The 144,179-nt window shown below is 39.6% G+C and overlaps 2 protein-coding genes across 8 annotated transcripts in view; one reads left to right on the top strand and one right to left on the bottom strand.

Moving 5' to 3' along the window:
- NDUFAF5 (NADH:ubiquinone oxidoreductase complex assembly factor 5) overlaps window positions 1-6,838 on the top strand; it is a 53,626-nt gene extending 46,788 nt beyond the window's left edge. For 4 of the 7 annotated variants that reach the window (XM_037812096.1, XM_037812098.1, XM_037812099.1 and 1 more), the window contains 3 exons: window positions 6,003-6,086; window positions 6,464-6,546; window positions 6,727-6,838. In XM_037812096.1, coding sequence (XP_037668024.1) covers window positions 6,003-6,086; window positions 6,464-6,546; window positions 6,727-6,816 — 257 coding nt within the window. In that variant the 3' untranslated portion in view covers window positions 6,817-6,838. The other 3 variants (XR_005213163.1, XR_005213164.1, XM_037812097.1) reach the window with 3 other exon arrangements.
- A 37,010-nt stretch (window positions 6,839-43,848) lies between these two features.
- On the bottom strand, window positions 43,849-122,310 carry SEL1L2 (SEL1L2 adaptor subunit of ERAD E3 ligase). Its single transcript, XM_037812254.1, has 19 exons — window positions 122,263-122,310; window positions 116,987-117,152; window positions 95,363-95,465; window positions 90,561-90,723; window positions 74,524-74,577; window positions 74,026-74,085; window positions 73,854-73,935; window positions 72,506-72,660; window positions 71,792-71,848; window positions 65,404-65,472; window positions 64,570-64,647; window positions 60,553-60,615; window positions 59,899-59,986; window positions 57,456-57,604; window positions 56,158-56,323; window positions 55,980-56,054; window positions 51,533-51,705; window positions 44,534-44,662; window positions 43,849-43,968 (listed from the first exon to the last, which is right to left on the bottom strand). Exons 3-19 carry the CDS (start codon window positions 95,410-95,412, stop codon window positions 43,849-43,851), a joined length of 1,731 nt encoding a protein of 576 aa, XP_037668182.1. The 5' UTR covers window positions 95,413-95,465; window positions 116,987-117,152; window positions 122,263-122,310.
- Between the last annotated feature and the right edge of the window lie 21,869 nt (window positions 122,311-144,179).

Here is a 144,179-nt window from a genome sequence, read left to right as displayed (position 1 = left end):
TACAAGAAGTTTGGCTTTGAGAGGTGAGAGATGGAAAAGGTACATGTGCCAGAAAGGGAGGTGGGGGGATGGGAGATGGGAAGAGGTTTTTCCTTCTGTTTTAGGACTTGAGTTCATTTAACTGGCAATTTTTGGAATCGAAGTGCTTCCATAGAAATGACTCTAGAAGAGGGAGAAGGGATGATTCATGATGACAGGTATCTAAGAAGGTAGAAGAGAATGAGATACAAGGGCCAGGGTGGACAGATTAACTCTGGATAAGGGGAGGGGCAGATTTATAGAAGGAAGGGAGGAGGGATAGTGCTAATGGACAAAGATATGTATGTTTGATAGCAGAAATTTCCATCTAATGGCTTCTATTTTTCTTTGTCAAGCAGGAAATAAGGTCATATGCCAAGAGTGAAAGGGTCAAAGGTTTGAGAACCGAGTGGGGACAATTTGAAATAGTCATTGTAGAGAGTGGGAAGGTGAATTGACCAGGGAAACATTAAAGAATTGGAAGGGTACAGTTGGCAGTTCAGGACCAGGCACAAAAAAGCAGATACTTGGGTGGGTTAGGTTGGGTTGAGAGTGACAAAAAAAACAAGGACAAAAAAATAATTCCAAGAGTGTCATTGAAATAATAGACCAAAGAGTCTAGGTCAAAAGAGGGAGGAAATGCAGTGGGGGTGGAGTGTAGTGAGCTGATGGATTGATTGGGAGAAAGTAGAGGAGCTATGTATCGGTCATCCCACAGAGGTCACAGAACGTCATGGTAGCAGTACCTGAATGTGCTGGAAAGATAGGAGGTTGTGGTCAGAAAGTGGGATGTTTGAATTGATGCTCTCGGAAGTAAAGAAATGACAAGTGACAGCTAAGTCCAAGCCATGCCACAGATATAGTGACAGGTGGAATGATGGCTCATAGGTGAGAAGATTAAAAAATCTCAGAGGCCATGGGATTTGGTTATTAATGTGGAACTCACCCATGGTGGTGACAGAACTTGGGGTACAGAGGAAAACTAAGCCAGGTATCAATCCCTTCCATGAATGAGGGGTATGACTGGGAATCTGATGTCTGACAAGGAATGGAAGAGGGTTATAGGCAAAAGGTATAGGTCTCAGCAGAACAAGATTTTTTGATAGGGTAGGGAAGTAATGTTCTGTAAGAGGCTTTAACGAGCATCAAGAACACAAACCCTACTTCTCAACTTCTCAACTCAGAGAGGTGAGTTATGCAAAAATAAACATCTACCACTTGAGAGGCCTTCTGGAGAAGTGATTTTCTCAAAGGAGAACCTCAACTTACACCAACTGATTTTGTGAGGCTTGTTCTTTTTTTTTTTTTTTTAATTCATTTTATTGAGATATATTCACATACCATGCAGTCATACAAAACAAAAATAACAAGAATAATAATTAAAGTGAAAAAGAGCAATTAAAGTAAAAAAGAACACTGGGTGCCTTTGTTTGTTTGTTTGTTTCGTTCCCCCATTTTTCTACTCATCCATCCATAAACTAGACAAAGGGGAGTGTGGGCCATATGGTTTTCCCAATCACATTGTCACCCCTCATAAGCTACATTTTTATACAATCATTTTCAAGATTCATGGGTTCTGGGTTGTAGTTTGATAGTTTCAGGTATTTACTGCTAGCTACTCCAACTCACTAGAACCTAAAAAGGGTTGTCTGTATGGTATGTAAGAGTGCCCACCAGAGTGACCTCTTGGCTCCTTTTAGAATCTTTCTGCCCCTGTAGCTTATTTCGTTTCCTTTCACATCCCCCTCTTGGTCAAGAAGATGTTCTCCATCCCACGATGCCGGGTCTACATTCCTTCCCCGGAGTCATATTTCACATTGCCAGGGAGATTCACTCCCCTGGGTGTCTGATCCCACGAAGGGGAGAGGGCAGTGATTTCACCTGCCAAGTTGGCTTAGCTAGAGAGAGAGGGGTGAGGTTTGTTCTTTATTATACAAATGGACAGATAGTTTTAATGAATGAACATGACTTCTTGTCTCCTGGTCTGGTGCTCTCTTAACTAACCATGTGGCATCTTGTAGGTTGTTCATTTTTAACAAGGTCCATTTTACCCATTATTCAGCCTTTCTGAGTATGAAGATTCTGTCAACTTTAAAACGGAAAGATGTGTATCTGAAAACTTACAATTGTAGTCTCTTTCCATTTATTTTAATTTAATCCAGGGATTGGCAATTCTTGCATGCATACTCAGAATGACAAAGGACCAATAATAAATCACCATAACCCACTTCCCACCACCCTTAGCATTTAGCTTCCCTGACGTGATCATGGATCCCCTTATCCCTGGTCTTGGAGATGGTAGTGGGCTGATGAATGAGTCTCTGGTGGTAAAAAAAATAAAAAAAATAAAATAAAATAAAAAAATACGGCATTTATTTTTGTTTTCTTTGTAATAAATGCTGTGCTCATGATTTATTTCAAGAAGGAAGAGAGAAAGAGATCAGAAATTTTCCTGTCAGTTGGAAAAGTTACTGCCCACTGATTTAAAAATACAGTACTTTGTGCTAAGTACAATTCAGTGAGGTTTCCTAATATCCTAATTTTACAGATGAGCAAATTGAGGCATTGAGACATTCAATGTCACAGTAAATGCCGGAGCTGTGATTTAAATCCAGGCAGTCTTGTCCCAAAACCCTATACTGCTGCTTAGTGTAACCTAATTTGATATGTGTGCATTTTTTAAAAAATTGAAGTTCAGCATATATGTTCAGTACAGTACACTAATTTTAAGTGTACAGCTTGTATTTTTAACCAGATCAAAGTATTGAACTTTTCCAACCCTCCTGAAGATTCCCTCATGCCCTTTCCTAGTTGATAACCCTCCTTTCCCCTGACGATTTTAAATAGATCATGTATTTTGAGGAACTATTAATGTTTACCTTTAAAAGGCTTTGCTTTGATATCTCTATCTATAGAAGGATTAGGAGGAATTATCTAAAGATAACTTGCAAAATTCTTATTCAACAAACTTAATATAAAGATTAGCTGGTTGACTTTTGTAATCCTGCAGTTAGTATTTTTGAGCATCTACCATGTTCCAGTCACTAAGCCCGTGCAGGAATGCAGTGATGAAAATACATAGTTCCTGATGTCAGGGAGCTTATGGTCTAGAAGAGAAAAAGAGAGATAGAGAGTAAGACATCCACATTCTACTGCAAAATGAGATCATTGACTTGTAAACTGCAGGGAGAAGCACTAAATCTGCTTAGGGAGTCAGGGATGCAGAAGAGGCAGCTGCCAAGCTGAAATGAGTTTATCAGGAGAAAAAAAGGCAGGCGGGGTTAGGGGTGGGGTGGTCAGGAAGGAGGCATTGCATTCCAGGAAACTGCCTGTGTACAATCTGATGCAGAGTTGTCAGTCAGAGCCTTCTAGATTTTATCCAGTGTGCTTGTAATGTCATGGAATAATTTTGAGCTGAGGAGAGACAATCAAATTAGTGTGTTAGAAAGCTTACCCTGCCAACATTGTTTAAGAGGCATAGTTTATGAGGAAATTAAGATGTAAGTTGTTCTTGTTATACATGAAGAAACTGAGGCACAGAGAAAGGCCAAATAACTTGCCCAATGTGATGTTTTTAGTAAGTGATAAAACCAGGATTTAAGCCCAGATAAGCAGCCTGACTCAGATCCTGATATCTCAACCACTACACAGTGAAAAGGTCCTGAGTTAGGACAGAGGCAGCTGGGGTGGAAAGACGAATGATCATAGCAGTTAATGGGGGGAACAGAGGAGTCTTGGAAGACTTCCCAGGTTTGCTCCTTTGCTGACTGGAAAATAGTGTTATCTTCAAATTCAAACACTTCAAATTGGTTTTAGAAGTATTTTATTTTGTGTTATACCTTTTTCTTGATGCTTGTGGTGTGCCTCATTTAAGCTGCCATTATTATTAATTTACAGAAAAAAGTCCAGAATGTTGGCCTAATTTTACAAAACAAGTTACATATCAGCTGACGAATGCATGAGAAATTTTGGAGACTTTCACAGTAGTTTTAAGGTAAGTTGTAGTTTTTAGACAATACTCAGTATTGTTCCTAGTTAACAATAATAAATTACGTTTTTTTAATATGCATTTGAACTTAACCTTAAAAACACTGTGAGAGTCTAAAAAAATTATCTGCTGGTCAGATTTTTCTCTCAGAGCAAAGCCCAGAGTGAGTCAGAAGTCTCTGAATGTGTTTCCCAGGTGGTCTTTAGTAAAGGTCCACCATGAAGTATTATTGTTCCATTTTGAAGATGATAAAATTGAGTTTAATAGGGAGTAAATTACTTGCCCCAGGTTAGATAAGACCAGATCTGGAATCTGCCTGGTTGATTATGATCTCTTTCCACCCCAACACGCAGCTTCCCCAAGGAGAAGGGAAATTCAGTATGGTTCTTCCCTGATGAGGGAAGTTAATAACTATCATATACAGTAGTGCCATTAAATTTCTATATGGCTGAAAGATCTGGCTCAGATCTTCAAAAAGAGTGTCATGCTTAATTTTAGTATTCTAATACCTCTTGTCTAGAAGGCATTTTAGAATTTCTAGTGCAGCAAGGATTTACATTAAAAAAATTCACTCTGTTTTCCACTGTTGTTGCCTGTATCTAAAGCCTCAGCAATGGGAAGTTGAGCAGAAATGAAAGCACTTCATCACACTGCTTCCCCAAGGAAAATGTTTCATCAGCGATAGACTCGTCCAATATGATATGATTCTTCACTCAGTATGATTGATATTCATTATGTAGGAAGATGTTTTTGAATTAGATTATGAAACGAGTCTAATGTGTTAGAACTAGAAGACTTGACACCATTCATTCTGACCACTTTGACCAGTGACTAGCCACCTTGACTAGAGATCATCCAGTCTGACCACCTGAGGACCCAGAGCCATGGCCTAAAGCCATCCTCCAGCTATTTTGTGGCAGAACAAGAATAAGGTGCCCTTTTTTCTTGATGATGATTAATGTTCTAGTTGTGTATCTGTTATTTCCATGAACTAGGGCTGTTAAACTCACAGGATGCTGGATGCTGCCTTTAGTAGTATCAGAGATTCATTATTTTAGGGAATAATAGGAACCCTTTGGGAAAGAAGAAAAAAGCTTTAGTGACGGCAGCTAACTTGATAATGCTTAATAAGGTCATTGAAAACTTGAGAGTTTATTACTATTAAGCTACAGGTGAACACTGATATTGGGAAATAGATTGGCTTCTTTGAAAGTGAAAAACAAAACTAAGAAACTGATTTTTGATCATGAAGTAAAGTTTAATATAAAGAACAAACATGAAAGATTTTTTTTTTTAATTCTTTTAATTTTTGTAGACTAGTTTAAAACATGGGCTTTCAAAGTAATTTTCTTTAGGATATGCATAAATAAAAAGAAATAAAACAATATGAATTTTTAATGACTTTATCAACTTGAAGGAATGAAGTATAAAATTAAATTTTAAGACGTTGAGAAATGTCCCTGAAAAGAATTCACATAATTCTTTCCTAATCTGGAATTAGTAAAATCTTATCAAATCTTAAAACACAGAGCTAGTAGCTTTGGTACCATCCAAGAAATCTTAAAACCATCTTCCAAGTTCCATGATCAGACTTACCTCTATAGTTTAGGAGTGAGGCATTATGTGACTGTTCTCTCCTCTTTGAAAAGCAGTTAAATGTGGCATGAGAATGACATCCATGGAAACACACTTGTTAGCTACTCACCTGGAAGGCCATTCACTGTGGTTTTGCCCACCTGGCTTACTTTAGACAATTGCTGGCCAATAAAGCATGCTTGAAGGGTTTGCCTCCTGGAATTTTGCTTCTTCACCTATTTTAATTTTGAAGAAGATTCACCTAGTTTTGCCTCAGATCACTTTAGAAGCCTCACTCAATCTGAGATCATAATCAGATTTAGGTTATTTTATGTAAGTGTTAGAGTAGGTTAAGTCCATGATTTTGAGCGCCTCAGGGTTTTGGCTGGATTGTCTAAACCTGTCTGTACTGTATTTTTAGGTATGGGAGAAAGTAACTGTTCTTGGAATAGAAAAGCCCTTCTGCATCGAGACACAATACTGGCAGCTGCAGCAATTTATAGAGGTAAGGGGCCTGACCATTCTTCCCACATGATCCTCACCGAGGAACTTTTGCATATCATGTTGATTCCCTTAAAATGGCCAATAATTTTCTTTTCCTATTGTAGTACCCTCAGACTTCCTGTGCCCTCACAACATTCAGACCTCTGATCTTCCTCTCAAAACACAGATCCTGTAGCTCCATATCCTTTTTCCAAACAGCCCTATTGTTCCTTACTGTCAGCTTCTGAGTGTTGAGGAGTTTCATGCAAGGCATTCTCAGAATCCTACAAGTAACTTGTACTATTCTCTCTTTGATGGACATTACTTTTTATTGAGCAGATAGGTTTTTTTTTCCTACTTTATGTTTTCTCTGATTTTGACCATTATTTATCTTTATAGAAATGTACAGAAATGAAGATGGTTCAGTACCTGCCACATATCAGATCTATTACATGATAGGATGGAAATATCACGATTCACAGGTAACATTAAGACAGATTACTTGTCTTAGTGTGTTCAAGTTTCCTTTTTTTTTTTTTCTTTTTCACTGTTTCTTAACTTAAGGTGGGAGGTTTTTTTTTACATAAGACTGCGCTGAAGGGTTAATCGGAGCTAACTATATATCTGTTTCTAATGTCTTTAATCTTTATTTTTATTTTCAGGCGAAACCAGCTGAAAGAGGTTCCGCAACTGTGTCATTTGGAGAGCTAGGGAAAATAAGCAATCTTGTGTCACAGGAGAAAAAATCATAATAAATATTTAATTCTCTGTTAATGTAGTCTAGAATTTTCATTAGAAATTGGTAGCTTTCCCATCTAAAAATGTTAAATTTTGAAGCAAGAAGCAATACATAAGCTATTTACTAAAAAACTTGTCTAATAATTAGAATAACGTAACAGCACATCTGTATTTAGTAACTATTTCAGTTTACATGGTTTCTTTTTTCATATGAATAGTGTTTATTCTAGTGATTTGAGTGCTTTATTTGCAGATTCAGCCTTAAAGCAAAGATCTCTTCCTGAAAAATCCACAAATATGTTCACATATATAAACGTCTGACTCAATGGAAAACATTTCTTATGCTGACATTCTATACCTTTTCCTCCTTCTTAATCTTTTATTATTTCTGTGGGAGGACTGCAGCCATGGAGATGAGGGGAGGGACAAGTTGGTAGGTTCCTTAGGAGTTCTGGCCTATTTAGTATAAAAACAAAGATTTTTTTTAATGACTACTGTAAAACACTGTCTTTAGGAACAGGACTATGTGCCTTCTCTAAAGCTTTGTGTAGTGTTTACTTTATAAGAGACTGTCTCTTTATTGAATCTCTCCTCACCTTTTTTTTTTTTTTTTAAAGCTCCTGGAACCCCGATGGTTTTACACCCCTACCCTACTTTAGATAAGAAGATAACACTTTAAAGCATTACAGAGGCAAAATCACATTCACTAGTATCTGTACAGCAATTAAAAGTACTGTTTATTGTTCAGCTTTCCTTTGTGATTTCTGGCCTTTAGTAATATTTTCCTAATCTGAGCCACTGTCCCATTGTGATTCAGTAGGGTTCAAAATTATTTGGAAGCAGTCAAGCTCCAACAGCTTAGGATAGTTGGGAAGAAGGTAGGGATAAGAAAGAAGGAGGGAGGAGGCTGGGAGGTACAGGAATGATTGCTGTGTCTGTGTATCAGTCAGTAGAGACTGTTTGCTCTACTTTTAACCTGGTATGATCCCTGCTTCTCAGTCTTATTTAATTTATTATAGTGTTTGCTACTCTGGCTCTCATTCTTCCTTCCTTCACCCTCCCTCACTGTGCTATATGAGCACCAAGCTCTTCATGGTCAGGAAGTGTGTCTGACTCTGTACATAGCATAGTTATTTGCACATAGTAGGTATTTAGTTACATTTTGAATTGAATTAAATTATGTGGAAAATTTACCCTTTAAAAGACTAAGTTACAGTTAAAAACCAGAGTTTTATAGGAGAAAAATAAATTGCTATTCTTGTCTGTGGTTGGGAAATTCATTGATACTTGGAATGGAGATATTCTTGGTAGCTTTTTTGTTTTGTTTTTATTTTTGTTTTCAACACAAAGGAAAAGAAAGTACCTATGAAGTAGGGAAAAAATTTTTTTAAGCTTGATTTCCAGAATTTGAAGGGAGAGAAAAAGAACTGGGTATTAAAGTGCAAACTGATGACTTAGGAACAGATAAATCCTCAGATGTCTGTGTTTCCAAAAGGACACCTGTTTATATGCATATTAACATTTGTTTTTTCAATGAATACATAAGAAATTGTCATATGGTTATTGAAACTGTCATATGGTCATTGTTGAGGAAAGGGACTGAGAAGCTAAGTGTCTGTGTCAGTTTGAATGTCAGGGGTGTTCAGGGTGGTCAAAAACTAGGAAGGTGACTTGTACTTTTCATTGTTTTATCTTCGTGCACATTTTGAATTTTCTACCAAGGGTAAATGTTACTTTTGCTTATTTAATGCCAGCAAGGTGTAGTATTCTGGATGGTGGGGTGGGTCTGGGGAGGAATCAGCCCTGCGCTATCTCAAAAATAAGTCCCTTTGCTTTAAAAAAATAAAGGAAAGAATAACAACTAATTGGGTTTACTTATTTAACATAAGTGACAGTAGTAGTAAATTATTTTTTTAGTTAATATCTGCTTTAAGTATGCTATCAAGCTTTAATTGTTTGGAATCCACAGGAAATTCATTTTTCTGACTAGCCATGATTAAGAGCTCATCCTTTAAACAAACCAACAAAAAAAGACAAAAGTTTTTTTAAAATTTTATCAAAAATCATTCTAAAATATACTACATTCATCATCCCCTCCATTCTTAAATGGGTATACGGAACATAACCATTTTGATAACCCCACAGTTATTATCATAAATTCAAGTTGGTATGCATTGCTTGTTCCTACACTGACTGGCCCCAAGAATGACGTGCTTTGGTTTTGTGTATCTTGTCCAACACTTTTCTTCTTTGCTGTTCATTATCAATCTTAACAGCTTGACAGAAATGAACTTTCTTGCCTCAGTTCTTCACTTCTGATCTGCTGTAGAGTTGGAACTCAAACTGCAAAGTTTCCAGGACTAGTTTGTAAGGTAGGAAAGAGGAACTAGGTTCTGGGTGAAGGAGTCTCCTTTGAAGTAAAATGCATGAGCTTTATTGGTTCCTTTAACAAATCCTCATTGAGTTTCATATGGCAAGCACTCAACTATTCTTTGCTCTTTTGGAGTTGTCAGTCTAACAGGGCTCTAGTGTATGGACCCTGTTACATCCATTGGCTCCGGGAGACTTTTGGATTATATCCTGGTTCTTAGTAGTATGTCATGTTATTGACTGTGAGAATCCCAAAGGTGGCAGTGTATATGAAAATTTTTATTTATAAAGCAAAGATTGTTTGCTTTATAGAAAGGATTTCTATAATATTTATTGAGATGGAATCTACTCATATATATCAAGTATATGAAATGATTGTAAAAAAAACATGTAACTCAAAGTAAATTTTATCTATGAAACAAATTTTGTCTGTTATTTTTCTAATGCTTTTAAGTACTGTTTCCATCCACTAGGTGGAAACAGTTACAGTACGGCCTGTAATTGAAGACATGTACAATTTTTATACTGATTATAGTAACAGCCCTTAAATAAGAATGGCATAAAAGTATTTTAACATGGGTTGGCATCTGTCTAGGAAAGAAATGACTATTTATAGATATATGGAAAAAAGACAGTTGGTGCAGCACCTATTTTATTCCTTCATAAGTTACCATAGCCCTCTCTCTTGCCTAAGAAGACATGTTTTGAGTGTTTTGTATTTGGTGGTAGCTGTTGTTGTTCATCATATGAAGTTTATCCTCAGGAAACTTATCATTAGTGGATCTGCCAGAACTGATATAGCTACTTGGCATGTTTTTAATTCTCTGTCTAGGTACTTGACAGATACTTCTGTTGCCGCTTTAGAAAAACACTGAGAATAATTAGAAGGTGCACTGGACACTGATAACTTGTTGTTAACAAATAAGAAACAAAACTTGGCTCTCTGTAGTGGTTTTAAAGTCCATCCACAAATTATTTGATATGGTTGTCTTTAAAAGGTGGAGCTTTGTTCCCCTCTCTTTGCACATGGGCTGAATTTAGTGACTCCCTTCCAACAAATAGAACATGGAAGTGATGATGTATCACTTCCAAGACTAGGTAATAAAAGGCTTTACAGCTTTCTCTTTGTGCTGTCATGGATCACTCACTCTGTGGAAAGCCAGCTGCCATGTCGTGAAGGTACTCAAGGCCTTTCAGAGAAGATCTAGAGGTGAGGATCTAAGTACTGCTGCCACAAGCCATGTGAGTGAGCCATCTCGGAAGCAGGTACTCCAGCCTAGTCAAGCCTTCAGATGACTGTGGTCCCAGCTGACATCTTGACTACATTCTCATGTGCGATCCTGGGCCGGAACCACCCAGCTAAGCCACTTTCAAATTCCTGACCCACAGAAACTGAGAGATAATAAATGTTTGTTGTTTAAACCACTGTTTTGTAGTAATTTGTTACACAACAATAGTTAACTAATATACTCTTTGGGAAAATTTGTGTGCCCAGAATGCTGAGTGGTTACTTTGCACACAGAAAATAGCCTACTTATTTAAAATTATTTAAAGTGTCCATTAACTACCATATCACATTTGTTCTTTTGAGAAAAATCAGACCTGAGATACTCTTGCCTTGAAGTTTGGTTCCATAGTGTCTCAAACTAACCTCCCAAGGTATATTTAGTAAGCCTCAAATTTCATTTCCTAGGAATATTAGCATCAGTTTTCTGGAAGCTTGACTGAGGTTAGTTCCAAAATGAAGCCAGAGAATTTGAGAAGACTCTGACCTTGAGATTTCAGTGAGCTAAATGACTGTGGTTTTCCTCAATCAATTTCCTTCTGCCTTGACTGTTAAGTTGCTGACAGCTCATTATCAGGATGGAGTGGGATGCTGCATAGTTGTTACCAGGCTTTCAGATGCGCACAATGCTGTGGAAATACTATGGACTCTTAAAAAGCCAGGGTTGATCCTGTCTTTCCATCGCTAAATCCAAAGGTAAACTGCCTGCACTCTCTAAGTGGCAAATGCAGTCAAGCCAGTCTCCAGACTTCTTGGACAAGAATCCTATGCATGTGTTTAGGATGCCTTTGCTAGTTCTCTCAGAGCTAGCCTGCAGAAAAATAAATCAAGGGCAATTACCAGGTCTAAATTTGAAAGGTCTTCGTGCTTAGGTTGTGAGTGGGAGTCTGGGGAGAGGGTAGTTCCAAAAGAAGACTTCCCAGTTCTTACCACAAACAACTCTGGAAGCAGAGGAAAGGGCATGGACTGGGGGTCGGTGGTCTGGGTTTTAGTCCTGGTTCTGCTTATTCCTAACGCTTGGGCAAACTCTGTCTCTGGGGCCTCAGGATTTTATCCAAAATTAAGTTTTGGTTCTCAGTGATTCTCCAGAATACTGCAGACTTGCCTTCCAAGTTCCTGAGGAGCTTTTTCAAACAAAACATTTCCACCTTCCTTCTTTTGCTTGGGAATCTCAGCCATAGGGATCCTCTGCCACTGAGGGAAACATCCCTCCAGCATGTTGGGAAATGGGTGTGAGCCCCTGGATGTGATGTCAGAGGAGCTTTCAGCCTGAACTCACCTGGATCCCAGGACAAGCAGACAGGACTGCCCTCCTGTCTTTACAATTTCTTAAACTCCATGTTAACTTTTGGGGACTTCTTTTTCCTTCAAAATTAACCTTGATTTTAACTGGGGGTAGAGTTTGAGAAGGCAAGCACAGTGTGATTTGCCTTGGGTCCCCTAATCTTAAAAGGGGTGACAATGCGTCATTAATATAAGTTTCTGGGCCACAAAGGAGGGCTCCAGAACTCTCAAGCATTAAGCATGGACTGCTTTTTCCAATTTCCATGTACAATGACATTTCTCATACTCACCAAGCACTTAGCATTTGGGAAGTGTTGCCAAATTTTGCAGAAAGTTCCCAGTTATTTCTCCAAATGTTAAGTTCCTGGCTACAGGTCACACCAGAACAGAAAATGCTCGAGGCTTCAGGAGGCAGCACTCTGGAGGGTCAAGTGAAGGAATAGTTATGCAAATACCTGCAGTCTCTAAGCAAGTCAGGTTTGTCTGCATAATTTCTTGAGATATCAGCTCAACATTCATCATTCTCAACAAAGGCAGCCTTATTTAACCTGCACAAAGATGTCATCAGTTGATAAAGACCTTTTAAAGCTCCCTATAATACACGCTCTTGCCAGGCCCTGCGCTAAGCCTTTGATATGCATTGTACATTTTCATTCCATCCTCACAGCTCCCTATGAGGAGTACTAAGCACTATTGTCCCCATTTTTAAGATGAGTGTACAGGCTTAAAGAGGTTGAGACTTCCCCCAGTTCACATAAATGACAAGGCCAGTATTTGATTTCAGTCTTGGATGTGACGATGCCAGTGTGGGGGCTCCAGAGTCCATGCTCTTAACCATTGCACGGGGTCACTCTGAAAAAGTTCTTAAACAGTTTTGCAGGGGAGTAGATCCTGGTAAGTGGACATAGGTTTTTCCAGAGTTACATAAATTATTTAACAAGTCTCCACCATGCCTAGCATTGGGCTAGGCTCAGTTTCCTCTTCAGTAAAACAAGGATGTTCGCACGGCATCCTCCCAAGAAAGTAATTGCGAAGAACAAATGAGCTAATATATTCCATTAGAATGGTTCCTGGCACATAATAAGCCTGAGGGGTTAGCTACCATTGTTCTAGACAGAATGAACTTTAGAGATACTTCAAGAACAAATTATTGACTGCTAGCTGTTGTGATGCTAGATTACCATTTGTCCTACATAAAATTCCCTCCTGTTCATTCAAGAAGACTGATTAATAAGCAGATACTGCTTAAAGTCACTGTCCCTTTTTAAAAAAGAATAAATCACACAATCTCAGTTTGCTATTTTATGGCAAAATCCACATATACCTCCAAATAAGAGATTTATTCTAATGCTGTTTTAGGTGAAGATGGAATGCTGCTTCTTTAAGAATCACTTTACCTTTACCTAGATATTATTTTCTGATTGATGAAATACAAGTTAGGATAACTCATTCCATACAAGCACACACTGCAAGAAATAGAAAGTAAATGTCTCCACATGAAAACATAGGCCCAAATACTGGATGAAATTAATTGGATGGCAAAAAAAAAAAAAAAAAGGAATAAACTCAGAGCCTAAAAAATAATTCTACTCTTGCCATACATGTATAGATCTTAAAACAGTTTTCTGTTATAGACCCTAATTTCTCCCCTGAGAGGCTAGATTGGAATTATAAAACTTTTGATCTATGAGAGCAGAGCAATCTTGTTTTGTGTTTGAGGAGACTGAGTCCCTCTGAGGGCTTGATTTGCCTGAGGTCAGTGGCTGGTAGTGGAGAGACAGGGCCAGAGTTAAGTTTTCCAGATCCTTGCCCAGAAACCCGTGGCAGGATTGACATCATTCAATCAACTCTAGCAGAGCTATAGGCCCGGCTGCTGTGCCACCCTGCCCCGGAGTCTCAGAAAGGTGTGGGAAGTAGACCCTGGTAAACTAAGTCCTTCGCAAAACCCAGATCACCCCTTACATTGAATTTGTTGAGGGCAAACTTATATGTTACAGGTTACCATAGACCTCTAGCTGGGCTGCACATTGGAATTGCTTGAGAACTTAAAATAAATAAATAAATAAATAAATAAATAAATAAATAAATAAATAAATAAAATAAAATAAAATAAAATAAAATAACTGTTGTCTGGGTCCAATCCCTAAAGACCTTCATTTCAGTTGAGATCAAGGGTTTTAAAAGCTACAGACCCCCTTGAAGACAATTATGTTGAGTGGAATAAACCAGACACAAAAGGAAAAATATTGTATGATTTCACTTACATGAAATATCTGGAATAAGCAAATTCATAGAGACAGAAAGTAAATTACAGGTTACGGGGGTGGGGGGAGGCAGGGGTGGAGGAATGCTTCGTGAATACAGAGTTTCTGTTTAAGGTGATGAAAAATTTTGGTAATGGATGGTGGTGTTGGTGTCACAACATTGTGAATGTAATTAATATTGCTGAATTGTACACATATAAGTGGTTAAAATGGGAAATTTTGTCTTGTATGTTTGTTGTCACAATAAAAATCTAAAAAATAACAAAAAAAGTTTCAGGCTCTAAGCCTTGGTAGGAAATGGCATCTAGCTAGACTTTAATAAATAACATCATCCTTATTAAATTTAGTTTTTTGTTAGCTTCTATTTATAAGTGATATTGATTTTCCAATTATGTTAGTAGTATAAAGTTGACTTTTGAAATAAATTTAATCTAAAAAAAAAATAAAGAAGCTGTAGACCTTGCTCCAAAGCAACAGCTTTCCTGAGGAGAGAAGATTTCTATATGAATACTACACAGACCTAATTCACCCTCATTCTGTTGTGGTCTGGAATTCTGAAGAACTCTGCTGCTGTGTTGGTTATTAAAAAAATATGTGTTGTGCACTTCGTGATGGGTTTATTCCAGAGATGGAAGGTGTGTCAAACTGGTTGGGAGCAAAGAAAGGTTGGTATGGGTATGTTTGTCATTCAGTACTTGTGATGCTTTGGAGCTATGTACCCCAGAAAAACATGTTCTTGAACTTAATTCCTATGAGTGTAAACACATTGTTAAGTAGGACTTTTTGATGAGGTTACTTCAGTTAAGGTATGGCCCAACTAAATCAGGATGGGTTTAGTAATCCTATTACTGGATTCCTTTATAAGCAGAATAAAATTCAGAGAGAGAGAAAGCCAGAGGGAGCAGCCAGTAGCTGGACATCAGCAGAACCTGGAAGAGAAGGAAGAGGCCAGGAGAGGCCATCATGTGCATTTCCACATGACAGAGGAGCCCAGGACCAAGGATTGCAGCCAGCCAGCCCCAGAACACCAGTCTCAGGAGAAAGCATTGCCTTGATGATGCCTTGATTTCGACTTCTCCTAGCCTCAAACGTGTGAGCTAATAAATTCCCATTATCTAAGCCAACCCATTGCATGATATTTGCTTGAGCAGCCAAGGAAACTTAAAACAGTACTTATTATATATGCACATGATAGAGTAGAGGTAAATAGGATCAAATCACTCATAGAAGTGAGAAGAAACAAATTGCTGCCTCGCAGAGCTCACAGCCCGGCCAGTGGGAAACTATGATGAAGCTAACCTTGAGCATTTTCTTGCAACTAGAAGCACTTTGGTTGAGCCACCTGTGTGGAAGGCACTGTGCAAACTATTGCATGAGGGGCCTCAGATAAATAAGACAGGGCCCTTACCTTCATTCCAATGGAGGAGAGTAGATTATAAGTTTGAGGTAGAATATGAGAAATACCAGAAAAGATGTCTGGCCTAAGCACCTTGGGAGATGGAAGGAGAGAGATCACATGTGGTCTGTGTGTGGTAGCGGTGGTATCAGGGAAGGCTTCGTTCGTTTTTCCATTAATTGCATCAGTTCATTAAGCACCCCTATGTCCCAGGCACCCTGCCAGGGGCTGGGGGGGGGTGTGGTTTAATGATGAAGCCTTGAAGGGGCCTTCACTCAAGGGGAGTGAACAACATTGATTGTAAGTTGTATATTGATTTCAGAGATGTGAAAAGAGATGTATTTTAGAATTAATGAAATAAAGTAGTAATAGTGTACTTACTATGCTAAGTGCTTAACATGTATCAATTCATTTAACTTATTTAATAAAAAGGGAGTTACATGCAGTGACAAGTGGCCTGCACAGAGGCTCCTGGGTAACATGTGTTGAACAACTGAAGAAGGGAATGAAGATGACTAGAAGGATAAACTCTGTGCCCCACCCCTTTGCCCATCTGGGGAAAAAAAATGCCTTATCTAATAACAGATAAAAATGGTAATTTCAGAACTTTAGTGTGGTCAAGGAAACAGCCACTAAGAGGTGGATGACTCAGTAATAGGCTCATTTCTTATTTCTAGTGGATCCAAAGAAGCAGCAGTTTTAAGATGTTGTTTGTGTGTGTGTGTGTGGTGGGGAGGGGTAGGGAGGGATGCAAAGAACCAGAGAAACTATTACCCTTTTTTCATTGTTGCTTAGAGTGCTCATTCCATTTTGAGGGAGGTGGCATAAAGATTGTGGATGCCCTAGGAAAACAGGATCCTTTGTGTTTAGGGTTTGGAAATATGGTCTGCAGATCTAAAGAACTGAAATCCTTAGGGTGAGGCCCTGAGAGCTCCCTGGGTGATTCTTACGCACACAAAAAAAAATTGAGAACCTTCAGTTTAGACCAAGTCTCTAGAGATAAAGAGGTATATTTGCCACACACCCTGGTGGGGGACCTAAACCAAATTGGGACTTTGGGGCCAAAGCTCTACCCAAAAAGCCAGTCTGGAATGGCCTGTGGATTGGTCTTGAAATGTCTGATTGGCTGACAGATCCGGAGAAAGGCCAGTTTCTGCAGGAAGGAGGTGCAGCCTCTGAAGGGGCTGATGGGCCATGTGTGACATGTGGCAGCCTGAAGAAGAGGCGCTTTCTTGGAGGACAGGGAAACAGGATTAGAAACCAGGCTGTGTTCCCAAGAGACCCCTCCTTACTCTGGGAAGAATTTTACTTGGAAGCTTTTTCCTTGTCTCATAGCAGAACTCATTTAGTGTACAGAATCTAAAAACTTGAAAAGCCTCCTATGTTGCAGTTCCTTTTTACTCACCCCACACCTGCATAGTAAAGTACAGCCTCCTATGCTGCTGAGACAACCAGGACAGGTCAAAGGGAAGGAAAGACTGGCCCCACATTGATCATAATCCCCTCTGGCCATGTCCTACAGAGGGTACTGTCTGGAAATTCCAGGTGGGGCTCATGGGAGAGGCTTCTAACCCAGGCCTGGGAGTTAAGGACCTCTTCCTGGAGGAAGTGACATGGAAGCTGAAAAGTTGAGTTGCCGTTGGGCTAATTAGGTAGGGGAGCATTATGAGGAGGTGTATTTGGCAGAGGACACAACATGAATGAGAGGGAGAGAGAGAGAGAGAGAGAGAGAGAGAGAGAGAGAGAGAATGACTTTTTGGGACTTACTAGTCATTCAGTGTGACTGGAGCCTATAATGTAGAAATGGGAACGTGCAGGGCTGCTGCTTCTGGTTGGGCAGGTTGTTGGCTGTGCACAGATGTCTTTCATACTAAGGGGATAGGCAAGGTGAAATCTAGCCTCTCCGAGCCATGCACCTAGGCTCAGGACACTGTCCCTCTGAAAAACGGACACCTAATTAGTGTAAGGGTTCCTTCCACCAGCTTAGTTGTGCAGCTGGAAGTCCGCATCCACCCAGAGTGGATGTCTAACTCACATAAGGATGCTGAACAGGCTGGCAGCAGCCAGGGGAGTGTAGAGTGATGAGACCAGGTCATGAGGGGACTTGAAGCCATGTTAGGGAAAACAGCAGATACTGTTGATGCCCTGTCACATATCCTGTGGACTCACCTGAGTTCCTGTGCAGCTGCAGATAGTCCTTGACATGCCATCTCTGTGCTGTTCTGCCTGGGAAGAACACTCAGCCAAGAATAAGCTGGACCTGGTGTGTGGGGAAGTCAGCCCCACTGAGGGCCACCCTCAACCAATGGAGGACAAGAGCAGCTGATAAATTCCACAGGCTGCTGTTCATGGTGGGTGAGATACATTCTGAGACACATTCTAGATGATTCCTGAGGGGGCTTCCATTGGGATTGAGCCCAGTTGCCCACATCAGTAACCTGCTCATGAGCGTATACCTATCGGTCTTTCTCCCTTCCCTCCCTCACTTGTGCTTCCTAGGATCTGCTCTCAGATAAATGATCTGCACCAAAGTTCTTGTCTGGGAGGTTTGGAAGGACATGGGAGTGCTGGATGAAATTGCACCAGGAGAATGTACAGGGTAAGGAGAAAATAGTGCACTGGGAGGGATTTTCCTTCCCATTTGAGCTGGACCTTGAAAGATGACTAAACCTTTTTACAGATATTTTTCCTAATTATCCCCCTTCATCATTATAAAAGTTATACATACGCATTGTGGAAATTTGGGGAATTAATTTTTAAAACCCTGTAATCCTATCAGTCACCATTAAAATATCAGTGTATATCTCTCCAGTATTTTACTAACGGCTAGCTACCTAGATAATAACCTTCAAATCATACTGTATATTGTTTGGCATCCTGCCTTTTTCTCAAATAAGCATTTTTTCTGTAATTTTTTTTGCAAACATGATATCTAATGGCAACATCTTATTTCAACATGTGAATGTACCATAAATTATTTAAGGATTTCTATTTGTAAAGTTTTGTCTTTTCCACCTTTTTGCCATTTTAGATAACTATATGATGAATGGAGTAAATTACCGGGAGTGGAAATACTTGGTCAAAATGCATGAACATATTTAAGACTCTTGGTAATTATTTTCAAATTTGCCTAGAAAAGTAATACCAATATACATCTCCTACCAGCTGGGTAGGACAGCTCCAAGAGGGCAGGGATTTTGATCTGGTCCATGCTATATCCCAAGCACCTAGAAAGTACCTGGCTCCCTGAAGATGTTCAATAATTACTTAATGTTCAGAAATTAAAAATGAATGAAGCATGAGTGAATGGATGTCTTACCACACCCTCACTACACTGGCTAAAATTATTTTTTTTGATCTTTGCCAATCTGATATATATATACATATATATATGTGTATATATATATACACATATATACATGTATACATATATATATATATGTGTGTGTGTGTATATATATATATATATATATATATATAAAATTGTTGTTTACCTTACCATTGCTTTGATTATTAGGTTTTCCTTTGAAAGGGTGGTGGCTAGCTTTGGAGTTCGACAAGATCCAAGTTCAAAGGAATTTACTAGCTATGTGATTTGGATCTTCCATTAATTCTTCACTAAGCCTCACTACCTCATTTTTTAAAATGGGCCTGATAATCATACCTTCTTTACAGACTCATGAGGATGAATGAGGTACCATATACACAGCACTAATCACAATGCCTGCAAACAACGGCTCCAAAAAACATTAGTTATCATTAAATTGATTATTTGTATTTTCATGTCTTTGGTCCATTTTTTTTTCAATTTCATAGACTATATTAACTATTAAGGATCTTAATTCTCCAACACATTTATTACAGACAGTTTTCCTCATTTCTGTAAGTTACCAATTAATTTTGTATGTTGTGACTTTTTTAATGTACCAAAATGTTTTATTTTTCCTAACTGTATAGCTATCTATTACTATCTATTACTCCTATCTGCACAGCTTTTCAGTTACCATAAAATTTACCCTTTTAAAGTGAACAATTCAGTGGTTTTTAGTATATTTAGAGTTGTGCAACCATTACTAATATCTAATGTTAGAACTTTATCATCACCCCCAAAAGAAACCCTGGACCCATTAGCACTCAGTCTGCATTTCCCCCTCTCCCCAGGTACTGGCAACAACCAATCTACTTCTTGTATCTATGAATCTGCCATTTCTGAACATTTCATATAAATGGAATCATACAATATGTGGCCATTTTTGTCTGGCTTTTTTCAGTAAGCGGAATGCTTTCAAGAGTGATCCATGTTGTAGCATGTATCAGAGCTTCATTGCTAAATAATATTCTACCATATACTACATTTTGTTTAACCATTCATCAGTTGATGGACATTTGGTTTTTCCCACCTTTTGGCTATTATGAATAATGCTTCTATGAACATTCATATACAAGGTTTTGTGTAAACATGTTTTTAATTCTTCTGGGTATATATTTAGGAGTAGAGTATGTGGGCCACATGGTAACTCTGTTTAATTTTTGAAGCGCTGCCAGTCTTCTAAAGTGGCTACACCTTTTTATGTTTCCACCAGCAGTATTTGAGGGTTCCAATTGCTCCATAGACTCACCGACACTTGCTTTGTCTGCATTGCTGATTATAGCCAACATTCTGGGTGTGAAGTGATATTTTATTGTGGTTTTGAGTTGCACCTCCCTAGTGAATAATGATATTAAGCATCTTTTGACATTCTTATTGGCCATTTGTGTATTTTCTTTTGAGAAAAGTCTATTTAATCCTTTGCCCATTTTTAAATCATGTCTTTTTATTGTTGAGTTGTGTTGGTTTTTATATACAGTGGATACAAGTCCCTTATCAGATTTATGATTTGGAAAAATTTTCTCCCTTTCCGTGTTTGATTTTCACTTTTTTGATAGTGTCCTAAAATTTTTTAATTTTGGTGAAATCCAATTTATCTATTTTTTTTCTGTTGCTTGTGGTTTTGGTGTGATATCTAATAAGGCTTTGTCTAACCCAAGATCATAAAGGTTTATTGCTGTGTTTTTTTTATAAGAGGTTTATAGTTTTAGCTGTAGCATTTAGGTCTATGATTCATTCTGAGTTAAGTTTTGTATATGATGTGAAGTAAGGATCCAACTTTACTCCTTTGCATGTGGATATCCATTTGTCCCAGCACCATCTGTTGAAGAAACTATTCTTTCCTCCCATTGAATGGTCTTGGCACCCTTGTCAAATATTGGTTGGTCATAGATGTATGGGTTTATTTCTGAACTCTCAATTCTATTCCATAGGTCTGTGTGTATACCCTTATGCCAGGACCACATAGTCTTGGTCACTGTAGCTTCTGATCAATGATTATGGAATGTTTTACCATTTATCTAGATCTTCGTTAATTTCTTTCCACAATGTTTTGTAGATTGCAGAATACATTTTTATTTCCTTTTCCTTCTTTATTTTGATCAGAATATAAGTTTTGAACTTCCTTTGTTAAATTTATTACTAAGGCTTCAATTCTTTGATGCTATTTTAAATGGTATTGCTTTCTTAATTTCATATTTGTATTGTTCATTTCAAGGATGTTATTTATGTCCTTTCTCAGGTTGAGGAGTTCCCTTCTATTGCTAATTTGTTGAGGATTTTTCTCCTAAAAGGGTGTTGGATTTTGTCAGATGTTTTTTCTGTATCAATTAACATGCTCATATGGTTTGGTTTTTTTAATTTATTTTTTGTTTTTTTTTAACATTTTATTTTGGAATAAATTCAAAGTTATAGGAACAGTTGCAAAAACCATACAAACCCCATACACAGAACTCCAGCATTCCCTGACCTCCCCCCCGATACCCCCTGATACCCCCGATCCACAAACTTTAACATGTTGTCCCACTGCTATTTCTTTCCCTCCCTCCCTCCCTCCTTCCCTCCCTTCCTCTCTCACTATCATCCATCATCTATTGCTCTATCTTCTGAACATATGAGAGCTAGCTGCACACATCCTTGAACAAACGCTATAATTCTCATATACAATTCCCATGAGCAAGAACATTCTTTTATGCAATCCCATTAAGCACAGCTAAGAAGTACAAGAGATACAACAATGAAACAAAGCTTACATTCTATATTTCCTTTTCCTTATGTATCAACTGTGTCCCTTTGAGCCTCCTGTCTTCCATCATCCAATCCTATCCAGGGTCATCCTTGGCATTCAGTTGTCTATTTAGACTGTTTTGTTTTTTTTTTCTCAACTGTGGAAACATATATACAGCCTAAATCTTCCCATTCCACCCCCTCCCTAGCATTCCATTAGTGGGATTAATCACATGTAGAATGTTGTAATGCTATCACCTTCCCACCCTCCATTGCTAGAAATTTCCCTTCACCTCAAACAGCAACCTTACACTCATTTCTTAACTCCCCATTGCCCCTTCCCCCATTTCTCTTTGATACCAGCTTAACTTCTATAGGACACATAGACTATGTTCCTATACTCCTCCATTCCCCCACCTTTATATAGTTCTTGTCAAAAATTACATATTTTATGTTGAGTTCAAAACCACTGATTTGTCCTTAGAGTTTGTGTATTTTATATCATGTAGGAAGTAAATAGTGGAGTTACAATTCAAAAAATTATTGACTTCTATTTGTATTCCATTGCGGTTGGAGTATGTGCTTTGAATATATTCAATTTTCTTTTTTCTTCTTAAATTCATTGAGGCTTGTTTTATGTTCCAGCATATGGTCCCTTCTGGAGAAAGATCTGTGATCCCTAGAGAAAAATGAGTGTCCTGGTGATCTGGGATGTAAGGTTCTATATATGTCTGTTAAAATTCTCTGTATCTCTTTCTACTTTCTTTGTTTCTCTGTCAGTAGGGCTCTCTTTAGTATCTGGAGTAGGGCAGGTCTTTTATTGGCAAACTCTCTCAGCGTTTGTCTGTCTGTGAAAAATGTAAGCTCTCCCTCAAATCTGAAGGAGAGTTTTGCTGGATAAAGTATTCTTGGTTGGAAATTTTTCTCTCTCAGAATTTTAAATATGTCATGCCACTGCCTTCTCACCTCCATGGTGGCTGCTGAGTAGTCACTACTTAGTCTTATGTTGTTTCCTTTGTATGTGGTGAATTGCTTTTGTCTTGCTGCTTTCAGAACTTGCTCCTTCTCTTCAGTATTTGACAGTCTGATCAGAATATGTCTCGGAGTGGGTTTATTTGGATTTATTCTATTTGGAGTTAGCTGGGCATTCATGCTTTGTGTATTTATATTGTGTGGAAGGTTGGGGAAGTTTTCCCCAACAATTTCCTTGAATACTCTTTCTAGACCTTTACCCTTCTGGGACACCAATGAGTCTTAAGTTTGGACGTTTTATTTTATCTATCGTATCCCTGAGATCCATTTTGATTTTTTCGATTTTTTTCTCCATTCTTTCTTTTGTTCTTTCATTTTCTGTTCTGTGGACTTCTAGGACACTGAGATGTTGTTCAACTTCCTCTAGTCTTGTATTGTGAATATCCAGAGTCTTTTTAATTTGGCCAATGGTTTCTTTCATTTCCATAAGATCTTCTATTTTTTTATTTACTCTTGCAATGTCTTCTTTATGCTCTTCTAGGGTCTTCTTTATGTCGCTTATATCCCAGGCCATCGTCTTCTTGATGTCCTTTAAATCCTTTGCCACGTTTTTGTTCCTCGATTGTAGTTCTTTGATTAATTGAGCCAAGAACTGGGTGTCTTCTGATATTTTGATATGGGTGTTTGGACTTGGGTTCTCCATATCCTCTGGTTTTATCATATGCATTGAGATTTTCTGTTGTTTTTGGCCTCTTGGCATTTGCTTTGCTTGATAGGGTTCTTTTGAGTTGTTAAAAAAAAAAGTGCCAATCTAATTTTTCAGAAACACAGGTTGGTGGCATACACTTTCTCTAGCTAACCAGCAGGTGGCATCTGTGAGTCACCTATACCCCTCAAGTCAGCTCTCCCCAACTTTGTCCCCACAGTGTGTGGGGAAATGATTCTTGTGGGGTTCAGTTGGTGAACTCAGTTTGGGTGTGTTGCTAGAGCCGTCCGCCCTGAATGTGGGACGTGTGTCCGGGTGGCCAGGGGGCAGGGCAGTTTTAATAGTCAATCCCGCCAGGTGTTCCTGGAGATTCAAGGCCGTCACAAGAGTCTAAGCCTTCATTTTGGATCTGTCCCAGACCCTCTCTCTCGCTGACCCACAAACCACCGGACTTGGCACAACGTCCCTCGGTTTTCCGAGCGGGCCCTCTTTCTCAGCTGTGATCTTCCAGGACCTCTGCTGAGGGAGGGCTGTGCTACGTCACAACTGTGTGCCATCACTCAAGGGAAGCCCCGGGCTGCCCTGCCGTGCTGGGGCATTCTCAGCCCAACGCAAAAATGGTTGAACGGGGCATCTCCACAACCCCCTCTCTTCGCACAGTTCCTCCTTCCCAGCTCCGGGACAACTGGAGGGGCTCTGGGCTGTGGGCACGGCTCCGGGCAGGAGTTTATCCAGCCCTCTGGGGATCCAGCTACAAGCCGAGGGGCTTCTCCCTCCCTCCAGCTCTCCCCTGCACTCCCTTGTTCCCGAGGGTGTCTGCTGCTAGCTATCCTCCATGGCCAACACCGAGAGGCCGGCTCAGCTCGCTCCTGTCGTGTTTTGCTGCACGTTTTCCACCATTGGCAACTGCGGCCACTCCTCGATTTTTCCCTTTTTTTTTTAAAGAACCAGTTTGTCTCCAGCCACCAACCCCTGGCTTCCCCACACCACAGAACGGCTGAGGGTCTTCCAGCCGGCTTACTCACTCGCTTCGGAATGCAGACTCCTGGTTATACCAAGTATACGGCCCCCGTGGTGCTAGGAGGCCTCATCCAACTGGCACATCGCTGAAACTGGTACTCTGGGTCTCCTTCTGTTTTTTTTCTAGTATTTTTCACGGAGATTTTTTTTTTGTCCTGTCTCACCTAGCCGCCATCTTAGGTTCTCCTCATATGGTTTTTACTGTGTTATATTTGTATAGATTAAACCAACTTTGCTTTCCTGCCATAAATTCCACGGGCCCTGGTGTATAATCATTTTATATGTCCCTAGATTCAGTTTGCTGATATTTTGTTGAGGATTTTTATGTCTGTATTCATAAATATATTGGTCTATAGTTTTTTCCCCTTCTGTAATTGTTGTCTGGTTCTGGTATGAATAATACTAGTCTCATGTTATTGAGACTAGTATTATGGTCAGAGAATGTACTTTGAATAATTTCAATCTTTTTACTTCTATTAAGACTTGTTTTGTGCCCCAGCATACGCTCTATCCTGGAGAATGTTCCATGAGTGCCAGAGAAGAATGTATATCCTGGTAATTTGGGATGTAACAATCTATATATGTCTGTTAAGTCTAATGCATTTATCACATTGTTTAGGTTCTCAATTTCCTCTGTCTGGTGTATTGAAGTCTCTGACTATTATAGTAGAAATGTCTATTGCCCCCTTCAGTTTAGCCAGTGTTGTCTCATGTATTTTGGAGCTCCTTGATTGGGTGCATAAACATTTATGATTGTTACTTCTTCTTGGTGACTTGTCCTTTGTATTAATGTATAGTGACCTTCTTTGTCTCTTACAACATCTTTGCATTTAAAGTCTATTTTGTCTGATATTAACATAGATACTCTGCCTTCTTAAGGATGCAGCTTGCATGGAATATGTTTTCCATCCTTTCACTTTCAATCTATTTGTATCCTCATGTCTAAGATGAATCTTACTCCCTTGCCTGGGAGGTCGTCTCACTGATGCCGGCCTGGAAGGTGAACCTGGCTAAACAAACTTACCCTGTCCCTCAGTGCACCCCTCCACGTAATGTGGGGGACCCTCTATGGCTGGCCACACCCTAAAACCATGTTCCCCGGTGTCTTCCAGCTCCTCTCTAGTTTCTTTCACAGAGGAGAGGCCCATTCTGCCTCACCTACTCTGCCGTCTCAGCCATTATTTCTTTGAATATTCTGTCTGCCCTTGTCTCCCTTTCTTCTCCTTCTGGGACTCCCACAATGCATGTATTGGTATGCTCGATGGCTTCCCACAGATTCCCCAGGTTCTGTTCACTATTCTTCATTCTTTCCTCTTTCTACTACTCAGCCTGGATGATTTCAGTTGTCGTATCTTCAAGATCACTGATTCCTTCTTCTGCCAGCTCCAATCTCCTTTTAGGGCATTTTAAATTTCTGTCATTGTGATCTTCTTTCAGCTCTACTTGGTTCCTTTTCATAATTTCCATCTCTCTATTGCTATTCTCTTTGTCTTCATCTATCATTTTCCTAATATCCTTTAGTTTTTTGTTCATATTTTCCTTTAGGTCTTTGAGTACACTTAGAACCATTTTTTAGGCTTTGTCTGGAGTGTCCCAGGTTTGATCCTCATCATTGGTTGTTTCTAATGCTTTAATAATCTCCCCTGGTTGGACCATCATTCCCTGTTTCTTTGTATGGTTTGTAATCTTTTGCTGAAACCTGGACATTTTGATATTTTATGGTATTATTTCTGGAATTTAGACTCTGAGCCATCTGTTCCTCAAAATTGTAGCTTTTATCCAGCTGGTGTTATGACGCAGCTTTCCTTGAAAGCCAAGAGCTAGCAAAAAAAAAAAAAAAAAAAGATGAAGGAAAAAAAGAAAACACCTTTCCTAGTCTTTGATGTGACCTGTGCAAGTCCCCTTCTTTAGGGGCTCTCCATATAATGAGTTTGGGCAATAGCTCCAGGCCAAACCATAGGGGCCTCCCTGACCATCATGCCCTATGTCTTGGGCATGTGCATGTGACTCTAGGAATTCCCCCATTTACATGGATATGATTGTCACCTCTTCCCTAGGAAATAGTTTCTTTATGATCCTGGGCACTACAATGTATGTCTAACAGCCAGAAATCCCCTGCCCTAGGCAGCATGACTTGACTGCTTTCCTGCAGCATTCTATAGGAGAGCTTGGTGAGCTACCTTCTGCACTCAGGGCAAGTTCTGAGACAGTGAGTCTTACAGGCCACCACCAGACAGATTGTACCAGACATACGTGTTCCCAGTATGTGTACCAGGGTTACTCTGCTCTCTCTAGAATTGGCTCCAGGGATTTGCACTGGGACCATGGGCCAGCTCTATGCTGAGTTGGGGGGTAGTGGGGTGGGCTGCAGCTAGGGCACCATGAGATCCTACTACTTTTAAGTGGCCTTATTCTTGATTCAGCAATTACCCTGTTACTGCAATCCTTTAATTGTTTTCTGAAACTTTTAGAAAAATGTTTCTGCCAGTTCTTGCTGGTTGTTCACAGCTTTCGTGGTGGAATGGAGCTCTGAAGTATCTCACTTTGCCATCTTGGCCCTGTTCATTTTTTTTCATTGTTTTTTTCTTTCTGTGCCTCAGACTGAATAATATCATTTGAACTGTCTTCAAGTTTTCATATTCTTCTTCTACCAATTCAAATTTGTATTGTATCCCTCTAGTGAATTTCTCATTTCAGTTATTATACTCTTTGACTTCAGAATTCTATTTTGTTCTCTTTTATAATTTCTCCATCTCTATTGCTATCCTTTATTTGGTGATACATCATTATCATACTTTCTTTATTTCTTTAGACATAGTTTCCTTTAGTTCTTTGAACATATTTATAATAACTGCTTTAAAGTCTTTGTCTAGTGTTCTGGTTGCTAATACTGACTTTATGCAAAATACCAGAAATTGATTAGTTTTATAAAGGGGGATATTTGGTTACAAATTTACAGTCCTAAGGCCATAAAAGTGTCCAAACTAAGGCATCAACGAGAAGATACCTTCACTGAAGAATGGCCAATGGCATCCAGAACTCCCCTGTTATCTGGGAAGGCACATGGCTAGCGTCTGCTGTTCCTGGGTTGCATTTCAAAATGTCATTCTCCAAAATGTCTCTGGGCTTGTCTCTCTCAGCCTCTTCAGCTCCTTTGCATCTAACTATCTCAGAGTCCTCTCTTAGTTTCTCAGGAGGAAACTCTGGGCTAGCATATCTTAGCTTACCATATCCAAATGTCCTGACCGCATCTCCAAGTGTCTCCAAGTGTCAGCCAGTGTCAGTATCTGCCCTTAGCTTCACTCCAAAAGTCCCTCTCAGCTTCTCTGAGCCCTTTTTGTTTGTGAGCTCTTTTATAGGACTCCAGTGATTAAATCAAGACCCACCCTGAATGGGTGGGGTCCAAATCTCCATGGAAATAATTTAATCAAATGGTTTGCCCACAGTTGATTGAGTCACATCTCCATGGAAACAAACAAAAAATCTCAACCTAATCAACACTAATACTTCTGCCTGACAAGGTTGCATTAAAGAATATGGCTTTTTCTGGGGGATATAATACATCCAGACTGGCAGATCTAGTAAGACCAATGTCTGGTATTCCTCAGGAACAGTTACTATTGATTGCTTTTTTCCTGTCAGTGGCTCGTACTTTCCTTTTTCTCTTCATGTCTCATAGTTTTTTGTTGTTGTTGTTGCTAACTGGACATTTTAAACAATATATTGCAGCAACTCTAAAAATCAGATCCCCCCCCTTCCCCCTTGGGTTTTTTGTTGGTGCTGTTTTTTGGTGGTGGTATTGTTTTTGCTGCTTATTTAGTGACCTTCCTGGAATGTGTAAAGTGTGTATTCTTTATCATTTGTGGCCACTGAAGTCACAGTTAGCCTAGTGATCATCTAACAATTGGGCTGAGATGCCCTTAAATGCTTTAATAATAAGTCTCTCAGGCTTTGCTGAGGGGCTCTGTTTCGGTTTGCTAAAGCTGCCCAGAATGCAATCTTCCAGAAAGAGGTTGGCTTTTACAATAGGGATTTATTAGCTTACAAATGTACAGCTCTAAGGTCATGAAAATGTCCAAAGTAAGGCATCAACAAGATCATACCTTTTCTGAAGAAAGGCTGAGGGCATCTGAGACACCTCTGTCAAATGGGAAGGCACATGGCTGCTGTCTGCTGGTCCTTCTTTCCCAGGTTTCATTGCTTTCAGCTTCTGGCTTCAGTGGCTTCCTTTCTTAACTTCTGTGGGTTTGTCCTTATCTCTCAGCTTCTGTGAGGCTTCTCTGAGCTCTCTGGGTTTCATCTCTCTATGTCCTTTATTCTCTTATAAAGGACTCCAGTAAGGGGATTAAGACCCACCTTGAATGGGATGGGTCACATCTCAATTGAAACAACCTATTCAAAAGCTTCCACTCACAATAGGTCTGCACCAACAGGAATGGATTAAGGGAACAAGGTCTTTCTGGGGGTACATAGCAGCTTCCAAACCACAACAGGTTCTGTGTAGGTTTGGGGGCATGTTCTTAAAGCAAACACAGGTAGTTTACAACTCTGCCTTAGCTTTCATTTCCTGCTTGTGCAAGCCTCCATGTCAGCCAGAGGTGAAAGATGAGAGCCTTTTCAGATCTTTCCTAAGCAGACTCACAGCCCTGAACATGTGTGTGGCCTGCTGGGTTCCAGGGACATGATGGAAGTTTCCAAAGTTCCCTATGGACATCTAATTTCCTCGTGTTTCCATTTAAGTTTATTGGTCAGCCTCTTGTTAGTTCCAACCAATATTGCCACTTCTTGAGGCTGCAATGTTAAACAATTGTCACTGATTATTTTCAACACACACTCTGGCAATTTGCACAGAATAGCAAGTTCTGAGTCAGATCAGATAAAGACCAGCCCTGGGAATGGAGGTGTACCCTGGAGTGGCCAAACTGGTCAAATAGTGCAATCCATCAGTGATAGGGCTTTTGGGAGAAAATTAATGTATCTCTATTTTTGTGTCTTCTTTTCTGTGGTGATTTGATGCTGTATGTATCCCAGAAAAACATGGTCTTGAATTTAATCCATTCCTGTGGGTATGAACCCATTGGAAGTAGGACGTCTTGATGAGGTTACTTCAGTTAAGAGGGTGAGGCCCACCTCATCTAGATGGGTTTTAATCATGTTATTGGATTCTTTTATAAGTACAGTGAAATTTGGACAGTGAGGGAGAAAACCACAGAGGGAGCAGTCAGAAGCTGAAATTCAACACAGCTCAGAGGAGAATGGAGAGACCAGGAAATATCACCATATGCCTTGCCATGTGACAAACTAAGGACCAAGGTTCACCAGCAGCCAGCCCCAAAATGCCAGTCTTCAGGGAGAAATCATCACATGGGTGATGCCTTGATTTGGACTTTGTTTTAACCTCAAAACCGTAAGCTAATATATTCTTATTGTTTAACACAACCCACTTCATGGTTATTTGCTTGAGCAGTCTATGAATCTAAAACACTATCCATATACAAGATACATGTTTCCAGTTACTGAAATGTTATAGATGATTGTTTAAATGTTACATCATTTCAGATTCCTCTTTTCTATCCCAGCCTTTTCTTTGGCATTAATTAGAATTGCTGTCATCTTAGAGTTTGAAGAGACTTATGAAAGAGCTAGGAGCTCTCATTCATTCATTTGTAATTCATACATTCACTCATTAAAAAATACTTGACACCTATATGCAGGCGCAGTGCTAGATGCTGAAAATCCAATGGTGAACAAAACAAAAATGGCACCTGCTCCCACAGAATGTATAATCAAGTAAGTCTATGAATAGATACTGATTTTATTCCTAGCTTGGTTATTATATCTGTGTCTTCTGGTAGACACCAGACTGAAAAGCACACGCTGAGACAAGGGTTTGTGGGCATGTAGTTACTTGTAGAGGGAGTGGGAGAATGAGGGGAAAATGGAAGGGAGGAAAGCCAATAAAAAAAAAAAGTGTTAATGAGCAGGTTTCTGCAATGGGCAACTGTGGCTAAATCTTGCTGGGTACTTTCTGAGAGACTCTGCAGAACCCACCTCAGAATCAACCCACTGAGGGGCAAGGAACTTGGGGAACCCCTGTCCCTCATTGGTTAAGTTTGCTCCTGGAGCCTGAATTCCTGGCACTTCTGATCTGCCCAGCTTCTGATAAGAACCCTCCTGCAGCTGGCAAATGCCCTCAGGCAGAGGGAAGCAGGGGCTCAAGGCAAGGGGTGTCTGCCTGCAGAAGCTGCCGGTGACCTCAGGGCTGGGCTTAGGGGACCTGGGTTAAGGGCACTGATGGCATCTATGACAGACACCAATCCATCTGGAAAATGCATCCATCTTTGGAAACCACATTTACATAGAGTGGGGACGGGGAGGTCATAGGAGAGAAAATCAGTGTGGAAAGTCCATTTAGCTCAGAGAACAATCAATAGTATTTCTCCATAGTATTGACTGATCACAATCAAGGCTGCACACTCCATTTTAAGTCACTAATGGATCACATGGCAAAATCGATGATGCCTTTGGATTTCTGTATGTCAGCAAGGTTTTTCTCTACAATCCTTTTGAAACATGATAGGAAAAAAAGATTTTTCAAAAGACGCTTGTAAATTTAAATTTTTGTCCATGTCAATATTTTTAATAAGAAAAGTGGAAAAAAACATTGCTATCACATTGAAAGCTCGATTTGATAATAAGGTAACGTGGGGTTGTGGTGAACAATTGATTGTATACTTTGGGTGATCTATGGTATGTGACTATATCTCAATAAAATTGTGGGAAAAAATCAATTGGCCATAAATATTAAAAAAAAAAAAAGTTAACAGGGGGAGGATGGATGGAAGAAAGAATGCAGACCTTGAGGTCAGCCCTGAGTTTGAATCCTCAGTCCTTCCTGGCAGTGTGACCCTAGGCAAGCTGCTGATCTGCTCTCCGAGCCAGGGTGTCCTCTTCTGGAAAATGCAATACCCTCCTTGTCAGGAGCAGACCCTAAGAAGGGAAACTTTAGGGGTGCAGGAGTTTGGGGGACTTTAAAGCTTTGGTTGTATTGTGCTTCTGGAAATGCATGTTCAGCACATGACTTTTCTTTCAAGTTAGCTCTAGTGGAATCACTATTTTTAGTTTCATGATTTTTCTTGTTAATAACAAGCTATTGTTGGAATGGCACATTTATCACTGCTATGGGTGGTAACTTTGCTCATGAAAAGAATGTGTCTTAGGAGAGGTGAATAGTTTTTCTATATTAATCATATATGAGCAAAATATTCTGTGGGGAAAAAGAATTAATTTGGGCAGAGTAAGGAGTGAAGGGAAAACAAAATTGGTGGAAAAACTGGTAGCCCCCCATGGGGTGAAGTTTAACGTAAAATCCAAGGCTCACTTCTTCATACCCCTTTCCCTATCTTTCTTTCTTCCTGGTTTTGTTTCTTTGTTTGTTTGTTTTTGGTAATGGTTACTTCTAAATTTAAAAAATAAATAAATTCCTTTTCTGATGTAGTTTTAGTTTCCTAAGGCTGTTGTAACAAGCACCCCAGACCGGGTGACTTAAAACAACAGAAATTTAATGGCTCATGGTTCTGGAAGCCCGAAGACCAAAATCAAAGTCCTGGTAGGGTCATGCTGCCTTCAGAGTCCACGGGGAAGAAACTGTTCCTCTCCTTGATTCTGGCGGGGATTTGCCACAATCCGTGGCATCCTCTGCTGAGTCTTCACAGGGCTTTCTCCCCTCGCTCTCTCTCTGTGTCTTCTATAAGGAGGGCAGTGATGCTGGATTGCAGACCTACCCCACTCCAGGATGACCTCCTTTTAACTTGCCTAATTCCTAATTCCATCTGTAACTATCCTGTTCCCAGAGCAGGTCACATTCTGAGGTCCTGGGGATTAGGACTTCATCATACCTTGTGGGGGGACGATGACACATTTCCATCCTTAACAGGTGCCCCAGGTGGTTTCTTGGTGACTGTGGGATGGAGTTGGCAACACTGTTGTTGTGAGCCCCTCAAAAACGTACACCCTAGGCCTTCAGCCAGGGTGCACACATCAGCTCTTTGGGCTTCGGGAGCCTTTCCTCTCTAACAAGAGCCCTCCTCTGGCATCCATGGCACATCACACAGCTGACAGTTTTGTGGCTTTGTAATTGTAGACCCAGCCAACCCTCTCATTTTTCCTGAGAGGGAAACTGGGGGAGCCCGAGAGGTGTGGCGACTTGAGGAGGCCACAGCATTTGTTCCTGGCACATTTAGGGCTGGAGACCATATGTGGCTTCTGAGCCCAGAGCACACACCTCAGTGATGACATTGTCAGGGACAGCTGGATGAAAAATCTGGGCTCTTTGTTCCTTGGTTTGAGCTGAAGCCTAGAGGCTAAGAATAAACAAAAGGCGCCAAGTGGCCCCAAATTTCTAAATGGAGGTGCTGTCCTGAACAGGACAAAAGGGGTGGAAGGCTGGGGTACTTAGGGTTGGGGGTGGGTGGGAGATGGAGGCAAAATTCTCTTAGAGTTTTCTGATTGCTGTTGCATTTCCCATGGGGGAGGGGAAGAGGGTGCTGACCCCCAACCTTAAGCCAAATGAGAGGGGCTTTAAGGAAGCCACTTGGAGAACGTGATCTGTGTAGCCTGGATTTTGGAGGGCAGAGTAGGCTGGGGTCTGACAACTTGTCTAAAGGGAAGCGGCTGAGGCTACCTGCCTGAAGAGAGAACAAGAATGAGAATGAAAGAAATTAAGAGAAACCAGGCTGCCCTCAGCGCTAGCTGCACTTCCACCAACTGCAGGAACAAAAATGTGTGTTCCTCGGAGACCAGATAAGGACATGAGGAAAGGAGCCCGTGTAGGATCACCCAGAAAGGAGTGCATTCGTCTCCTCTGACTGCTGTAGCAAATTGCCACAAACTCAAACAACAGTAATGCATTCTCTCACAGTTGTGGAGACCAGGAGTCCACAGTCAGTTTTGCTGGGACAAGATCAAGGTATGGCAGGGCTGGTTCCTTCAGGAGGCTCCAGAGAAGAATCCGTTTCTGGCCTCTTCCAGCTCCTGGTGGCTGCCGGCACTCCTTGGCTTGTGGCCGCAACACTCCAATCTGTGCCTCATGATCCCATTGCCTTTCCCTCTTCTGTGTCGACTACCCCTCTGTCTCTCTTATAAGGGTACTTGTGATTGCATTTTGGGCCAACCTGGATGATGCAGGATATTCTCTCAAGATCCTTAATTTAATCACACCTGTGAAGACCCTTTTTTTTTGGTCAGGTAAGGTAATATTCACAGATTCCAGAGATTAGGACATGGATGTCTTTGGGAGTGGAGGGCATTATTCAGCCTACTGCAGGTAGGGAGTTCCATTAGAGAGAGGCTTGTTGGATGGACAGACAGATGGCCTCACTCATGAAGCAGGTGTTTTGGCTGATTTCAGCTGCAGCTGTGGAGGGCCCTGCCCTGCAAGCTTGGATTCCTGATGACTGTGCCCAATAAAAGAGAAGGCACAGGTCTTTTTTATGCCTCAGAGACTTCCCCAAACCCCTGAGAAGCAGCCTGGAAAGGGTAGGGGTAATAAGCACTGTGGGAGCAATCCTTAAACAATGGAGAAGGGGACTGGTGGAGAAATGCCCCAGCCTCCTGTCTCTCAGGTAGGTAGGTATTCTGTAAACGTCTCAGAGATTCTAGGAGAACAGAACCTCCATTGCCTACAGCAGTGACCTCAGTAATGCACCCCTTTTTAAAAAATGGCTTTTTATCCTTCCAATTCCTTCACTCTGCATCCTAGAGTCACCTCCCAAATGAACTACCTATACTCAAATCCCTGTCTCAGACTCTGCTTTGGGAGACCCCAAAGAAAGGAGGTTCTCAGCAGGGGAATCTCCATCAAAGGTGTAAAGTACTCCCTGGGATTGCTGACAGGGGCTGCCATTCTTGGGGGGACTTGGCAGGATTCCTTCCATGCCGTTTAGTAAGATATTTCCTATCCCTTAAGCCACACCTCTCCCCACCCCACTGCCGTCAGCTACGGAGGAGCCAGGGGCAGGTTGGGTGGGGTAGGAGAGTACAGGGAACCAGGGCAGAAATGGGCCATTTCCCACCCTGCCCCGGCCCCCACTTAGGGCTCCCCAGCTGGTGCAGGCCTGCTGTGCCTACCTCCTGCATTCAGTTCTTTCAACATATGTCAATCCATTTACTCTACTACCATCTGCATTTCTTTTCAGACAGAAACTGTTTCTCAATTAGCATACTACTACTGTGATTCCGCTTTCAAATATCCTCTGCTAATAGTTACAGTATTTTGAAGAAGTGATCAGATTGTTGCACCAAATGTTCATAAAAAAGGAAGAAGCAGTCCATGTCACAGAGCGTCTGGAAGGAGGAAGTGAGCTAACTCTAGGAAAACTCCTGGCACCCGTGTGTGCTCCAACGATGGGCCTTCTAGCTCCTCCACTGCACGCCGCAAGCTCCCTGTGGGCAGGGACCAGTAAGGCTTATTTTAATATCCCAGGTTCTCTGCAGAGTGCTTGGGACTTAAAATGCTTAGCACATTGTTTGTTGAGTATAAGAGTGGGAGGGTCAAGGAATTAACACTTAGTCCTGCAGCAGAAGCTGCCTGTGCCCTGTCCACACCCCCCTCAGGCCTTACTATTTTTGTTCCAGGCAAGACTGGCTGCCGCAGCGGCATCTGTTTGCCTGGGAGTGTTCTCTGCTGCCTCCACCTGCCCACTGGGTGGCTGTGTTGGAAGTGCAGAGGATTCACGCCCTCTTGAAAGCACCCTCAACCAAGCACCGATGGGAGTTGTGGATAAATAGCCCAGCTCCCTTGCCCTCTGGCGGGCTAACTCTGAGATGCACGTTCTGCACAGGCTACCAGAGTTCCCCAGTGAGATTCAGTTCCAGGTACCCAGAATGGTAACATGTTTGGCAACCACCCAGTACTGGCTTCCTTACCTCCTTCTCTCACTTCTCCACTTTTCTACCTGTGTTTCCTGAGATCTCTACCGAATGAATGACTTGCCCTCAAATCCTTGTCTCATGATCCCCTTCAGGGGGAACCTAAACCAAGACATTGCCCATCATTTAGATTTGAAATGTTTGTGAGCATTTGGGAAGCTGGCCCTTTGCTTACCACAGCACTGATCCCCCATCCTGCTGGGTTTCAGATCCCTTGGCCAAACTCAATTCCTTCTGGGCCCTGTACCTCTTGCCAAGTCAGAGTGCCCGGGTGCTGGCTGGGGAATTTGGCTCACTTGCTGGGGCTGGGCCCCTCTGTGGCCCTTCAGCTGTTGCAGGTTTTCTTGACATGAAGGTGACCCGAGATTGCTCAGGAGTCCTTGTCCTGGTCTGATTCTGCTGCTTTTGTAAAGATGGGGACTTAATATTCTTACAGCCCTTCTCTGCTTTCCCTTATATTTCTCTTTGGTTCTGTTAGCAGTGAATCTCTTCGAAGGCTTTGAGCACATCTGCCGTGGGTCAGTATGTTCTCTTTGCTAAATGATGTGGGAATAGTACAAGGTGATGGAAGAACCTGGGAGAACGTGAAGGAATTTTCAGGTAAAGCTCATTGAGGTTGCTGAAAATGGAACAAAGTCAAAATAATATTCATGGCCTGATAACTTGTGAAGATTTATGGAAAAATGGAACTTCTGAGTTTTCCAATTGTATATATTAAAATAGGATAAAATGCAATGTAAAATAAAGTTTAAAAAAAAATTAAAACCATTATTTTTCTAGATCACGGGTCTTCAATTAATAATTCTTAGAGCCTTGTCCCAGTAGTGGGATGGGTTTGGATGGGTTTTCCCCACACGTCATTACCAGAGCCTGGCCCTTCCCAATGCCCAAGTAATAGGAGGACAGCTTGGATAGTCAAACTCAAAGCTGGGAAGGAGCAGATAATCTTTTAGCATAAGAAGGTTTAGGACATAGAGAAACAGGAGATTGACTTTCACAGTGCAAAAGAGATGTCCAGTTTATTTTTTTTATACATTCCAACCTAGAGATCAGTACACTGTGAGGGCTGCTTCTCCCCAGCCCCTAATCCAAGGTTGTAAAGCTCCCTGTTCCCCTCGTGCAGCAGCAGAACTATAGGATGGGATGCCTGACAACAACCTGTGTCCCAAGAAGAAGCAGGACCTTGGTTCCAGGGCATAGGGTGGGGGACATGGGCTTATAGGACTGTGGGTTCAGAAAAAGAAAAACGAGGAGAGGGAGCGATGAAGGTCTGTAGGAGGTTACTCACCTGTTGAGAGCATGTCAGGTTTGAGTCCTGAGACACAGGGATGGAGCCTGCCCCTTCAGTGTCCTGGGGGGTAGGGGGTCCCAATCATCCTGGGACTCTGAACCTGTTAGCTGGTTTCACTTGAACCCAAAGCAGAGAAAGAATTGAGTATTCTTCAACTTGTATGTGTGTGTGTGTATGTGTTTTGCTGGCTGAGGAAAAGAGGAAGGCATTTCTCCCTCCTTCCTGTGAACATCTGACACCTGGATTTCTACAATTTGGTAGATGGACAAAGAGAACCGTGAGTGGATCTGACTAGTCTGTCTAATCTTTATCTTCCAAGATAAGCAGCTCTGTGCCTGGGCTGCACTTTCCTTCTCCCATTTTTTGTACTGGAATTTATGTAATCCTTGGTAGATTTTTAAACAGTATATTCGTACTAGATTAAATATGGCTGCAAATTCTTTGCAACACCTCCCATCAAGAGGTGAAATCTATTGTTCAACCAATAGAAGGTGGCAGAGTGATGCTCTAGAACTTCCAAGGCTGTGTTTTAGGAAGGCTGCAGCTTTGGCCCAGGTCTCCATGAACACTCTGGGAGTCTTGAGCTGCCATGTAAGAAGTCCAACTACCCTGAGTGCGCCATGCCAAAGAGGTAACATGGAACATGTAGGCATTTTGGTCAACAGTCATGGCTGAGCACAGGCTTCCAGCCATCCCCGCCAAGGTGACAGGGATGTGAGTAAAGCTGTCTTGGATGCTAAAACAGCCCATCCTCCAATTGAACACCACCAGCAGACCTCTCTGTTGATGCCATGTGGAATGGGAGTGTCACCCAGCCAAACCCTTCCTGAATTCCTGATCCACAAAATCATGAGACATAGTAAAATGAATGTTGTTGTTGTTGTTTTAAATTTTATTTTGAAATAAATTCAAACTTACAGGAACAGTTGAAAAAACAATACAAACCCCATACACAGAACTCCAGCATACCCCCACCCCCTCCCCTAATAACCCGATCCACCAACTTTAACATCCTGTCACACCACCATTTCTTTCTTTCCCTCCCTCCCTCCCTATCTATCATCCATCATCTATTGCTCTGTCTTCTGAACATATGAGAGCAGGCTGCACACATCCTTGAACAAACAATGTAATTCACATACATATTTCCCATGAACAAGAACATTCTTTTATGCATTCCCATTAAGCGCAGTTAAGAAGTTCAAGAAATTCAACATTGATACAAAGCTTACATTCTATATTTCCTTTTTTTTTTTTCCTATGTCCCAACTGTGTCCCTTTGAGCCTCCTCTCCTCCATCCTCAGATCCCATCCAGGATCAGCCTTGGCATTTAAACATCTATTTAGACTGTCTTTTTTTTTTTCAATTGTGGAAACATATATACAACCTAAATCTTCCCATTCCAACCCCTCCCTAGCATTCCATTAGTGGGATTAATCACATTTAGAATGTTGCAATGCCATCACCTTCCCACCGTCCATTACTAGAAATTTCCCTTCACCCCAAACAGAAAGACTACACTCATTTCTTAACTCCCCATTGCCCCTTCCCCCACTTCTTGTAACCCATACTCTACTTTTCATCTCTATGGTCATATTCTCTGATACTTTCTTTGTGTATACCATGGGGCTTAAATTTAACCTCTTAAATCTATAACAATCTTGGTTTTATTTGATACCAACTTAACTTCAATAGGACACATAAACTATGTTCCTATACTCCTCCATTCCCCCACCTTTATGTAGTTCTTATCAAAAATTACATATTTTACATTGAGTCCAAAACCACTGATTTATCATTACAGTTTGTGTATTTTAGATCCTATGGGAGTAAATAGTGAAGTTACAAATCAAAAATACAGTAGTATTGGTATTTATATTTACCATGTGATCTTTACTGGAAATCTTTATTTCTTCATGTGGTTTCAGTCAATTGTTTAGTGTCCCCTCCTTTCAGCCTGCTCAATTCCCTTTAGCATTTCTTATAGGACTGATCTACTGGTGATGAAGTCCTTAGCATTTGATTATCTGGGAATGTTTTCATCTCCCCCTCATTTTTACCCTCCAGGTGTCTGTGAATTTTCTAAGTCTCTGATGGTTATTGATTTCTGTTTGTATTCCACTGTGGTCAGAGAATGTGCTTTGAATAAATTTAATTTTTTTTTTTAATTTATTGAGGCTTGTTTTATGTCCCAGCTTATGGTCTATTCTGGAGAAAGATCCATGATCATTAGAGAAAAATGTGTGTCCTGGTGATTTGGGATGTCAGGTTCTATATATGTCTGTTAAATTCCTCTATCTCTCTCTCTCCTTTCTTTGTTTCTCTGTCAGTAGGGCTTCCTTTAGTATCTGAAGTAGGGCAGGTCTTTTATTAGCAAAATATCTCAGCATTTGTTTGTGAAAAATTTAAGCTCTCCCTCAAATTTGAAGGAGAGCTTTGCTGGATAAAGTATTCTTGGTTGGAAATTTTTCTCTCTCAGAATTTTAAATATGTCATGCCACTGCCTTCTCGCCTCCATGGTGGCCACTGAGTAGTCACAACATAGTCTTATGTTGTTTCCTTCGTATGTGGTGAATTACTTTTCTCTTGCTGCTTTCAGAACTTGCTCCTTCTCTTCAGTATTTGAGAGTCTGATCAGAATATATCTTGGAGTGGGTTTATTTGGATTTATTCTATTTGGAGTTCACTGGGCATTTATGCTTTGTGTACTTATATTGTGTAGAAGGTTTGGGAAGTTTTCCCCAACAATTTCTTTGAATACTCTTTCTAGACCTTTACCCTTCTCTTCCCCTTCTGGGACACCAATGAGTCTTATATTTGGATGTTTTATTTTATCTATCATATCCCTGAGATCCATTTCGATTTTTTCTATTTTTTTCTCCATTCTTTCTTTTGTTCTTTCATTTTCCATTCTGTGGTCCTCAAGGACGCTGAGTCATTGTTCAGCTTCCTCTAATCATGTATTATGAGTATCCAGAGTTTTTTAAATTTGGCTGACAGTTTCTTTTATTTCCATAAGATCATCTATTTTTTAATTTACTCTTGCAATTTCTTCTTTATGCTCTTCTAGGGTCTTCTTTATGTCCTTTATAACCTGTGCCATGCACTCGTTGTTTGTCTTTAGTTCTTTGATTACTTGCGCCAAGTACTGTGTCTCTTCTGATCTTTCGATTTGAGTGTTTGGGCTTGAGTTCTCCATATCGTCTGGTTTTATCATATGTTTAAATTTTTCTGTTGTTTTTGGCCTCTTGGCATTTGCTTTACTTGATAGGGTTCTTTCAGGATATGAAAAATACCAGTCTCTAATTTGTCAGATCTACAGCTTGGTGGCGTACACTTTCTCTAACTAACCAGTAGATGGCATCCTCGAGTCACCTATTCCCCTCAAGTCAGTTCTCCCCAACTTTGTCTTTGTGGTGTGTGGGGATCTAATTCTTGTGGGGTTCAATTGGTGCACTAAGTTTGGGTGTGTTGTTGGTGCTGTCTGCCCTGAATGCAGGGTGTGTGTCTGTGTGGTTAGGGAGGCAAGGCAGCTTTAATAATCAAACCTCCCAGGTGCTCCCAGAGATTTAAGGCTGTTGCAAGAGTCTAAGCTTTCATTTCAGTCTTGCCACAGATTGTTTCTGCCGCTGACCCACAAGTTCTTCGTATTGGTGTAGGGTCCCTGGGATTTCCGAGCAGGTCCCCCTTCTCAGCCATGCTCTTCCAGGACCTCTGCTGAGGGAAGGCTGTGCCATGTCACAAGTATGCGCCGGCCCTCCAGGGAAGCCCTGGGCTGCCAGGCCATGCAGGGGAGCTCCCAGCCTGTCATTTCAGAATGCAGACTCCCGGTTTCACCAAATGCAGGGTCCCTGTGGATTTAGCAGACCTTGTCAGGCTGGTGCATTGCTGGAACTGGTGTTCTGGGTCACTGTCTGGCTTTTATCTAGTATTTTTCACGGAGGTGTTTTTTTGCCCTGTCTCACTTAGCCGCCATCTTACGTTCTCCCCAACAAAAAACTGCTTATTGTCTTCGTAGTATTTGTTTCCATATTTGTCTTCCCCAACTAATTTACCAACCCTGACATCATTTGCCCTGTAGAACACCTGGAGATAGCCGTGGAGACAACCGTGGCTGCTGATCTGCTGCAGCCCCCACCTCAGGACCTGCACTAATTCCCTGAATGTTGTTTTAAGTCACTAAGTTTTGGAGTAGTTTGTTAAGTAGCAAGAGAAACCAGAATAGTTACCAGGAAAAATACATTTTGGCATCAGATCAGGACTCAAATTCTAGCTTCACTATCAGTGATGTGATCTTTATTTAGCAAGTTGCTTAGCTTCTTGTGATGGTTAGGTTCATGTGTCTGTCAATTTGGCCAGGTGACAGTGCCCAGCTGTTTGGTCAAGCAAGCACTGGCCTCTCTGTTGCTGAGAGGACATTTGGTGGACTTAAATCATCAGTATATTGATTGCATGTGTGGCTGATTACATCTTCAGTCAACTAAGGGGTGTCTCTTCTGCAATGAGAAACATTTAATCTCATCAGTGGAAGACTTTTAAGGGGGAGGTGACAGCTTCAGCGGACAGAAGAGAGAACGTTCTTCTCTACTTCAGCCAGGCAGCCTTTCCTGGGGAATTCACTGAAGAGCTTCATCAGAATGCCAGCTCTCAGCCTGCCCTAAAGAATTTGGACTCGTGCATCCCCACAGTTGCCTGAGACACTTTTATAAAATCTCATTCTATTTACAGATATCTCCTGTTGGTTCTGTTTCCTTGGAGAACTCTAATATACTTCTCAGCCTCAGTTTCCTCATTTGTAAAGTAGAAGGAGTTATATCTATCTCCTGGCCTCATCATGAAGATGGAATGATAAATCCAATAGAAAACAGAGTCTGGCACCCAGAGTTCCTCTGTCCTCTTTTTGGCCTTATGGTGGCTGCCATTTGCCACTCCCAACTACACCCTCTTTTCTCTGGCTTTCTGGGATTCCCAGAGAGGGAAACATAGCAAGCAACAGTGCCTACCTCTGCTTCCCTAAGGACTTCATTATCCTCATTCTCTTCCCAGCCACTCCCTGCCATACCTGTTCCACCCCAATTCAAGACTTTGAGGAAAGACATAGAATTCCAAAGGCACACTCCTCATAAAATGACTGTGGACTCCTGCTCTGGAAAAAAATTATCTTCCTGATTTGACTTAAAAAAATGCATTGTCTTGAAAAGCCACTCCACTTTCATAAAGAATCGGGAAAGGAAATAAAGAGGAAAGAGGGAGTTACAAAAAAGACTTAGATAAAAAGCTGCCTTGCATTCCACAGGCCATCAGTGTCTATTCAAAAGCTACGAGATGCGGGGAAAGGAACAGGGGCAGAGTGGACAGGATTGCCGTAACCAGGAAATAAATGGCCTAAAGGCCAGAGGCTCCGTCTCCCTGGGTCAGTCACCATGAAGCTGCCCAGTACAGGCAGGGGCATTCGTCCTGCATGCTGTGGGGACTGCTCCGGTGGCTGCTCCCAAGATGAGGCCCAGGAATTGATGTTTTGATGATTCTAACTCCTAAACCACTCATGCTGTCAAATCCTGCTGTACTTCTCCCATTTACTTGGAACAGCTAGCTGAAATGGGAAATTTATGAGCCCAAGCTGCCCTCTCTCCTATATCTCAAGCCAAGTTCAACTATACACAACAAACCATAAAACAGTCTTCCTTGCTCCCCACCCCTGCAGCTGTTTTCACAAGCTTTCCCTCTCAGGAGCTAATTTTGCATCAAGTCTTTGAGCCAGGACTCTGCCCTCCACTGCCCCCCCCACCCCCTGCCCATCCATGCTCACCTTGCAGACCCCTGAGAGGGATAATTACAGGCCAGCCCTGTCCATTAGGCCCCAGCCTGGGGCTTGGGTCCCTGCTCCTCCCTTATATACGCGTATAAATTATGCTACATCCTTTGGAATTGGGAACCCCTATAAGTCAGTGGCCATGTCCAGAGAATTCTAAACTCTCGGGCCACAGATAGGTCTGGTTTAGTTTATGGCCAAAGAAATGATAGTGGCTAACACCTGTATAATATAAACGTGTTGTTCTTATAAAGTACTTTATCAGTTAGACTTATTAGAACCTCACAATTCTCCTGTAAGGGAGGTATTAATCCCAGTTTATGAAGGAAGAACTGAGGCTTGGAGAAGTTACATGACTTGCCCTAAGTCACAGAGCTACTAAGTAGCTACTTAAGCTGCTTAGCTGCACCTCAAAGCCAGGTAGTTTGGGTTCAAACCCAGTGTTCCCCACCATTTCACTCTACTTTGATTATGATTGACATTAGGGATAAGCTCTCTTCCTGTCCTTAGGTTGAATTTTTAAGTAGGCAAGCAGGATCCTTCCCCCCCCTCCCCCCCACCACCAAGCACCCAGCATTTGGGTGCAGAACTAACGGCAGGAAACGGAAGCCACACAGATCATGATCAGCTCAGCTGCCCCCACATTCCAACCGATTGCTGCGAGTTTTTAAAGAGTATTAAGATACCATTTATAAAGCTCATTCTAGGTGCCAGGCCCTCTGTGCTGGTCCCTTTACATATGTCACACCGTTTAATCCTCACACTGGCTCTCTAAGATAGATGTTATCGTTCCATTTTGCAGATTGAGAAACTGAGAGCCTAGGAGAGGATAAACAGCTAGAGAACTGTGGAGCTGGGATTCAAGTCTGGGCGTTGACTTAAGTCATGGCCACCTGTCCTCCAGTCCCAGGCTCCTGCCTTGACTGTCCTGGGGGTAGAGCAGAGAGAATCTGTGCCCTTCAGCCTCTGTCCTGTGAGACTGGTACCATCTCCCTGTATGAAGACACAGATGGGGCATTCTCAGGGTGAGGGGCAGGTGAGGTGGGACCAATGCCAGACAGACTCCAGCTGGTGTTCACCACACAACTCCTAAGGGAGCTGTGGCATAAGGCTCCTCAGTAACAAGCCTGAGTCAGCACCCCCTCCAGCCCACACAGCATCCACCAGGAACTGTGGCTCATTAGGGCTACGAAGCGGCTCACAGGCTCATTCCTACAGGATGAAGGATTATTGGTAATTTTCCTCTTTATCAGCTTCTGAGAGGCCTGTGTTCCTGCCTATGTTCCACCAGGAACCAAGAAACCCAGTTTTTCCTCTTGAAAGGGGAGAGGCTGTTACAACTAACAACATGAAAATAGGTGCTCACTTTCCATAGCTCTGGACTAGATGGCCAAGATGACAGGTTTGTGATGAATTCTGAGGTGATTTGTCCCTACTACCCCTGAGTGATCACCTCAACTTCTTTGAGGACAGGTCCCAGGCTTTGTCCATCTCCCATAACAGGCCTGAGTGGGGGAATTTTGACAGCAGACTCTTGATTTTGATGAAGAAATTCTTTATTTAGTGAAGAATACCTTGGCATAAGCTGATTCCCATAAGCAGGCTTTCCTATGAGCCAGAAGCTACACATGGCGATTTCTAAGCAAGAAGATCAGCAAGGCAACAATTAAGCCCATCAGAAATAAATCCCAGTATGGTCCAAGGGAGTTGTCCAATTTCATCCATTTCCATCTTATCGTAAACTGCCGGCAAGAGATACTCCATCAAAAGAAAACCCAAACCTCCCTTTCCATTCCATCTCCCTCCATCCCCTCTCTAAGAAAAACTACCCCCTCCCCGTATCCCTTTCTTCCTTGTTTGCCTGCTTCCAGTTCTCACAGGGGCTTAATTGGCACTTTTAAAGTAATCCAAAGATTCATAAAATCCAATTTCTACTTTTTTCAAACTATAGTTATTTGTGGTACTACTTGCCAACTGCCATCTGCTTGTCAGTCTCAGATTTTTGATGGCAAGAACTGTCTGGAACAAATATATATATAATACATGTCACTTTACTTAGGACCTTGAACATAGCTTGTGCTAAAAAACAATGTCTTCTGAATGAATTCATTGTTCGTACTACGAGGCATCAAGACATACTCAATATAACAAGCAGAATTGCTCAGCATTAAGTGTAAGGCTTTGAAGTCTACCTATCAAAGGAAAGCCAGTTCACAAAAGACACCCCTGGTGGACTTCTTCATTCTGTCCCTAAGAGTTGCCCATTGGAGCTTTCAAGGATTTGAGACCTATTTGAGACAAACTTACATTAAAAAACAGGATATCTCGGAGCAAATGCGTGGTTTCCAGTTTCATGAGGGCAAAGAACACAGGTATGTGAGCATCCGGACTTGTCTGAGCAGCCATGTCATATAATCTCCTGGCCAAGTGAATGTCCTGGAAATAGAAGAAGAGTCCAGAACACATCAGGTGCAGGTTCTTAGCAGTAAATCAACAGAAACTGTGGTTTGACTATCAGTTTATGTTGGCAGGCAGAATGGCCGCCCAAAGAGGTTCACACTCTAATCCCTAGAACCTGTGAATATGTAACATTAAGGGACCTCAAGAAAGGCCCCAGATCCTGAATTACCCAGGTAGATTCAATCTAATCTCACAAGCCCTCAAAGGCAGAGTTCTCTCTGGGCTGAGGATAGAAGAGAAGGTCTGAAAGATTTGGCAGGAGGGGAAGTCAGAGATTCCAAGTGTAGGAGGGGCTCGTCTGGAGGGGCCACATGGAAAGAATGAGAAAGAACGCGGACAGCCAGCAAGGAAACTGGAATTTCAGCCCTACCACCGCAGGAAACTGAATTCTAACAGCCCAAACAAGCTGGGAAGCAGATTCTCTCCAGAGCCTCCAGTAAAGCACACAGCCTTGATATTCACTATGAGAAAACCTAAACAGAGGACCCCATCAACTCCACCGGACTTCAGACCTACAGAAACTGTGAGATAAGAAATCTTTGTTGTTTTAAGCCACTTCATTTACAGTCATAGTTACATCAGGCATAGAAAACTAATACAATCTCCAAAGAAGCTTTCTTGAATATCCCTGGACCAGCTTTTAGGTATGAGTTCAGTTAAAGGGGCAGAAAAAGGCTAGACATAATAATAGTATAATTCCTTAAAACAAAAATATAGTCAGTAATTATTAAAATTCTTAATTTTCTTCATAGCACTTATACCTGAAGTTACAGAATTTGTTTGTCTGTCTTCTGGTTCTTGAAGACAAGGACTTGTGCTATCTCATTCACTCTAGAATTCCCAGTGCTTAATAAATGACTCATATATAGTAGATTTCAATGACTTAAAGAATGACTAAACTATTTGAGTTCTCAGGCTGGAATTTGATTTCTCAAATAACATACTATGATTTCATGGACTTTTTAAAAACTACGCCATGGCAGATAAAAAAACACATGTTTAATTTTCACCTACTGATTTCTCAAATAACATACTATGATTTCATGGACTTTTTAAAAACTATGCCATGGCAGATAAAAAAACACATGTTTAATTTTCACCTACTTAGAGTTTACTTTTGTTTGCCCAAACAGAGTAAGGAAAAAGCTAAGTAGGGTGTTTCTTTTAAAAGTTGCAGTACCCTGGGCCTGTCCCAGAATTTTATATTTTGCTTGGGGGACCACAGATTATTTTCAAAAGGGGAAGAAAAGGACAAGATATCTCGTCTTTTCTGCTCCATTACCCAGCGTTCAGCAGTTGTGAATGCTTGAGGTCTCCGCGTTACCCACTTCTTAGGTAGCATTCTATCTCAGCTGTGCTCTGCTTGTCGTTTCCTACATTTTCCCAAAGCTTGGGGGCCTGGCAAATTGATTTGTTAGAGTAAAAGGGATGCTCTTACTTCAAAGTCTTAAAATCCAGGAGATTATTCTGAACAAATCTTCCTGGCAACAGAGAAAACGGGTGTCATAAAAACTCTAATTTGTGTCTCTAATTCCAGCAATCTCAGTGGGTGTTCATTTGAAAGCACGTGCAGATGATAAGGGCTGCGTCACCCCTACACGTGGACTGCATATTGACTTCAACAGGAGGTTCAGGGCAAGGCTTTGTCAGAATCTCGGTTCATTCTTCTTTGAGGCAGGCAGGAGTTACTAATTTATTTCTAGACTAGAAAAGACTCCTCGTTCTTAGGTCCTATGTAGTAAAAAACTCCATCTTTGAAAAAAATTTCTTCTTGATAAAACAGCATTTTGAGGATGGTCAGGGGTCATTAAATGAAAAGCTCATTGCATACCTGATCCACTTACATTTGACTTTTCTGTGGTACCTTTGAATTTATTTTGCTTTAAATTCAGTGATTTAGGAGGTTATGTAAATTGATCTGCAGGCTCTTCTTAAATAATATGTTCTAAGTAAAATGTCAGGCATGCGAAGATACTGCCCTATGTCCAATTGTTCAAAATAGCTTCTTATAATTCAAAGGTACAGTGATTCTACAGCAATAAAGTAGCTGGTTTATGGAAATTGTTCAATGATACGATGCAGGAGTTTTCCAGCTCCAAGTCTGAGTGTCATCAAATTTCTTGCATTGTATATGTTTCCACAATAAAGTTTGCAAAATTTTCTGAGAGGGCCATTTTAATTACCTAACTTTAACTTGTCCTTCACGGAAGTAATTCTATTCTGGTGTTTAAAGCTCCAGCTTTAACACTCCATAGGTGGTCAGACCAGACAAACGAGAAATAAAAATGCTTTGTGCCATAATTAAATAAATGTTGACAGGTCTATTTATAATCTACTGAGTGGATGTGGTTTTGTTTTATCTGCAGGATCCAAAAATGTGTTATCCAGTAGGTCTCTCTCTCTCTCTCTCTCGCTCTCTCGCTCTCTCTATTTATATATATATACACAAAGCTCATCTCCAAAGGATAATTTTCCTCCACCTTTTGGTCTTCATTTAGGGTAGATTTCCTACTCATTATCTTTAAGTATACATGCTTTCTTTCATTTAAAAAAGTCTTCAAGTCTTTCTTAAGCTTCATGTTACAAAAACATTTTTGAACAGACCCTAACACCACTGATTGTCCCAGGTGAATTAATTTGTCCCTCTTTAATATGTTCATAGTACTTTACTTTTAATTGTCTTCAGGTGGGTGTGTGTATATGCGCATGCTTTTATGGCCTTTCCCTACAGCTATGGATATCTCTTGCACAGTAGACTATGAGCTCTTTGAAGGCTGTCTTGTTCTGATATCGGCAGAGCCAAGACTAGTGCTTCCTGATACAAAACAAGCACTCAGTAAATATCCAAATGAATAAATGAATGGATTGGATGAAAAGCAGGGCAAGGGACTATGGTAGTTTAGAAGCAGATGCTATCTGTTAAATTGGGGATCTGTTGAAGGGTTCATAGAGAAGAGATATTCTTTGAAAAATGGACTGGCCTTTCACAGGCAAAACTAAGGGGGAAGATCACTCCAGAAAAAGAGAGTGGTACCACCAAAGATCAGGTGGGGCCCCCATTCAAGGTCTTTGAGGGGAAAGGAGAGTAACCTAGAATATAACTAGAGGAGTAGTGGCATATCAAACCATTATTATCAAGGTAGGTTGCAGCCAGGTCAAGGAGGGTCTTGATTGCTGAGTTGAGAAGTCTGAACTTTATTAGGCAATAGAAAGTTAAGAAGATTCTGTCATTTGTTTGTTTAGTTATTTGTAAGTTTTTTTTGAAAGTGGGTGGAGTAATAGTACTAGAATCTTTATCAGGAATAACCTGGAGTGCTTTCTCAGATGGACCATGTATTAATTATGGGAATGCTAGCAGCTGTAACAAATTACCCCCCCAAATTGCAGTGGCTTAACACAATTGAAGTTTATTTCTCCCTCATTCACCATTCCAGTTTGGATATTCCTGATCAGTGGTGAATTCCTTCACGTGCGTCCAATTGAGGGACCCAAGCTCCTTCCACTGTCACCCTGTCATCTCCTAGAGCCCCTGTGTTTTCTGCATTCAGCAGTGGAAGGGAAAAGGGGTTACCCACTCCTTAGCTGCCTTAGTGGGAAATGATGCCTTCATCTTTACTTCCGTTCCATTGGTGAGAGCTGTTCACATGGAAGCAGTGTATTGAGAAATGGAGTCTCTGACGAGGTGGGCACATCCCAGCAAAAGGTCTTTGCTATAGACTGGGAATTACAAATGTTTGGTGGTCAGAGCCATCTCTACCACAAGACTTAAAGGGAGAACACCAGAACAGAAGATCCCTAAGAAGGTTCACAACAAGCCAGGTTGAGCAGAAACGCAGGCCTGACCCAGGGTGTGGACGGAAGGAATGGCCAGTCCAGGCTGGGCAGAAGGTTTTGTTCATGATTACATTTCTGTAGTGCTTCACAATCAAGTATAAACTGAGAAAGAGTTTCATAAGAACACGTGGGCTGAGCGTCAGCGTTTCTAAACCAGTTTAGGTCCTCTCCTAATTCTTGCCATGTATTTTGTGCTCCCTGAACGATGATATGGTCAGTCCTGGTCCAAGGTTTAAGTCAAGGAGCTCATCGGACTTAACCTGAAGTCAGATATAGGGGAGTGAGATGCTTCTCAGTGAAGCTATCAGGAGATATAGGGGAGTGAGCTGCTTCTCAGTGAAGCTACCAGGATAAATCGCCTATATCACCCTAGTACTGATTTCCTGTCCTAAAGATAGATAACAGCAACAATGACCCATATTTTTACATTGATTTGCCAAGTTGAGTTGCACCTCACTTCCTTCCCCAGAGGGCTTAAATACAGGGTTTGTAAAAACACGATTCTACACCACCTCTTTTGATTCTCAGAAACCTTGGTAATGATATTATATTCATCTTTCCCAGTGGTTTGCATGAGGATTAACTAATCAAGAGGATTGTGAAGTGCCTTGCTGAAGAAATGCTTAATTACTAGGTGACTTGGGTGCAGGGAAAGCCCTCAGCATCTCATCTCTTTGCTTTCATTCAACATCTTTGAACATGCTTGGGCTTTTAATTATCAGCATGTTCATTTTAGGAATTAGAAAAGGTGGCAAAACCTTGTTAATTTGACTCAGATAGCAATATTAGTAAACTTGGCCTCAGGATATGTGGTTATTTTTTTAGTTGCTAAACAAAAGAAATTAATAAGGACAAAGTACAATGGACCCTCATTAGCTAAATCTAAAATTCCCATATCCAGGTCTGAGGCTACTAGCAACCCTGTGGGGTTTTTTTTTTCTTTCTTTCTTTAAATGTAGAAACTTTCCATAGGGAAAAATATACCTGTGACTGAGAGAAACTGATCAAAATGAACTACCCATGATATAACACGATTTAACAGGAACCCTGGCAGAAAAGAACAGAGAAGTGATGAGAGAGGAACTTCAATTTTTTCTAAACGTATGTCTGCCAATGGTTCCTATTTGACTTTGCTCCTGGGAGAGAGATCACTGGTGACTCCAAGCAAAACCAATCATGGCCATCTGGGGGCCGTGGCCGGCCGTGTCCTCTCCTGCAATGTTGGCAATTTCTCCTGTGAAGAAGCGAAAGTAGCCCCCATCCTATTTTCCCACGAGGGGCTCAAGGCTACACGGCCTCACTTTGGTGGAGATGTGGTTGTCAGGGGGACCAAGTCCTTCTGGAATCACACGGCCGAGCTAACCCAAAGTTAACACATGGAGTGGGGTCTCTTTTATCTTTTATAGAGAAATGCTCCTCTTGTGCTATGTTTTGCATGGAGAATGGTGAATAAAAGCTTTAATCTTACTGAAGCCTTTGTTAACTGGGCAGTCACTCGAATTCCCTTCTGATCTAAAGAAGTCATGCCACCCCCGGTTGGACTACAAAGCCCTTTCCCCAACACTGATTCATTCCATTCCTAATGCCGGGGCAGGGCCGGTATCCTTAACTCTGTTTTATGGATGTAGACAACAGGTGGGGTATGCATGGCTAGGTGCTGTCCAGTGAATCATCCCATTTAGCTATTTGATCCATGCCCGACCCCATGAAATTTTACAAAGATGGGAAGCTCACACTTGCTAGGAATGGGGAAAAAAGCCTGGATTTGGATTTGACATTCTTTCCACTACTTAAGATAATAGGGCTGATGAAAAGCCAGCAGTCAAAAGGCAGGCAACAGGAGAGAACTGAAAGGCATGGGATAATCAGTACCGCTGGATAACGAGAACCTGAATAAGAAGCCCATGGCTTGGTGTTCACCAACAGCAACTCGTGTAGGAGGAAAGTCCCTACCAGTAATTCTCAATTACCAGCACAATTGAAAGAAAGAAAAGAGCATTTATAAAGCTAATAATCCTCCAGTGATCCCCAGCTCTCAAAATGCAGCCAAGAACATAAACACTGAAGAGAGATATATGGTTGAGCACCAAGATTGACTCAATGCAAGGCCCACTCTTTTCCCCTAAGACATGGGGTCAGACAGGCCCAGATTCAAATTTTGGCTCCACCCCTGATGAGCTCTGCAATCTCAGCCAAGTGAAAACCTCTCTGTACTGTGGTTTCCTGTTGCATCAATTGAGGACTTGCCTCATCTGGTAGTTGTGTGATTTATAAATTGTTGTATCAATGTATAGGACTTACCTCATCTGGTGGTTGTGTGATTTAAATGGCATAGTATGCATAAGGCACCCAACCCAGTGCTTGGCTATTATTATCGTTATTTATGTTTAATATGCATTTCTCACCATGTCAGTTCCCAGTGTCATCTTCTGCCTTAATGACACGTTCTGATGGATTTATGTTGTTAGCTTTCTTAATGAATATGCCTCCGCTCCTCAAGTCAAGGGTAATCAGTCTTCGGTGGGTTGGGTAAAAATACATTTCTGGGGGCCTTCCTAGAGTGCCCAGTGCTATATCATATACAGAGTGGGGGCTTAAGGAGACATTTCTGTTTTAACCCCTCTGTATCCAGATCTGACCTCATTCAACTTTCTCCTTGTTACCGAAAGTAACAGTGGAAATTTTAATTAAAAAATGGCCTGGAGGTGTAGAGAAGTGGTGGTGGGGCCCACTAGTATTAGAGGAAAGAGAGTGAAGTTATGAATCAAATTAGACAAGGCTAGACTCCTACTTGTTAATTCTGTACGTGGGCATAAATATGGATAATACCTACCCCATAGGCTTGATATTAGGGTGAGTAATATGTGCTGGGCTAAGTAATAATGTGTTGGCACATGGGAGGGACTCATCAAACCTTGCCTTTTCCTTCCATTCCCAACATCAGATGAAATCCGAAGCATGAGCAGATTTTCCCTTCCCACACAGCTGTCATTACCAGGTTTCGATTATTACCTTCGCCATACCTAAACCATGTTCATACATGTAGGCCAGATTGAACATGGCCTGTGCATCGTGGTATTTGTCAACTGCAATGCTGTAGTGCATGGCTGCTGTTTGATAGTCTTTCTTGGTCCCGTAGCCATAGTAATGATAATCTCCAATTTTTACTCTAGCAAATGCATTGCCTGATAGAAATAATATTAGAAAGAGAAGAATCATAACTCAAACAATTTGAGTATAGTTCCCAGTAACTTAACCCAATCTGACAATCTACAGTCCTTTGAAATTTATATATATATATAAATTTATATATATACACATATATATGGTTATATATATATATATATATATATATATATAAAACCATATACATGGTACACACACACACAAACCCTCAGAATCCCAGAATATCAGCATTAGATATATTTTATAGACTATAACACTCAAACTGTCTTCATTGTAGGATAACACCTGTGGTATGGTACAAATGTTCTCAAAGAGCAAAAAGTTATGAATTTTGCCTTTTTTTTGAAAGTTTTTTTGAAGGTGGATCAACTCTTGGGAAACTGTTTTCAGACTTTGCTCATCTTTTGTATTCGTCTGCATTACCAGTTTCTCCCTCTTTCCTGAACCAAGCCCATCAGTTATTCAAACGCTCTCTGGTATCATTCATGAACAAAACTAAACCTTGTCTTTATTCTGTGGTGTCTTCCTCTAGCTAGTGTGCCTCATTTCACACTCAAATTTTTCCAGAGGGCTTTCTACACTCTCTGTCTCCATGGCTTCACCTCCCATATACTCTTCAATGCACTTCAATCTGGCTTCTGTCTCCTCCCTCATGATGCTGCTATTTCCAAGCTGGTCCCTGACCTCCATGCTTCCAGAGGACAGCCACTTCTCTGCCCTCATCTCACTGGACCTCTAGCATCTCTAGAGTTGCTGGACCATCTCTCCTGCCCAAGCGCTTTCCTCTCTTGATAGTGATGGCACTGCATACTTTTGATTTGCCCCCTACCTTGTAGGCTGTTCTTTTCAGACTTCTTCCCTGACTCCTTCTCTACCCAACTTCTAAATATTGGAACATAAAGGACTTGTTCCTAGACTCCTTTTCCCCTGTCTTCTCTCCTTTCTTTTCCCCTCTCTTTTCTCTTTCCCCTCCCTTCCTCTCTCCCTCACTCTCCTCTATCTCAACTCTTTCTCTAGGTGGTCTTATGTGGTCCCATAGCTATCTTTGTATTAACTCTTTCTAAATTTATATCTCCAGTCTTGTCTCCCCCCAAGCCCCAGATCTTATAATTACCTTCCTGACTTCTCTCCTTGGATCTTGAACTTAAACTGTCCAATAGAAATCTTCTAATATCTTGCCATTCCCCCTCCCCAAATAAAACCAAACAAAATCATGTTTCATTCCTATCCAAGTAGTAGCATCATCACTGGTCAGGCTGTAAATATAGGGGCATCATTCCTACTTTTTCTTTCTCCTTCACCTCCATCACCCAATCCACCTGCAAATCCTGTTGGTTCTACCTCTAAAACATGTTTCTCGCAATCTCCACCACCATCCTAGTGCAAGCCATCAGTATCATCACCTAGAATGCTATAAGAGACCCCAAATGGTTCTTTTGCCTCCACTTTTCAATCCATTCTTCATACAACAAATAAAAGAAAATCATGTCATTTCCATGGGTAAAACCCTCCGATGACCTCACATTGCACTTGGAATAATATCCAGACTCCTTACCTCGCCTGCCTAATCTGCCTTCTGTCTCCCTGACGAACCTCGTTGCACAGCACTTTCTTGCTCAACACACCAAGCTCATTCGTGCCTCAGGTTCTCTGCATGAAGATTCCTAAAGTCCCTCTGTCTGGGATGTCCCACTCTTCACGTGGTGGCTTTTTCATCATTCAGGTCTCACTTCAAATGTCACTTCCCTCATATAGGCCTTTGCCTTCTCTAAGATACCGCCATCGGCCCCCACCCCAGTAATTATTTCATCACATTTTATCTCCTTCACAGCACATAAAATCACTTGGATGTTGTTTATCTTTTCACTGGTGTTTCTCTTTCCCCAATGAAGACAGGAACTCCATGAGGGCAAGAACTTTGAGGGAAGGTCTTAATCCCTAATATAGACCCAGAACCTAGAATGGTATTGGATAAATATTTATGGAATGAATGGGTAGATGTGACAGGAAACTATTTAGAAAAACACTTTCCCCAAATGTTAAGTAATTTAGAATATTACTCTTAAACATGAATATATTAAAGAGTACAAAGGATGTCATGTGACTTGTCAAGAGGTGAGACCTCAGTCCTGGGGTTCATGTTTCCAATCCACTAAGAGAATGTGGATTGAAAAGTTGAGGGAACACTCAACTAGATTATTCTTTTAGCTATGGTCAATCCTTCTATCAACGTATAAGCTTACTTGGAAAAAGAAGTACCCTGTCGAGTATGATTGGACATGTATCATTGGAAGCTAATTTTCTCCCCATTTGGTCAAGTGTAATGCCTGAAATCCTTCTAGATTTTTTTCCCTTGGGTACTGAAGTTCTTTTAATCTTCTAGAATCCCTTATGAAAATGTAGATACCGCTATGAGATATAATACCATGAGCCATCCTTAGCTTACATTGAGTAGAGCTAAAGTCATACAATTCTTAAGTTACCAAAGACATAAGTTATCAGGATTTGCTTCCCATGATGCTTCAAAATGTACAGGTAGCTGGGGGCAAGGCCTTATAGGAGTGGTGCCCAGCAGAGCGGCCTGAAGGGGCGGGAGGTCCACGGTGTCCTAAAGAGAAACTCACGCCATCTCCAATTTTGCCCAAAGCTGCTCTCCCTTGACCCCAACCTTCCTTCTGGGCCGTAACTAAAGGGGTAGATACTACTGTGAGTTTTCAAGCTTTACAAGCAGTAAGCAGGATCCCTGGTGTCTCTAAGAATGGAAGACGGTGAACAAGCTGGTTCTCTGTAAGATTCAACTCTGCCCTAATGAACGGGACTGAATGGGGGCATATGGCAATTCTGACAGGCTCTTGGGGGAATACTTGACAGTGGGAGGATGTCCACTTCAACTTCACAGTCACAGGGTGGGGACTGGGTCCTGATGGCTCAGCACCCTCCTCACTCACAGCAACTGGTAAAAGAAGCAGGAACAGTGACTAAATGGAAAGACTCATTATTAGATTTCCTAACCCCAGGTGAGCTGCTCGGGAGCCATATCTTCAGGGACACTCAAGGCTGACTTCTCTCAAGATGCATGATAATTTTTAGTGGCCTGACTTTTATATCAGAGAATCCTGTTTAATATTAATGTCACCTTGTTTTCAATGTCTCTTTTTCCCTTGTGTAATTGCCATACAATTTCCTGGCTTGGAATAAATGTGTGCTTGTTGCAATTGAGCTGATTTGCTGTAGTGGAGAGATTGGTTGTGTTGTTTCTCCAGTCTAAGTGGAGCCTTTATTGTATTTTAGAAAATACTGATTCCTTGGGGGGGTTGGAGGTGGAATTTTTTCTAAAAATCACATTGATGACTTTCTGCTGCTCTACCAGCTCAGCTGAATCTGAAAAGGTACCACTGTGACTTTTTCCTCTGCCTCATATTGGAGTCAGCTGAGAATCATTTTTTACCCTATTGACCTCCTGTGAAAAGGGATGCTTCGGCCTTAGCATGAGATGATTTTGAGAGACCTAATTGGAAATAAAATTGCTCTCTTGCTGCAAGAGTGTTCCTCATATATCCAAATGCCAGTAGTGACAGCTTTGCAGTATCTCTCTGCTTTTAACAATATAATTTTAGGGAAAGAAAGGGAAGCAGCATAGCAACCTAGCAGCAAAGCTTTTCTCACTGATGCTACCTCATGTTGCTCTCACATATAATTCCAATAAATGGGGCAAGGGAACTCCAAGAAAGGGGAGAGGATCTTGTCAATTATCCCTCTTTATTTTTTTTCCCTGATTCTAACATGCTAAAGGTTATAGTAAAGATGGGAACTTTGTGCTAATCACCCAATGTGATATTTCAAAAGAGAAATCGCATGAGTCTTAAATATACAAAGTAATTTGGCATATAAGCTCATTGAGATGTAAGTCAGGTCTCGGATTAGTTCAGCAAAGAACTCAGCAAATGAGTGAGTAGCCAGATAAGAAAACTGGTTTCTTAATTAAATTTTTATGTTTCAAACAACTGTTCTTACTGCCAGGGAGACAGGGCCATGGCAAAATTTCTATGGTTTGCTATGTCAGGGACCTTCTGAATAATGAGGAAATATAAATTACTGGAAATGACCTTGAGGCTAACCCAGCACTGACCCTAACATCCGTACAGTTTGAATTGCCACCTGCTTGATATTCTGCCCCTTTCTGCTACATGCCTAAGAATACAGTTGAAACCAGGCAGATGAATGATAGTGGGCAGGGACCAGGTATGCACTTATTTTTACATAGGTTCTATACCTTGAATGGCAGCTCGATTCCATAGAAGCAATGCCATTGGATACATCTTCTCTTTCTCAAGAATGTTAGCCTTTTCTAAGAAAAGGGAGATATGTCATTAGTAAGGCTTAACTTGCCCCCGTGGTAAAGTTATATATACACATACAGGGAAATTGCAGAAAATTTTAACTTATCTTACTAGATTCCAAAATGAATGCTGAATTGCTTTGAGCTACTTCATACCCCATTTCTGCAAGTAGTGCATACTGAACAAGAGAAGAATCTATATCACCATCCTTATAGGCAAAATACGCTGTCAGGAATTTCTCAGCCCAGTGGCCTAGTTCACAGACACCTTTATAAAGCTGTATATGGAGAAGAGAAATCAAGCAGACTAGTTAGACAATATAGTTCATCCCAGGCAAGTGAAAAATGAAATCAGTCTTCAGCTACTGCTGGCTGATTAGGCAGATTTCAGATCTAAAGCATGGCTTTTGCAAATTATTTAGACCGGGGAGTTAATACCTTTCATAGGCACAAAGACGACAAGTATATGTGTTTTTTCGTCTTGAGCTGAAACTTCCCCAGGCTTATTTTAACTTTGTGTAATAAACTTCCCTGGCTTGGGGGCTATGTGGCAGGACAAGAATGTATTGACTTCTCTTTAAAACAAAAGACCTTTCTGGGCTCTGCAAAGGCCAAGTTATAAGGCCACGGGTCATGTGGGAAGGAGAGAGGGAAGCGCTGACAGTGCCTGAGGGGCAGGTGACATAGCTGTGAGGGAGGTGTGCAGAGTTCTGCGGGGACAAACGTCAACCTAGCTGAATAGCCCTTATGTAATCAAAAGAGGTTAGCCATGCATAATTCATTAGGAAGCTGGCAAAGGAGCAAATCTAAAGATAGATTATTAGCTGGCAGCTTTGGAAATGAGTTTCAGAGGGGCCAGATTGCAACATGCAGGTATTTATATTGGTGTAGTGAAAGTGTTTAATAAATCAATGAAGGGCATTAAGGGCCTAAAAGCATTCTTTTGAAAAGTACATCACTGGCATAGGTTAAAAGAACTCACTTTCTCGATTGTCGGCCAAACCATCAGAAAACCCAAGGACCCTGCTTTCTGGGAAGAAGTGGGCTCTGTTTCTCAGCTAAATCAAGCCTTTCATTTCCCATGGAGCAACTCCCAACTCTGCTACAAGTGCCAAATTGCCCTGGTGATTTGATGGAAGGCCCAGACAGAGCTCCTGGAACTGAATTGGTGGGGTAAGCCCTGAACTTTATGAAAAGCCAAACGCAAGAGAGGAGAGAACATTTCTTTGCCTCCCTGCCCCAAATCTGAGTAGTGTCACCGTTTTTCCTCTCTGGCAAATATCAGTGTTCACACCATCAGCTAGAAGAAAAGAGGTACTATCTATAAAATAAAAGGCACCAACGATTTAAGGGCATATTCACCTCAACTGTGAGATCAATGAAAGGGCTTTACAACAGCCCGCTATTTACCTCCACGGCAGTTCTGCACGATCTCAACACTCCTGTCCCTGTCGCGTACATCTCGGCCAGATAATAAATTGCAAGGGGCTGCCCGCTCTGAGATGCCAAGTAAAAATATTTGAAGGCAAGTTTATAATCCTTCCATACTCCAGAGCCAGCTGAAAATTAAAATTATTTTGAGCCACCCCTTATACTTTTTTTACATTATAATCTACGGGTATAATGATCATAGTCATGCTTGCTATTTTAAATAGGATGAGAAAAAGCCAACCCAAAGCCAAGCTGCTCTTTTTTGGGGGAGAGTGGGAAGGGGTGTTGAGTTTGGTTATCACTAAGAAAACGGAAATTTATGTTCTTGACCCACTTGAGAAATTGAGGAAGCAGGACTGTTAGTCTCATAAAGATTGTCTCCTCCTATGGCATAACTGAAGCTAATGAGAAGCAGCCCAAGGGGTCATCTGAGGACCAGAAGCCTTTCCAGGACGTGCTTCTCCGTCTTTGTCATCCTTTTATGACAGCAGACCAGTGAGCTCCTCTCGGCCATAACTATGGAGTTTGGAGCAGGCAAAGCCCGGCTCCAGGAGACCCAGCTTGGGCCACTCTTGTGCTGGGGCTAGGGCAGAGCATGCTGGCTTGAGAATCGGCAGCTTCCTGGCAGCTGGAATTCTTGTCCCGGCTCTCCCATTATTCCTTTTGAATGTTGGGCACCTCTACCCACTTCATTTGCAAAATGGGGGGGGGAGGGCGTGGGGATCTCAGTAGATGTCATTAAACTCTCTTCTAGCTCTAATGTTGCCTGGTCTCTAGAGGCAGGGCCGTGCAGCAGTTTTGATCAAAGGCTCGGGGGGCAGATTGCTTGGATTTGAATCCCAGCTCCACAAACTGGTGTGGAGGTGTAATCTTGGCTTAGTTTGCTCATCCATAAACTGTGGGATACCCTATAGATGTGTTGAGTGGACTAAATAAGTAACACATGTAAAGACAATAAATATTTTAGCTATTACTGTTATTCTTACTTTAGAAGCTTGAGGAATGGGATAGATGTTGGGCCTGGGATTTGAAACGATCTAGAATAACGAATCCATCTTAGGCAGGCCCCAACCCCCAGGACAGTACAAAACAAGCCCTCCTACTGGGCCGTTATGGAAAATGCCAGCTGACCTCCTGGCCAGTTTTGGCCTTCTTGATGATGCCATCTGCTGCTGCCTGGGCTCAGTCTCTGACAGGGAGGACTTGAAGAGAATATTCAGCAATGCTCAGATCTCCTGACACTTGTCTTGGTCGCTCCCTCTCTCAGTCCTCAGAGAGGATTCCAAAGCTTCATGACTTCCCCAGTCTCAGGGGACAGCTTTGTGCCTCCTGGCTCACTGAGGAGAACCCCTCACCCTTGCCTTGTCTTTCCTCCCTTGCCTCCCCTCTTCCCCACATCCAATCCTCACCATCCTGTCCTCTCTCCCTCCAGTCTTTGAGAGTAAGAAATCTATCCTCCCTGTCAAGGACAGGGAGGGCTTCCACCAACCTAGGCCCATTCACATCCTGTTGCCACCCAACTTCATCAATTATCCCATCTCTCCCATGATTGATTAACCAACTACCATTGGTTGACTCTCTTTCTCTCTGCCAAAAATTATGCTCAGGTCTCCCACCATCTTAAAACCACTAATGGTTCCTGGTCACCCTCAAGCTTCCATTCCAGCTCTTTCCTTCCCTTTAAAGTACACTTCTTACAAGAATATTTTTTACTCGTCTGCTTCCTCACCTTCCACTCACACTCCAACCCACTGCCATCTGGCTTCTACCCCAGTTGACACCAACATCCTCCATACTGCCAAGTCCCATGGTCATAGGTCCTTCCTTACATCTTTGTTTTGTTTTGTTTTGTTTTATCCACGTTTCTCACTGCATTTCATATATGCTTTCATTAATGTACTCTTTCTTGAAAGTTCTACTCTTTTGGCTTCCTTAAAATCTCATTTTCCCCTATTCCTCTGACCAGCTTTTTCCGTCTTCTTGGAGACAGTTCCTCTTCCACCCATCCGTTCAATACCATGCTGATGTCCACTGGATTTCCGACATTGACCCAATCCTCCTTCCTCTCACACTCTCTCCTTCCCTCTGCAATATTCGCTACTCTCATACTTTTAACTAACACTATATGTTGATGCCTCCCAAATATTTTTCTCCAGGTACGACCTTTCTTCTGAGTTTCATACTTGCCTCTAGGTATGTGCATTTGGATATCATGAAGGCACCTCAAACAGTGAGCTTCCTGATTCTGTACCTCCCTTCCCCCTTTCTCAACTGGTCTCCTTCCTTTCAGTCTTCTCCAGAATCCTCCAAATTGCTGCCTCCATGTTCTATCTAAACCACTCACACCAACCCTTGGTCATAAAAGGAGCATTAATAATGTGTTTTTCATTCTAAGTAAAGCAGCCGTATTTGTCGCACTTACAGTAGTACATGAAGCCTAACTGAAACTGTGCATTGGGCCATCCTTTCTCTGCAGCTTTCTGGAAGTATTTAAGTGCTTCAGTGTAATTCTGCAAGATAATTACACTCTATTACTCAAAGGTATATGTATAACTCCATGGTAACAAGTGCCTTCCACGTTTTTTTCTTTGTGGAGTAGAGACAATGCCCTATGTGATTTAGATGAATTAAAAGGGTAGGAGAAGCATTATACATTTTGTTTCATTATTATAATAGATTCCATTAGGAAACAATTATCTCATTTTCACTGTAAATTATGTCTTTCCCTACATGGATAGTAGGTTTTGTTAGATATCGGGGGAAGGTCATTCAAAAGACCGGTTAAATGTAGAAGATAAATTTCTCTATCAATAAAATCCTCAGGGGTTAGATGATCTCTAAGGTTACTTAGAATCTCTGATTCTATTATTAGGGTTGCTATTCTTGTTAAAAGGTTGTTTTTCCCTGTCTGTTTGGCAAATATTCCACCGAACTATTCTGTTCTCTATTATAAGATACAATAATTTGACAAACCAGGTAACAGAAACAAATATCTTTAAATTAACGAATGACCATGAATTTCACCCTCTAAATTGCTAATAACATGTTGAAAAGGTAATGAAATTATTTAACCTACCACAGGAACTCCTTTTCCATAAAAATAAAGAAGACCAAGCCCATGAAGACCGATTGCATTGCCCTAGAACAGTTGAAAAAATCCAAGTCAAGTCCCAGAAGAACTCAGGTAAAGAAAAATTACTGCAAAATCATTACAAATCATTGAAATGCACCCAGCAGGAGATTATCAAGGCAGATTGATCCAGGCAGTTGACTACTTTTTCTGACCCTCTAGTTTCTCCTTTCACACCTTTATAACCCCATCTGATTAGAAAAGAGAAGAGGGAAGTGAAAATCAAATCTTTCCCCCATTCTTTCATTTGGCACTTATTTAGCACTTGCTTTGTGTGTGATTCCATGATAGGCACTGGGCAGAGGTAGGAGGTGAGAGGTCAAAGATAAATAAACCATGGTTCCAGCCTTGGAGAGCTCATAAGCTTCTGGGCTCTGAGCCATTTTAAAGGGGTAAGTCAGACCTCTTAAGATCATGTCAAATGTGATAAGACCTATAGTAGAAACAGATCAAAAGTATTATAGGCACCCAGAAGAGAGACATCCAACTGCCTGGTTGAAGCTGGGAGGTGAAGAGGATTGAGTTATCAGAAGTGATGATGTTTCAGCTGGGTTTTGAGGGATATGTAGGAGTTTTCCAGAAGTGGAAAGTCTATCCGGACATTCATTACTTGCTTTGGTAAAAGGGGGTTGACATAAATGGTGAAATAACATTAACAGACTCTCTATAGATTTCAGTCTTGTCACTATGGATGGTAAAGCATTGTTGGCATGTTTCTTTATTCATATTTGACTGCTTATAATATCACCCATGTTTTGTTTTCCACTTGATGCTGAATTAATTACCATTTTTTTTCTGACTAATATTCTGAATAGTCTAGGTATAATAGTTTAGCACATGTTCAGATATATTGATTTCCAGCATACCAATTCTGGATATGAGGATTGAACCTTGAAAGTGAATTCTCAGACCAGAAAACTCACTTTTATTTCCATCTCCCTTCATGCATTTCATCCTCTTGGTGACTGCGCAAGGAGCCACCGTTGGCTACTGGATTTCACTCAGAACTGTGGGTTTGTTTTATATGTTTACAGTTCTGATAGAAAGCTCTTGAAGTTTCTTCTTACAGCCTAAATTTAATCACTGTGGATACAACCAGAAAACTGCTCAGGAATAGCACACAACTGGAGAAGTCATATTTCAAAAACTTTTGCAAGACTCTGAATTTTGGGCCAATGCAAATCTGAGAACCAGCTATTGTACGAGTTCGAAGGACAGTCCATTTGTATTTGAAGCAGATGGTATAAGTCTGCTCTCTCCCTCCGTCCTCTTTCCTGGCCACATCTACCCGTGGTGACGCCCAGTGTAATGGGTGGAGTAAGGTTAATGGCACCAGAGCTCTGGTGGGTCTGTCCTCTTCTAACTATCACCATTTAGGTGTCAAGAAAAATAGAAGAGGAGGGGAGTGAAGGGAAGCCAGAGGAGGGAAGGAAGGCAGAGAGGAAGGGAAAAGGGTAGAATTGTGAGTTCAAATTACTTTCCGTCTCTAAGAGTCTCTAACCAGGGGCTGTTGATGCTCACTGTTTAAGGCCCAGAGTGCCTGTCTAGAACTTTCTGGCCAGGAGTGGCCAACTCAGCTGCCGCCAGGAGCTGTGCAGGTGATGTGAGCAAATACGTTAAACCAGAGAATCTGGCAGCATGGTGGAGGCTGTGGAAGCCAGGGAGTACCTGGCTCTCTAAGGCGGCCGTTGTTGCCACGTGGAATGGCAGCCCCGTGCAGTCAGATGTCCCCATTTTCCAAGAAAAATTGAATGTCCAGACTTGCATGTGAAGTTTCCTGATTTTGAAGCACTTTTTGGGCCACACGAAACACATGTGATGTGGAGAGTATATAACCTCTGCTTTAGGCTCGATGCTCTTGCTTGGGTTAACTGACTTGAACCTAGGGAGCAGATTCTCACTTACTTGACATATAGTCGGTGAACCCCTACTATGTACTAGGAACGTTGCCCTCCTCTGGTTGAGGGGACATGACCTTCAGGCCGTGGGGGAGATGCCACAAGGTCGAAAGTACAGAGAGGAAGCGCAGGGCAGGCTCAGAGGGGAGAGAAGAGTCCTGTGAGCAGATGGGGTTAGGGGTGCTTTGTGGAGGGTATGAGTCTTGGGCTCTGCTCCAGAGGCTGGGAGAGCTTTAGAATGGAGGCTTCTGGGAGGGGAGGGGTAAGACAAAGGTGTGGGGGTGGGAGATGGGCCCGATGTGTTCAGAGGCGAGAGACGACTGGAAGAGTATGGTCCAACATGGGCTCAGCGGCACAAAGGACAACTGTCCTTGTTTCTAAGTAAAGAGAACAAAAGAGGTTGTAAAATTTGTAGCTTTGTGTCCTCGTACTGATATGACTTAGAAATAAAAGGCAGTAGTGGAGGGGAAAAAAAAAAGCTTTATGAAAGAAGAGTATGGGTGTGCAAGGGGTTGAGGAACTTTTGTAGTGATCCCAAATGAGAAATCTAAAAAATCAAGGCCATGATGAAGGAATGAGCGGCCGTGTCCACCTAAGGCCATTCAGAATAATTACCTTGAAGGCAGTTTCAGATGTCGTGTGTAAAGGCAGGCAGCTCAGGTGTAGAACACGAGAGCCCAGCTCATTGCTCATACCCAGCCCTGTGTGGCCTGGGAGGGGGGGGTTGAGGTATACACTCAACAGCTGGCTTTATTCTTTGGGGCTGACAGATCTGCATTATTTGCCAGATTATAAGAGCCCCTTCTCTGTTAGGTTACCCCCCTCTTTTTCAGCCTGCTCTCTCTGCAGATAACTGTCATGCTGAGCAACGATTTCAGATAAATTACAAGGGAGAGGAGCCTGGCACTAGCCTTCTCTGTAATTTACACAATAGAGGCAGCCCCGTGAGGTGCTAGTCGCTTATAAATAGGCTCCTAAAGCAGCTTGTGGGCTTTTAAAAACTGAAAGCGAGTTGAAAATATTCCCCTATTTGAGCATATCTTTACTGCCAGTGTTTCAGCATGAAATTGGAAGACAACAAAATGCCTCCTCCTGTGCGGGGATAGAGAGTTTAGCAAGGCCGTTCCCGGCATTAGCTGGTGGGTGTTGCTATAAGTAGGCTCTTTAGGCATTAAAGGGGTTCAGAGTCTACTAAGTTTTAGCTGGCGGATACCAGCCTCAATGAGCCCAAGAACCAAGGCAAAGACTTGGACGGCAGGAGCCATATCGCACCATTTCTGTAATCCTCCTAGATCCAGTCCTTCTGCCTTGATGGGTTTTGAAGTTGAAGCTACTTAAATAGCCCCATACTGCAGAAGGTGATAGCTGACATTTACCTACCGTGTGCCAGCCACTGTTTAAGTACTTGAGAAGGTGAGGCACATATGTATTAACTCATTCAATCCTGAGAACAACATGAGGCAAGTTTTATAATTCCATTTTACAGACGGGGAAAATTGAGGCACGGAGAGGTTAAGCAGCTTGCCCACAGTCACACAGCCAGTAAATTGCAGGGCTGACATTCAGCCCAGGTATCCTGTCTCCAGGACACACGTTCCCAACTACCTGCCCTGTTCTCTGCCCTGCCAACCTTTTGCCTGGGCCTTTGGGTAAGATCTAGCTGGAGAAAATGGCATTTCTTGGGTTGTCTTGGCCCCACACTTACTGTGGTTATTTATTGAGCTTCCCATTCTTTTGAACTTGTCTCTTATTTCCTGTTTCCTAAACTAAAGGAATCTACTGCACAGAGGAAGGGAAAGTGGAGTTTCTGCCTGGTTTCCTGCTGGCTTCTGCTAAGGCAGTAGAAATCACAGCCCTTTCCATTTACCAAAAAGACAAGAAGTGTCTCCTCTCATGCCAACGCCATATTTTATTGCCAACAATACTCTACTTCTCTATAACACAAAACTCATCCCAGGCCCATTAGCTGGGCATGGGGCTTTGGGGTCATCTCTGCTGCACCAGCTTACATTGTAATAAAAGCCTAGAGTTTTTATGTGTTCGCAGCTATGGGCTCAGTACGTACCTTACTGGCAGCCATGGAAAAGTATTTGAAGGCAGTAGCGTTATTTTGTGGTGCTGCAGCATTCCCTTCTAAATACATCTGAGGGTGGAAATTAAAGAAGGGTGTAAAAAACTGAGGAAACTACTACATACATTCTGGAGTGATTTGCCTGAGGGCAGAGAGATGGACCATGTTTGTGTTTTCTCATGCTTCCTTGTATCTAAATTTACTGTGTGTAGCACTTGTCCCTTGGAAGCAGGGCACTTGTCGCCATGGTTACTAATGCAAACTGGCTGCAGGGAATCAAGGACAGCACTCCCGGGAGTGCAGGATCTTTGAAGAAGAGAGGAGACCTTTCCTCTCCAGAGGGAGCCACCACAAAGGCTACTCGGCACCCACAGGGACCTGCCATCAGAGGTGGCACGAGGATGGACTTTGGTTGGCCTGGGGTTGGTTGTCACTCCAGGGGTGGAAGGAAGGAGGCACGTGACTGGGCTGAAGCATGTCCTAAGGGAGTCTTCAATGCACAGCTGGCAAAGTTAACCCAGATCTCCGGGTATATAGTATTGGGGAGGGCTCGGGAGCCCAAGAAACCCAGGGTCACAAGTGCTTTCAAGGCTACTTTTGGGCCCCAAATAAAGGCCACTGTTTTATGAAGGTTTCTAACCAGACTGTAACCTCAAGAATACCCCATCGTTCCCACAGCAGAATGCCCCACCCACCCCCAGCTGCCCGCATGAAAGAAGCCTGCAACCCAGACACCCTACACCGGGTTCCGTTAGCTGGTACCACATGTTTCATAAGTTTTTAAGGTCATAATAAAATGAAAAATATTGATCAAGATGACACATGTACCTTTCCTATAAGCGCCATGGCATTTGCACTCCCTGCCTTTGCGGCCTTTAAGAAGTAGTATAATGCTTTCTGGGGAGAAAAGAAGTAGGATTATTGACAGGCATGAATATATCCAACAAAATGGCTCTTTGAACCAAACTTTATTTCATTCCACATGCATTCCACAAACATCTATGAAATGCCCACTTTGTGTAAGGCACTCTGCCCAGTGCCATTTCAATGACAAACTTGAATAGTGGGAGTTTTATGTATATACATAAGGTTTAGAAAGGGAGGGCTCGTTTCTCACATTTGGATAGCATGATGGGCATATGGCTCTGTGGGGGAAGTTGAGTCCTAGCTGTAAAGCTAAGTTGTCCCCTTTTTCAAAAAAGTATGTTACTATGTGAACACTAGGTACTTAAATTTTATAAGGCAGTTTGTGCAGTAAGCAGGATCAGATATTCAGCATCCCATATGTTTATAAGGCAGAATGAGTAAGGACAGATACACCTGACTGCTGGCAGAGGTGAATTTCTGGTTAGTTTCTTCCAAATTAAGTTGAAGGAGGCTTCAGAGCATTGGATTCCCTCTAGGTAATATTAAATGAGATGCTCGTTCTGGAGCACATGAAGGCTGACCTTGTCCCAGGCTGAACTTGTCTCTTGCTGCCCCCATCCCCAGCCTCATCCTGACCTTCCAGAAGGTCTCTCCAGAGACACAAGGAGTAGTAAAAGAAATCAGCGCCAGGAATGAGGCATGAAGACCCTCTGCAAAGTATCTTATTAGGACCCAAGCCTTCTCTTCTTCAAAGAGCCTCGTCTGGATTGATGTGAAAGGATCTGCTCCTTCCAAAATAGGAGAGAATGTTTAAGGAAGTAATGTGGGTAGTTCTTTTATATGGAACTTTGCTCTAGAAACATTGCCAACTTATTTCAGAACCACACCCTTGCTACCAAAGTCATGCTGCCTTGTGGACACCTGCACTATACTTTATCACATCAGACATCAGTTCATCCATCCATTTCCTCCTCTTTCCATTTATCCTTTCAAAACAATTGATTGAACCCTACTACATATGGTAGTATTAATGATATTAAAGGTGGTTCATAGATGAACAAAGATATGGTACCTACTTCTCTTCCCCCGTCAGTGTTGCCAAGACAAAAAGGAATATACAAAAAGCAATAAGACATAAGTGATAGATGTGAATTAAAGGAATAGCAACAAGAATTACAGGAGTCTAGAATAACAGAAACAAGAAGATATTAATATCTGAGCCTATTTAGTGACAATCGGTGTCACACATGTGATATTGGAGACTGGCAAGCAGCCCGAGTCCAGTGTCCATGAAATTACACACTGTACCTCCGTGATATAAAGGAGGGAGGGTTGAAATAGCAAAGGTCTCATGAAAAGTTGAGAGTATCTACCAGTGCAAAGGGCATTGGAGGCTGAAGGAAAAACATGAGCAAGGAAATGAAGATGTGAATGTCCAAGATGTTTCCAGGCAATAGTAATTATTTTAGTATGGTTGAAACAGAAGATCCAAAAGCTAAGACTTGCAAAAATATGATGGGGCCTTATTATAAACAGTGTTGACTATCAGGCTAAGGTCTTTTATTTTACTTGGTAGAAAAAGGAAGCCATTGGAGATTAATGAGTATGTGGGATTCTTGAAATGTGTCTAAAACATCTGAAATAATCTAAGTGTAAATTGGATAGAAAATCCTGGTAATGTATGATTTATCCAATTGAGAACATTAATATAAAAAATAAAGGTATGTCTTACGAATGTCTACTGAGCCCCGACCCAAATATACACTTAATTGATAGTGTAATTGGTGCAAGTCACTGTATCTCCAGACCTGTTTCCCCTTCAGGGTTCCCTCCTCTGTGCTCTTGGGGCACCCTGCCCTGTCCCTATCATGGCACACATCCATTGATTTAATTGCCTGCTTATTTTTCTGTCTCTCCCAGTGTTTAATCTTCTGTACTTAGCACAGTGTCTCCCATATGTTAGGCACTCAAGAAATATCTCTGGAGTAAATGAATGCATGAATAAATGAATAAGTGAGTGAATGAAAGGCTACATTTATAAATCTCTAAAACAGGGAGCTGCATTTTAAGCTCTTCTAGCTGTATCATTCCATGATTTTGATTCTATGAAGTCATTTTCAAAGTTTGGTTTCAGAACTTGTCTCTAAATATCCTGCAATAGAGAGTTCTGGAAAACAATTACACTCTTGGAAACTAGGTTTGAACTTTTAAAAGAAAATTAACTCTTCTCTGGAAGCAAAAAAAGACTCTCAGGCTTTCCCCCACCCTTGAATATAATGATCCCATAAAGAACAAAAGAATTGAGGCTCTAATTCCCCAACACACATCCTTTCACTCCCATGGCATTTCTCTTTAAATTTACCCACCCTTCATGCAATTGCTTCAATTGTGTAAATGCTTATTAAATACTGACTTTGTGAAAGTACCATGCAAACTGCTTTGAGGAATATACATATGAGCCAATCTGAATTCTGGCTCTCAAAGAGTTTAGATCAAATATCCATTGACCCAGCCATACACCCACTCACCCATCCATCCTTCGAAGATTTACTGAGCACCTACCATCACATTTCATTGGTTCTAAGATGTACACCCCCCCCACTCATTTTAATCAGGATACCTTAATAACAATGACTTCTTATAATTTATATTGGCAGTGTTTTTTTTCTTTCTCAGTAGAACATAAAATAATAGTATATTTTATAATTGATGATGTCATATAGGATGAAAGAAAGTATGTCCTAGGCATTATGCTAAGTAAAGTTTTATTGTTTGAAACCACATCTCTCTCCCTCTCTCCCTCTCTCTCTCTCTCAATCTCTCTCTCTGTTTTGATGAGCAGGGTTTTTCATTGGTTCCAAAAAAAAAGTCCCTAGTTTAATCAGTTTGTAACATGTCCCCTAGGATGAAATAACAGGAAAATGTATTATTCTAAAAACTTCTATGAATACCTTTTTTTATTCCAGTCTCTGTAAGACTTATGTCCTCAAAAGGAAAGATATCAATCAGCTCTTTTCTTTTTACTGGGTGGTGGGGTAGCCATATTTGTCTTAACATGTTTGATATTATTAACATATTTGATACTATTCATCTGCCAGCTTTAATTTAATTATGCCTTATCAACTTTCATGATATGCACCCAAACACCTCACTTTCCTAAGCCAATTCATTCTGAGCTTCTGTTAGAAATGTAAATGATATTAAATTTATGTGCAGAAAATTCAAGGTAATGTAACCAAGCATTGCCTATATAATACTTTTCAAAAGTTAAGAATTTGGTATCAGTGGGGGTAGGGAGGTAGGGAGGCAGCTGGCAAGAGAAGGTGAAAATGTTGGCTGTGGTGACAACTCATGAGAGAGATTAATTCCACCAAACAGTGAGGTGGTGGGGGGATAAAAAGCCAAGCACCAGTTATTTCCGGGTATTTTGGTATTCAACTTGTTGGGCAGTAACCCAAGACATCACTTATATTTACAAAGAATCTTATGCCTGTAATGGACATTTTTGCATGTGGGGGTTGACTGAAGTGGTGGTTCTCAGGCTAAGGAGCAACATATAATGCTAATGATGCCATCATTCATTCATTCATTCATTCAGTAAATATTTACTGAGCACCTAATACATGCCAGGCACTCTGCTGAGTATAGGATATATAGTAGTGAGCCGGACAGAAAAGAACTTACATTCCCTTGTGAGGAGACTGTAAACAAGTGAAGATCAAAATAATTCAGGGAGTAATAGGGTAAGTGATTGAAGACAGAGTTGATTGAGAAAGTCCTCCCGGAGGAGGTGAGATTCAAAAGATGAGAAGCCAGCCATGGGAAGAGCTATGGGAGTAGGCTTTTAGAAATCAGATTTATTCTTTTATCTTCCCTCTCCCCTTTGTATCTCCCCTGCCACTCCAAGTTGATTCCAGTGCAACTAAACTGTGCTAAGTTGCAAAAATGACCACAGTACTTTGTGGCGCCACCCACTAAGAGGAGAAGTCTATGTCCCCACCCCTCAAATCCTGGCTGCTCTTGTGACTTCCTGTGGCCAAAAGATTGTGGCAGACATGATTTGTGAATTCTGAGCCTGGGCCTCACGAGATATCTGCTCTTGTGTTGTTAGAATCCACTGACTGCTGTGTGAAAGCTTGGGCCAGTCTGCTGGAGCATGAGACCACATGCAGAGAGGTCCCAAACTTCCTAGTTGTGTCCATGAGGCCTTCCTAAACCAACCAGCTCTAGCCAACATGCTGGCTAACCACAAATATTTGAGCAAGCCTGGCCAAGATTAGCTGAGTGTGGCCCACACAAGGTGAATCTCACCTCCTCAGGGAGGACTTTCTCAATTGCTCAGTCAAGCCCAGTCAAAATTATTGACCTGCAAATACCGTGAATTGAATAAATGGTGGTTGTGTTAAGCCACCTAAGTTTGGGGGTACTTTTTTATGCAGCTTTTGCTAACTGATACATAAGCCAGACAGTGTTGTGATTTGAGATCTTGAATGGAGTCCTCCATGCAAGTCCAGGTTTACTAGGCTGAGGCGAGCAGGGAGGACCATCCTGTGCCTGCACCATGGGGATGGTTCTGGAATTCAACCAGCCTTCTTGGGATCTCTGGATGGGAAGCATGAGCCCACCCCACTGTTAGAAAGTTAGATCTGAAAGGGACTTGAGCGATCATGCCATTCCTTCTTCAGGCTTTATAAATGAGGAAACAGATTTCAGAGGCTGTATTTTTTGCCCATGTCAAAAGGAAGTAAGGTTTAATAGAGAGAGCACAGGCTTTGGAAATCGAAGGCCTGAGTTCAAATTCTGCGTCAGTGCCTGGAACATAGTGTGTGCCCCCTTTTCCCATGCCTGCCTCCTAACTGAGTTGAGGAAATGAGAGCACAGCAAAGTTAGTGAATCGAGCCCTCATTCCTTCAAAAGGAAACAGGAAGCCCACAGGAGAGCCTGACCTTTGCAGTTATGTCCCCAAAAGCCTCCAGTGCCAGCCCTGGGCTTGTACCTCATCCCATCTGCTGCTTCCCTCTGGTGTTCATGGAGGCTGGAGCTGAAGGAAGTACTTAGCTGGTGGGATTTTGTTGTCCTGTACAAACATCGGTGTGTCTTCCCTATAGCTAAGACTTCAGTGCCTTCACACCCAATCAAATTTCATGTTTATGGAAATGGGTAAGTTTTCCTAGTTATGCATCCCACGGTTAACATGTGAAACTCACTGCAGGCCAAAATCTGACATTGGAATAATATTGTAAATCAAGAATTTTCCATCTAAGGAGCTAAAACCTTGGTTATGATTTGGATAATATATATATATATATATCTGAAGACCTTCAACTGAGCTCTCTCAGGATGTGCATGCTTATTTAAATTGCTACCTCCTTTACATGTTTTATGAAATTAACTTTGACATTTATTTGATGTTTAGTGTATCTCATATAAAACACAAACCATAGTACCAAAACAAAAATTCATAAAATAACAAATATAAAGTGAAATGGAAAGTAACAACAGGTTACTCTTTTATCTGATGGCCTTGTAAAGTAGTTATTTCTATCATTTAGCCTTTGGGGCTAAGTTGAAATAGGGTATGTGCTCCCTTGGGACAACATGCACATGGCTCCTATCCAGTGACAAGTGCTGCAAAATCATCTTTTAAAAGGAATACCAGTTAACTCCCCAGATCTGTGATGATCCAGGGCGTTGATTCCACAATTAGAATCTAGGCAAGACCTCATCCTGTGACTCTAGCGTCTCACTTAGGAGAATCTTTTGTAGGCCAAGTTTATTTGCTTTTTACTCTGTTAAAAATTTAAATGGTTAATTAATTGTCTAACCTCACTGGGATAAGATAAGGTTAAGGAAAATGATTGAAATGAACTTTGCAGGTTTAGAAAGAGGCTTAATAATATTTCTAATTATAGCAAAAGCAGACTATCCTCTGATCTAGCAAAGCAGTGATGTGGCTGGTTCTTAGGCTCGTAAGCAGGAAACTCTAGGTAGACTTTCCACAGCTGGACTTGGGGGACAGGGCGTGCCCAAGGCTGGAAGGTGTGGAAATTCCCTCCCTCCTCCCCACCCCACGAGTGTGCTTGGGTGGGACGAGGTAAGGTTCAGGTGACAGGGGTGTCCCCAGCCCCAACTTCTCCAATCAAAGCCCTTATCTCTACACCTGGAAGCAGGTAGGAAAAGCGGATTTTGTTCTTCCTCAAAAGCGGGATGCATGTCTGACCAAGAAATGGGCAATGGGCTTTCCCAGCAACTCTCCCACCTGTCCCCCTCTCTGCTTCTACTGCTCCCGCCAGCCTCCCTCACTACTACCCTCCCCACCTCGTAGGACTGAATCTTGAGGTTGACTTACGTAGTAATCCTGATCTAGACCTTTCCTCCCAATTAGATGTAATTGTCCAAGAGATACCTAGGAAGAATGATATTTGAAGATGACTTTAACAGTAATATCAATTTAAATACAGGAAAACATATTAACTGGATGGTTTTTCTTGAGTATGTTTACTCAGTGTGATGTGGTTGGCGTGTCTTTAAAGAAGCAAGAAAACATTCCAGACTATTCCTGTTACTGGGTAATGGGTTGCTGCTGGGCACAGAGCTTTCTCGGTGGCCGGATGCCAGCCTGCTGGTGTACAGCAAAGCCTGAGCACGCAAACTGCAGGGTCTTAACCCTAGGCTCTGGGTCACACACATGCTACCCCCATTCCCAAAGACAGAACACTTCTGTATCTTCGTAGGAATTCATTCCTATCAAACCCAACATTGGATGGTGCTTTTTTCTAGAATTAAAATTTGGGCTTTTGAAAAGTGAATTTTTCAGGAACACTTAAACGCAAAATAGATAAATAAGTGAATAAAAATCATTACTATGGTAACTGGCTTTCCCAATGGCCGCAGGAATTGCAAGTGGCTGGGGACAAAAGAGGAGGAATAGGGCAAAGAGGAGGGGTTGTTTCTTCCCTTTCCCTCCCGGATGGGACATTGTTAATCTCTCTAGGACTCAGAGAGAACCAAGCCCCTTGTAATTTGCATGTACTAAAAATTCAAGCTCATCTGTATGTATTACTTGTATCTGGACATCTCCTCTTTCTGCCAAAAATTTATAGTATTGGTATATGTCCCAATCCAAAATCTCACTGTTAGAACTCAGATTTTCAGGTCTCTCGGTTAGTCTCAATTTTTCTACTGGGATACCTTCACTTTTTTCCAATTTGTCAGCAACTGTGAATAGAAAGAAGCAAGAGAATAGCCAGAATATACAAGATTGCAAGAGATCACAGTTAACTTAGAGGAATTGTGGTTAGACCCATTCTCCTTAAACAGTGCAAAAATCTGATCCAATAACAGAAAGGTAAGATTCCTTTGGAAACTGAGAATTTCTGATTTTCGTTTGTGTCTGATAAAAGTGCAAGAAAACAAGTTTTTCTTTGCAACCCCCACAAATACTGTATCAACATATGGTAGGCCTGACTGAAGATCTGGGCCAACCTGGCTTCAGGAAATGGGAGAGATTTTAGGAGCAGGAGACTGACTCCCTGTCCTATGGACCTTTTCTGGAACTGAAACTACAAAATGAGAGTAATAACTGCCCCTTAATTGCTTCCTGTAGGTGGTCTAGAAAGAAATATAAATTCCTAGCAAAGTATGCAGTTTAAAATATACACAGAGCAATGCCAATTTCCTTAAGCATATGAAATGATCTTCTCATATGTCATATCTTAAATTTGAAAGTAGAAGTTTTCCTCTTTCTTTTCTCAGATCCTAATAGAACTGACTATTTAGATATCATTCTGATGATAGAAATTAACCAAATAGACTTTGCCTTTTCCACTTCTTGGTGGACTTTTTAAAACTCTGTTATGTAATCTGGTTCAGTGACATTGCAAGATGAATTGTTATGCACAACCTTGAAAATAATTCTAAGAACACATAACAGCCTCTCGTTCTATTTTTGGTAGATAAAGGATAGAGTAATAGAATAACTATTGCTTGAATTGTTCTCATTTGCAGTGATAGAGATCTCCAATGTTTGTACCTTACATTCATTTCTTTAAGAATTTTTAACAAGTCATCCCATATTCTAAATGTTAGAATTAGAGAAACTGCCCAGTGTTGATTGGTGCTACATTTAAATTCTCTGTTTAAGGAAAGACCATCACAAGAATAAGTAAAACAGAATTGCTTGGGGAGATGCACTAACAAAAATAAAAGACGAGTACAATAATTTCAAACTTTTCAAAAAGTAACTATTTAGGAATCAAATGCTGCATTTTTTGAAAAGAATTGTTTTATAACATGTTAAAAGCCTTGTCTTTTAATTTTTCATAAATTTATACCAACTAATATTGATTTATTTTTTAATTAATTGTCTGGCAATTCCATTTATCTGAAAATAAATGAGATGGATTACTTACTATAATCTGCCACTTTCTTGTAATGATTTAGAGCAACTTCACAATTCTGCAGAACATTGATTCCTGACAAATATCTGTACCCCTAAAACACAGGCATATATATTCTTAATGTTACGACAATGCTGTATTAGTAAGATACTTGTTTGGACCCCAAAATACTTAATTCACAAACCAAAATCATCTGGGACATCATGCTTCCTCCAGCACTTCCAAAGGTGTAATATATCAGGGCCTAAAATAAAAAAACTAATTATATTGGACATTGAAATTTAAAGCTCAGACCAACTCTTGCTTTTTTATTCCTAGCCCAGCAGTGAAACCACTCCAAAATCAATTCCAAATTTCACTTTCTTCTTTTGTAAAGATGACTGTCATGCACTGGGGCCTTAACTCAGTTCTGGAGACAGTGATAAAGGTATTTTATATGATATTTCATTTAATTATCCCAAAATCCCTATGAAGTAGATATTATCTACCTTAATGAAGAACATGAAATATGGGAACATTAAGAAACTTGTAGTATTAGGACAGGGAGTTTCTTTGACTATTGAGTTGGTGCTTTTAACCACCACGCTAGGGTGAGTCCTTTTATTTAAAGAGTGAACTATTTAATGTCCCTTTTAAAAAAATCTGTTTTGTTTCAGAAAAAAAAAAAATAGAATGACCTTACCTTGGCTTGATCATATTCCATTCCTATTCCATAAGAAGACAGAAATCCTAATGCCTAAAGCCCAAAAGAAAAAGCAGAACTCAACATATCCATTTACTTCATAATTATTCTTATCTATATTAATTTGTGTCTGTTCATAAATTTTGTATTGTTAATTTATATCTTATGCCATAACAAAGTGCCATTTTACACTTCTGTTAAGGCTGCAAGAATTTGGGAAGGGTCACACAGTGGAAGGTTTGTATTTTGTATGTCAAAACAGTCGAACTCCTACTGTACTTTAGTATAAGTTACAACAATAATGCATAAACCAAATGGTCCTTTTGTGCTTTCCTTTCTCGGCAATGAAAACTTTTTCCCTCAGTATTTTTGAATTTTTTGAACTTGAATCTGAATATTTTTCTTTATATTTTAAAATAAAATCGACATATGGAAATTTCAAATAGTAAGAAATACATTGAATAAAAAGTGGAACCCCCACCTTGCCCCATCCCCAACCCCGATAATAATTCGCTGTGTGTCTTTTCAGATCACTTTCTAAGCATTCCATAGATATATGTATACAGTTATTTTTTAAAAAGCCACCCCCATGCCCACTGATTTGGAATTCTATTATTCCCATCTACTAAATCTACTGATTATTTTTATGCTCAGCGGTCTGTGTCTAGACTTTCTAGTTCATTGGTTCTCAATTCTAGCTGTTCAATGGAATCTTCTGAGGAGCATTTAGGAAACAAACTGTGTCCCCACCTTGGGAAATTCTGATGCACTGAGTCGGAGTGGGGCCAGAGCCTCTAGATCTTCAAAAAAGCTGCAGCGTGATTCTGTAGGGAACTGCAGGTCTAGATCAGCGCATCTCGGATGTTAATGTGTACATGAATGAAAATGCAAATTTGGATTCAGTAGGTCTGGTGAGAGGCCGAGATTTCTGCCTTTCCAACAAGTTCCTGGGAGATGTTCCTACTTGCTGGTCCATGGGACACCCTGTGAGGGACAAATGTCTAATCTGTATGAATTTTTCTGTGCCAAAACTGACTTGTGTTCATCACTGCAGCTTACAGTATATTTTCATATCTGGTGGCAAGTCTCCCCTCACTATTACCCCACCAAAATTTATTTACTTTTCTTGTAACTCAACCATTGCAGATAAATTTTAGTATGTTTTCCAAGTATCAAAAAAATTACGTAAATAATGTCTTTCACTTGATGATATATTTTGGAGACTTTTCCTGCCAATACATGCATTGTAGACATTCTGTAATTTAATAGCATAGCCATTCCCCTTTTGCTAGGCATTTAGGGAATTATTAATTTTCATATGTTACTGAAAACATTGCAATTCTTGTACATGCACAGGTGTATTTTCTAGGATAAATAATTGGAAATGGAATTGCTACATCCAAGTATATATGAGTGGAAACTTTTAATAGGCACTGCTGAACTGTCCCCTTAAAATGTTAACACAAATTTATGTTCCTACCAAAAATAGGCACAATACCCATTCCTCCTTACTCTCACCAATGCTAGATATCATAGCTTTTAATTTTTTGGTTTTTTCAATCTACTGAATAAAAGTATCTTGTTCTTGTTTTAATTAGGATTTTCCAGATTGCTAGTGAGTTTGAGCATCGTTTCTTATTTATTGATTGTTTAATTTCTTTTGTCTTTTGCATTTTCATATCCTTTGCTCATTACTATGGGGTTTATTTATCTTTTATTATTGATTTGTAGAAGCTTTTTATATACTTTGAAAATCAGTCATTTGTTCATGTATTTGGTAAATATTTTTCCCCATCTACTCCTTGCCCTTTTTCACTTATTTTACTGTTTCATTATACAGAAGTTTTAAAATTGCTACAGTAAAATTTTTCAAATTTTCCTTATGAAGCATAACAAATATCAATATTAAATCCTCAGAGCAACTTTTCTGAAATCTACATATGCCATCTGTTTATATTTGATATTAGTGAAATTACAAATTACGTGCCTTCATTTTACCTTCCCAGATTATGTGTTTACTAAGCTATTGTTATGTGTCAGAATGAAAAAAATACTTGCACATTAGGGTTCATGATCAGCATTGCCAGGCTGACTAATCATTGGGGGGTGGCAATTCAAGATTGACTAATCACTGCAGGGGGCGGGGGGAGTTGTGTGGCAATGGAGGGGCAAGTGGAGAAGAGTGCCAAACTATATTGAAAATGAAATTAAATAAATACCTCTACTAAGAAAATCTTTGGCAGAGACCACGGGTTATTCTCCAGGATCCTCCTCCTTCTAGAATAATAGAATCCTTGGTTTGTAGCTGAACATATAGCATCCAAAATAAACACTATATAAGGCTGGCTCATAAGAAAGTAATGATGTGATAGGTAAAAAATGCCAGGTATCAGCCATTTAATGGTTAATGTAATGTATTTCCTAGATTTTTAGCAGTCAGGTGTGGCCATGTGACTGAGAAGTCCTGCTCCTGGCCAAAACCCATTGCAAAGGCTTTACCTGGCAGGCCTTCCTTCTGGGGGAAAGTTGCCCTCACCACACCATACTCAGTGCATTACTAGTGCATTGCAGTCTCTGGAGGAAGCTGCAATCAAGGAAGGACACCCCCCCCCCCCACCGGCTGGCTGTGCTATTGCACATATCTGCATTCCTAGTCCAGATGTTTCCATTCAGAGGCCTCCCTGTTGGGGTCCTTGAGCCAAGCCCTTCCCCAGCTACCTCTCTCTTTAGACCTCCTTATTGGGGAAGGAGGGGCTTTGAAGATACTCCAATTCAGTACTCAGTACGTACTTTTTCTGCTCTCAGCCCTTCCCCTCCTCTCTTCCCCTGGCCCTTGGGTCCATAAAATAGCAGGAGCTTTTTGTTCAGGGTTCCCTCAGCAGTGAGACATTGCCAGATGCTGTTCCATGGTGTAAAAAGGGAACATTGTGGGTATGGGCACTTTCTTCTGTTTAGCTTCTTGCTTATACAATGGTAGTGATTAAGGGATTGGCTGATACTTTCATTTTGATTTATCTTAATCTACTACATTGACACTTCAGCTCAGCTCTTAACAGTGATTAAGCGCTGACCAATGGATGTGAGTGAAAGTGATGTGAGCAATGCCCAGGTGCTTTTGCCTCTTCCCACTGGCTGGGATGTTCACATGATAGTGAGCCACCTTGGACAAGGCAGACAAAGACAACATCCTCAAGATGGCACAAAATAGAGGGAGTCTGAGTCCCTGGTGACCCAACAGAGCAGAGCTGCATTCCCAACTTGAATTTAACATCCGAGAAACCACAGTTCGGTCTTGTTTAAGTCAGTGTGATTTGGGGTGGCAGTCATACCCAGCTGAACCTATATCCTAACTCAGTGGTTCTCAAAGTATGGGAATCTTAAGATCCTTTCAACTGGTCTGCAAAATTAAAACTATTTTCCTACTAATACAAAGATACCTTTTTCATCATGTTGCCAATTTGCACTGATGGTACAAAGGCAATGGTGGGTGTTCTGGTTTGCTGAAGCTGCCGGAATGCAAAATACCAGAAATGGATTGGCTTTTACAATGGGGGTTTATTAGTTCACAATTTTACAGTTCTAAGGTCATGAAAACGTCCCAATTAAGGCATCAGTAGGATGATACCTTCTCTAAAGAAGAGCTGATGACATCTGGGGTTCTTCTGTCACATGGAAAAGTATGTGGCCAGAGTCTGCTGGGCCTCGCCTGGGGTTAGTTTCTGGTTCCTGTGGCTTTCTCCTTAATGTTTCTGGACTTCTGTCTTTGCTTCCCTCTCTCAGCTCCTGTGTGTCTGTGCTTGTTTCTCCCAGGGCGTTTCTCTCTAAGTATCTGGGGTCCTGTCTCAGCTTCTCTGGGGCAACCTCTGGATTTCATCTCTTAGCTTCTCTCCTTGTTCTGGTTTCAACAGCTGTCTCTAAAATGTCTCTGGACCTTTTCTGTCTAAGTGTCTCTCAGCTCTCTTCAAAATATCTCTGCCTTTTATCCTCTCGTAGAGGATGCTAGTAAACTAATTAAGACCCACCTTGAATGGGTTGGGTCACATCTCCATGTAAACAATCTAATCAAAAGTTCCCACCCACAACAGGTCTTCCCCAACAAGACTGGATTAAAAGAACATGGCCTTTTATGGGGTACATAACAGCTCCAAACCACACAGTGGGCAAAACTGCTGGAATCCTAGCACGAATCAAGGCGTGCAACAAACTGTACAAGTATCATTGTATTCTTCACTACATACACAAGGAAAATTAAAATGCTAGTGTCACTTAAGAATGTCCTTGATGAACTATAAAAGCATTACTTTCATTAAATGCATGTCTTTAAAAATAGTCTATATGAGAAGATGGAAGGTACATAAAGCACTTCTGCATAGTGAAATATATTGGGTGTCTCAAGGAAATGCTCTCATTTGAGTTGTAGGCTGAACTAGCTATTTTTGTTTCATGGAACACCATTTTCACTTGAAAGGATGACAAACTATGTTTATTTAGACTGGCAGACATTTCCTTGAAAATGAATGATGCGAGCTTGTCACTTCAAGGGAAACAACTGAAAATATTTGTTGTCAATGATAGATTCAAGCTTTTAAGCAAAACGTAGAATTCTGAAAAATTTTATCTGCCTCCTTGAGCTTGACAGCTTCCCAATACTTAAAGACTTCTGCTGAGATCAATGGTGATACTTAACAAACGTGATTTTTTGATGAGTCAAATATGAAATGTGCCAAATATTGAAGATCTGCATAATTCAGTGAAGCAATAGTTTCTAAATAACTAATATAGATAAAATCATGCATGAGTAAAAAAATACATTAAAAATTCAATATAGGCAATAGATTTTGATGTAACAGAGTAGGAAAGTTTCATTGATACGGTTTCAATTTCAGATTGTATCTAGCCCTTTAGAAATGATCACTTGTTGAGTTTTGGTGAGTATTAAAAAATCCACAATTATCTGAAAAGGTTATTAAAATGCTTTTTCTTTTTCTGTCAGTGTGTCTGTGTAAGGCCAGATTTTCTTATACTTTCATCCAAAGCAATATATAGCATCAGACTGAATTCAGAAGCAGATAAGAATATTAAAGAGATTTGTAAAAATGTAAAACAATTCTACTCTTGTCATTAAATGTTTTTGTAAACTACAGTTATAGTTATAAAAATTTTTATTTTCTTAGCATGTATGGGCTTATTATTTTTAAATGAAATAATAAATACATTAAAATATCCTCAGTTTAATTTCTAATATGGCAAATATCAATAGATGTTATTTACATAAACTAAAGCTCTTTGAGATCCTCAATCATTAATAAGAGCATAGAGGGATCTTGAGACCAAAAAGTTTGAGAACCTCTGCCTTAACTAATACAAATTAGAATTAAGCTTTCCATTTCCACAGATATGTGTAGCAAAATTGCTGTCTAATAGGAAGTTGCCATTTTAAGTCCCCACCCAGATGGGGTTGTGTACTGTACATTACCTCAGACCTAGGGAAGATGAGAGCACAAGTGTAGAAGTGATGCTGAGGGGGCAGGGCTCTAAAAGCCCACTTGGTGGAAGCCCAGATACTGGAAGAGGCAGGAGGAAGGTGGGGCTAGCACATGGTTTATGACTGGAAGTCTATAAAAGAGTAGTTAGACTGCCAGGTCCTAACCCCTGCCCTCTGCAGCCAGACATCTAGCCCTCCCGCAACCTGTCTGGAGATGGGAAACTAATTCCCTGGAGAAATTGAACCAATGAGACTTCACACTTGCAGACATGGGTACATTAGAGAGTGGGGATGAAACACCAGACTGAAAATAGAGGAATTAAAGCCTATTGTGGCAGATTGAATTATGTACCCTGATTTTGACATGCTTTCTAAATCTTAATCTGCATTCCTGTAGGTATGAATCCATGGTAAATATGACCTCTTGAAGATGTTATTTTTATTTAAGGTGTGACTCAATTGAATGAGGGTGGGTCTTAATTCACATTACTGGAGGCCTTATGAGAGAAGAGACTGGAAGCCAGAAATGGGAGAAGGCCACAGAAAAAGAAGCAGGGAATTGGTGGAAATCGAGCCAACACAAGGAGAGAGAGAAATTTCCGTGTGATGGGAGGCAGAAATGTAAGCCAAAGACTGTGGCAAGCCAGCTCCAGAATACTACAGATTTGGGAGAGAAAGCAAACCCTGTCAATACTTTGATATTTCACTTCTAGCCTCAAAACCATGAGCCAATAAATGCTTCTTGATTAAACCAACCTATTGTATGTTGTTTGTCATTGTGGCCTGGCAGCTTAAACACCCATATTGTCTTTGTGAGTCTCCAGTTTCCTGCCCCAGAACTCTAATATTTATGACCCCTAACAGGAGTTATCTGTGATTCCTTCCACTCTCTTATCCCAAAAAAGCCAATATACCATCAATTTCCAATGAATTTTACCTCTAAAATACCTCTCATAGTCATTTCTTCTAGCACATCCCTATTGTAAACTATTGCTAGCTCTCATCAGAACTATCACAATAATCTCTGAGCTTGATCCCTTCCTATCCATTCTCCATCTGTGGTCAGAGACATATCTGATTATCACACCCCTGCCCTGTTTAAAACCTTTCAATGGCTTCCCAATGTTCTTAAATATTCTCTTGGGAATACTAAGTTGACAATTATATCATCTGTTAAAAAAAATGATACTTTGATCAGTTCCTTCTTAAAACTCTTATTTTCTTTTACCTTATTGGGTAGAACTTCCAGAACAATTTGATCAATAGCAGTGTCAGCAGATATCCTCTTTTTGTTCCTGATTTTAATAAGGGTGCCTCTCGTGTTTTGCTCTTATATGTTCAATTGGCTGTTCGTTTCAGTTAAATGCTCTTGCTTTACTAATTTTTAAAATTAGGAACAATTGTTGAATTTCATAACATTCCTTTTCAGCATTTATTAATATTGTTTCTATTTTTTTCCTCTTAGTGTATCAATATGATTCATTTAACCTGTATTTACCAAGTAGGTTGTGCTAGGCACTATTTTATGCATTGGAGATAGAGCAATCAATAGACAGTCAAAGCCTCTGCTCTCAGGAGTTGGAGAGAAGACAATAAAACAAAATCAATATGTAGAAGCAATATGTACTATGAAGAAAACTGAAGCAGGATAAGGAAGTAAAAGTGATATGGATTCTATTTTATCGAAATCAAGTGATAGAAATATATTCTTAATGTTGAACTCGCTTTATATTTGTGGCTTATCAAGTATGCAATTACTCTGAACTAGCTTGTCTAGAATAGGTGCGATAAATGCTTCACTTTTTTTCCTTTATCAGTTTTTAGAATAATGAGTTGGTTCTCTAATATTCCTTGCTGTAGGTTGAAGTGTGTCTCCCAAAAAAGATATTTTGAAGTCCTTACTCCTGATTCCCAGACACATGACGTTATTTGGAAAAGGTCTTTCCAGATGTAATCAAGTTACAATGAGGTCATACCGGATTAGGGTGGGCTCTACTTTCAGTGACTCATGTCCTTATGAGGAGAGGGAGATTTGGGAACACAGTGACATACACTGAAGAAAGAAGGCTCTGTGAAGACAGAGGCAGAAATTGAGTAATGTAGCAACAAGAATGCCACGGACTGCTGGGAGTTACCAGAAGCTAGGAAGAGGCAAGGAATGGTTCTTTGCTAGAGACTTCCAAGGGAGCAGGCTCCTGTTGACACCTTGATTTTGGACTTGCAGCTTCCAGAACTGTGGGAGGATAACTTTCTGTTGTTTTAAGCCTCCTGGTTTGTGATAACTTGTTTTAGGAAACGAATACATCTCCCAAGGTGGTTAGTCACTGTTGTTTTTAAGCATCATTATGAATTCATGGATTAAATCTATATGAGGTGTTTCAATCCACTGTAATCATTATTCATTTTGGGGTTTGATTGTCCCATCTTTAATCAGTGGGAGCCTATTTGAGTTGGTCCCTTAATCCTTTGGTCATGATGTGGTATTTTCTGATAGCTTCCTCACTCTCAGGAATGACAATATGCTTCAGGAAATTCTTGTACATTTCTTGCTTCACATCAGGAATTTTCCAAGGATCTGGGTCCCTTTAAGTGGGAGAGGACTTCCGTTTTTCACTTTAAGCATAATTTCTTTTTTGTGGAGAGGAGGAAGGTTAATGTCTAAATATAACTTTTGTATTTTTTATCAAACTCATAGATGCACATGAATTAACAATTGCAATTCTAATACTACAAAAGGGCTTATAATATAAAGCACCAGTACCTTGCTCCTCTCCAGTCCACTTGTTATTCCTCTCTTCATAGACAGCTACTCTTACTTACTTTATCTGATTTTTTTCCCTAATAATGATCACCATTACGAATCCAGATAAGTTGCTACTACTTGCTGTTACTTAATTTCTATGTTTTATACACTCTCTATAGATTTGCTATATGACAGATGATGGCTTCAAGCCATTTACATCACTCTCCCACTTTTTTTCATTCTTCCTCCTCTAAATAGAATCATTGCACTATTTTTGTCAGAATATAATTTTAAAAGTCTGTTTTGGTGTTCCTAACATTTGCTTCTTATTTGGAGCTTTATAATTCCTGTCACTATTCTTAGAAGTTCATCCCACACATTTATGCATGCCAGTGGTAAGATGCCTTTCTCTCCATCCTCCATATTAAAAGCAATCTGAACTTAGCAATTCAACTTAATAGTTGATGAAGTTTTTGAGTAGCACAGGGTCATGGGCTACAGAGTACTGCTAGAGACCTGCTTTACCATGACATCAATCCTTTGGCCATGGTTGTTCATGTACCATTATCAAACCCACATTTCTATTTTTTCACCTGGTGCACGAGACTATCACATGTGATTTTGTTAAAAGCCTCCCTGTTTTAGTTTGCTAAAGTTTCCAGAATGCAATATACCAGAAAAGGGTTGGCTTTTAAAATGGGGATTTATTAACCTACAAGCTTACAGTTCTGAGGCCGTGAAAATGTCCAAATCAAAGCATCACACTCCCTAAAATCAAGACACAGTAACATCTAATAATCCAGTCAAAACAGAAATGAAAATCTCTCAAAACTTTTATATAATTTCAAGGACAAAGAATTGTTTTACTTTTTAAACTAGGAATTGACTGCAGAGTTCTGTTCCCCAAAGCATAATAGCTCTAACATGTGGCTTATAAGTATAAATTGTGCAATTTACTTAATCTATAAACTGAAAATTTAAAAATATCTTTTTAATTGTGCCCATTCCTCTTTAGTCTCAAAGATTCCCCTTTTAGGAAAGTTGACCATAAAGGCTGTTACTACATATGGAAGGCATCTGAAATCCTGGCTCTCCTCTAATCCTTTAATGTATCTTTAAAATGGCTAAATTGACTCTTTTGAAGGATATCTGTAGCCAATATTAGATTTTTATTTTCTTGCAACTCTTGGCAAATTTTGATTCTGCTCAATTTGGAATCTGGTTTAGTTATGTAAAAACTTTGACAGTAAACAAATATACTGACCTTTATATAAGAAAGAAAAGATACTGTTCTGTTCAGTTGAGCTTGTATTTTAGGGTGCTTTCACCAACAATGTGTCATTTTGTGCAGTGCTTAGTCCAGCTTTTCACCTGCTCCTCCTGGAGAAATCTGTGAGGTCATTAATTTGTGAAGTAGATTGTTTGAGGGGTAAATTTCCATTCTGCGAATGGAGAGGGGAGCTTTCCTCTGTATAAAGCTCACTCTAGAAGTAAAGACTAAACCCATGATTTTACCAGCCTTAGATAACTAGCCCACAGGGTATGCCCACCACAATGGGTGGTTCTGAATTAATTCCCTGAAAAAATCAACTTCCATTTTGTTTATTGCACTGCTTAAATAGCAGGGCATTAAAGCGAGTCAAAAGATGCTATGGGCTGTCATGCGGTGAATATACTAATTATAGCAAGCACTGTCCTATTCCTTTACACTTGGGCTTTGTAACCTAACAACTTTACAATAATCAATTTTTAATCTTTGGTCTATTCCTGAGATAAGGGTGAGATGAAACAAGATGTATTATTGAATGATTAAATCTTAATTCAGAAAAGAGAAATACTACAAATTGAAAAAGGAACTACCTAATAGTGATGACTTTGATGATGCTTTCAGTCAATTTTAAAGGTCGAGTTCTGTAAATTAGATTTGTTTATAAAGACTTAATTCTGCACTCAATCATAGTGCATTGGTTTCTAAGGAAGTATTATAGTAGCTGGGATTTGAATGGAAAAAGTTAAGTGTAAAGGAAGTTTTATTATATATCAAAGCAAATTACTCAGGTTCCATAATAATTTAAAAATTGAATATTCCTCCTTTACTTTTTGTATAAAGAATTACTATTAAAGGAGAAAAAATGGTAAGCAATTTCCCCTTTAATTATTGAAAGCATCTGTGATCATTACTTGTAGCTCAAATTGCATACCAAACAAAAGTGTGAATCAACCCTAATGAACAACTCAGATACTGTCTGTCCCCTTAATACAAAGAGGCTTAACATCAAGAGGAAATTCTCTGCACAGATAATCCTAAAATTTTCAAAGTGACCATTAGGTTGATACTAAAAATGATTTTTTTTTTGCAGTAGTATTTAAATGAAGAATATGTGGAATCTTTGCCACTGAGATAGAATTATTCTAGAATCATAAAGCATGGTAAAACATGCAGTCAGATCCTTTCTCCTTTTTATATTGATCATGGTTAGTTTTATATAATAGAGTGAATTTTCTTGTGATTCATAGAAAAACTATTCAGAGCTATGTAACCAAGGATGTACATGTAACTAAGTTAAATAATATGTTTTTCTGTTATCAAAAGTAATACATTCCTGCAAATGGAAAATTTGGAGGAACAAACAGAAAAGTATTTAAGGAAGGAAAAGAGTAGCCACAAGTAGTACTACCATACAATATGGATGATCCATTTCTAGATTCTTAAAGCAAATGAAGTTCAACCCTGCCTTCTTGTGTGGTGAATTAACTGGAAAATTTCCTATTGAAAACAGTTCTTTGGTATCAAGAAAAGAGCGAGTCTTGCTAATTCTGAATTTCTGCCTCCTGGACAAGAATCAGAGGAGTGAAAAACACCTAATTTATCCACCATCCACCTGATAATATCTTACAAGACGTCCTCTAGGGTGTGCCACATTTTGTTTGAAATTTCCTCAATTTCCACCATTCTCCATGAGAACTGCTTCATTAATTGATAGTTCTCATTATTCGTAAGGTGCAGATTCTTTGAAAATCAATTCAAAGGACCTTGTTCATAACCTTAATTGCTTTTGTAGCCCTGTGCTGGTTTGAATCTGTTATGTACCCCATAAAAAGACTATGTTCTTTTAATCCACTCTTCTGGGGGCAGACTTATTGTGGGATTTTTTGATTAGGTTGTTTCTGTGGAGATTTGACCCACCTATTTGTGGGTGGGACTTTTTGATTAGATTATTTCCATTGAGATGTGATCCCGTCCATTCAAGGTTGGTCTTAATTAGTTTATTGACACCCTCTATGAGAGGATAAAAGGCAGAGACATTTTGAAGAGAGCTCAGAGATGCTTAAACAGAAAATGCCCCAGAGACATTTTGGAGACAGCTGTTGAAACCAGAACTGGGAGAGAAGCTAAGAGATGAAATCCAGAGTTTGCCCCAGAGAAACTGAGAGAGGATCCCAAGACACTTAAGAGAGAAATCTAGGAGAAACAAGCAAAGATGCACAGGAGTTGAGGGAGAGAAACCAAGACAGAAGCCCAGAGATATTTTGGAGATATTTTGGAGAAAGCCAAGGAAACCAGAAGCTAACCCTGGGAGAGGCCCAGCAAACTCCAGCCATGTATCTTCCCATGTGACAGAGGAACCCCACATGCCATCAGCCTTTCTTCAGAGAAGATATTGTCCTATTGATGCCTTACCTGGGACATTTTCATGACCTTAGAACTGTAAATTTGTGAACTAATAAACCTCCATTGTAAAAGTGAATCCATTTCTGGTATTTTGCATACCAGCAGCTTTAGCAAACCGGAATAAGCCCTTTCCGGAATATCTTTCAGTTTATTTGGATTTTTGTGAGATGCACCATTTGAGTCCCACAAAAAGAGATAATTTTGCCTCTTTTCCTCCAGCCAGCTTCCCTTTGTATGTAGCCTGAAAATGCATTTCTTGCCCTGACACACTCAATGCCATTTTCTAATAGTAATTCATGTCTTGTTTGTTTATTTTCCCTTGTTAATTCAGTTCTCTACTAAAGCTCTGGCACTTCAGACTTCTCTCATCAATTATATTCCAGTATTTATGATTGTTCTTCCCCTTTTCCCCAGACCTAGGTGTTCTCAACCTCTGTCTCTCTCTCTTTCTCCCTCATTATCATTCTCAGTCCCTATTTCTAGCTTCTTTAGCCACATTTCTGTTGCTAAACATCGTCCTTGCAATTCCCAGTGATATTTCCTAAGTTAATGCAGGCCCTGTATCCGGCTGGCACAACCAACCAGAGAAGAGAGGTGGTCACCTGGCAGCCCTGATAGTGCTATGATCACTGTGTCCTGTGGCCAGCCTGGGCCCAGTAACAAATATACTGACCTAAACACTGTGTGTGACATGGATTCCCTTCAGCAATTGTTCTTTGTGCAAGGAAATACATGGGTGATATTAAAAAATCTCAGAATAGAATCCAGCTGTAGATTTGGAGCAGGGTCCTGGAGGCTCCCTGCTCATCAAGATGGTAAGGCTTTGGTTGCTAGTTCATAGGGACATCTGGGGATGGTCTGAGTGAGGAATCAGGGTGTCCTAGATGGCAGGAAGGGCATAAGAAAGGCTTGGGGCAGAGATATTTCTAGAAACAAATATTGTTGCATTTCAGTATTTTAATACACAGAATGATTGAATCTTGTGTGCTGGGTCAATGCCAGCCTTTTTGGGTGATAAGTTTGTCTGTTCCCATTCACATTGTGTCTTCTGATCCTATTTGAGACCATGCAATTTTACTAGACAGATATTATTTCCATTTTACAGATGAGGAAATTGAGACTCAGAGAAGGCAGATCAAAGGGGCCAGTGTTAGAGCTGAGATGTAGAGTCAGGGCCAACTGATCCCAAAGACAAAGCTGCTGTGACTAAAATTGTTCTTCAATGTTGTTCGATAATTAAAATGTTCTTAACATTTGCTAAGGGCTCTTGCAGAAACTATTTAGTTCTTACAGCAGTCTTGTGAAATAGTATGGATATTATCAATCCTCTTTTCAGGTTTGGGGAACCTAAGGTTTGGAGAAGTAACTTTTTCATGGATACCAAAGAATGAACAAAAGATGGAAGAGCCATTAGATTGTAGAATCTGGATTCACACAAAGTCAAACCTTCTGATTCTGGAACCCATGCTTTACTACCATACTATACCACCCTGAAAAATGTAACTGCATATTCTTCAAACACTGGCCCAGCAACGCATGCCTTTTTCTACAAAATGGCTTTGCTAAACACGTGGCTTTCGGTTATACGCTCAGAGTTGTTCCTCCTGGCATTGGTTAGCACTCAACCTATCACATTCTCCCGTCAGATTCTCCTTAACCAATGGCAAGCCATTGAGGCTGGTCTGTGGTCATGCAATAGAACCACACCAACTGGGGTATGTGGAATGAAAAACTGACTTGCATTCTAAAATCTATGTGTTTTATGTACCACTCATGCTAATTTGGAATTTCTTGGAGTAATATTTTGGCCTTTAAGTAAATGCTTTATTTAAATACAGACAATTAAATCTTTGTTGTCTTCATCCAATATTCTGGACTGAGTACAAATGTCATATCTTCCTGGGCGCTTTCCCCACCTGCCCCAGGCAGAGCCAGTCAGGCCCTCTTTCATGCCTAAAGCACTTTATTCATATCTTAACTGTAATCCCCCTAAATCATGCAGCAATTAATTACTTTTTTATATTTAAGATTGACCCATAAGGACTTTGATATATTAATCGTTTCCTCCTCATCAACCTAGATTAGGTTTGGCCCATGATTGGTGCTGAAGAAACAGTGTTAACAGAAATAATTATTAACTCTACCACTAAAAAATAGAACACATGTTTGCTAATTCAGAAAGGAATTAGGTGATGTCATTTTTAGTGGTGGAAGTGATAACATTTGATCTTCCTTGAAACTTTTTGTATTTGGTTAGCCAAATAGGGGGAATGAGGATTTGAGAATTCGCTCACGTTTTTATAGTATTTACAAATCCATTTATTAAATTATTATATATATAGTTGCAAAAAATTCCCTGAGGTAAAACCATTAAATATACAACAATTTAAATAAGAGCCTGTGGATATTTAAAATGGTGATTGTTGATCTGTATATATTTATATGGAAAGATGTCTATGATATTACTAAGTGAATAAAGAGCAGGTTAGGAAACAGCAATTAAAGTATAATCTCATAGGAAAAGTTCTTGAAGAATAATATTGGGAGTAATAATGATATTTATATCCTTTCTTTATAATGAATGATTGCGATGTTCCAGGTATGGAACTAAGTGCCTTCACATATTATTTTAATCCTCACAAAAATGACATTAATTTGTTCATAGTCAATTAATTCAGCATTCAACTTATAGTCCTTGTCCTAGGCACTGTGCTAAATGTTAGCGTGATGGACCAGAAAGACATACTACCCAGTGCTTATCATTATCCTAGCTTTACAGATGAAAATTAGAGGGGTTGCCCCACTCATCGGGGGTCTTTCCAGGCCCAGCTAAACCTATAGACTCACAAGACTCCCACAGGCTACATTTGCCACCATTTATTCAGGCGGAATTAGCGTGGGAACAAGAGTTTGCCAACAGGGCAGCATGAGGCTTTCTTGTCTGCGGGAGTCCTTGCAGCAGCTCACACAGCCATCCAGGGACCACCTTTTGGGGTCCCTCAGATGATAGCTCAGATGCAAGGAGAGGACATCCACATTGGCAGGTGGAAAGAATCACCACCAGATATTTATAGTTCATTATAGTTTCTCCCAGTCTAAAGACTGATAACTGTTTTTATCATAGCAATGCTAGCTAGAAACACAGTTGACATTTTATCCCTATCAGGCTACCAGGAAAACGGAACTAGAAAACGAACCAAAGGTCACATTCTCATGCAGAAGAAGGGGGAAAGTTTTTTATCCAATAAGCAAGTGGCAGAGTGAATTCAAACTTAGGTGCCTCGGACTCCAAAGCCTAATATCTGCACTTTATTTGATAATAACAGAAATGAGGTCTGGGTGGAAAGCTTTTAGATAACCTTTACTTTCTTCACACTTTTCTGAATTATCAGACTATTTTTGTAATGAGCATGAATTTCTTTTGTAATCAGAAAAATTGTTTTCATTAAAAAGCCTGTAGCAACATGAAAAGATGCTTTTGCAAGAACATTAAGTGAAAACAGCTAGAAGCAAAATGATATGTGCACCTGCATTGCAATTAAGGCCAGTGAGCAATAGAGATGCACAAAGAAGCCAACCAAAAACACACACAGTCCTAACAGTGGTTGATTAAGAATGATTGGCTTGAGAAGGGTTGTTGTTTTTTATTTTTTCCTATCTTCCAGATTTCCTATGAAACAGTTATGTTATTCTCAGAATAAAATGAAATGCATTTATTAAAACAGAAAAGGAAATATATTTAGTTCATAGAATATTTGAAATGTGAAAAACAGGGAACACATCATCCTAAGATAACAGTTTAGTTCTATTTTTTGTTTTTGTATAGATGGATACATTTTATATAAAATTTAACTATAGTAAGGGTTCAGAGGTCTCAAATTGTCTCAAAACACACACGAATGTGGGTGATAGAAAGGTGGATTAGATATCAGTTCTCTTCCAGTCCTGAAAGTCACACATGGGGCTGGAATTCACCAGAGGCCCCAGCTGCATACTATTTCAGTGTAATATGGTAACCACTCTGGGACTGGGATAATGCAGAGTGTGGGAATACTATGCTTCAGCTCTTTTCACATGTTGTCTATAGTTATTTCAGGATGTGACTATTTAAGGTTTCATTTTCTTTCAAAACTCACGTTTTGGGCTTTACACGATCCTTCTTTGGCCAAAGACTCATACAATTGGATTGCTGCTGTTATGTTTTGCATGCCAAAATTCCCAAATAGCAAAGCATCAGCCATTTTCTCCATAGCTTTCAAATTTCCCATGTCAGCTGCTTTGGCAAATAGTGAGTAGGCCCTGTTTAACGAATACAAAATTGGAAGTTTGATTTTCAAAAATGAAATTTTCTGCTCCTTCCTCACACTACTTTCTAACAAGTACGAACCAGTTGGCATTGCTATTAATAATACAGTTTAGCTGAAATCCATTACAGTAGAATTTTTCATCCCCACATCCATTTCAGATTATAATTTCAAATATATCTGATAGTGAAGTTATTAAAATGGAGAAATATATAGGCTACATCATGTTTCAAGCTTATATACCAAGTAAAATGAAAAACTGAAGCTCTTGTCCTGAATTCTCTAAGTCACCTCTATTATTTATGAATATTTATATATCTAAAAGTTTTATAAAATTAATTCTGAAATACACAACAATAATAATCAAAACTGGAAAGTCAAATCTAGAAAGTTACTATCATGAGAAAAAAGGTCCCTTCATATGCCACAATAATTTTCTAGAATAGAATATATTCTTGAACACAACAAAGTTATTAGTTAAGGTTTGACACAGTGTCTGGTACAGAGTAAGCACTCAATATATTTAACTATTATAATTATTGCTTAGATTCTAGTTTTATAGCATGGCAATTATTCTCCTGTAATTGATGTAAAAATTTAATGATTACAAACATGGATGTTGTTGGGGTTTGAATCATGTCCCCCACAAAAAGCATGTTCAGGTCCCAACCCTTGGTCCTGTGGGTGTGAACCCATTTGTAAATAGGACCTTTTAAGATGTTAGTAGTTAAGGTGTGCCCAAACTGAAGTCCTTTTAAGCAAAGGAAGTTGGATGTGGAAAGAGAAGCCACGGGGGCAGCCAGAAGGTGGAAGTCAACAGAACCCAGAACAGAAAGGAGAAGCCGCCGTGTGCATTGTCATGTGATGGAAATGCTGAGAACCCCAGAGATTGTTGGCCAATCAGAAGATACTGACCTGGGAGGAAGAAGCCTTCTAATCTCTGGAACTGTGAGCCAATAAATTCCTGCTGTTAAGCCAACCCATTAAATGGTGTTGGTTTTAGCAGCTATGAGATTAAGACAGATGCCATAGGATTGACTTACACTCCATTTTCTGACTGCTGGCCAGAAGTCTTCTGGACCCGATCTGCATATCAAGCAGTGATGGAGAGCCTTGCAAGGCCAAAACATGTCCGAGAGAGAGAGTACTTTGGGGATTTATTTTTACTCTTCTAACTTCCTTTTTGGTTTCAGTAAGACCAGAAAGCATTAATCTCCACCTATGACCTTGACTCAAGTACAGAAAAAAGCACACAAATCTACCATTGCTACCAACACAGAAGGGTTAGGAGACAGCTCTATGTACACCCTCCTATTCATGCTGAAGCTAAAATAAGTTGCTTGGACAAAGCCTGGGGCATAACAAGCTGGACAAGAATGAAGTCAGATTGAGTCACATATAGACAGGCATTAGGGTCCTGGATTACAGAACTGGAGGTGAATGCTCTATTGGAACAGGAAGATGTTGAACTGGACACAAGGAGGTCAAGCAAGAAATTAATCATGGCCAAAGCAAGTTTAAATTCTGGGGGTTAGAGGGTAAACAATAAGATAGAAGCTCTCAAAGTTCAATGAAGGCAAATATCTGGCATCCAAGGGTTAGGCATTTAGAAGTGAGGCTGACCTCTGGGTAAAGATGCACTTGAGCACTTCTGTCACATGCCTGGCTGCTGTAGCCACATAGCCTGCTGGGACAAGAAGGTAATAACAAGGACCAGGGCACAGAAACCTGGTGGGCTGCAGGGGCCTCTGGTCCCAGGGCACAGCAACGGGCTGCAGGACAAATCCTTCTCGGTGTCTTTGATTCCAAGGGAGGGGTGGGCACCTGCTTCCCCTGTCAGGGTCATCCAAGGTGATATAAGGGATACTAGGAGCAGGATCCCAGACTTGAGTAAATTGCTGATGGTTTAGGTAGGAATAAGATCTGGGCTGTAGTCCCTAAGAGGGGCAATGTGGTAGAAAATGGGCAGCAGAGAAAGATCCCAAAAAGAAAGTTATTCAGTGTATTAATCATCATTAAAGGATCTGGCATTAGATGCTAAGGTGGGTTCTGGGGGTGGTTCGGAAAATGCTTCTCTAGGGCCCATCAGGAACTTGACGTGGGGCAGCAGCTAATCTCCAAAACTTCTTTGCCTGTGGGGAGAGATTCTTAATGGAGGACCAACTCTGGCTGTCACTGAGTCTTCCTGACACATTTGCTTACCACCTATACTTTTGAAAGCACTGGCTTGTTCCACAATTTTCTTCACTTATCCATAAGAAGAGGCTGAATGAATGAATGAATGAATTGGCCTAGAACATCAATCTGGGTGAGCCAAAAGGACTACTATCACCTCTCTCTGTGCACCCCACCCTTGGGAATGGTGAAGGAGGGAATAGGATGGAGGAATGGATGAGAGTGAAATGATTCCCCTTTGGTCAGGAGGCGGTACACTCATTTTTCTCTCCCCAACCAGAACCTTATGTATTATATATGCAAATGGATTATGGGAGAAAGATCCATCCTAATAATGCAACAGACTTCATCTAGCTTGCCCACAAACTCCTGGGATCTCCTGCCATGAGCAGATTCCGTTCTAGTTCTCCATGGCTACAAACTCAGAAGGGTTAGGAGTCTCCACTTTATGTACCCTCTGATGTATCCATGCTGCTGCCTAAACAAGCTGCTCTTCTGTCAGCCTTGGACCAGGGCGGGAGCATGATGGGCTGAGCAAGAGTAGCCTGAGACTGAAGGACCCCCAGGTAGGCATCCGGGTTCCCACTGCGGGTTGGTCTGCTACCAAGCATGGGTTTTCTCCCCATTCTGTAAGTCAAATAGGAAAGCTCCTTTCATGGTTAAGTAGATAGTTACTTGGGAGCCACTATGAGTGATCTTATCCCATCAGGCTGCAATGAGGGTCCCCCTGACTTGATGGGGCACTCCTGGTGGTCCCCTCATCTCCCTGAACACCTGCTATAGACAGAGCCACTCTAAATCTCAGGGATGAGTCCCTTCTCCAGTATCCTCTCATCTAGCTAGACTGGGTTGAGTGTTCCTGTTTCTACTCATCCCCTCAGTGGGTGCCTTAGTGAGCTGACCTCCTTGATGGGTGGGCTGGATTGTATTTTGGGGGTCTGACTTAACCCTCTCCTCATTGTGAGAGCCCCCAGGAGTGCTCAACATGGGGCCCTGGTTGTGCTGGGGATGGTTTCCTTCAGTCTTATGAAGAGCTTATGATTCAACTTCTGGAGAGAGACCCAAGAGGAGTTGATTGGAATTTCTCTGGATACTGCTTGTTCCCCAGCCCAGTTTTCCATACAATTTAGTGGAAATAGCCCAGTTTACGGAGTTAGAATTTCTGGATTTGAATCCTAGCTCCCTCACTTCCTTCTTCTTGCCACTTTGGAAAAATTACAGAATCTTTTTGACCCTCCAATTCCTCCTCTATGATTTGGGGATTGAACCCATGTCCCATGGTATCAATATGTGAGCAATGAATAACGTTACACACATAACGTGCCTACAACAATAAAGCACAAAGTAGACGCTGGGTAAATGGAAGTTGTTGATATTGTTGCAACAAGGTTGAGTGCTCCCTCATCCTCTACACCGTTATGCTCTTCTTGGAGGTTCAGGTTTTAAGAAGGAATTCATGGACTGGTCTGCTGCTTGTCTGTGCTGACTTCCACAGCTCCAGATGCTTCCCTGAGGCTGATGTGCCTGTTCTGTGCAAAAACAAGGAATGTCTTGTTGGGGCTCAGGGCCCATTGTTTCTATTATTGGTTCAAGACACCCTTGCTTTCTTCTCCACACGCCTTCCACTTTCCCATTAGAGGGCTAGAGATACAAATAACAAACACTTATTTCCTGGTTACTATGTGTCCAGTCCTGTGCTCAGAGCTGAATTTGTATTAAACAGGGTTACAAGAGGTTAAGTAACTTGTCCAAGATCGCAAAGCTAGAAAACGGTAGCATTAGGATTTGATCACAAGGGTTTAACTAGAGACTTGAGAGATCACCTCAAGTTGTACCCCTTTCCTGGGGAGAGGAGATATTTCTGTTACCCTTCTCCCTTGAGGCAAGGTAAACAAGTGAAAAGAAAGACACTGGACTTGCAGTGAGAACATGTGACCATTGGTGATCTACCAGCTGTATATCTGTGGTCACCTCCCGGTAACATCTTTGAATCCCTCTTCTCAGTTTCTTAAAGGGGAAAAATGAGGCTCTCCTTACATCATAAGACTGTCCTGGGAATAAAATGGAATCACATATATGAAAGTTCTTTGAAAACCATACAGTACTGTACAAATGCTGTAAAAAAATCATTCTAAAATAGCCTCCCCTTTAATTCAGATAATATATATTTCATTCATTTGAGATATCTAATAAATTAAATTCAAAACAATATTTTTGCTTGAATTCTCAGATCAGTGCCTTGGTTCTCCATTTCACTTAATGGGTAGGAACCGTGATTTCACATACTGTTTTTATGATTGTTTAGGCTAGCTAATCTTGTAGGATTCTTTAAACACCGTTTGAGCCTTCTAAAAATATAGCTTATGGGAAAATGTTATCCCAATAAGCTTTTCTTGACAAACTAAATTTTGGACTCCCCTTTCTTTTTACCTGGCTAAGGTAACTGATTAAAGACTTACTCTGCTTTTTGCTTTTGGCTTTTAGCCTGCTGGAGAATCTTGGTGCCCATCTTAAATAGCTCATCTCCTTCATCCGTGAAATTTTTCTTTGCTTGCTTCTTTACTATTTATGTACAAACAAGGGAAGATAAAAAGAACAACATTATTTCTGTTTCATATTTTAAAAACAGTGTGTTGGCATAATGAGTTGTCACGTGAGTTTGGGTTTTGCTCTACCTAACTTTCTTTACCTCTGTATTTCAAGAAGAATACCTTGCCTTTTCAGGGCTTCCGCAGGTCAGAAGGCAGACGCTGCCCCCCAAAGTACCCTCTTCCTGTCTTTTATAAAAATGTATGGAGGGATGGGGAGGCAGAGGAATACCTCTAAGCATATAAGGAAGAGAGGATGTTCCCAACCTGGGAAAGGGGTGTAAGTTAGCCAGTTCTGCAAGGTTCTGTGAGCAGAAAGCAGGAAGCAAGGCCTTGGAGCAAAGGGGTTGGCAGGTGTACCCCAGAGGCAGGATTTGAGGCACTAAGCTCTCAGCCCTGGCTGGCAGTGACTCCTTTTTATAAACAGGGCCCATCCATCTCAGAGCCATCAGATTCCATAGAACATTAAGGCATGTGCACCAAGCATCTCAGAGATGTCAAGTGTGCACCTAGGAATGAAGGGAGATATCTCCAAAAGTTTGTTCTCCAGGCTCCCTCACCGTCCCCCAGATCCTTTCCAAGACCTTGGGGAAGACATACAGAGACAGTACCAGTAATGACTGGCCTTGTGGGATGGGGGATCAGAGTCAATTTCATATTTAAAGGAAACAAAAAAAAGGAGTTTTACTTGCTATAACAATGATATTTCTCAAACATTTAGGTAATGCTTCACAATATTCAAAACATCATCAGCAAGGTTTCTAAGGCTGACTCTTCCTATAACCAGCTTTCCCCAGTGACATTTCTGATTGGTGAACCAAGCCTGAAGTCATTTCAAAAGAGAGGCATTAGGGCATCTGATGCCTCACTAACAAGATCCCAGAGAACTTTAAGTGGCCCTAGTTTTCCTTCTTCCTGGCAAGCTATCAGAGTTATCCACTTTCTTTTTTGAATTAAAAAAAATTAACTTGAAAGCCGATTTACAGTAAGATCTCACTATTTGAAATAATTAGAATAAGCAAACTCATAGAGTCAGATTCTAGAACATAGGTTACCAGGGGATAGGGTGGGGATAAGGAATGGGAAGGTAAGGCTTAAAATCTACAGGGTTCCTAGTTGGAGTGATAGGAATTTTTGGTAATGGATGGTGGTGATGTTAGCATGACATTGTGAATGTAATTAACAGCACTAAAATATATATCTGAATGTGATTAAAAGGGGAAACATTAGAGTGTATAATATAGCAACAAAAGTTTTTTAAAAATTTGTGGAGCTGCATTACACAGTGAACCCCAGTTAAACCACGGATTATAGTTAATAGTACAATTATAAAAATGTGCTTTCATGAATTGTAACAGATATTCCACAGCAGTGCAAGGTGTTAATAATAGGGGGAGTATATGTGAATCCTGTATTTTATGCATGATTGTTCTGTAAACCCACAATGTCTCTAATGAAGAAAACAAAAGCCCCCAAAAGGCAATTTATAAGTATTCTGCATGATTTAAGTTATCCAATCAATTTAGTAACACTGGACAATTTTAGCATCTAATTTCTCCTTTGGTTTATATTATCTAGACTCACAAATTAAAGGAGGGAAAGACTAATGGGAAAAACCTACTAATCTGTGTTTGGAACAGCAATGGCTCCTATTAACATGCTTTAAGAGAAACAGGATAGATTTCTAAAGGTTGATCCTGCATGCATATACATATGAGAAATGATTTATGGCTACAGATTTCTACCCCTGGCTTTGACTTTTATTTGTAAATTCTTTTTTGGTTTCCCAGATGTACTGAAATATGAATTTCCTTTTCTATAAGAGGGCTCAATTATCAGATAAATGTATCTTGATACTTTATTTCCATCTTCTGGTTTAACACTTTGCAAATCTGGGGAATGTAGGGTCAGGAAATGATTTGAGACCATTCCCGACTTGCCTTTATGAGTCTGGGGTCCTCCAAATGCCTGATCGGTGGACACCTGTTCTTTGCTAATGGAGACCCTCACTGAGATGCTAAAAAGTGTTGGGGCTGAGCCTCAGAAATAAAAGAAAGCAAAGCAGGTGTGCTAGAGCACTATTAAAAACAGCAGAAAGTGTGGGAAGTGTTCCAACTAGGTGAATTTATATGTTGCAGTTTGTCAGTGCTAGTCATAATTTGCAGAGAGTACTTGACATTTTGCAACTTCCTCAATCTTATTATCATTATTTCATATCTAACTGGAATGTTCACTCTGGGTTGCATGGGAAAGTTGCCTCTTCTCCTGGTGGGAGGGGATGCACCCAGACTCAACTTCTCAGTGGTTACCTTCCAAATGCAGGAGAGACTTATTTTCCAGAGCACCCAAGGTCTCCAGAGGTGCTGGACAATTGACTTCCCTGGCAGCTGGATGTCCAACTAGCCCACCTCTGACAAGGCCACTTTCTCATGGTTGCACTAAGGTAGTATAGCAGGTAAACCTCCCATGTGTCCAGCAATCCCTGGACCCAGCTCGCCTTTCTGTGGGATGATGGAAGAATTGGGAAACTATGCCTTCCCTTGCTGACCTTTGGATTGTAAAGTTTTGTGATTGTGTCTATTCCTCAATCCATACCACGTGGCATTGTGGAATTCATGTAGAATCCTTGTGTTCAATAATGACTAGAAGCAAATCTTTTCAACAGAAAGGGCCCACTTGCTAGTTTCAGATACTAGCAAGAAAGAGGAATGCTGGGGAGAACTTGTTCTCTCATTCATTTACTTGTTCATTCATTCAGTACTTATTGAACACCTACCATATGTTAGATACAGTGCTAGAAGTGATTAAAAAGAAGATGGAGAGAATGCCTCAGCCTGGCAGTGGAGCCAGACAAGTTCACAGAAGATTACAATGCCATGTGGAAGGCACTATAAATAAGGCACTGTGGGAATACAAGAGGATTCTTTGTTTGCAAGCAACAGAAACTGAATCTGGCTGACTTAAGCAAAAGAGACTTATTGGGAGGCTGTGGAGGGCTCACAGAATCATTGGGATAGGGTAGGTTCCCAAGCATTTCTGGAGGCAGAGAGACTGATGCCACCACTGGGGTGGGCCGGAGCTCAATCCTTTAAGGACCTCTCTCCTTTGCTTCAGATTGAGTCCATGAAGGATGTGTCTGAGAGGCCTAGAGAGGGAGGAAAGTCCTGTCCTCAAAAGGAAATGGAGATGGTTACAAAGGTGAAATGCATGATGGAAACCCCCAAGCAATGACAGCTACCACTGCAGGCAGCTTACTATGATGAAGAGAGATAAAGGAATCGTCACAGATGATGTGATGTTTCAGAAAGCTCTTAAAAGGTGAGTATGGATTTGTCAGGCTAAGGTGAAAATGGCACTCCATTTGGAGGAAACCGTTTATACAAATGAGCCATGAGGATGAAACCCCTCCGGCAGTGATGGGGGCAGTGTGGCTTGAATGAAGAGGGCAGGAGTGAAATGGCTGGTCATGCTTCAGGGTGGCTGTGGAAGGAAGTGCACCAATGGGAGAAGAGGGAGTGCGAGGAGGGACGAGAGGTCATTGCACAGAGAAAGGCAGGTTTGCTAGGAGAAAGAGAACAGGAGTGGACGGAAGGCGGCTCTGATTAGAGACAACTAATTTAGAGTTTGAAATCATGTTGATGAAATATTTCTGCCCATGGGTGAAAGAGTAAGTGGCTGAGGAGAAATAGAGGCAAACACGATTGGAATTGAGGAGGTCTAGGAAATCAGGCAAGGTCTTCAGCGTGGTTGTTTAACCCCACATGGTGGTGGCCTGTTCTGTTGACTGACTGAGGTGGGAATGTATCAGCAGAGCCCTGGGCCTGTGGGAAGAGAGCAGTGCCCGAGCAATTCACTCTTCAAAGTTCTAAACATCTCCTGAAACTCTGTTTTGGCTGGGTTCCTTCCCTTCCCTTATCCTGTATTCCTCACTCCCTTATTTGTCTCATCTGAGAAATCACTTGCCCAACAATCTCCACCTCAGGCTCTCCTTCTAGGGAACCCAGCCTAAAAAGGGGGAACTGTTGCACTTAGGAAATTATTTGAAAGATCAATTGGGGTAGAGGGTGAAAAGTTAAGACAACAAAGAGATTGCTAAACTGCTCCGAAACAGAAAATGATGGGAATTTTGAATTCCTCCTGGAGATAAAATTGCAGGGGAATGAGGAGGGAGAGAAGAGCTTGCAATTTGAATATGAGGTGGGACCACAACTTGGCTGTGAAATTTCTGCAGCAGGGAAGGTGGTCCAAGGACATTTCAAGAATAGGAACGTCTGCAATTGTTTGTATTACTGCAATGGAAACTATGTCTTCTGTCCCATTTCCCCAAATGTAAAATCTACTTTTCTATAAGTGCTCTTATGTTCTCTCACTTGCTTGCTCTGTGTGTGTGTGCATGTGTGTTTGTGTGTTTGGGAAATTATGGAAGGGGCTCAGTTTCACCTCTGAATCAATAAGTGCAGAAGTGTAGAGCCAAGGAGACTATCAGAAAATAACACCCCTGTTCCTTTGCTTAGACTGGGCTCCATGCTGGAGAGAACATGCTCTTCCCTGGGGCTGTGAACTAATCTTACATTGATTGCAGAGGGCTGGGAGGCCCCAGGCAACCCAGGCATTTTATAAGCACACAAGTGTTTATATAATTAATTCCCTCCAAGGGACTTTCAGGAGTTTTGTGATGGAATTGATGTGGCTTTAGATATGTATAAAACCACTCTATTCTTTGTCACTGAGGTTTCAACAAGAGAGTTCAATAGACTTAAGACAGATCCTGAATTGGCAAAAAGAAAGAAAAAAAATGGCCATTTCCGATAAAAGGTAATTTAATCATTATTTTTTCCCATTGTGTTATCCCATTGCGCGACCAAATTGCTCAGACAAAACAACAAGCATTATCTTGGCCACAACTTGTGAAGACAGGAATGACATGTTTCCTCTAGCAGGCAACACAAGTCTCCACTATTCTCAGAACTTTATATGTGGTCATGTGCTTGGAAGACCATAAATAATAATGTCCAAGGTCCCATTTAAAAAAATTCTTTCTTACCACAAATTCTAAAATCTTAACATTTAAATAAATAAATAAATACCATCTAAAAGTAAAAGGGAAAAATAATATTCATTATTTTGAATGTCAAGATGTATTTATGTCATGACCACATAAAGGGTTATTGAGAGTTAAAAGAACTGTCAATTGAGCTGGAAGATGAATATCTTCTAATCTAACTAAAAGTCAGGTGCTTTCACCATTAAAATAACAGAAAGAGATAAAAATGGGAAAATCTTTTCTTGCCTACAAGATACTGCATCCTTCTTGTCTAATTTCAGTTGTATTTAATATAAACCAACTCCAGCTTCTAATTTACTGAATAATGCATCAGAAGTGTTCTTCACATTTGCCCTTAGTGTGTGCCAAGAAGATATAATCCCAGAGAAAGAGGGAGAATAACGATCCATTACTAAAAATAACATTCCATCCAAGAAAGAATGACTCAGCAAAGGATTTAGTCAGAAAACGATGCAATCACCTCAAATACACTTGCATAAGAGCACAGATATTTACAGTAATCAAGTTTACTTTGTCCCTAGATCATTCTTTCTTTCTTTCTTGTTTTTTTTTTTTTTTCCCAATTTTCTTTCATTAAAGCAGTTGTAGGTTTAGAGAAAAATCTTGTGGAAGGTACAAGAGTTCCTATGTAGTCCCCTGCCCACAGTTTTCCCTATTATTAACATTGGTACCTTTGTTACAAGAGATGAAAAAAATATTATTGTAATTATATTATTGGCTATGTAGTATTGACTCTAGTCTACAGTTTATATTAGAGTTCACTCTAATACAGAGTTTCAAGGATTTTTAAAATTTTAATTCTGGTAATACAGCCTAAAATTTCCCGTTTTAACCACTTTCAAGGATACAATTCATTGGTGTTAATTATATTCACAATGTTTTGCTACCATCACCACCATCAATTTCCAAAACATTTCCATCATCCCAAACAGACACTTTATACTAGTTAAGCACTAACTCCCCATTCCCCACCCGCACTCCTATTCCCGGTAACCTTTATTCTAATTTCAGGCTCTATACATTTGCATATCCTAACTATTTCATATGCGGCCCAGATCATTCTTATCTACATAAATACCTCCAGTGGTATTGCTAGGAAGTGGTAGACAAATTGTATTATAAGTAAACATTTTCCTGTTCAAATATTGGCTAAGCAAAAATTTAAATAATAGAGATACTGACTTACAAGATTTGATTAAATAATCTCTTAATTTAGTAAAAGAATTATGTTTTATAAGAAGACAAGAGAGGAATCAAAACCAACATATATTATGTTATAATGGAAGCTAACATTTATTAACACTCAGTAGGTCCTAGGCAACTTTCAGTGCTTTGTATTTAATTTTCTCACTGACTCTAAGAGGATGGGACTATTGTCATTCCCATTTTACAGATGAGGCAATGTAGTGACAGAGAGTTTGAGTTGAAAAACCCCTGAAACTAGGTCTCTCAGTTCCCATCCTTGATGCTGGGAACACAGTGTTATTCTTTGTTATTCCTTGTAAAAACACATTGCAATTAAGTTTCTTAGTTCCTGGCTATGCTGATAAGACAGTTAAATGTTAATCTTTCCCAATCTTTCTGTCAATCAACGTGAACAAAAAACAGACTTCCAAGCCTTGACCAAATGACCAATTATCTCTAGAAAAAATGTTTATATTTTAGTCACATCAAAGCAATTTTTTTATTTTTATTAGAGAATGTGTGGGTTTATAGAACAATCATGCATAAAATTCAGGATTTCCATGCACCACCCCACCACCGACACTTGAATTATTGTGGAAAATTTGTTCGTTGACATTAACGTTTTTGGTTTTTTTTTTTGTATTTCTACTATTTTTAACAGTAGTTATGTTTGTTACAATTTATGGAAAGGTTATTAAAGTAGTACTATAACTGCTGTCCATATTTTATGTAGAGGTATGTTTTCCTCATATTCCTGACCTATTCTTTTTTTTTCATGCTTGTCTTTATTTTATTACTCATCTACTCATATACTGGATAAAGGGGTGTCAGTCACAAGGTTTTTACAATCAGTGGTCAAAGATGAAAGCTGTATAGTTATACAATCATTATCAAAGATCAAAGCTACTGGATTACAGTTCAACTGTTTCAGGCACTTCCTTCTGTCTATTCCATTACACTAGCAACTAAAAAGAAACACTCATACAATAATTCAGTAGTCATAATCAATTACTAAATCCTTATTTCTCAGCTACACCTCCTCCCTCTCATTTGATCTTTCTCTCAATCTTCAGGGATACCTGGGCAATGGCTATTTAACTTCTTCATGCTGGAAAGGGGTGTTGACACATCCAAGCAATTTTGTTAACCCAAATGGAACTAGATTGTACTCCCTAATCTTTCTCATTTTCTCATTTCCCAAAGAATCCCTGTTTTTCCTTTGTTCCTCCCTAGCTTTCTTCAATCCCAATAATGCATATAAATGAAGTTCTTGCAACCCTTTGGGGAGACAGATTTGAGACTGGGACATTCCCCCTCTCTGCTGGCTATTAAGTCACTTTCCTTTGCAACAAAACCGGTGTGACGAGTCATTCTGGTCTTGCTGGGCAAGGACTCAAGACCCACAGTGTCTCCCTGCAGAGTGACCTGCCCAAGGTCATACAGTTGTTATTCAGAAGACCAGTGGTCAAATCTAGACGGTCCAGTTCCACGGTGTGCCGGTTTGAATGTATTATGTCCCCCAGAAAAAGCCATATTCTTTGATGCAATCTTGTGGGGCAGACGTGATAGTGGGGATTAAGTTGGAACATTTGGATTAGGTTGCTGGCATGGAGATGCGCTCCACCCAACTGTAGATGATAACTGATGGGATATTTCCATGGAGGCATGGCCCCACCCATTCAGGGTGGGCCTTGATCAGTGGAGCCATATAAACATGCTGACTCAAAGAGAAGGAACTCAGTGCAGCTGTGAGTGACGTTTTGAAAAGGAGCAAGCTTGCTAGAGAGGAATGTCCTGGGAGAAAACCATTTTGAAACCAGAACTTTGGAGCAGATGCCAGGCACGTGCCTTCCTAGCTAACAGAGGTTTTCCGGACGCCATTTGCCATCCTCCAGTGAAGGTACCTGATTACTGATGTGTTACCTGGGACACTTTCTGGCCTTAAGACTGTAACTGTATAGCCAAATAAACCCCCTTTTTATAAAAGCCAATCCATCTATGGTGTTTTGCATTCCGCAGCATTAGCAAACTAAAACACACAGTTTGAGCTGTACCACTGTGTGACACTGCCTCTCAGAGATACACAACATGCTGCATTCACATAATAGGTCAACACAAAGTTAAATATCAGTTGATGGAAATTTTGAAAAACAGATCCATAAATATGGTTTTGTTTTTACATGTTTATTGAAATTTGTTATAAGTATTTTAAACAATGGATTGTTTATGTAGAGTATCATGTATCATAATCAGGTATCATGTATGCCCTTGTGGAGAATTTGTATTTCATGTAAATCATTATTGCCATTACATGAGTCATAGTCCTTTTTATTTTGACTATTTTCTGATGGAAATCTGTATAAAAAGTATACTATATATTCTTCTACCTAATCTCATCTTGATGCATCATCATGCACACTGGACAGTACCCAGCCCGGTTGGTCTGGATGTGATCATATAAGAGACTGTGCCTGTGGGAGGCCTTGGCGACAGGACGACCTGCTACAATGAACGGGAGCAGAAGAGAGCAGGGAAAGATGGTGACGTGCTGTGGCTCTTGGGGGAGGGGGGGCAGGTAAGAGTGTCTGCAAAAGTGGCTGGATTGACATTAAACTGCCCTTGCTAATTTGTACCACTTTAGACCACTGTTTCCCAAAGGATATGTAAGATAAAATTTAAGTGGTACACAGATGAACTTTAAGGTTTTGGATAGTTCATATATAGATTAGATACATAGATATATAGATATTTGGATATATATAAAAATAAAGAGGGGGAGGGGAGGGAGAGGGAGAGAGAGAGAGAGACTATTTGCCACAAGTGATACTTGTGATTTCTATATACAGTATTTTTCTTTAAAAAAAATGTGAAATATTTCAAACATAACAAAAATATCCAGAAAATAAAAGGACAGCCATATACCTTACCATCACCCCCCACTCCCTCCATACACACACACAATTTAACAGATGCTAGCATTCTGCTTTATTTGTTTTACATATCTCTTTAAGGAAATAGAAGGTTACAGACACACCTGAAGCCTCCTCCCAATGTCCTTTTCCTTTGCTCCTTTCCTAGAGGGGACTAATATCCTGCAGTTTGTATGTAGCCCTTTTATGTTTATATATATATATATATATATATATATATCTCCATTCATAGTATTACTTCCAAACTTTATGTAAGTGTCATCATAGCTTATATACTTTTGCATCTTGCTTTGTCACTTTTTGGGATTTATCCATCTAGAAGTATAAGCAGGCCTCATTCATTTTAACTAATATGAATTGTCTGGTTAGTATTCATTGTATGGATAAACCAGTTTATTTATGCGTTCCTCTACTGATAGGTTTTTCCACATCTATACTACCAAAACCAATATTGTGATGAAAATCCTTGAACACATTTTTCTAATACACACGTGTGAGAGTGTTTATAGGGTATATTTCTAAAAGAACCTGTGCCGGATGTGGGGTATATTGCATGTTAAACTTTATTAGATGTTACCAAATTGCTCTACAAAGAGGTTGTGCCAAATTTACATTTTCACCGGTGACGTATAAGGTTCCCATTTCCTCACGTTCTGGATCAGCCATGGTGTTGTCTGACCTTTTAGTTTTGACAATCTGTATGAAATGTTATGTCCTTGTTGTAAAATTTGCATTTCCCCAATTACTAGTGAAGTTAAAGATATTTACTGGCCTTTGGTTGTTTTCCTTTTCTAAGAATTGCCTATTCATATCCTTTGTTTAGTTTTCTGTTTGATTGTTTGCCTTTTTCCTATTAATTTGTAGATGTTCCTTATATATACATTGGATAAGAATTCTTTATTGATTAAAGAATTCTTAACTTTTTCCCAGACTGTAGTGTTTTTTTTTCCCCCACTCTTTATGATTTAAAAAATACTTATTAAAGTTTGAAATGTTAAAGTAGTTAAATTTTATTACGATCTGGTTTCATTTTTGCCGTTTCTAAGAAATCCTTTTTTATGCCAATATCATAAGATTTTTTTCTAAAATTACTAAAGTTTTTATTTTCACACTCAAGTCTTAATCCATCTGGAATTTATTTCTGTGTATGAGGTGAGGATAGGCTAATTTTACTCTTCTTCCAAATGAGAATCAATTTCTTGCATACATCTGTTGATCCTTTCCCCACTGAGTTTTAGTTCCACTTCTGTCACATATCAAGTTTCCTTGTATATATGAGTCTGATTCTAGGTTCTTTTCTATTTTTCAATCCATCCATGTGCCAATGCCATACTGTTTATACAAATATTTTATAGTAAGAATCTAGTAGGGCAAGTACCACTTCTCATTTTTCTTCAAAATTATCTTGTCTATGTTTAGACTTAAAAAATATATATATATATACACACATCAAATATATATATTTATAAATCCCTTTGGACAATTTTAAAAATAATTTGGCAAGAAATGATATTTTAGTGTTTTGAGTCTTCTTATTCATAGACCACTTCATTTATTCAGGCCTCTTTAATGTTCGCCAATAAAGATTTACATTTTTCCTTTTCTTTTTACATCTTGTATACCTTTTATTAGATTCATTCTTAAGTACCTTGTGGTTTTTATTGCTATTTTAAATACTATCTTTTAAAAATAATTTTGTTTTTTATTTGTTTTTAGTACATACATAGTAATGCTATTGGTTTTTATATATTCATATTTATATCCAGCAACCTTTTGAAACTTATAAATCATGGTTTAATAGATTTTCTGGGATTTTTCTATGTAGACATCATGTCATTCTTCCTTTCAATACTTGTTTCATTTTCTTGACTTACTGCCACGGCTGGGACCTCCAGGATAATGTTAGGATAAAGCACTGAGTAAGAGCATCCTTATATTTTCCTTCACTTTAAAGGGAATTCTTTTAACATTTTAACCTTATTTATATTTTTGTCATAGCTTTTTGGTGGATATTCTTTACTAGGTTCAGGAAATTAACTTTTAATTCCTGATTTACTAAGAATTTTTATGTTAAGTGGTGATGAATTTCCTCAAATGCATTATTTGCATCTATTGAAATGTTCATATGGTTTTTGCCTTTTATCTGTTAAAAGGTGAATTATATTAGTAAATTTAAAAATGTGAATCCATAGTGGTATTCATGGTATACATCCTAGTGGTATACACCCTGGTGCTAAATCCAGATATGCTGATATTTTATTTATATATTTTTCATCTATGGTTATGAGACTCACCTATAATTTCTCTTTCTAGAACTGGTTGTATACAGTTCGCATATTATGATTATATACTCAAAGTAACTTGGGAGGAGTTCCCTATTTTTCTATTCTTTGGAATAGTTTGCACGTGGTAGAGGTTATCTGTTTTCTAAGGATTTGTTAGAACCTGATTACAAAGAAAAATTTTTGGGACTTGGGCTTTTTCTGTTTTGTTCTGTTTTGCTTTAAAAGTAGTCTTTTAAACTACTGACTCTTTTTCTTTGATTGCTATAAATCTGTTAGTGTCCTCTTTTTTCTTGAATAAATTTTGATAAACTATGTTTTCCTAAGATATTTTCCAGTTTTATCTGTCTTCAAATTTATTGTCATAAAGTTGTTATAATAGTCTCTTGTGATTTTAAAAATCTCTAAAGGTTTTTACTATTTCCAATGATTCAAAAAATCTCTACTGTAACTTGCATGTATTTCCTGCTTCATTCTTTTCCTTTGCTCTTTTGTTTTTATATTTTTCTCTCATTGCAGCAGCAAAAGTTAGACATTTAATTCCTTGATTTTTAATATTTCTTTTTTTATAATACTAGATATTTCATCAAGTCTAAGATGTTATATTTTTTTAACATTTCATCCCTGAAATAGAAATGCATCTTACAATAAACAGAATATCATGTTTAATAAGCAGTAGTTTTATTTCTTAATGGTACATAAACAATATTATATCTTATAATTTTGGCATCTTAGAATTGGGAATATGCATTTAAACTATAAATTTCCACTTACTGCTTTAGTGGCATCTTGTGATTTTTAATGTGTGATATTTTCATTATCAAACAATTACAAATATTTTCAGATTTCCATTATAATTTCTTCTTTAAACCATATTTAGAAGTGTTTTTAGTATTTCCAGGCATAGAGGGTTATTTTTTTGCCTATTTATAGCTTGTAATTTTTTTGCATTTGGATCAAGAACATGGTAGAATTATATAGATTGCCTAATATATGGTAAAACTTGTGGCCGAGCGAGTGGTCAATTTTTATAAAGGTTTTATTTCTTTTCTCAAAATACTATATATTCTTTAATTGTTGAATAGGATTCCATATATCTATTAGATCAAGTTTGATTAAGTGTATTGTTCAAATTTTTTAGAGTTTCAGTGATTTCTTGTCTGAGAAATATTAATATCTGAGAGTATTAAAAATCTCCAACAAGGATTTTGGACTTATTCATTTCTTGCAAAACTGTGTTTTTTTATTTTCATATTTTAAGGTTATGTTGGGCAGGTACAAGTTTGGGATTATCAGTTCTTACTGATGAATTGTTTCTTTTAACATTGAGATGACTTCTTTCTCCCTTTTAACGCCTTTACCTTGAAGTCTATTTTGTCTGAAATTAACTTCAGCTTTCTTTTGACTAGTATTGCCTGGGATATCTTTTCCACCCATTTACCTTCAGTTTGTTTTAGGTATGTTTCTTGCAAACAGTATATAGCTGAGTACAGTAATTTTCTTTCAATCTAAGAGTCTCTATCCTTCAATTCTTTTTTTTCTGTGCAGCAGGACAGTATCTTTTGATCTTTCATTCATCAATGCTCCCTTCCACTATGACTAACCTTACGTTTAACACATCTGTTGACTTCTAATTTAAGTGCATATAATTTTCATTTTTATAGTTCATTTTGGTACTTTTTCACAGCTGGCTGTTTCTTTTTCATTTTGATGCCTTGTTCTTTTCTTTTCTTGTTCATTTCTTACATGATTTCTTAACCATTTAAAAATATCTTTATTCCATAGATTTTTTTCAGATTATTGTGCTGCCAGATCAAGTCTTGGGTGCTATGCTTTCTAGTGTGTGTGTGTGTGTGTGTGTGTGTGTGTGTGTGTGTGTGTTTATTGGGGGTGGGGTGTGGGGCTTGATTCTCACTCTGAGTAGATTTTCTTTTTACTTGTACATTTTGTAAAAATTTCTTGAAGCATATTCTCAACAGGGCTTTTTATGTGGGACTGATTCTCATTAACCATGATTGTGGGGCTGTTTCTCCAAAGTGGGTTTGTGTTTGCTTCTGCGAGATATTATCATCTTATTGACCAAAGAAAAGTTTTATATGTTAAGATATTAGGTTAGAAGTGCTCACACACACACACACAAAAAACAAATCAGATGGTGTAAATTCAAATCTAAATCTGTATGTGGTGCAGGCCTGTGGCGGAGGTTTTTTCAGGGAGTTGTTTTCTCCTGTGAGATCCTAAGTGGAGACAAACATCCTTGATGTTTGCCTGTATTGGTAGGTGGTGCTTTTCATCGCTTTTCCTAATCCCTCCTTTCACTTACACACAGTGGCTCTATGAGACCCTCCACTTTATTCATAACTCTTCATTCCAATTCCCTTCTCAAAAGCCCCAATGTCTATTCTCCTTGCCTTGCCTTTAAAATCCAAGGCTTGGCCACTACCAGCTCTGATCACAGCTTGACAAAAACATGATCTCTCATGCTTATCTTTCATCATTTCTAGGACCTCGGTATTTCAGTGACTTTCTTGTGAGCCTTGCTCTACGTTAAAAAACAAAACAAAACAAAATTTTGGTATATGTTAGGCATCACTTTCCGATATTTGTGGCTGAAAGATTTTCACACTAGATTAGCCCACCATTTGCTAGAATAGGAGCACTTTGGTTGTTTTCTTTTAAATCGATTCGTTTTCATGAAACTTGTTTTCAAGAAAAATTTTCAATAAATAGTAGAAAAGGTATCAAATGGTGTGCAGGTTGGGTTTCCTGATAAGTGGATCCTAAGAGGGGAGGGTGTTTGTTAAGAAGGGTGCTTGGGAACCATGCCTGTGAAAAGGAAGGGGAAGGAGTTGGATTAGGCAGAGGGAGAAGCTGGTGCACTAAAACCCTGGGCTCACCCCACAGGATGTTCTGGAGCTAAAATGGATCTTTTGAGTTTTCCCCTTAGAGTTGGGCTGAGATGCTCAGGCATTTATGTGCCTGCATTAGTCAGTTACCTTGGGGGAGGCAGCAGTCCCCAAAGGGACTGACAGCTGAAGGCTCTCTGACCACAGCTCTCCCAGCAAATGGACGACAAGTCCTTCACCAAAACGGGGATCTGAACGGCCCTTCACAGTCTCTGCCACAAATGGATATTCCAAAAACCAAAAAAGTGGAGTGCCAATGACTACACTTAGCTTAGCTGGTCACAGACCACAGAAGCGAGAGAAGAGAATGCTAAGACTGGCTTAAGGTAGGGTTCTGAGAACCTTCTCCAACCAAGACCTCAGTAATGATTGGGCACGAAAGCCAAAACTGATGCTCATCAAGTCTGAGGGATGCCAGGAAGGACTGGTCAGGATCGACAGAAAAAGGAGTGTTCCAGTGGCCGGCAGGAATATGCTCTGTCCCTCTGATGGCCTGATTAATCATTGATTTGTCTTCCTAAGAATTTAATAAGGATAATTACTCTTTTACACTTAATTCTGACTCAGAAGGAAGAACGAGTGGTTGAAGTTATTTTCCTGAGGGAAAATGAACTTGCCATTAAAAAAAAGGAAATGGATGTGAAAGCATTGTGTTAAGGTGTAAAACCATATTCAAGGGTATTCTAAAAATGTAAGGCTTTGTTATTTTTATGTAGCTCCTATTTTGTAATTTATTGTAGAAATGATGCTGAGTCTGGAGTCAGAAGATTTAGGTTTAAATCCTAGCTCTATATGGAAAGAATTCAACTCAATTTAATTCAGCAGTTATTCATTATAACTCTGTGACAGATACAGAACAAGGCACAGATATTATTTTTTTATATTTGAGAAAATCTGACTAAAGGGACACAGGGCAGAGGATTGGAAAGTGGGTAAATATTCTCCCTGTTTTCAAAAGGTGGTGAAATATATTCATATTCTAGAAACCATCTAGATTAACACAACTCAATGTTAATATCTTCAACCGATTTTTATACGTGGTTTGTGAGAATTCCATTAAGGAAATGTGTTCACTTAGAATTAGGAAAGGTTTTTGAGAATAAGTTAGGTTACATCTTGCTTCTCTTTCCTGAAGGACTGATAGATCTGGAAAGCAGCATTTATATAGAACACCTATCCACCATCTTTTATGATATCCTGTGCACAAAATGTTGAGTGGGAATCAAATGAGAATAGGGTTCAAAAATGTTTTTAGCCAGCTCAATAACCATGTGTAATCCACATGTCATTTGAGATGCTTTGACACCATGGGTGAAACTAGATTGAACATGGTTAACTCCATGGCCTGTGAAGTTCCAGCTCTTCTCCCAGGGAAGGTTAGTTTCTCAAGTCTTCCCCTACTTTCTTAACTCCTGATTCCATAGGTACTGTTCCTAGGCTGTATTGCATTGACTCACAGTGAAACTTAACATCTCTTTGAGTTGTCCCAAAAGAATATTCACTCCCACAAAGTATTGACGAGGAAGGCAGACGTTACTGAAGATTTCATAGAGCAGAAAGAGAAGATGATTTATTCCAGTAACAGGAACAACTTTAATGGGCAAGTTAAGGCATTGCTGATTTAAAAATATCAATGGGGGGTACCCCAAATTTGGAGTGTTATTAGCCTCTCAGTTTAGCTCAGCTGGTCACCACCTTTCTGTCTCCTCACATCTTCTCTCTCCATGTTTCTTCTCTCATTCTCTTCTCTTCCCTCCCTTTCAAGAACAAAATGACTAAATTCCTCTCCCTGGCTCCACAGGGTAAGTTCTTTCCATGCTTGAAGCCCTGGCATCAGGGACAGCAGGCTTCTGTGTGGGGTTTGTGGGTGGGGATTGAGAGGAAGTATTTGTCCACCTTCTGTCCACAGATGCTTATTAAGGTGTCTTCTCAAACAAAGTTAGTACACATTTACAAGGCATCCTAAAAAAATTTCTGACCCTCATCACGTTTAGATTTTATCTGGTTGATCGGTGGATGAATTCAAATCTAGAGATTTATGATGGATTATTATGGAATCTAGGCTCTATCCTTGACCCTGTCTTGCTAGCCTCTTTAACAAGAACTTGGGTAAAGGATTGGAAGGCATGTGTCTGGGCTTGCTAGGCTGCTGTGGTTTGGTATAAACAACAAGAATTTATTGGCTCACAGTTTTGTGTCTAGAAGAAATTCCAAATCCAGATATTCTCAAGGTTTCTCCCAGAGTCTGTACATTCTGGGATTGGCTGCTCACAATTCTTGGGGCTTGTACACCTGCCTCCCATCACATGGTGATGTCCTCTCCTTTCTGGCTTCTGTGACTTCCAGATCCGCTTTATGAGGCCTCCAGTTATTCAGATTAAGGCCCACCCTGCTTCAGGTGGACCACACCTGAATTAAAACTACATCTTCAAGAGATCCTATTTACAATGAGTTCACACCCACAGGAATGCAGATTATGAACATGTGTTTGTTGAAGTATGTAATTCAAAATTTTGTATGACAGAAAACTAGGAGAAAAACTAGGAGAATATAGAATGAATTGATGTCATCAGGTTGGAATAACAGTTCAAACCGAACACAAAGAACACAAAGAACAGTTCAAACGAACACAAAGAAATTTCATAGGCATAATGTAAAATCTTACTCTAAGATTCAGAAATTTAGATGAACAAGTAAGGAAGGATGAGGAGATACTTGGCTGTGCTGGTCAGTTTTATGTGTCCACTTGGCTGGGCTATGGTCCCCCAGTTATACAGCAAACACTAATCTTTGTTTTGCTGTGAAGGTATTTTGTAAATGTGATTAAAGTCCATAATTAGTTGATTTTAAGTAAGGGAGATTATCCTAGATTATCTGGCTTGGCCTGATTCAGTCAGGTGAAAGGTCTTAGAGCAAAACTGAGGCTTCCCTTGTGGACACCAGCTTCACTTTGTTCTCAGGATTCCAGCCTGCCTTTATGACTGCCTGCCTTATGGGTTTCGGACTTGCCTAACCAGCCCCCACCACCATATAAGCCAATTTCTTGCAATAAGTGCATATATATATGTGTATGTGTATATATATATATGTGTGTGTGTGTGTGTGTGTGTGTATCCTACTAGTTCTTTTTCTCTGGTTGAACCCTCACTTACACACAGGCAACTAAAGGTTTCAGTTAGCTCTAAGTTCATTAGGTATCATCATGCAAGTTGGTGCCAAAAAAACATCTAACAGAACTTAGATGCAATGTGCAAAAGCCACACTGTCCAGCGAGGTAGAGCAGTGGTGCACTGTGCTCCATGTGGGGCCAGAGATAACAGGACTGTTATGCCCAACTCCAGCTGCCATCATTTAACACTGACTCATGCTAAGATTGGGAAGTGATTGGGGTTTATGTAAATTAAGAATTCTCTAAGAGATGTATTAAGAAATGCCACAAGCTGCCTTGTGTGATGCAGTGAGTTTAAATCACAGATATTAAGTGGAAGCTGGTGACATCTGCCAGGAGGACCTATTGATAGGTATTTGGCTGGATGATCTCTAAAGTTCCCTTTTTACTCTAAGGTTCTGTAATTTTACTTTTAATAACTGTGCCCCTGTGTTTGCTTTTTAGTTTTTCTATTTTTTCCTCTTGATGTTCACTATCATTCACCATGCTGTCACTATGTATGCCACTACCCCTTCATCCTGTTAGTTTATGCCATCTAATCAACCCTGTCTGGAAATCCAGGTGTCTTGGGTATCTTCTGGTTGCATCTCCAGCTTCACTCTCCATCCTTCTGCATCCTGCTCTGTAGTCTGGGGCACGGACTCATATAGGCTGCACAAATGAGCTCCCTTCCCCACCAGAAAGCCACCAGCAGAAGGTGTAAAGGGTAAGAAGAGAGTAAACCAGGGGTACTTATCTCCTGTTTCCCCAGTCTGGGTTGCTCTTGGCTGACCCAACATCACCTAAGATCATAGCTGCTGTCAGACAGTCCTCTCCATGCACCCCATGCTTCTTTCCTAGCATACCAGTAGCCACTACTTCCTGTGACCCTTCAGGCCTGGGGTGATAATGCCGTTGCCATTACTATCTGGAGGGTACACTGGTTTCCCTACATCCTATCCCCACCTTTCAAAATAGTCCCTTTATTAAACCTTTCTCAAATGACCCCATTTGAATGTGCCATTTGTTTCCTGCCAGGAAACATGTCATGTAACTGAGCATGTCAGCATTTCTAGGTCATGCCTAGAGTCACCTCTTCCATTGTTCAATGAGCTCATCTTTTGGGATAGCTGTGAAAAAATGCACTTAAAATATTAAAATTAAAAAAAAATCTTTGTCAAAGCAAGACTGTCATATAAGACAAGTAGAGACTAAGATCAATAAGAGTCCTGCCAGCCCCCACACGAATCTTTCCCTCCTCTGGAATCCCTTGGTTCTCATTTTCCATGTATTGCTCTTATCAGCAGTGGTCACATTTGTTAATTTATGTAAATCTTGATGAATGGATAATATGGTGTTCTAGTTTGCTAATGCTGCCAGAATGCAAAACACCAGAAATGGATTGGCTTTTATAAAGGGGGTTTATTTGGTTACACAGTTACAGTCTTAAAGCCAGAAAGTGTCCAAGGTAACACATCAGCAATTGGGTACCTTCACTGGAGGATGGCCAATGGTGTCCGGAAAACCTCTCTTAGCTGGAAAGGCATGTGGCTGGCGTCTGCTCCAAAGTTCTGGTTTCAAAATGTCTTTCTCACAGGACGTTCCTCTCTAGGTTGCAGTTCCTCAAAAATGTCACTCTTAGTTGCTCTTGGGGTGTTTGTCCTCTCTTAGCTTCTCCAGATCAAGAGTCTGCTTTCAACATCCGTCTTCAAACTGTCTCTCATCCGCAGCTACTCTCTCAGCTTCTGTGCATTTTTCAAAGGGTCCTTCTTGGCTGTAGCTCCTCTTCAAAATGTCACTCTCAGCTGCACTGAGTTTCTTCTGTTTGTCAGCTCATTTATATGGCTCATTTATATAGACCCACCCTGAATGGGTGGGGTTACACCTCCATGAAAATTATCCAATCAGAGTCATCACCCACAGTTGGGTGGGGTGCATCTCCATGGAAACATTCAAAGAATTACAATCTAATCAACACTGATACCTCTGCCCACACAAGATTATATCAAAGATAATGGCGTTTTGGGGGACATAATACATTCAAACCGGCACATATGGCTAATAAAAGACAAATTTCTCAAATGTCCTTGGAAATATTTGTAACGGACAGCAATGAATGTATGCACACTCCCTGGAAGTCTGGAGGAGAGCAAGACATTTCTTTGAAGTTTTAGATTTGATAATTCCAAATGTGAATTTTGAAATCTACTCCATACACTGTTGCTGTTAGTCCTGAAATAAAAATGTTTTCAATAATTAACCATTACTTATTTTCCCCCTAAAACTTTCAAGGAAATTTAGTGCTCGAAAGTTGCAGCATGTTTATCATCGAGTTAAGTGTTTGCCCAAATCTGTTTTGAGAAGCATGGGACTAAAATTTCTCAATATTGTCAGCCTGCTTTTGTGAGGCATTATGATGAAGGGCTAGAACTATGGCAGTAGACAATCTAAGTTCAAATCCCAGTTTCCCTACTTAATATTAGTTTTGTGATCCTAGGCAAAGGACTTTAAATCTCTGTGCTTCAGGTTTCATAACTATAAAGCAGAGATAATAGTAACTTGTCTTAAATTGTGTAAAGCACTTCAAACAATATAGAAACTACTCAGAGTTAGCTTGTTAAATATTGTTATTGTTATTATTAGGTGTAATATAACCACTTCAATTGAAGGGAAAGGGATCTCATTGGAAGGATGACATTATTTTCTCTTTTAAATAGCAGAAGCTCTAGTAACCTCTATCTACCTTATCTGCCAAATTAATCAATGCTTTTCCTTTACCGATGTCCATGGCACACTAATGCTTGCAGCCAGTGGGATGCTTTTTAATACACTTGTGCATTTCCGTTCCTGCCACTTGTATGCTTTCCAAAAGTGAGTGGTATTTGTTTCCAAACATGTTTATGCCAGTTGTACTGTTATTATAATTGTAGAATTTAGTTAAACAATGTGTAAATTTATTAAATATAAATGAAAAAACAAAACATGAATTTTTTTATGTAAAATAATTGGAAATTGGACCACTTTGGTAAAAGAGAGCCACTAAAAAAATATCATCCAATTTGATTGTGGGTGAAACATTTATAAAAGACTGAGGGGAAATGTCTAGAAGGATTCTGCCCATGGATTGCTCCATAAATGTCTTTAGTTTCTCACTCCATTAAAAACCTGGGATGGGAAATCACAGTTGATACAATATGGGTGTGATTTATCCTAGGAATGCCAATCACTAAACCTATACTAAATAAAAGGCAGGCCATGTCTCTATGACAAAAAGTTGTCAAGTGAATGTTTTGAGATACATGATTTAGATTAAAAATAAATTTGGTATGTATATATCATTTTATAATGCCATCAAAAACTGAAATTTTCAATTTTTCTTTGCCAAAGATGTTTCCCTCTCATCAATGAGAAGTTAATAAAATGGTAATTTATACATATGCATTAGAAAAGAGAAAGCTTTCATGCATCAGACTTAAATATTGAAGGTTAACTGTTCTTAAATTTTATAACTGAGCACCAGTTAATGCCTTAATACAAAATCTATGGAGTTAATATTTATGTTTCTAGAATCTTCTTGCATCCAGAGAAATCAGTCAACTTACATCCAGAAAAATTGATCAATTAATCAGGTATGTTTTCATTTGGAAAGGTTTTAAATTGCTAAACTAGAAAAAGAAAAAGGGCACTATATTAATTTTGGTCTACTTTGAAGCACGAGGGTTTCTGTTAGCAGAATAGCTAGTAAATGTTTTATCTACATAATTTTCGATATTTTTTTTTCCTGTGAGTCCTGATTAGCAACCTTATTTTCAGTAAAAATTCTGAATCTAAGATGGGAGCAGAAGTTGACAAAATTTAAGGTTTTTGTATGTAAAGACATTTATGACTATATTCTAAAACTTTTCAGAAAGGAACTTGAATTTGATTTTAGATACATGAAGTCATTTTAAATTTACATTTGAGAGAGAATTCTACTTACAATAATTTTTGTTTCTCTTCAACAGATCCTTATTTTGAATTCCTTTTATCCTTCCTTTACTTTGACTCTTCCTTTTTTCTAAAAAATTTTCCTTTTTATTGGTTATTTTTATCAGTCTTCGTTCCAATATGTGAGATAAAAATAGTTTGATTTCGTTTCCTGATACCTACAAAGAAAAATGTTTCCTTATTTTTTTTCATGTGTAACTTTTTCAAATGAAATAACAGGAAAGTGAAAAATCCTCTATTCATGGCAAAAATACCGATTTAATGCAATTACTCCAATTCCTGCTTTTTCCCAAATCAAAAAGACAGATGACTTCCTTCAGTTTAAGAATTCACATCTTTTACAAATAGAAACCATTTTAAAACCTATTACATTGTCATCTGAAATGCAGAGCCAAGCATTAAATCCTAAATCTTACAAATAAAATAGTAGGAGAATTTAACCAATTTACTCTGCCACTGGTAAGTTGTCATGGTAATATCAATTGTGTGAGCTAAAAAAAAAAAAAGATGAAGATAAGATGATGGTCTTGCTTATACATTACAACACATTTATTATGGTGGAAAAGAGAGAAAATCTTGTGACTTGCTAAAAAGAGCATGTAAAAAAAAAATCCCCAAAGTACTTTTCAGAAGTTATCTAATAAACTTATTTTAATTAGGGTGAAGGACTTGGAGGTTGTTTTGGGGATAGTAAAAATTATTGCAGATTTTAAGAAAGAAAATTAAAAGATTCAGAGAGGTAAATATTCATGGTTTACATGTATAGTTTTCCTTAAAATTACATTGAAGACAACAAAATTTCCTTTTGTCAGTTACTACCTCCAAGGAGAGTCAAGAATTTTTTCTTATTGGTTTGTTTGTTATTTTTCAGTACCATAATTTAAACTTCCTCTTTTCAAGGTCACTTTCCAGTATGCATAAAGCCTTCCCAGAATGGAACATCAAAAATACCTCTGTCCGTCCATCACTTGACAAGTATTTATTGAATGCTAACTACTGGCAGTATAGCTATGAACAGAATAGACAACATCTCTGCCCTCATGGAGTTTATAAACAAAGTAAATAAATGATATAATCTTGGGTGAATACTATAAAAACACAGAGCAGTTTAAGGGGATAGAGTAAGGTGGGTGTGATTTTTTGAGAGGTGATTGTAGAAGGTCTTTCTGAAGAAATAACATTTAACAGATGATTGAATGAAGTGAGGGAGAGAAAGCCACACCAAGTTCTAATTCAGAGATCAGCAACTATATCCCACAGGCCAGATCCAACCTGTGCCTTTTGCTGTGAATAAAGTTTTAGTAGAAAACAGCCAAATCCAATTGTTTACAGATTGTTGATGGCTGATTTTGTGCTCAAAGGGCAGAGCTGAGTAGTTTTCCAAGGACAGGGAGCAGGAAGGGCACAGCCAGCAATGGGTATGTGGTGGGTTCAATCCAAAAAAGGCAAGAAGCCGGTAAGGTTGGTATGGACTTGAACAAGAGGAGCAGTGTTAGCAAAGACATGAGAACAGTGGCTCAGAGGCCAGAGCATGCAGGGATGTGAAGCCATCTAAGGACCTTGAACGTGGTTCAAGGTAGCCAGATTCAGCAAAGAATAAAGGCAAGATACCCAGGTAAGTTTGAATTTCAGTTAAACAACCAAAAAAATTTTTAAGTGTAGATTTGTCCCAAATGTTGTTATGTTAACAAATAGACCCACAGTGTATAAAGGCTCAAAATCAACAGGCAGGTGGTTCAGTCAGTGGATCTCTGCTCCATGCTGTCATTCAGGAACCAGGCAGACAAAGGCTGTGTCGACTAAACATGCGGGTTCCAGAGCCTCCTTGAGCTGAGCACTGATATCCAGCAGACAGGAAGGAAGAGGGCACAGAGGATCATTTGTAAAAAGTGGTTTGGTTTGGTTTGGTTTGGTTTGGTTTAGGTTTGTTATCTTATTTCTAATAAGCCAGGACCGAAAGTGACCCACATGGCTTTCAGCCACATTCCATCTGCCAAAGTTCAGTCACGTGGCCCCACCCGACTTCAAGGAGAGCTGGGAAACATAATCTCTCTGGGTATCAGGAAGAAGAATACAGACTTTGATAAGTCATCAACATTCTCTGCTACAGTAGGACTATCATATATTTGCCACAAATATCCTCTTTTAGGAGGATGTTCCCACCTTTCCTAGAACCTTTTGGAAATACCAAAATTCCAAATTCCAATAACTGTATGTGACACATAGTAGATACCATGCTGAATGAATGTGGGTATTGAAAAATTTTCATATGAAGACCTCTTCAGTTTGAATGAGCCTGATTATTCTAACCTGCAAAATGGGGCTAATGATTAACTATTTAAATAACTAATGACATCCTTCATAAAGTTGTTAAGAAGCATAAATAGTAAATATGAATGGGTTTTATAAAATTTAAAGTGTTAGTAGCTGTAAGGACATAATCCTGAATATAATGACATAAGTCAAAGTATCAAAAATGTGGAAAATAATCTAATCATCTATTGGAACAAGATTGTTAATCTCAAAAACAAGAGATGAGGAGAAGTAGAGAGTGGACATGAGCATTCTAACAAAACCATCAATGCTGAGAGCTGGGCTGCTTGTCCTCAGAGTTTTCATTGTGGCTGTGCCGGTGGGTGGTGGTTGTCATAATGAACCCTCAGTCATGCACTGGAATTGCCCCCTTAGGGGTCCTCAGTTATTCCTTGGTAGTACATTTGGTACTTCTGTGATCACCATCTTTCTTCAATGAAGGCAGTAATCCACAGAGCTCCTAAAAAATTAAATCCTTAAGACAAAGTGTCTCTAAACATTTTTTTTTTAAGTGTCTTTGTGTGTTTTAAAAAAATGTGTCTTGAGGGCATGGAGGACTGGGTATTCTTTTGTGACTCAAAAAATTATAAAGCAAGAATGAGAGAAAAAGGGAAAGAGCAGCTCAACTCAGGCAGGTGTTTTTAAAAATATATATAATGCAAATGGTAATTATTATAAAAGATAACCAGAATTTGAGGTTGAGATAGGGGGAAAGGTGTTTTCAGCCAGATAATATCCTATTCAAGGGAATTGCGAACCAATATGGCAAGTTCTGTGAACTGAGGTTGCCTTATTCTGTGTTCTTCAGTGTGGTGTGGAAATAATGGAATATTGCATCATAGCCATTTTTCATTTTTCTTGCAGTCTGTGTCCTATGAGGCTGGTGCTAAGGATGTTTAAAAAAGCAAATAGTCCAGTGGAAATGGGTGGGGTATATAGTGTACAATAGATACCCTTATCTTTGTATCTGTCATGCTTTTTCTACTTTCCAATATTCTGAGATCTCTTAAAATAGTTTACAGTTTTCTTTTGGGCCTAGGCTATATATGGTAAAGCTGAGGTCCTCTTCTATATTTGCCATATAAGCCTCACTGACTAATGCTGGACATTGGGAAGGACACTTAGGGTTCTGGGCAGCATCCTTGACCCCAAGGAGTAAGGAGCTCCTTGGTTCCAAAGGTGGCTTTCTAGTGTCACTGGGCTGGCACTGCATATCACCAGCTACGAAGAGCCCACAAGAGAAAGCAAGATGACCACTGAGACTCCTGTCCCTTCAGCCTCCACCTGCCCAAAGATAAATTTTTGAGCTGTAGGCCAAGATCACTTCTGTTTCTGCAGATGATAACCTCCTTGCTAATTTGGGGATGCTGCAGTCATGGTGATGGGGAGGAGGTATTGTTGGAGGGGACTAGAAAATGTTGCAATGTAGAAAAGAGTTTTAAATTTATATAAACTTTTTTTTCAAAGTTTACTCCTTTGATCTGGATTTAAGATTTATTCATCAATAACATTTCTTGAGTGCCTGCCATGTGGGCAGTCACTCTTCTAGTTAATAACAGTGAACAGCATAGTCAAAAATCCCTGTTCTCATGGAGCTGCTTTTCTAGTGATAGGAGAGTGACTATAAACATAATAAACCATGGTATGTGATATAGTGATGATTCTAAGAGGAAATGTAGAGCAAAGAAGGCAGATGGATAGTATTGGGGTAGGGTTTGCAATTTTAGATAAAGTGATTGCAGATCTAAAGAATGTGCAGGGAAAGAATCTCCAAAAAGATGACGCTTGAGCGAAGCCCTGAGAAGGTGACAGACATTTCAGGCAGAGAGACAGAAAGGTGATGTTCTGGTTTGCTAATGCTTCACTGAAGGATGGCCAACGGTGTCCGGAAAACCTCTGTTAGCTGTGAAGGCATGTGGCTGGCATCTTCTCCAGAGCTCTGGTTTCAAAATGGCTTTTTCCCAGGACGTTCCTCTCTAGGCTGCAGCGCCTCAAAAATGTCACTCTTAGTTGCTCTTGGGATGTTTGTCCTCTCTTAGCTTCTCTGGAGCAGAAGTCTGCTTTCAAAGGCCATCTCCAAAATGTCTCTGTAAGCTGCAGCTCCTCTGTCAGCTCCTGTGTGTTCTTCAAACTATCCCTCTTGGCTGTAGCAAGCTCGCTCCTTCTGTCCGAGCTTACATAGTGCTCTAGTAAACTAGTCAAGGCCAAAGCTGAATGGGCAGGGCCACACCTCCATGGAAACTATCATCTACATTTGGGTGGGTCACGTCTCCATGAAAACACTCAAAGAATTACAATCTAATCAACATTAACATGTGTGCCCACACAAGATTGCATCAAAGATAATGGCGTTTTGGGGGACGTAATATATCCAAACTGGCACAGGTGGCCTGGCATGTCTGAGGACCAGCAAGGATCCCGGTGTGTCTAGGAAGATGTGAGCAAGGGAGAGAGCAGACAGCAGTAGGAGATGACGCCAGAGAGAAAAGAGTGCGGCCAGACCACCCCGCTGATAAGGCAGGCCATTGCAACATCTTTGGTTTTACTCTACATGAGATGGAAAGCTACTAAAGGGTTTTGAGTGAAGGAGAGACTTGAAATTGTTTACATTTAGACGATTATCCTGGCTGCTGGGTTGACAATAGACTGAAAATGTTGAATCCCCTACTTCCAAGATGCTAGAAGACATCATGAGGTCAATATGTTTAATAAGCATCTGTGCCTCTCTAAGCCAGACTTGGTCCTGGTCCTTTTTGTCTTAATTTAGGACCTCAGGCAGGCCATGGAGGTCTTATTCTCTCACAGTGAGTAAATGTTTGTTGAATGAATGAATGAAATTGATTGAGAATTTAAAAAAATTAAAAAACAGAAACAATAGTCAACCATTACTCATTTAAGAAACTCTGAGCCTCAACTTTCTATTGGAAAAATAGAATGATTTAGAAAAATATTTACCTGTGTGGTGACATTTCTTTCTTTTAGCTTTTTATTATGTTTTTCTGCTTCGATACCTGTAATAACAAAACATTTTTATAAAATTTGAAAACATTTTCTTTTTAAAATTTCATTAAATATAATTTATAGCTAAAAAAGTTTTTAGATAACTTTTAGAATTCAAAGAATAATAGTTGAAAATAATTACAGTTTAGAGTTACTAATAATGTATTGCAAAATAATTCTTCCACTGACAATTTTTAGATACAACTTGGCACCAGCAATAATTTAAATACTTTAATCAAGCATTCTGAATTTGAATTACTGGCATGAAGGAGTTCTACAAATAATAGAGCTAAATAAACAGTAGAAACTTTTCTGACCTAGAATTCAAAGAAATGGTATCTATGTAAATAAATACTCTTTATTAATGGAGAATATTTAAAAATAGAAAAGGGAATATAATCTTTTATATTTTTATCCATATGACAAAGAAGCAGCAAACATTAATATAATTGATAAAAATATCTGAGAAATATAGACTAGTATGATTATATCCGGCTTTTCTTATTTCTTTTTTTAATCATATTTTTTTATTGTCTAATATATCATATATACATAGAAGTGTTAACTTTCCAAGTAGCATTTAACAAGTAGTTAGAGAGCAAATTTCAAAGAATATTATAGGTTACATTTCCACAGTTTCAGTTATTTCCTGATTATGAAATATAACATATATACAAAAAGGTAATATCTTTCAAAGTATGATTTAACAAATAGATATATAGGAAGTTTCCAGAGTTGTTAGGAATTATAGTACTGTAGTCTCAGTTATTTCCTTATTGTGAAGTATAACTTATATACAAAAAGTTTTCAAATTATAATTTGACAGGTAGCTATAGAACAAATTTCAAAGGATGCTATATGTTACAGTTCCACCATTTCAATTATTTCCTTCTTGCTATTCTAATACCCTAGCAACTAAGAAGAATAAAATTATATAAAGATTCAGTATTCATAATCCTTTGTTAAATTCCATCTTGTCTGTTGCTACACCTACCTCTAGTTTAATTGCTTTCCCCATTCTTCAGGGATGTCTAGGCAGTGATCACCTAACTTGTTTCTGTTGAAAAGGGGTGTCAACTTTATGAGCAAAGGGGGCGTATCTAGTTGATGTTCTTGAAGAGGCTATTACCTCTGGGTTTGGGGACTTAGCTGGTATAGGAGTACTTTGAAGGATTTAAGTTTCTGAAGCATAAACTTAGTGAGTGAAGCTTTTATAGTCTCAGATAGGGATCCAGGTATTCTTTAAGGTTTTGGGGACTACTACTGACTTGGGCTTATCATATTGTGGTCATTTGGCATATCTAGGTGAAGCTTGCATAGGAGTAACCTCCAGGACAGCCTCTTGTCTCTATTTGAATTCTCTTAGCCACTAAAAACTTATTTTGTTGCCTTTCTTTTTCAAAAAGCCATTTTCAACCCCTCGATGCCAGGGTCAGGCTCATTCCTGGAATCCATGTCCCATGTAAGCAGGAAGGCTTGCTCATCTTGGGGGTCCTGTCCCACATAGGGGGAGGGTGATGAATTTATTTGCAGAGTTAGGCTTAGAGAAAGTCCACATTTGACCAACAAGAGAGGTTCTCTGGAGGTGACTCCTAGACATAATTATAGGTGGGCTTAGCCTCCCCTTTAGAACCATAAGTTTCACCAAGCAAGCCTCAATATCAAGGGCTTGTCTTATAAAATAGGGGCTTCCTAAGTTCCTAACATAGCATACGTTATGTTCATGATAATCCATCCATATCACACATCATCATCACTTAGTTGTACAATCCTCATCACTCTCCATTTTAAACAATTCTAATGACCCAAAACATCTCATAAGGCCTTGGAATTTGAGAAAAAAAATTTCACAAGAAGTTTTTAAATTTTAATGAATCTTTATACAAAGTAAGAATCAACCATATATATATTATACAGAATCATATATATTCATTGGATATTTAATTTCTGCACAGTGTTTGATATTTCTTAACTTAGATATTTAGAAAAACAGTCTTCAAAAATTGATGTGAGTCCCAAAGTAATTTGGGTGGAGAATAAAAATATATATGCAGGACCCCCCGAGGAGCTGGGGGAAAATGCGGAGGTGTTGGACTTCCTTACCTGGATTGTTGCTGATGTTCTCACAAACATTGAGGACTGACGGCTTGGTGTGCCGAGCCCTCTATCTTGGGGCCTGCCCTTATGAAGCTTGTTACTGTAAAGGAGAGGCTAAACCTGCTTATAATTGTGCCTAAGAGTCTCCCCCTGAGTGCTCTGTGTTGCTCAGATGTGGCCCTCTCTAACTAAGCCACTTTGGCAGGTGAACTCACACACTGCCCTCCCCCTAAGTGGGACCTGACTCCCAGGGGTGTAAATCTCCCTGGCAACACAGGATATGACTCCTGAGGATGAGTTTGAACCGTCATTGTGGGATTGAGAACACCTTCTTGACCAAAAGGGGGATGTGAGATGAAACAAAGTGAAGCTTCGGTGGCTGAGAGATTCCAAATGGAGTCGAGAGGTCACTCAGGTGGACATTCTTATGCACTATATAGATAACCCTCTTTAGGTTTTAATGTATTGGAATAGCTAGAAGTAAATACCTGAAACTACCAAACTCCAACCCAGTAGCCTTGACTCTTGAAGACAAGCGTATAAAAATGTAGCTTACAAGGGGTAACAGTGTGATTGTGAAAACCTTGTGGATCATACTCTCTTTATCCAGTGTATGGATGGATGAGTAGAAAAATGGGGACAAAAACTAAATGAAAATTAAGGTGGGTTGGTGGGGATGATTTGGGTGTTCTTTTTTTTACTTATATTTTTTATTCTGATTCTGATTCTTCCTTGTGTAAGGAAAATGTTCAAAAAAAGATTGGGGTGATGAATGCATAACTATTTGATGGTATTGTGAACAGTTGATTGTACACCATGGATGATTGTATGGTATGTGAATATATCTCAATAAAACTGAATTTAATTTAAAAAAAATTGATGTGAGAAAAAAATAAAGTTGACTTAATTAAAATTAAAAATTTGAGTGCATCAAAACTTTTAAGGGAGGGAAAAAGCCCATAAAGTAGGAAAAATATTTGCGAATCATGTATCTTTTGATAAGAGTTTAGTATCTAGAATATATAAAGATATGGAGAATTCCTACAACTCAGCAAAAAAAGACAACAATCCGATTAAGAAATGGGAAAGGACTAGAATAGACATTTCTCTAAATATATACAAATGACAAATAAGCACATCAAGTTAGCCATTATGGAAATGCAAATCAAAACAACCACGAAATACCACTTCATGCCCACCAGGATGACTCTTAAACAACACCAACAGAAAGTAACAAGTGCTGGTAAGGATGTGGAGAAACTGGAACCCTTCTGCATTGCTAATGGGAATGTAAAATGGTGTGGCTGCTGTGGAAGATAGTTTGACAATTTCCCAAAAAAGTAAACTTAGAGCTGCCTTATGACCCAGAAATTCAACTCCTAGGTATTTACCCCAAAGAGCTGAAAACAGGGACTCAAACGATACTTGGGCAGCAATGTTCATAGCAGCGTTATTCACAGTACCAAAAGTTGGAAACAACCCAGTGTTCATCAACAGATGAATAGATAAACCAAATGTGGTATATCCATAAAATGGAATACTATTCAGTCACACCAAGGAATAAATTTCTGATACATGCTACAATTTGGATGAACCTTGAAATAAGCCAGACAAAAAAGGGTAAGTATTGTATAATTCCACTTATATGAAATATCTAGATTAGACACATTCATAGAGAGAGAGATTAGAAGTTACCAGGGGAAAGGGGGGAGGGGGAATTGGAATTAGGAATTACTACTTAATGGGTGTAGTGTTTCTGTTTGGGATGATGAAAAATTTTGGAAATAGTGGTGATGGTAGCACAATAGCACAACATTATGAATGTAATTAATGCCACTGATTGTACTATTAAAAGTGGTTAAATGGCTAAATTTATATATATGTATATATTTACCACAAGTTAAAAATTGATATGACAGGGTACATCATAACATGTCAATTTTACAATTAGGATTGATAATTTTCAATTAATATAATTTGTGCATGGTAAAAATGACCTTATGTTGTTTCCTGAAGTAAATCATGCATTTATGTGGTATGTTCACATTTTACAGCCTGGAGAATTGGACTCAAGACAAATATGGGGTAGTCAAAACTTCATATTTCCAAAAAGTCATGAGATTGTATTTTAAGGGCAGGTTATGAATTTTCTAATGTTATTTCTGTCATTGTGTTTATTAATTTGATATGTTTTATTATTTCTTTCACTGATGAACTTTAGTCCTTTGCAACAGCCTTACAATTCTATGTCTGTTCTGTTTACTTTGTCAGCCTGACCTTATAGAAACTGGTTCCAGATTGTCGGATATTTAGTTCTCTGTCATAATAAAGAAAAAATTGGTGAATTCTAAACAAAAATTCAATAAGTGCATAGTGACAAATGCATCAATATAAGGCATACCAAACTCTTTTAAAAGGTTGTAAATACTTGATACAGTTACATAAATTAGGATTGCTCCTTCAATTTAAGATATGAGATAAATTACGCCAGAATAATTACAGTTGAAACCTTCTCTACGTCAAATATGTTGAGTGATCATTTTGGGGTCAAGGATACTCATTATCAGGAGGAAGTGTAGCACCGTGGTTGAATGTGTGGCCTTTAGTCAAACAGGCTTGTGTTCTAGTCCTAATTCTGTACCTACATCATTAATTTGTTATGATAATTAAATGAGAAAACCCATGTAAAGTATTTAGCACAGTACTTAATATGTATTCAGTACTTAATGTTAACTATACATACATTATTATATATTATTACGATGTTAGCTATATATAATTTATATTATTACATGAAGTCTGCTTTTTGAATGATTTAAAATGCCTTCAAGATTTTAATACATGTAAATTAGTATATTCAAGGGGCTATTACAAAGAAGCATATTAGAAACTTCACGTGTTATTAAAATTTATTAATGCTTTACCTGTAGTATAACTTCTCTCTCAATTATAGCTTTCTCTTCAAAATGAATTACTTAGCCTAATTATACTTGTGTATTGGAAAGCAGGCACTGTAACTGATATTATATTCAAAGTGTCTAGTAATTTTTAAACTCCGTTATCACAACTAGAAAAAGTAAGCTGTAAAAAGAAAAATGATTTTGTAGATTCCCATTATTATACTCACCAGAGTATACAGAATAAAATTCAAATTAGCATTTATGGAATGGACAGACACAGAATAAGAAGTATGAAGTGTCATATATAGTTCAACAAGAGGAGAAATTATGGATATTGACTAGAATAAAGTTTGCATTATACATGGGCCAGAAAATCAAGCTGTTAGATGGTCACACACTAATGTGAAAATTATAGGGCTAAAAGCAGTTATCAAAGGTAGGATAAGTGTAGACAATGGAATTAATGAGTAGGAGGAGGTATTAGAGTATAACTGAAGGAATAAACTATTTAAAACAATAGCTTAAAACATAAAAGAAGATAAAAGAAATTGCTTATGACTTCCAGCACAAGATGTACAGTAAAAAAAAAAAACTTTTGCAACATATCTCTATATAAGTTTTTATATATATATATATATATATATATATATATATATAGTATCTTCTCTAAATTTCAGGTTTTGAAGTTTTCATCTAATGAAAATGAAATTTTGTTTGGCTGCTGGGGAAAACATTCTGCTGAAAACAGTGTCCTCAAAACTTTCTAGAGTAGGTCGTTTTATATCATTTGAGAGATGTTGGCTGGTGGCTTATCCCTCTGCTTCATCACTTGCCCTTATATAAATGCTGAAATTGCCACAAATTCTAGCACTCCCTGTGAAAAACCCAATCCACTGGGTACAGGAAGAAAATATTGGGTCTTCAACTTATATGAGGTTTAAATTTTTTTTCTACTTTGGGGGTATGTTTCATAATGTACATAATATTAAATCCTTAGTGCACTGAAATAATGAATAAATTTACATATAATGGGGTGTAACCAACATAAAGGTTAGATGTGGAGCTAGCCTTCTAAGGGGACTAGTTTCATTCAGCTCTTGACGTGTAGCTCTAGCTACAATTAATATGTGCCAGAGGCTTTACATATTTTTGTCTCCAATCTCCTGTCTCCACAACAACCCAGAAAGACTGCAAGCATGGAATATTTGTATGCCTATTTTATTGATGAGGAAATTAACATCAAGTGAGATAAGTAACTTGCCAAGGTCACACTAGCCCAGTAGGATTTAAAGAGTGCTTGCTCTTTCTACTGCATTGTTTCTCCAACCTTTCCAAAGAATTCTCAAAGATTGATTTTAAATGGTAAGTTTCATAATGACATGAACTCCACTTTCTTTACAAACATTTGACTTATGCATAAAATTTTACGGGGCACCTCTATTTGCTTAATTTGAAACATGCCATTTTATCTACAATAGTTTTAATTTGTACCCCCTTTGAGAGAGAAGAATTTTTAATTTAATAAGGAATACGCTAGAACCACAGTCCACATCCTTCAAAAGAATGATCCATGTGGATTTGGGGGCATGGAGTGAAGCCTATCAAATTCACAGAAAATCCACAAGGTTTTTAAAAGTTATATTAGAGAAAACACTATCTTGGAGAGATCTCTAAAATAGATGGAGACAGTTCAAAATGAAAAGAGGCCTCTGAGCCCCATCTTTCTACATGGAGGAAGCAGGATGAAAAAGTCATTCAGCTGCAAACATGGACCAATTTCTTTTGGAAAAGGAAGGACAATTTAGAGGGTGAGCCTGGATGGAGCCCAGAGGGTGTTGCCAAGAAGCATGGAGAACAGTGGATTAGGAAACCACTCCCAAAGCATAGAACTGGGTCCTAGTCAAGGGCCATTGCCTACCCCTGGGGTTTAATTGCCATGAACCAGTGAGAGTTATATTTTTCCTTTACTGCCTTTTTAAAAAGCAGTATGATAGATTGAGTTATGTACCCCAGAAAAAAACATGTTCTTAATCTTAATCTCATTTCTGTGGTTGAGCCTATTGTAAATAGGACCTTTTAAAGATATTATTTTTAGTTAGAGTGTGGCCAACTGAATCAGGATGGGATTTTATCCTATTATTGGAGGGCTTATAAGAGAAAGCTATGGGGAAGAGCTGGAAGCCAGAATCCAGAACAGAAAGGACATTGACACATAGCGGGAAATTCATGGAACCCAAGGATTGCCAGCCAGCAAGAATGCTACAGATCCTGGGAGGAGACAAGCCTTCTAGCTCATGTCTTGATTTGGGCTTCTGGCCTCTGAAACAGTGAGCCAATGAATTCCCATTGTTTAAGCCAACCCATTGTGTAGTATTTGTGAGAGCAGCTCAGGAAAAACTAAGTTAAGCAGTGTTTAGTGTAGTTTTTCTGTCTCTCCAGTGTACATTGGGTTTGTGGGGGGATGGTGGAGTCACTTGTCTTTTAGTTCATAGGTATCTGAATCAAAGAACGGTCCTTGAGAAGCCTCACCCACATCTTGATCTGATGTAGATCATGAGATCATGGACCTGGAGCTGATGGATGAGACTTTGGAAATCTTGAGAGGGAGAGAATTGTATGGTGATGTGAATCATTAAGGTCTGAGGATGGATTGTTGTAGATTTTTACAGTGGCCCCCAGTGAATCATAACCTGTGTCCACAACCCTTTATGATATGACTTTGCCCACTCCTCCCATCAAGAGGTGGAGACTATTTCCCCACCCTTTGAATCTGGGCTGCCCTTGTGACTTGCTTTGACCAACAGAAATGTGGCAGATAACATTGCTCAATGTCTGAGGCTTGTCCTTAGGATTTCCAGCCTCTGCTTTTTTTTACCCTTTTTGAACATGCCCTGAAGAAGCCAGGGACAATAGACTACATGGAGAGAGGGCATCAGCCATCCTGGCCATCACAGCTGACACAGTTGAGAGAAGCTGCATGACTGAACCTGGGTGAGACTAGCAGATAAGCTTTCCAGTCAACCCACAGAATCATGAAAACTAATACATCATTGTCCTTTTAAGCCACTAGGTTTCGGGTTGTTTTCTATGTAGCAATTGCTAACTGAAACATCTACTTTTTCAGATTACCAGGACTCCTTGGATAGGAGTCTCAATACTCAAAAGCTACAGTAGACCAACAACTAGTGTCAAAATAAAGCATATATACTATATTCATAGAAGTGAAGAAAGAGATTAGAAGAAAATAATATCCAAAAACATTGTCTTGATCACAGCTCTTTTCAGATCCATTTTCTCATGAAAGAGTATATATATTAACTACTGGTTTTACCATTCATTTCTTCAATGTAATTTCCCTTCCCCTGCCCCAGGACATGGTCCATCTTCCTTTGAATGGACTTGGGGACGCTGATTAATGTGACTGGTGCTTTACTGACTGTGGTTCTAAAAATAAAAACCACATCTGTGCTTTATGGGGGAATTGGCCTGGGGGATTATAACCAAACAAGAAAATCCATTTCTGACTTTTTGTTTACACAACATTTACAAATGTAGCTAAACAGAATCATGCTATCAATCCTCCTGTCCCAGTTTTCTAAAATGAGGCTCCCTAAATCACTTATGGCTTCACCTGATTCACTTGCTTTGATCATGAGATGCAGCAATAATATAAAAATACATTAACTATCAGTTCTCTTTAGGGAAATAATCAAGGCTACCTGCTCTAAGCAGTTTCTATTACTCATACTTGCTTTAATATAGCCTGATGCCAATCTTCTCAACTTTCCTTTCAATTTCTGAGGAAGAACTGTCCTTGGTATTATCTAAATCTAACCTCTTCACCTTTGCTCCAGAGCTCATCCCTTATGTCCTTTCCAAGGACTGTCATTTCTATTTATCACCCCTCCCAAGCCAATATCTTGACTTTCTCCCCTAAATTCTTTCCTTATTTTTTTTTAAATGCTTGCAGGTCTCCTAAATATAAATAAACAATATGGAACAACAAAACACAACATCAACAGTTAAAAAAACAAAAACCCCATTTCTCTCCACCTACCTTCTGTCACAAGAGGCCTATCTCCAATGTTTGCAAAGCCCAGGATAAGAGAGCAAATCGGGATCCACATTCTATATATCTAAATATTTAAATGCCATCAAACAGTTAAATAACATATGGTCTATCCCCCTATCTTGTCACATGTATCTTTATAAAAACTTGGGAGACCAGGTTCAAATTCAGAGTCTATGAAATCCTTGGTTTTGTGTAAGAACGTGACTGCATAGGAAGAGCCAGCCCCAGGCACCCAGCCTGTAGCCCACCCTCTTTCTCTTCTCATTCCAGGTTATGTCTTACACTGTAAAGGTCCTTACACATTTGATCAGTCCAGATGTCTAAGCTATAAGGATATCCCCTTGCAAACAGCCTCTCCCTTGGCCACACTCCAGCCTTAAGAATATACACCCGAGTGGCTCAGTTAATTTTCTGATGGACCTGGTCCTAAGGAAGAAGTCCATGCAGATCCTGGAAGTGGGCTCAGGATCATTTGGGCTAGGAAGCATGGTCTAGAAAGGACATGTGCTATGTGGCCTATCTCCTTGTTTCTGCAGACTCCTTTCCCCACGGGAAGGGGTTAGGCCATAGGGGTTCATACAGGGGCCCTCTAAAGTGTGAGGCTGGGATCCTCTTGCCTGGGTACTGGCTACCTTAGTCCCATCTACCATTATCTTTCACTTGCTTCTGCAATAGCCTCTTAATTAATCCACCCATATCTACTTGGTCCTCTTTTAGTCCATTCTCTATGAAGTACCCAGAGAGATTTTTTCAAAATACAAAGAACAATCTTTTCAAAATACAGATAGATCATGTACTGTCCCTCTCCATCTCTTGCCTCTTTGTAGTCTGGCCCCTACCAAGTCTCTAGCCTTACATCCCTTTTTTTTTGCACTAGCATCTCCCTCTTTTTGCACCAGCCACACTGGACTTCTGTTAGTTTCTTTTACTCTTATATACTGTTCTATCTCCCAGGATTGCTTTGCTCTCTTGTGTGAAATTGCAAGAAAATTCTTTATAAGTTCTGAATCATACAGTTGCCATGAAAGAATAATAACAAACTTGCACTCATCATTCCTAAGCAAGGTATATGAAATGTCTGTTAGGGGTTTTCATGTTTGTACTGAGGAAGGATGAATGACATCTACAAATTCTCCTACCTCTTTTTCCAGGGTGCCTGCTGGCTTGCTAACCTCCTCCTAGTATGTTTAGGGAGAGGATTGACCCTTCGTTTAAGATCAGCCTGGGTAAGGGATTTTGCCCTTGCAAAAAATGAGATTACGCTTTCTGAAGACTGTGGATAAATTTTAGTTTCAATCCACAGTCTCTGCTTTCTCAGCCCAGAGAAAGCTTTTTAGGAGGAAAAACACCTGAAACTCTGCCCCCCCCCATCTTTTGGAGCAGATGGCCCCAAAATTTCCAGTAGAGAGCCCACTTCAGCCTTTGTACTCCTCACTGCACCCTGTTCATCTGGACCAAAGCTTGGGACCCCAGGACTATGGGGATGTTTAAAATTTTTCATCTTCATACAGGACACTGAAAGAAATATGGTTAAATTCTAAGAATTTATCTGGGCATTGAATTTTGGGAAGAATAAAAAAATTATGGAAACCAAGGTTTATTTCATGCCCAAAGATGGAAGACTCCCTTAATTTGGGGCAGATACCATATCACTCCCACTATTCATCTCCTTCCCATTCTTTTTATTTCAGCTGAATTGTTACTTCCCCTGTGCAGCTGTCCAGATGCTCTGACCAGGCTCTGTTTCAGGCTCCCATAGCACATCTCCACTCCCTCATAGCCTTTATCTCAGAGACATGAACTTGCATGTAATAATGTCTCCTCTGTGTCACTAGGTTGTAGGGTTGTGCATTGGCTAAGAACTTCTTTGTTATCCCTAGAACAGTGCCTGGCTTATATAGTAGTATTTAATAAGCACTTGCTGAATGAATGGATCTGTACATGGCATCACCACTTCTCAGGATCCCATCCTATTTCTTTTCTTCATTTCAGTGAGCACTTTCTAAATGGGTGGTGTGCCTGGCTGCCTCTGCTTTTAATCACCCTTTTTTCTACTTTCACACATACCTTGAAATCCAGCTTTGAACCTTTCCGTCAGCAGAACTGCTCTCTCAAAGGTCAATAATGATCTCTTGCCATATTCAATGGCATCATTCCCCTGGATATATATGCTCAGCTTTGTAAATTTTCTTTCTAGAGTCTGTATAGTGTGTTGGCTTCTGTGACTTTACACTATCCTGGATTTCCTTCTTCCTTTTAAACCACTACTCTAGAGTTCCTCTTTTGGTTTATTTCCCTTAATGAGTGTCTGTTTCTTGAAACTGGGTTCTCACCTCTTCTCTTTGTCATGATCTAAGGGTTTGAGCTGGGGCAGATAATGAGTGTAGAGGATCAGGAACTCGGAAGGGATAATGTGCTGATTCTAGAGAGGGAGATACTTAAGAAGTAAAGCCTTGAGAATCAATCTGTAACAAGCGGAAAGCAGAAAAACACAGATAAAGGAAGAATCCAAATAAAGAGCCCAGTCTGGCAGACGTGAGGCAAGTGAAAACCTGGCAACAAGGACAGTTCCAGACTTATAGAGCAGGTCAGTCTGGGGATAAATAAAAGTGTGAAGATAAATTTAGTAAAAATGGATAGACAACTGGGGAAATGTAGAAGGAGCAAGAAGAGAGAGGGTGTGCATCTGGAAGAGTCCAAAGAAAATTCTGCCAAAGGGTTTTGGAGGGGGGATGAATATTCAGTTTTTTGAGGAAAGCATGCATAAATCAGACCTTCATTTTGTGTTTGGATGCTTACAGTAGCCTCCTAACAAATTTAATCATGATCATTCTAATTTTAATCTAACTTATATCTACCCTCAGAATAATTTTCCCAAATTACTGTTTCCATCAAGACACGTATCTGCTTAAAAACCCGTATGTCCCTGTTGCTTATTATATCAAGACTAAATCCCTCTTTTGATTTCCAGTTTCCTTCATATTTAGATTTTACTCTTCATTTATGACTACTTTTCAAATCCAAGTAATCTGATTACCGTTTTAAAGTTTTCTTCTTCAGCTTCTTTTATCTCAACAATTCCTATTGAGTGGTCTAAAAATAACATATTAAAATTTCCCATAAAAAGAAAATACAATTCTAGGTCCTTTATTGGCTTGATTGGGAGGCAATTATACTTAGCTCTGGACATTAAGAAGAATGATTTTTCAAAACAACATTTCATATCAGTTGAAGCATGACTAGTTATTTACTGAGTTGGAATCCTTATTTAGCTCACTATAAAGTGGGAAGAGCAATACTATACCTGCTTCTTAGAGTAGATGTGAAGACGGAATAAAATTAAAATGTAAAATGTTTGGTGTTTTATTAAATTCATGGCTGCTGAATTATAAAATGTTAATTTCCCTCTTTTTTTTTTCCTTTCTCAATGTCTATCTTTTAAAAGCAAGTAGCATTAGCATCTGTGAGGAAAGCACTTCCCTTATTGAAATAAAATAAAGGAACTATAAGGTGAAAGCACTGGAAGAAGCATTTCCTGCTGAACTTTACCTTCTCCTTGGTATTTTCTCACTCTGATCACTGAGGCAGCCTCCTTTCCCTTCAAAGCCCTTTCCTTGGTTTCTCTTACCACACCTAAACCAGACTGGCATTTTTTAAATAAGGAAGAACAAAGAAAATATAAAAACATGCACACAGTCCAGTATATAATGACACTATTTCAGTTGTCCTCTTCCTGGTCCCATCTCATTCCTTATCCTAGTAGAATTTCACAAGAACCCCTGGAAAAGGGGTCACCGTACTTTCCTCCACATCTGGTTCTTTTAACATCTGGTTTTTCTTAACACCTACTTCTCTTCATTATCAAGGCCAAGGATACAAATTCTAACTCTGCCATTTTCTTAAGCGTTCTGAGTTACACAGCTCTTCTCTTCCCCAGGTCCCTGACAGGACTGGAGTGACTTACATATTATCATCCCTCAGTTTACACTCAATTCTTTATGTACTGAGAATAGCTCAGTCCCCTAGAGACCCATCTCAATCATACAATAACTGTAGCATCAATACACCAAAAATTGCACACTCTAAAAGAAGCTATTCCATTATTTCTCAACTGGAATGATTTGCAATCATGCTTTCTACGTAATTAGACCACATGCAGATATTATCAAGATCTCTAAACACAGACCTAAAAGAAATGGAAATTTACATGAAAAGGATTGCAGTACATGTTGAAAATGTTAGTATGTTGGAGTAACTGAATTGACCAGTAAACACATTTTGATGTACTATTACATATTTGGTAGTAGACAATGATATATTGACTTAGTCTGCCAGGGCCTGTATGACAAATGCCACATAAGGGGTTGATTTAAACAGCAAGTATTTATTTTGTTGTAGTTTGGAATGCTTGACGTCCAAAAGCAGGATGTCAGCAAGGCCATGCTTTCTCCACGGTCGATGGCATTCTAGTGATGGCAGCCCGGCATCATGCAGTGATGGCTCTGCATCTGCTCTTCTGGTTTCCGCTGACTGCTGACCAACTGCCTCCGAATTTCCTCTCTTTATGAAGCCTCCAGTCACACAGGTGAAGACCGTCTTGGATTCTGTTAGACTACACCTTGACTAATGACATCTTTGGAAGGTCCTATTTATAAGCAGGTTGACATCCACAGGGATGAGGAATAAGGTTTAAACATATATTTTGTGGGGGACATGTTTCAATTCTCAGTGGAAATATTAATATAGTAATGTAGTAGGTGTTTTTCAAACAGTCTATAATTTAGCATCAATATCTTGAAAAATATTTCATAATCTTCTGTTCTCTCTTCCTTAACTTCCTCAAATATAAAAGATGACAATATTTCCATAAAAACTAAAGTTACTGGGGGACTGGAATAACAGGAAGTGAATAGCTCTTTTATTTATTTTTATTTTTATGGGTTTTAATTGGGAAGGGAAGGCTGAATGACACTCAGCATTGCTAAGAATGTTCCTCCTGAAAGTCTACTATAGTGTGCAAGCAAAGAGCTTTACAGAAACCTTAGAGGATAGTGGGATAACTTATGCAACTTGCCTCATGTGGTGCCTAGCACAGGGGAACTACTTAATATATATTATTTTTATTATTATTAATTAGATGAGAAATAATTTGGAAGGAACACATTATAAGTGGTAAAATATGATAGAATCATATTTGGCAATGTTCACTGGTGATTTTTCCTGGTATTTCCTTGTATCCTGTGGCCCTTTTCCCATTCAGTGAGTTGCTCACTGCTTCAGAATAAAGAAGGATGAGCCAGAAATAAAGGAATAGGAGTCTTTTCTTGGCTGTTAGGGGGAAAAGAAAGGACTTACACCCAGATGATAGAATGGATGTAGGAGAACACCTGATATATAACATAAGGTAACACCAAGGCTTTCTATCCCCCCTTCCCAAGACTAGAAGAAATTCCCTGGAAGAGGAGGGAGAGAGCTGGTCGGGTAGCAAAGGGAAGTTTCCACCATGATAGCTTGAAAGAGAAATTAAATAAAAATTAAATTCCATTATTAAAAAATTAAGAAAGTATATTTCTTGCACACTTGAGTTTGTGGAACAAAATTTATAACTGATCATTAACTACTTAACTGCATGCATGCAAAATATGAAGCCTTTGTTAATGGTCAGTGCAAATTGTGATTTGTCCTCTAAAATAGAGCAATAAAGCTTTCAAGCTTAGAGACACACTGGGTGGCTTTAGTTGAAAGGCTGGGACCTTGCAGTTGATAGTTGCCAGTTAGGATTTTAATGAAGAGTAGAAACATTTAAATAACTTGTCTAGTTGTTGCCAATCAGTACTGAACTGGACAAACTTTAACAGGTTAGGCAGCAAGGTGGCCCAGATACCAATGTTCCCAAAGTAAATCATTATTTCTCATGTGCCCCTTCCCCATGTCAGCTTCCCTTCTCTAATTTTCTGTCCCTGTCAAGGGTATCATCAGTCTCCTTAGGTCAAACTCTTGGATCATTTTTCACTCATCCCATGTCAGTATCCCTATGGTCAAGCAAAAGTTTGTTTTGTTATTTGAATTGTAACTTCTGGTTCATTAGCAATGCTGTTATCTTAGTATAACACTTTATGACATAACTTCTAGATGCTAAAATAGCCTCCAAGTTCTAGGACTACAGCATCCCTGGACTTTAAGATCTACCCTGCTTCCTTCTCTAGACTGTTCATGAAAACTCCATACCAACTGAGACTATAGTGTCCCTCCCTTACTCAAGTGGCTGTTTGCTGTAAAGCCAAGTTGAAACCTAACAAGCATTGGGATGTAGTGGATTGAACCCTAAGCTCGGAATCAGATCACGTTCTAGCTATGTGACCTTGAGCATGTCACAAAACATCTGAGTCTGTTTCTGTTAAATAAAGAGAACTATTCTTGTCTTATTCCCAGGATGCAGCTGTGTGCGGGGAGTGGGATGCACTGTTTTAGAAATAAATGGATCATAGATGTGAAAGCACTTGATAAGGGCTTGGCTCTCTGTAAATGTCTTGTGTTCTCCAGTAATTTAAGTGACTATGGCATCATGTGGGATCAGCTGAAATTGCTACAGTATAATTTGGAGTGATTAAAATATTATTTAAATCATTTATACGATGTAAATTAAAACAGAAGTTTTAAGATAGATATTTTACCAGGTACTGAAAGTACTAAAATTAAACCAACACAGGAGAAATGTGTTAAAGTAACCAACATGGGAAATAACAATGTAGAAAATCCTGAAAGTTTTCATATATATTTGTAGAAAATTATTGAAAACACCATATGATCTTAGAAATATATCGTAATCTTGATACTATAAGCACTTGAGGTAATATTCAGCATCTATTGAATATGGAGGTAAGAAATTATTTTGTGTTTATGTGTCAGAATTCTTTGTTGATCATTATATTCTTCAGTACTTCTGACATGCTGTAAAATAATATACAGAATCTCAGGATTAGAAGAGAGTCATCTTTACAATGTTGTTACTACTTAATCACTAAATATAATGTATTAGTCATGGTTCTCCAGAGGAACATAACTGATAGGATATATATAAATATATATAATTATTATGAGATTTATCATGGGAATTGGCTCAGGTGAATGTGGGGATTGGCAAGTCCAAATTCCGTAGGGCAGGACATAAGTTGGGGACTCCAGTGAAGGTTTTGATGAATTCCCCAGGAAAAGCTGGCTGGCTGACATCAAGATAGAAATTCTTCTGACTGCTGAAATCATTAGTTTTCCCTTTAAGACCTTCAACTGATTGCTTGATGCTTCTCTCTTGCTGGAGGCAATCACCTTTGTTGATTGTAGATTTAATCAGCCATAGATGCAGTCAACTGACTAATGATTTTAACACCATGAAATACCCTCACAGTAACAGGCCAGTGTTTGCTTGAGGAATAACTTAGCCAGGTTCACACATGAACTTAACCATCACAGATGGATAGAAATTTATGGTGTTTTCAATTATTTTGCTATTACAAACAATACTGTAATAGATAACCTTGAACATGTTTTCTGTGAAATATATGTGAGGGTTTGCTAGGGTAGATAATAAGAAATTGCTTTGCTCATTGGATGGGCAGTATACCCATTTCAAATTTTAATAGATAATGCCCGATTGGCGTTCCCAAAAAGTGACCTGGTTTATACTTCCATACATAGTATATTCACATATTAAATTTCCCTCACTTTTCAATTTTTGCTAATCTATTGGGAGAACAGTGATATCTCATTAATTTACATTTGAATGATTACTGGTAAGGTTAATCATCTTTTAACATTTGTGGCATTTGTATTTCCTCTCCAAGGAACTATTAGATCTTTTGCCCATCTTCCTATTAGGCTTTTAAAAATATGTATTTTTAGGAGTTCTTTCTATATTCTGGATATTATTTGATTGTTGAAGATGTTGCAAATGTATTCTACAGTCTGTTGTTAGCCTTTTAACTGCCTATGGTGTCCTTTGCAGTAGAGGTTTTAAATTCTGATGCAGTCAGCGTTGTCAGTCTTTTCCTCCCTTTTGTTGTGTCTTGTTCAAAAAGGTTTTCCTTTGGAGCATCTGAATATATTTTCTCCTCTTTTCTGCCAACTATTTTTATAATTTTGCTTTTACTGTTTACATTTTTTAGGCCATCTGGAATAAATTTTTGTTACTATGAAGTGGAATCTGACTCCTTTTTCCCTAAACAAATGGACAATTTTTCAATAACAATCATTAAAGTCCATCTCTTTCCCACTGAATTGATAAACCTCCTTTCAGGTATAAATTCCCATCCATACATTGATGTGTTTTTGAACTATTTGTTTACTCTTCCACCAATACTCTAATTCCTGTAGATTTATAGTTGTGTATTTCACTATTTGGTTGAGCCTTCCACATGGGCACAGACACATACATACAGATATCTCATGTTCCTCTTTTTAAAACTTATCTGGAATTCTAGCATAGTTTACTTTCTAGATGAATTTTAGAATAAGCTTATCAGGTTCATTTAAAATCTGTTGTTACTTTGACTGAGACTGCATTAGATTTACATGTTAATTTACAAAGATATGGCATATTTACAGTTTTGAGATACATGCAGACATATACCCTTAATTTATTCAGGCATTTTAATGCTTTTCAGAAAAATTTCATTTTTATTCCTCACATATGTCTGGTTCTACTTTGATTAAATTTATTCCTAGCAATTTTATAGTTTCTGTTACTATTGTGAAAGGGATTTTTAAACATAATTTTCTGTGATTGTTATATATATATTTAAATTAAAATGAACATTTGTTTATATTTCTCACATGTTTTAAAGGTTTCTTTCTTTTGGATTCATTTTTTTATTGGCACATATCTTCTAGTCATTATTTTAGCTGGGGTTTGTGGGTGGTACATTCTCTGAATCCATTCATGTCTGAAAAGGTCTTATTTTGCCATTATGCTTGTCTGATATAATTTCTCAGGTTATGGAATTCTAGGTTCAAAATCATTTTTACCTCAATACTTAGAAAGTATTTCTCCAGTATCTCCTTGTACTCAATGTTGTTAATGAAGTTGAAGTCAATGTGGTTTTTTTTTTCCTCATGAATATTGTGCTCTCTTTAGAAGCTTTTACAATTTTCTCAATATCCATGAAATACCAAAATTTTACCAGTGTTTTTTAGTAGTGGGTGGGTCTTTTCTGAGTCATCTTGCTTGACACTCAGTGGGACTTAATCTCAAATCGTGGATTTTTTTTCAGAACCAGGAAATTTTGTTTGATTTCTTTATTCCTTCCTCTCTGTTCTATTTTCTCCTTCTGGAAATCCTATTATATGGATATTGTAATTTTTGGATAGACCTTCCAAGTCCCTTAACCTTTATTTCATACTCGTCATCTCCCTGCCCATTTGCATAGGTACCTGAATCTCTCAGTTCAATCTTTAAACCTCCAGATTGCTCTTCAGCTATGTCAATTTTGCTCTTCAGCCTTTAGTTTTTAATTTTTACTATCATATAGTTCATTTCCAAAATATCTCATCTTTTTTCTTTTGTTATAGCCTTATCTTGTTTCATGGATACAATAACCTCTCTAAATACATGATAATTGTGTCAGTTTGGATATATTATGTCCCCTAGAAAAGCTATGTTCTTGAATGCAATCTTGTGGGGGCAGACTTATTAGTTTTTGATTAGGGTGGAATATGCCTGTTTGAAACTGTTATGAAACCCAGAAGAGTCAGGACATTTTAACCCAATCTTGTTGGGTGGAACATTTTGATTGAGTGTTTCCATAAACATGTGACTCACCCAACTGTGGGTGACACCTCTGATTAAATTATTTCCATGGAGGTGTGGACTCTGCTTATTCAAGGTGGGTTTGATTAGTTCACTGGAGTATTTAAGAGAGCCAGGAGCCAACACAGATGCTTACTGATGTCTAGAGATGCTTGGCAATGGAGATAGAAGGACATTTGAAGATGCTAAGCTAAGAGATGAAGCCCAGAGTTTGCCCTGGAGAAGCTGAGAGAGGACCCCCAGTGTGTAGAGACAAAAGCCCTGGGAGAAAGAACAAGGATACACAGGAGCTGAGAGAGCGGAGCTGAAACACAGCCCAGGACCAGGAGACACCAGCCACGTGCCTTCCCAGCTGACAGAAGTGTTCCAGACACCACCAACCTTTCTTTAGTGAAAGCATCCTCTTGTTGATAGCTTTGTTTGGATACGTTTATGGCCTTAGAACTGTAAATTTGAAAGCCAATCCATTTCTGGTATTTTGCGTAATGGCAGCTTCAGCAAATGGGAACAATAATCGTTTTACATTTTAAAGTCCTCTCTCTCTTCTGTTCCCTCAGGTGTTATTGGTTTGTGTGTGTGTGCGTGTGTGTGTGCGTGTGCGTGCGTGCGCATGTGAAGATTGATGCTTTGCTTTCATGGTGTTAGTTTTCCTTAAATGTGTGATTCTTGTTTATACTCATCCTGTTAACCTGTCTGTGAATGCTATAACTAATTACGTCAACTTGCCACCAGTGACTTTGTAGGTATTGCGGTACGTGCTATCAGGGTGTGACAGGAGCTAGTCTTCTGGGAATAGGGGCTGCTTGAGTTCCATTGGTCATCTGCAGCACTGTCCTACATCTTTGGTCCAAGTGCCCACCCCAAATTCTCCCACCTCACAGTGTTTTGTCTCCTTGTGTACTTAGCTATTTTGGACTATTTACTGCCAATTTTATCTGAGTGGACTCTTTGAGGCCTATGATGAAGTTGCCTTCCCGTGGAGAGAACATGAATTTTCTTTTGCCATGTGCCTGGGATTGCACTGGATGTGCATATTTTACAAAGACCTGGTGTATTTACAAAATTGAGATTCATTCAGGTGTATAGCCTTAATTTATTCAGGTTTTCTGTTTAATGCCCTTCAGAAAGATTTCATTTCCTATTCAGTACAGGACCACCTTAGATATAGTTCTAGGCTTGGGGTGCCTGGGATTACCCAGGCAATTAAATCCAGGGTGAAAGGTCCATAAATGCTGGCCCATGGCCACAACTTCTCAGGGATGAGTTTTTTCCTTTTTCTTTTCTTTCTGCTTTCCCTACTGTAAAGTCCCTGTAATCTCTGGACTTGGGAAGGGATGGATTTACTTCTGATTCACCCTTAGCCTAAGAATGTATGTAGTACCTAATGGCCTTCGTTAATGCTGATAATGTCCCTTATTAGATTCCTCAACTTGGACGGCTCGTGTGCGTTCAATTCTGTCCTCTGTCTTGGGCAGCCACTAAAACCAAAGCCCAAGTTTGTCTAGTTCAGGGCAAAAGTTGCTGTGATTTTCGGGTGCAGGCCTGGCCCTGCTCAGGTGCTCTGCTTCTCCGGATACCAGCTTTTCCTTAGATTTCTGTGTAGTAATTCTTTATTGTCTTGTCAACTCTTTGATGCATGTGGGAAGTATGCACATTTCATGTACAATTTGCTTTCACTGGAAGGGTTGGCCCAAATAACCTAGCCTTTCCTTACCAGGAATGGAAGTCCTGCCCTCTCCTGTGCAGACGGTGGAAGTGGCAGTGGGGAGGGGAGCAGCAGCCAGAACTGCCAGGCTGTTCCTACTATTGATTCCAACCAATCACCCTGTCCTTGTGTCCCAGGGCTCTTTCCCTTTGTCTTAAACCCACTTGTACATCTTTTCCAACAATATTCTCCTTTGCACATTTTGGACAAAGGTTTCCTGTTTCACTCCAATCCATCTCTTATTCTACCTTTTTCATCAAGGGCTCCCTTCTTGTTTTCCAGAATTAATGAGTCTTTGTTTTTTTTTTTTTTAATCTCTTCTATCAGGGGAACTGCAAGATGTGCATCAGTTTATGTAATATGGGAATACTCTGTTTAATCCCAGCATCATAACCTTGGTTCCAAGTCTGTGGGAATAGACCGAAAGAAGTTTTAAGAAACCAGTTTTTCTTGCCTACCTCTTCTTAGTGACTGTTAACCTATATAAAAAAGGTTACATGACCACCATCAGTACATTGCAAACTCCAGAAAAATTACAGAATCAACCACAAACTGATAAAATGCCACTGATGGGGTTATTTAATCATCATATGCCAAAAAAACTGGTTGAAAAGTAAATAATACAATCAATCACCTAGCTATTTGTACTATATGAAGGCAAACATATGTATCCCATATTTAAAAATATTTGGATGATTGATGGAAGTTTTTTTATTTTGCATCTGGATGTTTGATGGTGTGTGGAAACAGCCCAAGGCAAGTAAATATGATTATGAGGCAAATAACCTGAGAAGCTCACTGTGGAGAATACAGATTTACAATAACAAACAGCTGATGTGGAGTAAACAACTTGATTCCCTTTGGAGAATATAGGTCTTACTAAAATCTATACATCAGGGTTTTAAAAAAAATCTGTAAAATCTGTAAATTGAGACTAATAAAAATGTCTGCCTGACTTTAACTCCATAGGTTGATAACTTTTAAAGTGTTACATGAATATTAGTTATTATTCAATTTTACAAATGTTTGTTGAGTATCTGCTTTGTGTGTAGTTCTGCAGTGATCTATAGGAGATATAAAAGTATATAAAACACAAGCTCTGCATTCAGGTAGTAGACAGTCTAGTAGGGGAGTAAAGATTAACTCAACTACGAGACTGTGATGTGTAGGACAATAGGGGTACAATGTGCTGTGGGAAAGGCTTGGGGTAGTAGTTTTAGAGGAAAGTGGAACTTGCAATAGACCTTAAAGGATGAGTAGGACGTTGTGGTATATATATTTGAGGCAGTGATAGGA

This window comes from Choloepus didactylus, chromosome 19, assembly GCF_015220235.1.
Source record: "Choloepus didactylus isolate mChoDid1 chromosome 19, mChoDid1.pri, whole genome shotgun sequence".
Taxonomy (NCBI): domain Eukaryota; kingdom Metazoa; phylum Chordata; class Mammalia; order Pilosa; family Megalonychidae; genus Choloepus; species Choloepus didactylus.
This window is presented reverse-complemented; position numbering and strand designations above follow the sequence as displayed.

Excerpts from the sequence above, each read along its gene's own strand:
- SEL1L2 (XM_037812254.1), bottom strand. The coding sequence starts at position 95,412 with ATGGGCACCAAGATTCTCCAGCAGGCTAAAAGCCAAAAGCAAAAAGCA. Across the intron at positions 73,936-74,025 it reads TGATGTCCCAGATGATTTTG|GGGTACAGATATTTGTCAGG; the intron begins GTTTGTGAATTA and ends CCTGTGTTTTAG. Across the intron at positions 51,706-55,979 it reads GAATCGAGCTGCCATTCAAG|GCAATGCATTTGCTAGAGTA; the intron begins GTATAGAACCTA and ends TATTTCTATCAG.